Source organism: Anas acuta, chromosome 1, assembly GCF_963932015.1.
Source record: "Anas acuta chromosome 1, bAnaAcu1.1, whole genome shotgun sequence".
Taxonomy (NCBI): domain Eukaryota; kingdom Metazoa; phylum Chordata; class Aves; order Anseriformes; family Anatidae; genus Anas; species Anas acuta.
Genome location: NC_088979.1, coordinates 123,235,007 through 123,349,595, shown reverse-complemented (window position 1 = coordinate 123,349,595; position 114,589 = coordinate 123,235,007). Strand labels below are relative to the sequence as shown.

Here is a 114,589-nt window from a genome sequence, read left to right as displayed (position 1 = left end):
AAAATTGCTGAGTCACGTGCCATCATTTTATGTTGTATCATAAATTATCATAATATTATGTTGTATGGGAATCTCCATTTTCCTGTCATCTTATGGCTTCAGTTTGTTCTTCACCTTCTTTCTCTCTGGTTGCTGAACAAAACCCCAAAACCGAAGCACGTGCCATGGTACTAGTGAACACCTGACCTTGCGCAGCTCAGTAGATGCAGGTTGAGGCACCTTTAATACATCGTTCTGCTGTTTCTTCCCATGATTTCACATATATATATATATATATATATATATATACACATTCCTTTTCCATTCACACTAATCTCATCTGTGGCAGGTCTCTACAACACGGTGATGACCACCTACATGTGATGAGTCAGTGGGGAAAATGGGTTGCCTCCAGCTAGCGTTTCTTTAATATGCCTTCTCTCTCCCTGTTTACTTCGGCTTCTCATTCACACCACTTCTCTTTTTTTTTTTTTTTTTTTCTTTTTTTTTTCTGTCTTTCCACCTCCTTCAGTATCCCTCCATGTCTGAGTGTGGGCAGTGGCACTCAGGGGTTCGCAGACCTCAGTGAGTACACTTAGCAAGCAGGTCTCATTAGCTGATGCCCGTAGCAGACCTGCAGCCTCCTTGTAGGCAGCCCAGCTGTATCTCCTGGTGGCAGTCATAAATTAAGTGGTGTCAGGGAACGTCTCCAGACCCTGGAACGTACCCACCAGCCCTGTTAAATCACTAGAACATTTCCTGATGCATTTTTGGCCCAGGACAGCTCTACCCCTCCCAAGCGAATCCCAGGATCCATTTAAGTGTTGAGATGGGCCAGCACCACTCCCATTAGGCAGCTGGCACGTAGCCAGTTTGTTCTGGAGGTTAAGTGAGTTTAATAGCCCAAACCATCTCATGCTAGTCAGACTCTGTGCCAGAAACAGCCTGCACACACCTGATTTATTAGCACGTCTAGCAAAGGAGGAGCAGGGCTCCCTCCCAAGTGAACATTGATTTCCATTTCATTTTAACTTCCCCCTCTTACTAAACTGCTTTAATTTCCTTCTTGCCTTCTTTTAATGATCCCTGCCTCCCCAGGGGATGGGGAAAAAGAGAGCTGTGGAAGCAAGTGGATTCAGTGAGGGAGCGATGCCTGCAGGACCAAGCCTGGCCTGAAGAACATCTGCTCCAGAGGGCCTCACGGGGTGGTGGCTGCAGAGAGCTGTCCCCAGGCTGACACCAGCATGACACTGTAGGAAACTGAAATTAAAGAAAAAAAGAAAAAAAAAAGAAGAAAGAAAGGAAAAAAAAAAAAAAAAAAGAAAAAAAAACAGAAACCACTCCTCCTGCAGAGTAGGCCGTCTCTTCCTCGGTACGTTTGTGAGCTGCTTTCAAGCCTTGTGGTTTCCTTGTTTTCTCCCCTCGCTCTTGCTTGTGGCTGTGCTTTTGATCTTGCAGCAGCAGCAGCAGCTCCAAAGCAGGGCAGGGGCCTGCACCCAGGCTCCCACACCTCAGCCCCGGCTGCTGCAACCCGTTTCCCCTGGGGCTGCTGCCAGACAAGGGCTGAGGGATGCAGCTGCCTCTCACGACCGTGCCTCAGTTTGGTGTGAATCTGGGGCTGTGGGGTGCAGCTGCTCAGTAGGGAGCGTGTCGCTTCTTCTCAGTTTGAACATCTGAAGTAAAGCTGATCTGGCTCTTTTGCTAATCAGTGGTTCCCTTGAAAATGCTCATTAACATTAAGGCATGTGTGAGCAGCAGAGAGGGTAAGAGCCCAAATGCTACAAAAACAGCCAGTGAAAGCAAAGAGACAACAGAATTGGAGGTCATTTCATGGGATTCGTGGTCCCACTAAGCCCTGGAGCATGAACCAGCCCAGCTGTCACACAGCACAGATGAGACCAGCTGTGACTCTGCCTTGATTTCTGCTCAAGTGCACTGCCATGTCACACAAGCATTGACCCTTCGTAGCTGCTCCCAGGAGGATTTGATCGAGCAGGATCAGCTGCCTCCCCTCCCAAACCCCCCGAGGGAGAGGTCCCACCACCAGGATGGGACAGGGTGCCGAGGCCACCACGTAGGAGCCATCCGAATTTCATTTGGCCACAAAGTCCTCATGCTCTGGCTGTGCGTCTGGGCCCAAATGGAGACCACCAGAAATGGCTCCATCTCTGCAGCCCAGAAGAGAGGAAAACAAGACCTCCCTCTGCATCACAGACATTTCAGCATGCAATTTCTGAGCTTTTCCCTTCCGCCTAGCCCCCTTTCTTTCCTTCTAGCCCTCCTCCTTTTGGCTTTGCATGCAGTTTTTTGTCCACAAGTTCACAATTAAAGCCCAGGGGTGACTTTCAAGGAGGCCGTGACTAGCAAACGGCACAAAGACGTCCCCCAAAGACAGGCCCTCCGTTGCCCTCCCAAGCCACGTGCACACACAGCATGTGGCCAGGTATCACTGATGCAGCTGCCGAAATAGCAACATGGAGATCTTACAGGCAGGCTACTCGATGTGCAGCCTGGACTGGAAAAGGGTCTATATACAAATTAATAACAGCAGCGCAGCAAGGCTGCATATACCAGCCCCTTCAGAGCAAAAATGTGCCACCTTATACATGGGGTGGCCAGGAGATGTTGTTCCCCCATTAATACACAGTCCCCGTGTGAGGCTGTGGCAGAAAGGGCATGTCTAAGAACAGTGAGCTGGAACGGGATGGTGATTTTGCCCTTTTTAGGTGAGAAAAGTGCTGCTGCATCGCAGGCAGTTTGGGCAGCCATGTTTGTGAAGCGCTGGGGAGGATAAGGAAAAAGTTCATGAGCTGAATTGAGGGTAACGACTTAAAAGGACTGCTTATTTTATAGTGGAGAACGTTAAGCAATAACCTGAGCTCAACTTCAATGTACCAAGTAGCGGAATATTTTGGGGTGGCTGGCAAAGCTTGAGCAGAATTCACCATCTGAAAGATGAAAAATTTACCCAGAAATGAAACTCCGGTTTTTAACAGTGCGGCAGCCCATGAAGGGGTAAAGCTTTTCTGGTGTCCTTAAATTGAAAGGACTCCTCTTTCTGCATGAGATACTGCTCACCCAGCCCTGAGCTAGTGGATTAGGCTGCATCTGCAGCCTGTGTTACGCAGTGAGCCAGGCAGATGAGATTATCAGAACAGACCTCCATCGTCTTGGTACGTACACATTTAAACAGGCTTCCCTAGCAGGCTAGATATTGGCATCCTTTTATTTTTCAGTGTTTTTTTTTTTTTTTTTTTTTTTTTTTTTTAGAATAAGGTTCACCTTCCTGAAGGGCATATGGAGAAGGTGATAGCAAGTGGCAGCTGGTGGTGGAAGGCTGCTCCCTGGTGCATTTCCAACCCCTGGGGATATGTGGTCAATGTGGTCATCAGTGATGAGCCCTTCTATAGAGCATTTCCCAGAACTGTCCCTATACATAAGAGATCTCTGAGATCCCCAGTCGACAAGGCATGTTTATCTTTTCGTAGCATCTTTTTTTTTTTTTTTTTTTAAATCCCTCTCTTTCATGGAAAAATCCAGGCAGAAAAACACTTCTTAGTTAAAAATAAAAGGCCTTGGAGAACTGCACAGACAGAAGCATTATCAAGCCAAAGGTTCAAGAAGGTTTTTGCATCAGAACTTTAAGTGGGGCAAGACCTATCCCTTCCGCGTCCTGGCCGAAACAGCAACTCGTGTGAAATAGTAAAGTTTGTTACAACATAAGAAAAAACGAAAACAGATCAACCTCTCTTTTCAGAGAAAAAAAGAAAGAAAGAAAGAAAGTTTCCTTACCTCTCTTTCTCCCTCTCTGCCTGCGTGTTTCTGTCTCCTTGTGCTTGTCACCTGCCGTAAGTGATCTGACGCAGCTACAACTGAAAGACGAGAAGCGTGAAGCTGATGTTCAGCAAGCTGCTCAGCAGATGTTGGCCTTTGTCTCCTCCTCTTCAGCCAGAGCATCAGCAAGGTCTCATCGCCAGCCCGGGTTCTGCTGGCATCTGCGAGCTTCTCTAGGTGGATGGTGACTTTCCAAACGCATGTGGTCTCGCTGCTGGGTGTGAGCAGAAATGCAGACCATAACGGAAGGCTATGTACTGCGATGCCTGGAGAGAATGAATGTGTAAAACAGAGAGAGCCTATTGGTCATAGGGCGACTGGTGAGAGGCCATGACAGGGCTGAGACTGGAAAGCGAGCAGTTAGAAACCATGTCCGGCTCTACTGTCATAGAAAGCTTGCAAATTAACATGTTAGCTGAGTGGATCCAGACCTCACCTGGGCCTCTAATGACCTATAAAAGAAAGCTGACCCCTGTTTCCAGGCCTGGTGCTTGCATTGAGGAACCATGCTGCTAAGAGGAACCATGTCTGAGGAGCAGGCCAGGGGCCCACATCCCCAGGGGATGCTCGGAGAGATAACAAAGCCATGCCACCAGCCCAGCTGGGGCTTGGCCACCAGGCCTAGCGGTTTAGAAATGGCCAGGGTTGGTTAGGGCAGAGATAAGGGGGACCCCTTGAGGGTGTGTGTGGGTCATCCGTCTGGAGTACAGCTGAGATTTAGGGTGAGTTTTTATTTCTTTATCTTTGTTGTCTCAGGTAATCTATACCACTACTGAATCTCAGCTGTTTCCCTTCCCTGTAGGGTGGAGGAGGGGGGCTTTTGTGGTTTCCCACCCACATTTGGTGTCTATCTCTCTGAATCCCAGCCTCAGCCAAGACGACGGAAACCCACTGAGCCCCAGACACAGCTGAGATTTCATCTCTCTGCCACCCACTCTTCTCCTCCAAGCCGTCACTTGCCCCTTTGTCTAGAGGATGGGGTTGAGAGGCAGAACCAAAGCTCTGGAGGAGCAGGGGCAGCGCTGAGGTTCACAAAGTAACACCAAGTGTAAAGGGAACACCACCGATCAGGCCTCAAGTGCAACAGCTGGTCCATGCATCGTATCTTTGGAGAAATACGAAGTTGGCCCATCTCAGGGAAAGGCCCAGCTGCAAGAGGCAGAAACTTCCCAGAGGCTGGATCAAAGCTGTGGGACAGGCTGGGATGGGGTGGGTGACAGCCTGGCCAGTGCCCAGAGCATCTGAGAGCCTCTTTCGGAGATATGGCTTTCCTGCGAGACCCTGCCACATCCCTTCAGTATCTCCCAAATGCTGTCAGATGCCCAGACATGTCTCTTCTGGGCCTACCTGCCAGAGCAAGGCTGTCCTGGGGAAAATGGAGCTCAGCAAACCAGGCTGTGACTGTGGCATCTCAGGGCTTGGATAGGGCATCCCGGGGCACTGAGGTGCTGCTGCAGCTTGCACGTATTCTGGTTTGCATTTTGTTTCTCCAGCATGCTGTCATGCAGAAACCCCGGCTTGTTTTTAAGCAGTTGGTTTATGTCACTGCAAATACCAGCCAGTAACAGCATACCCAGAGGGGGTCAGGCTTCCAAAGCACACTTGAACTCGCTGCAGGGTGGCAAGGAGAAGTGGGGCTGTGGTTATGAGGTGACAGAGCTGCAGGCCTGGCCCCACATGGACCTGTTCTCGATGCAAGGGGAGTTCAGAGCTGATACAGCAGTACGGTGAGCAGCCCTCCTCTGCCCTGCAGGTGCCTCTGGGACTGGGGGTCACAGCATGCGCCAACGTGTTTGTATCGCTTTCATCCAAGCATCTCAAAGCACTTTGCAAGCATTAATTAAACATCAGAATCCAGGAGGGATGAATAATATTAGTCAGCCTTTCTTCTGAATATAATATTTCTCATAAATATTTAACTTTTTTTTTTTTTTTTTTTTTTTTTTTTTTTTTAAATCCGTGTTAGCCTGGTTCTCACCTCACTGGGACAGTTGCTGTACTGCACCCACGGGGGAACTGGGGCCCATCCAGCATCACACATGGACCCTGTGATGCTGGATGAGCGGGATGCAGAGACCCAGCACCACACACTGCTCCACCACATACAGATCTGTGACTCTCATTTTCCACATTTTCTCCTTTGCAGAGACACCCCCCACCCACCCCATGCTGTCTCCCTTTGTTCTAATCCCAACACTAGCAGTATTTTTTCCAGGCTGGGGTTGGTGAGTAACAGATCCTCGTTGACCTCAGTGGAGAAAGAAGGCCTCCAGGTTATGCTAGGTGGAGGTCCCTGTCTGCAGGCACGTGAAATCTCTCCAAGAATGCGCAAAAATTGGAAAATGGGGTCTTGGAAATCAGATGTTGAGACAGACCATTTATTAACTCCAGTGGAAAGACAAGAAACCTCCAGAGATGGTCATTGATACGAGCCAAGTTCCTTGCATGTTAGTGCCTGGGAACTCTGATGGGTAGCAGATACCCAGATATACCAGAAAATTGATGATCTTTCAGTGAGTGGAGAGAGGGAAGGACACAGTGTGAAAATTGTACCTTCAAACACCTGAATGTCACAGTCTTCAAAGACCAGCATCCTTCTCTTTGCAACAGAATTGCTGACACCTGTTGAGTTGAAAAGCTCCTTGTTGAGTTGAAAAGCTCCTTGAGGGGCTTTTCTGCCACCAGACATGGGGAGCTAAAACACCCCAGCCATCTGGCAAGAAGGCCTGGTGGTTTGCCCCAGCACAGCTATAGGAAAGGAGGAAGGCTGCTGGGCTGTGTTGTGGGGAGATCCCTGTCTGCAGACACTTGGGGACTCTCCGAGGAAGCTTAAACTGGGAAGAGAGGATTCTCTAAACAGATAGGATGGAAGTTAATTTGCTGATCGCAGTGGAAAATCAGGAGATCTCCAGAGGTATTCTCCATGAGCAAGAGGTCGCCAGTATTTTAGTGAGAGAATCATCAAATGTGTGCGTCACCAAAAATGAGGGGGACTAAAGAGAGCCTAGACAAAAACCGACGGTCACCGCACAAAAGGAGCCGTACAGTGCAAGTCCCGTGCAGAGGGGAGGGAAGAGGTGGGAGGCAGGGGAAGAAATCCCCGCCGTCTTTGGACACTAGATGTCAGCATAAACTCGGCCGAGGAGAGACGGTGCGGGCTGGGCACGGAGCCGCGCAGCCCGCCTCGGCGCGGCGCTCCCGTGGGATGCACACCCCAGGGATGCAGAAGGGATAGAGGGGTCTCTGTGTTGGTCAGGAAACCTGGGCTGTCTTCTGTGGAAAAAAGGTAGGTGCTATCTTGTGACAAGAGAGGAAGATACACAGTGTTCGTAAAAGAAGAGGAACATGAAAAAAAAAAAAACAAAAAAAACCACAATTATAATGAGAAATAACAAAGACTTCCAAAAGCAACCCTTGTGCATCCCCTGTCGTTTTTCATAGACACCTCTGTGTCCTGTGTTCTCCTACCAAGACCCATGGAAACCCATCCCTTTAGGTGGGAGTGATGACCATTTCAGAGCACATTGTACAGCACCTTTTGAAAACTGAAGAATGACTTGCACCAAACTGACATGTCGTCAAAACAGAAATCTAGGGGTAGAAATTCTGCAACAAAATAGCATTAACAACCATGCGACAACCATCCCAGATGCCTTGGATCTCAGTGTGTGGCACAAGAAACAAGCTGAGGTAGTTACAACAACAGCACTCCTGTAGGTAGATTGGTTTGAAGGAACCTTGGAAGGTAGCATGAATGACCCCAGACGTCTTGGCTTTATTCACCACTGCACTGAAGTGCTGATGAAATTCAAGCAAAGCAGCAATACGTGGTTTTCTTTTGCGGAATTGCTGCTGATATTGCTTCTACCCATTTGCCAGGCAGATATAAAACTCGGTGTACTTTAGTGTCATGGACCATTTGAGATCTGATTCTAACGTTTTATTTTTTTTTAAAAGTCTGTGCAGAATATAGCAAGATGAAAATGGACTTGTTCATAGAATTGTTGAACGGTTTGGGTTGGAAGGGACCTTAAAGACCATCTAGTTTCAGCCCCCCTGCCATGGGCAAGGACATCTCCCACTATACCAGGTTGCTCAAAGCCCCATCCAGCCTGGCCTTGAACACCTCCAGGGTTGGGGCATCCACAGCTTCTCTGGGCAACCTGTCCTCACCACCCCCATATTAAATTCCTTCCTAATATTTCATTTAAATCTCATCTCTTCTTGTTTAAAACCATTACTCCTTGTCATATAATTACACTCCCTGACAAAGAGTTCCTCTCCTTTCCTGTAGGCCCCCTGTAGGTACTGGAAGGCCACTTTAAGGTCTCCCTGGAGCCTTCTCTTCTCCAGGCTGAACAACCCCAACTCCCTCAGCCTGTCTTCCTAGGAGAGGTGCTCCAGCCCTTTGATCATCCTTGTGGCCCTCCTTTGGGCTCATTTTAATACATCCATATCCTTCTTGTGTGGGGGCCCCAGAGCTGAACACAGTGCTCCTGGTGCGGTTTCATGAGCACAGAACAGGGAGTATCACCTCCCTCACCCTGCTGGCCATGCTCCTTTTCATGCAGCCCAGGATACAGTTGGCTTTCTGGGCTGCAAGAGTACATTGCCAGCTCATGTTGAGCTTCTCATCAACCAACACCCCCAGGTCCTTCTCCTCAGGGCTGCTTTAATCCATTCTCCACTCAGCCTGTGTTTGTGCTTGGGATCACCTCAGCCCAGGTGCAGGACTTTTCACTTGGCCTTGTTGAACTTCATGAGGTTTGTGCAGGACCACCTCTCTCAAGGTGAACTTGTTGTTTCCAGTTATTGTTGCTCTGCTTGTAATTTCTAGTTATTTCTTTGTCAGATTGTACTATTTGCCAGCAATTTTTTAGCCTGCTACTTGAAGTATCTCAAAAACAATGGATGTAGAACATCTGGACCTATTTTTTTGTTGTTGTTTGCTTGGTTGTTTTGTTTTTGTTTGGTTTGGTTTGGTTTGTCTGTTTTGTTGTTGTTGTTGTTTCTAACAGTGCTGGTCTTTCTTTTCAGAAAAGCTCAGAGAAGATTATTTTGGGATTAATGACCTATTCTTTTTGGAGGAGTCAGATGCAAATTAATCAGAGCACTGGAACAGGCTGCCCAGAGAGGTTGTGGAGTATCCTTCTCTGGAGATATTCAAGACCTGCCTGGATGCTTTCCTGCTCAACCTACTTACTGTAGTGCTTTTAGCAGGGGGCTTGGACTTGATGATCTCCAGAGGTCCCTTCCAATTTCAGATTACGTGATTCTGTTATTTGTAAGCATACTACTTTATTTGCCTTCCTTAGTTTTTCCCCTCTGCCACAAGGAAATCCAGTGGATTTCCTGTGTTTTTCTGAAGATTTCTACCTCTGGTACATTGAAAATACTTTTCTGTACACCTGTAGCTATATTCTTGTGGAAAGCCGTCATTTTTCTTTCCATATTACATTTGCTTTATTTGCTGCTCACGCATTTTGACTCCGCTTGGGGCAGATTTCCAGATGTGTTTGCTTTCCTCTATAGACTTGATCCTTCTGCTTCATTTGTACCAATTTGCCTCGTGCCATCTTGATTCCCTCAGCATTCAGACATATTTTCCTACTTCCTAGTGTTGCACTGATCTTTTTACTGCAGCATTTGGGAGGGAGAGTTTCCAGTGGCCACAGACAGTTATTTCTGCCTTGGTGTCAGCTGGCTTTTGGGTATTTTTCCTTGGTCTGTCAAACACAGCAGCTTAATGACCACACTTGTCACCTCTGTTGGTACCTGTATTTTGTCAGTAATGCTTAAGGTTGCAACATCTGTGAAGCTTCAGGTGTCATTGCTGGCACCCCAGAGCTGGTGGAATTTATATTTGGCATAAATACAACCATGTCTGAGGCCTTGTAGCCTGTGCATATGGTGTCGCCCTAACCCACACAGACTATACACCTCAGCCACCATAGTCCTGCTCTCTACTATAAAGTCTTTGCAAGACGGGTATTATAATCATTATAGTGATTATAATGATTATTATGACTACTGCATGCTCAGGTCTTGGAGCGTAACCATGTATGACTGTGTATGTACACATAATTGCACATAACTGTACGTAATTGTGTATCTGGTCACACTGGCTCCAGGCATCAGTTCTCGGTGAAGATTCATGAGGCAAGAGTAACTGAGTTATGGTAGATAATCCAGTGCTTGGCTTGAGTTTTGCATCTTTGAAGAGTTCTCACCTGTGAAGCCACAGGGCTAACCAGGGCCATGGACTGACCTCACAGAGGGGCAGGTAAGAAAGCCCTGCTCTGCTCCTGAAGCCAGCTCAGCGGTGGGAAGCAAGGAGTAACCAAACCCAGCTGTCAAAGGCAGCAAGGGGGCCAGCAGTTCCTGACTTAAGGTGTGATTTACTAGTGTTAAGGAGATAAGCAGGAAAGGGCCAAGTGTATAGATGACGTGTAGCTATTTAAATTCATCAGAAGGCAAGAGAATGACAAAAGCTTTGGAGACACTTCAGAAAGCACTTCTCATCAGTAACATGAAGGCAAATGAAATTCAGCATCACTGCTCCCAGTCATGTAGCTGGAGGGAAAATATAAACTAGGCTTTGGCTTACTTTTACCTTCCTATGGAAGGTGAGGCACACAGCAAGAATGCCTCCTCAGCTGACTGCTTAAATACCAACAAGATGGCCTGGTAATGAAGTCCTCCTCCGTGATTGTTCAGGCTGGAGGTGAGGAAAATCCTCTAATCAGATGAAACCTAAACATATTGAGGGACATGGGAGATGGGATCTGGTTTACTCACGTTAGTAAGTGCATCCTGAGCCTGAGGAGAATGACAGAGAGCCCTAACATCAATGAGGAAAAAGTGAGTACTGAGAGAAGGAATAAATGAATGAATGAACAGGGAGAGTCAGACAGGAAAACCAGAACAAAACAGAGCACTGAAGCACAGAAAAAAGGAGAGGCTGAGTCTTCTATTCTTTCTTCTCCGGTAGCATATAATTTCCCCTTCCCCACCATTAAAATGTCAGAAATTAACAGTCAACTTCAGGTTAAGCCAAACTGAAAGAGAAAGAGAAGGCAGCAAAGTCCTTAGAAGCTGCTTCACACAGACAGAGGTTCGCCCCACACCGTCAGTAGGCATCCTCCACAAGCACACACAGGGCCCAGAGAGTTTTTTGACCGACGTTTATTTTATGTTCCCGAATGAGTTTCTAATAAAATAAAACGCTCAAAATGTGCAATGAGTACAGTCCTCTGTGGGGTCCCCTCTACCGCTGAATGAATGCTGGAGCAGGGCAGGCAGGGGAGAGGGAGAAGGAAGTGGGCAGGGGGAGAAAACACCAGCTGGCTGCCAGGGATCTGGGCTCCGGCCACCTCCTGTGTGTGAGCGTCCCAGCTGTGAAATGCTGTGGGAGAGGGCATGAAGGAGGAGCAAAGGCTGGGAGAGAGAAGTGAAACTGAAGCAGATGATAGCTACTGGCTCGAATACTTCCCACAGCTCCAAAGCGTCTGTGCTGCCGGCCCCGTTACTGCAGCAGTGCCTCTCATCTTGCCTTGGTATGCAGCTTCCAGCCCCTCTGAAGGTGCAAAGCTCCCGTGGCCTCCTGCAATGTTCATGCCATCCCAAGACCCTCCTCAGAGGTCTGCGTGGTGCTCATCTCTCTGCAGCGTGGCACACAGAGTTTCATCTTCCCATGCAGACCAGGCCTGGTGTCCCTGCTCCCATCAGCACTCAGTTTGCTGGATTGTCTCTTTCTGGCTCTCCTCCACATCCTTCTTATTTGGCACAGCGACTGCAACTATCCCTTCCAGTGCTGGGTAGGAAGCGGGAAGGCGTGCCTGGAAGAGAAGAAAGGGACAATATTAGGTGTTGGAGGGACACAGATTGGCACAAGGCTGGGCTTCCCCTTGCCAGGGAAAACACAGCCCTACTGCTGTCACCCACGAGGCTCCCATTCACACCTTGAGTCAGGGAAGAGCCCCATTCCCGCTCCCTGAAAATATGCAGCTTCTTCTGGGGAAGACTGGCTCAACCCTATCATCTCTGTGGTGTCATAGGCATAAGGAATAGCAAAGGCAGGACATCTAAGAATGATCTGGGCAATGGTCAGGCTGTTGTCAGGTTCAACATTATGCCTGATTTTACAGTACCTTTTCAGAGAGAATAATTAGAGGCATGAAGGTCTGCGCAAAATGAGGTAAGAACCAATTTAAGACAGACCCTCTTTCACATCTTGCTTTAACAAAAGACTTTTTAGACATGGGAAAATAAGTCAGTCTACAAGATCCACTTGTTCCTGGTGGTGATAAAGTATATGGTGCCTCACAGACAATTAATACAACTGGAAAATTAGATTAGTAGAATGGCATTGTAGGTGTGATCTCATCTAAGAGGGAGGGACTAGGATTTTGCTGGTAAGTTTCTACCAGGCTTTATAGAAATGGTAAGTATAGGTCTTCAAAGCTTGGTTGTGGCACCAGTCATTAAAGGCACAGAGAGTGTGAAAGCTGATAATGAATTCTGTAGGTGATACAAAGATGAGGAGCCTCATTTGGAAGAAGGAAGATGAAAATGTTACCGAAAACCAGATATTCTAGGAGAATGCAACAGTGAGATGAATGATGGTGAATGAAATGAAACAGTACCAACTGCTCAGGAGCTCAGAACAGGAATGCCTGCTGTGTTGGCAAAAGCTGATGAAGGCATATCTACAAGCCACCGCTGTACAACCAGTGCAAGAAGAGCAAATGTAGCCTTAGAGGATGCCAGCAAAGACAGGGAGAAGAAGAGAGAAGAGCTAATATTTTTTTTCTCAACCTTATCTGCATTCTCACAAAGGATGAGCCGAGTAGGGAGTATGTACAGAGAAGTGCCTGAGGGCTATCAGTGGATGGAGGACCTGTGCTGCAACAGAGAAGGCTTGCTTACTTGGCAAAGAAAGGCCATCAGGGCACGTACCAATGCTCTGAGGCAGTGAATACCCTGGCTGGATTTGAGCTGTTAAAGCTAACTGAGCTGGACACCCAGGTATCCTATTTTCTGCTGGCTGAGGATTTACATTTACACTGTAAAAAGGTTCCTGTCCAAGGTTTTAGGCCAGAAAGAGGGGTTTTGATCATCTTGTCCCACCTTGCACAGTCTAAAGAGTCACCCAGGGACCTGCAGAAACTGGATTTCTCCCTCAGACTCCCCTTTACCATCAGTGCTGATTAACAATGGGTGACAAAGAACCAGTCACGAGTCACGCTGGCGCTGCTCATGGTGTTTTTTCAAAGCCCATCTTGCTGCTGTTCTGATGCCGCATGCTTCAGCTTCCAGCCACAGGGATTTGCTGGAAATCTGCGTCACTGCTGTTATGTCCCTCCTCTAGCTCAGGGCAGGCTCGAGTCACCCAGCCTCCTCACTGGGGCGAGCGCCCCCACTTGAGATTGCTCCGAGCCCTGGGCCCCCCTCAGGACTGGAAGGAGATTTTCACAGTGGGCCCTTTCCAAGAAGCTAGGTGAAAGGCAGCTACATCACAGCTGCTCACGAGAGGTGTTCCTCATCAGCAAAGGGAAACTCAGATGTGAGAATTTGCCATGTAATTCATTTGCAGAGAAACAGTATGAAAAATGCAGAGAAACTGCATGATTTGTTTGCACTTTTTTTTTTTTTTCCAGTCATGTGCAAGGAAGGTATCAGTTCTGGACTGGTCAGTAAAGGCAGGGCAGTTTTCTGAAGAGGAGAACTGGAACAAGCTGAGCAAAGGAAGGGCAGTAAGTTGCCGGAAGCGCACAGCTGAGACCAAGTGCTGAGCCAGCAACAACAGACCTGCGTCAAATCAGCATCTGGGGACCAGCAGGCATTTGTATGGGACAGGAGACTGCTGCATCAAAGCATCCAGACAAAGAACAAGAGAGAGAACACCTACGGAAGCCTGGAAATTAGCCCTTCTTTGTTACAGTGTGGCTTCATCTCTGCAAGAGTAAACAAGGAGCTTTTTGAGGCTGGGCTCCTACCACTCCTCGGAGGTACCTAACCTGCACCACACGAACCCTGGGATTAGCCAGATCTGCTGATGCTCAGGATACAACCACACATCCATGCATCCTCAACAGGCTGCCCAAGTCCCATTCCTTCTACATTTCCCAACTGATCCTCCTGCTGTCTTGTCCTTAAGACACTCCATCGCTGGCTCTAGAGTACCCAGGGGAAGGTCAACCAAGGGGTGATATACAGAAAAAGTAACAGAAATGGGATGATGAACACTTACCCTTTTCTGTAGGGCCAGCGCCAGAATACAGACCATAAGCAGGAAGAAGAGGGTGACTGTGAGCCCAAAAGTAACTTGCCCACTGAAGATGGTGGGAGGGCTGGAGATCTGGGCACCTGTGAGGAGGAAGCACAGTTAGGAAGGAGGGAAAGGTTGATTTTTCATCGGAGCAAGACTAGGACTGCACAAAGAGAGGCAAACTGGAAAAGGATGCAAGGAACTGGAAGGAGCAGCAGGAGGAACTGAGAGATGAGATAGGATGACACTAAGATGGGATATAAGCAGCCAAAGGGGAGAAGGATGGGGTGAGACCGAGAGAAGAAATGACAAGGCAGTTGAACAGGGTGAGAAGAAGGGATTGGTTACAGATGTGCAGGAGATGGTACCTGTAATCTGCAGCCCATATTCCACTGCTCCCAGTCTGCCTTCTGGGCCATACACACTGCATTCCCAGATGCCCACATCTTTTTGTGACACCTGGGGTATGTCCAAGGTGCGGCCAGTTTGGGATCTGTGGTCCTTCAGGTTGTGGGAGGTGAACATAGCCCCCTTCTTGTTAGTAGGGGCTGAGCTGAGGAGCTTCCACTGGAAACGTTCGTGCCCCTGGAGGTGTGTGACACCGCAGGTGAGCAGCAAGTGAGACCCCTCAGAAATTGGTCCAGGGATACTTGGGGTAACTGCAGAAAAGGAAAAAGCTACCATCAGGAAAGGCAGCAGGCAGGTCCACATCTCTTCCTCATTCCTCCTATTACACTCCTCCTTCTTTACCTCTTCTAATTTATTTTTGTTTTCTTCCTCAGTCTTTGAGAAGAATAATGGAGTTACCCAGGAAAACAAACAAACAAACAAACAAACAAACAAACAAAACCTCACACCTGCTTTCAGCAGAGTGCCGTGCAATGCAATGCCCTTCTTAGCCACCCTGGGGCTGGGACCCATGAGCAGGAACAACCCACACTCAGAGCACTGATGCACAGGAAGATTTATCAGAGAAGGACCCCAGAGAGATGATGCACATCCCTGTCTCTCTTCTCACCTGTAACCACTGCCAAGGTCACATCCCTCCTCATTGTCTTGCTGCCAACAGGGACTGCACAGCTGTAGCGCCCTGCATTGTCTGGCCCCACTGCAGGGAGATGAAGGGGGAAGCTTCTGCTGCTCTGGTTCTGGGAGATGACCCAGTCTTGTAAGTGTCCTCCTGCGAGGTGGCTCCAGTGAGCTGCCACTGCATTGATCCCAAAAGCACTGGGAAGGTAGCTCAGGGTGCATGGCAGATCGGCTGCAGAGCCAGCTGCAGCATAAACCACAGGGTTGGCTGGGCCATCGAAACCTGAGTGAGAAAGAGCACAATGCTGAAATGCTCTTTCCAGTGGTGGTTGGAAAGAGCTCCACCTATGAAGCGAGGGCAGGATGAGAGCTGGCAAGCTGAAGCTGCTGGTGTTGGCCAGTGGCCACAGCAGAGGAAGCAACCTGTGGATGCTGGAGTTGCAACATCGAGGCTGAGCTTACCTAGAATTTGCAGGTCGTGCGTGGCAGAGACGACCACATTATCGGAGTATCTGAGCTGGCAGTGCCAGGACCCTGAGTCACTCACGGAGGGCTGGAGGATGGAGAGGGCCCCGTGCAAGGAGTAGAAATCCTTGGTGGTGGGGACCAGGCGCCCGTTGTGGAACCAGCATGTCTCCACCAGGCGGGCCCGGTGGCTGGAGTTGCAGCTCATCAGGAGAGGCTCACCTTCCACCACAGGGCCGGGTGGACTGAGGGTTACTTCAACAAAGAGAAAGGAGGAGGTGGAAACTGATCAGAAGAGGGCCACCAAGCCTTCTTTGGTGCCCCTCCTGTCCTAGCTTTGTCCCTCTCTCCAGAGCCAAGAGCAGACAGCAGGACGCTGTGTGCTTTCGGGGGGCTGCTGCCCGTATTTTAACCCCCTCCCTTACAGCCTCCCTGGTACTAAAACCAAGGTTCTCCGTGGTTTCCATCTTCTCCTACCTGTAACGATGCCCAACTCCACCTGGCAGCTCTGGACCTCCGTGCTGTACGCCACCTGCGCCTCGTAGAGGCCGGCGTCCCCACTCCTGACGGGGTCGATCCGCAGCGAGAAGTTGCCGCTGCGTAAGGCAGCGTCCTGGACCGACACCCGGGGCCTCATGGGCAGCGCCGTCTTCCTGAGGCCGGTGTACTCCACCTCCAGCACCACGTGTGGCTCCTGGTGGGTGCTGCAAGAGAGAACAGAGGGTCGAAGGCCAGCCGAGGCGATGTGGAGGCAGCACAAGGGGGCTCAGAGGGGCTCCCACTCTCCCCAGTCCCCACGATGAGTTTTTACCTTCCCCCGTGGCGCTTCCACAGCACCGATGTCCAGTCAGACGGCTGTTTCCAGATCCTCCCCTGCTTCCTGGGGCTCAGGTAGCAAGGCAGCACGGCCGAGCTCCCTTCTCTGGCCCACACCTTCTGCTCCCCGGCCGCTGCTCCCGGGAGGATGCTGCCAGCTGTAACGAGACAGGAGGTCTGAGCAAAGGGGGGCAGGCACGGAGCAGGGGGTGACATCCAACCATCGACGGTGGGCGTAGAAATAAATAAATAAATAAATAAATATAAAAGATAAATAATACAGGTGTGTCCAGCCTGAGCTCACCCAGCTACTCTGCCCTCCCTTCTACCTTCAGCCCCTCTTACCACTGAAAACCAGCAGGGTGAAGGTGAGGAGCAGCACCAGGGACACCAGCCTCATGATGGCCTCCAGGAGAGGCGAGAGGCAACGTCTTCCCCCTCGGGTCCGTGCTCGATGGGGTCCGAAGCTTTAAGGGGTCAGCAAAAAATGAGGCATGGACAAATGGCGAGGTGCTGGCGTGGGCGGATGAACCGAGTAGGGGGCAGCTGGGCTGGCTTGCTCTTGTGATCTCCGTCTCTTTCTGATCAAGGTATTTCCCTAGATGCCCTTATATTGCGAGTGGGCAGCTAACTTCCTCGTATCACTAAGAAGATGCGTCACGACTAAGAAACCAGTGCAAGTCTGAGGCACGTGAAGGCAGAGATAAAGCCAGTGAGAAAGGGGAGGGAGGGACCAGAGACACTGCTCTAAGCATCTTTTAGTGGAAATTCTTTTGGTCGCTGTTGTTTTTCTTACAAGTTTTGCTTCTACACAGACAGTGGAAAAAGTGTAGAAGGCACTTCCCAGCAAGTGCCCTTCATGTTTTTCTTTCATCTCTTACCTTTTTTGGTTTGATCTTTCCGCCTCTCACAGCTTCTCTCTAATTGTTTCAGGGCTTTTCAGAACATGTTGGTCTTTTTTTTATTTTTTATTTTTTTCTGGTGGTTTCCTCCCTTCCCTGCTCTCTTTCATCCCACAGATGTGCTGATTTCTTGGCTTTTCCTTGTTGGTCAGTTTGCAGGCAGCATGAGGGAAGGGTCTATGGTGATTTACATGCCACTCATCAGCCCAGAGCCAAGGGGGCTGATGGAGCTGAGGTGGTCTGAGGAGACGGGGTAGGGTCATCCACATGTAAGTGACCGTGGTGGGAGCATGCAGGAGAAGTCAACACCACTGAGGAGGGGCTGCATGCTGTGACCCTGCGAGGGGTGTGAAGAGAACATCCTTTTCCAGTGGATTTGGGGAAAACCCACCTGAACCTGTGCAGTGAGGGGGCTTGTTCTAGCTCCCACCTAGCTCACAACCGGGCTTTGCACAGGCCAGTATGTTTCCACTCCTATGCCTCATCTCGGGGCCCCTTTTGCCTGAGAACCCCCATTGTTGTGGCTCACACTTTCCAGCAACCCACTGGCTCTGACTCTTTCAGGCTTAATCAACCTTCTGTGACAGGTGTCAGACACCCAAGCCCCTCAGCTGCTCGTCCCCGAGGGCCGGGCTGGGGCTTTTCCAGGGGGTGAGGGAAGGGAGGTGACTCAGTGTGGCCGCTTTGCTGCTGAAGGATCCTTGCTCGCTCTCTAGCTTCCCTCAGCTGGGTGGAGGATAAAAGAGACCAAACCACGTGCCTCACTTCAGCAGCTCCCTGTTGTGGTGACGGCTCTTTGTTATCACACGCGGCTCTTTGGTCTTCTGAGGAATGGGGTCAGTGTATGGCAACCTGGCACAACCCCACCATTCGTGATGTTCCCTGGGGGGGGGAAAAACTTCTCAGCACCCCTTCGTGCCCTCTGTGTCACACAGCCCATGGGGTCGCACAAGAGAGGAAGGGAGGAGAGAAGATGGGGGAGAAATTGAGGCGGTTGACGGGAGGGGTGTTTTTTCCTCCTGCTTATGAAAAAACAGTTTGTGGTGCCCAGTCCAAGCAGAAAACATCAACTTCTCTTTCCTCTGAATCAGCAGTGTGAGGATGGTGTGAGTGTGTGGGTGAAGACGAAAGACAGCAAGGAGATGGAAGCATGGTGGGGCGACACGTACAGCTCCGCAGCACGCTGCCACTTGCTGCCCTTCCCCTGCCGCTGCCCTGGGCACACACAGCTCCCTGCAAGCTGCTCCTAGAAGCAGCTTCCTGCTACAATTCCCACCATTTCCCCAAACCATCCTTAGCTGAAGCCATGCCCGTGCTCGAGGAAAGGCTTCTTTCTTGTAGGAACCAGCAAAGGAGAGAGACAACATGCTCTTGCTGCTGCCGCTTCCCGAGAGAGGCGGTCACGGGGGGCTGATGGGGAGCCCCAGGTATTGTCCGGATCCGTCTGGCACCAAGGGGTGTTTGGGGCTGAGGGATTGTTATGCTGAGCGAGCATGTTGTGAAATGAAGGTTTTGGAGGCACTTTTTTACTCAGCAGCAGGCTATCTTTAGCAGACACCTGTGACGTCTTTGCCCAACGACACACTTTAAATGCTGACTGCCTTGACTGGCATTTTCGTCATCTCCCAGAACAGGACCCCGCTGCAGAAACAACAGTGGAGAGAGCAAGATCAGCACGGGGACACCTTCTCACGGGTGTCTTCCAGCCTGACTGGCAAAGCAGCTGATAGAAAGGGTGTGAGACTCGGGCAGAGCTGTGGGAGGCAAGGGGCAGGCTACGACTGGCGAAACCCAAAGCTGGGGCACAGAAGCCCAGCTCACTAAATCCTCCTTCATCTGTCTTAGACGTTAAATGACTTCAGCCAGGTTCCAGGTTTACCGGCAGTGACCTCACTCAGAGCCTTTACATACCGCTTTTCTCGTCTTGCTTGGCATGCTGCATGGTTGCAAACTCCCCATGTGAAGAAGAAGAGAAATAGAAAACACTATTCTGCAGTATCATTGAGTTAATCTTGCTGAAGGAATTTTCCGTTGCATTTCCAGATTTCTGTGATATCATGTTTTTCTCTGAGTGATTCCACTTTCATGTTTTGGTCCTTGTAGCGCCAACTCTAAGGCTGGTCGCAATTTTCTGCTTTGCATTGACTTTTTAAGGTGGTTTATGGTTTATCTGCAGACTTTAATTGACCTAAGAAGCCGTGCTGTGACTTGAAGATTGCGATATCAGCTGCACGACTTGAGATCAGCTGGTCTGAGGGTTCACCAAAAAGGAGCTCATTTAACATGTCCTGATTGCTGTTTGCCCAGAGCTAACAGCAACAGCTAGCAGCTAGCTCCTCATATCTGGTCAGCATTAATTGTGGGGAAGTGTGGAAATCTGTGGTCTTTCAAAAGCACTCCAGATCCCTCCTGGAAGAGAGACGGGATGCTGCTGGACCCTCTTTGGACATTCACAGCTACCTGTAGAGATGGTGATGGGTATCAGCACCTTGGCCAATGCCTAGTTAAAGGATATCTGTAATGCCACAGGATGTGGGTTTGTAACCCAGAGGGTAATGCTGACAGTGGAGCTGGGTGATGGAATAGCAGCGATGGTGCCGTGGGTGCCAAAAGAGAGAGAGGCTGATCCAGATATGCCAGGCACAGATCCCCAAAGTTGCTGTTGCTTTCAACTGACCATGCAGTGACTGTGCTCCTCAAAGCAACGCTGCTACAGAAGGATGTGCCTTCTGCTCGCGGGGCTCAAATCCTCTCTCTGTATTACTCCAAGCAGTAGTGTGGGTCTCTCTGACACAGAAGAGGCACCTTGAAATTGTTTCGGATGCTGAGGGATGAGCATTGCATGGGTCACAGGGGGCATCTGTCTGTAGGCTTAGTCACACGTGTCCCAAGGAACTGTGAAAAAGCAGATTTGGTCCATGTGCTGTGTTTCGACAGAGCATCATGCCAGGAGAACATGAGCCTGTAGTTTATGGTACACTGGAGCTCTGAAAGCTACAGGCAAATTCCACTTATTAATAAAAAACATGCTTTTTTTTTTTTTTTTTTTTTTTTCCTCAGTAGGAAAGCTAGGAATGGGATAGAAAAAGATGGGTAACTAAAGGAACATGCGATGCTATGAAAAATCATTTGCAGAAGAATGCAGCCCCTGGGAAGGCTCACGTGGATGATGGCTCAGCAGAGAAGGGGAGCAGAGCAGTGCTTCAGAATACTGATAAAGAGAATAAAGTTTTTCTGCTTTGATGATTTCCAACCACTCTGCTTTGAACAATGCGAGGGAGGGAGACGGTGCTTTTTTAAACTAAAAGGGTTAATTGTAAATCAAAATGGATATTTTTTTTTTATGGTTTAGTTTTCAGTTCTCTGATGTTTATCGGTGTTGACAAAATGGAGGCAGCAGGAAAGAGATGAAAGGAAAGATGGGCTCACCCCTTTCTGCAACACTGCATTTACACTGGATTAACATGGTTGTGTGATAGACTGAAATTTGGAGTGTGGTGGCAGCTGAGCTGGTTTTTCAATTTCTTCTCCATTTGACACCTCATGGCTGGTAGCAGCCTGTGTCATTTGATAAGATTGTCTCAACTGCCCCACTAAATAAAAATACAAAATCAAATAAGCCCACCTATTAGTCACAGAATCACAGAAGGATTCATACGGAAGGGACCTCTATGGGTCTCCACTTCAACCTTCTGCTCCCAGCAGGCTAACTCCAAAACAAGATCAGGTTGCTCGGGGCATTGCCCAGGCAAATCCCAAACATCTCCAAGCACAGAGATTCTCCAGCATCTCTGAAAGCCTGTTCCATTGCTGAAACACACTTACAAGAGAGGCTTTTCCTTGTGGAGTCTGAAGTTCTTTTTTTTTGTTGGAGATAGAACTGGCTCTTAGTTATCTTCAAAGGAGGCTGCGACAAAAAAAGGCTGTAGTTAAATATCTATGTAAAGGGGCTTCAAAATTCACAACAAGGGGTGGGACTTTCCAAGTCACAACGAGGTCTGGGAGAGATCTAAGTTCTCCAGATGTAGCTCCAACAAACTAAATTCATAAAAATAAAGGATGTTCTGTCAGGAGTTAGTCAATGGGATTTAGCAATTTACCAATTAAGGTCACATGGGGAAAACATGTTTTTAAGCTCATTTTTTGGGGGGGTGGTGTAGCTTATAATTTTTTTTTAGTTCTAGGATTTTTTTCTTTGTAGACGTCAGCTCCTGTTCTCCAGGAGGTGAATGACCCATGCTGAGCACCATTCACTCTGCTGGCTTCTCTGTCTGGCTTTTCTCAGAAAGCCACAAGAGACCAAAGGACCCTCCCTGGCTGTACAGTGTGTGAGAGAGTGTAAGACAAAGTGGCTAATGTTTTTGTGTCCTGTGTAGATACTTTAGACCCTTTGCTGATGAAATGAAAGTGGCCCTGATAGTTCAGACTCTCTGTGCTTCCAGTGCTAGGCTGCCACATGATGTGATCAACATCCAAATGATTTCTGATGTCCATGGTCGTTGCATGCTGCCAAAATGTGGTTAGGAGGGCTTCGCAGCTCTGCAGGTGTGACTGTCTCTCCTGGCATGGTGTACACTTCATGTTTGGCAAGGTTAATGGGAAGCAACTACCTCGTAGGACCCCTGGTAAAATCACACTTGGCATTAAAACATAAGGTTATATGTTGGGGAACAAAGTATGGGGATCACACTTCCAGAACAAGATGCTGAATCCTGGGAAGCAAAGACTCCAGGGAGGAAGGCACTTGACGACATGGTGTATAAAATGGGATCTCCAAGAACGAACAGATTGTGTTACCTCTGTTTACAGCACAAGCTACTGGAACGTGTCCATAATTCAAAAAGGATGTGGAAAAATGGAAAAGGATTTAGCAGAGTGATACGAAAATAAAACCTGACTTGGGGACTAGAAATCTTGCTTTCAGATGTACAGGGCCTGAGAAGTTTGATGGATTTTGCCTAATCCAAAAGAACTAGTGGTGAGCTCAGGCAAGTTTAGTGCAAACAAGCAGAAATCCATCTTACAACTCATATAGATGGTAGAAATATTTCCAGAAGTGCCATAAAGGCTGGGAGTATAAATGAGTTCGAACAGAGACTAGGTAATTTGTGAAGGATCAATTCTTCACTGGCTTTTGAATATAATGGCCTGGGTATGACTGCCAGCTCAGAATATCTTTAACTCTGGTTTACAGGAAGCTCCTATATGTGTCTTGTCTCTCATTGCCTCTTCTTCAGGACTGTACATCAGGACTGTACATTATAGCAGAGCACCAGACTCGAGAGACCGCTGGTCTGATCCAATACAACCATCTTCATGCTCTTACATTTGCAATCTACCATCCGTATTTTCTTCCCATGAATGAGAAGATGTAAAATATCGGCAGGTTTTCTGCTCTGGTAGATGAGCACTAGGACAACCAGTGGCTCAAAGTTAAAAACAAAATCTGGCTGGAAATGAGGTTCATGTTTTTCACAGCAAGGCTCTGATATGGGAGTAACTCTTGTGGTGGCCTCTTCACCACCTGCAGACTGATAACATGAAAAATGATTGAAGGCATCCTCTTGCCCAGCCCTAGGATATGGGACTCCCTGCTGAAACACAGAAGCCAAGCAAGGTGATCACCATCATGAGCATAAAACACTATCTATTCATGTTTCTCCAGGCTTCTCCCTTATTCACTGCCCTGACTGGAGGTCCTCCTTGGTGGTGCATGCAGGCCCTTTTTAAGCCTAAAAAAAAAAAAAAAGCCAGCTGGTCTTGCTCCACAAGAAAACACCAAGCACTGGGCTTGGAATCTGCAGAGGAGCGTGATTGCTGAGCTGAGGCACATAACCCGGGGGAGAAGGAAGGGTGAGGGATCATGGACTCAAGTGAACAGAGGTAGTGGTATGTGGGTGTGGGGACTTTCCCCCCGAGTTTAGAAGGGAGATGCTGTTTTTTCCCTAGCTACAGGTGGTCACAGGGCTCACTTGTTCCAGACCTGAAGAAGCTTTAGGGGTTTCTTTCTTTCTTTCTTTCTTTCTTTCTTTCTTTCTTTCTTTCTTTCTTTCTTTCTTTCTTTCTTTCTTTCTTTCTTTCTTTCTTTCTTTCTTTCTTTCTTTCTTTCTTTCTTTCTTTCTTTCTTTCTTTCTTTTTCTTTTTCTTTCTTTCTTTTTCTTTCTTTCTTTCTTTCTTTCTTTCTTTCTTTCTTTCTTTCTTTCTTTCTTTCTTTCTTTCTCTCTCTCTCTCTCTCTCTCTCTCTCTCTCTCTTTCTCTCTTTCTCTCTTTCTTTCAAATTGTTATTACTGCAGTTTTCTTCTGTCTGTTCCTTACTAACTTAAGATAAGTGCACTCTGAAAGACCGGTAATCCCAAGGGTTCTCTGTGCCCACTGTAAGAGCAGATCAATTTGTGCAGAGGGGGAAATATGGACAACATTGTCCAGTCAAGAGGCAAGGTAAAGCTCAGTATCTTTAACAGGAAAGGGTGCTACAGTCAAAATAGCTGTGAAGTCTGAAGTTCTTTTATTTACACTGGCACAAGAGTTAGGGAGGGGAAAAAAAAAAAAAAAAAGTGAAAAAAAAAATAGCGCACCAAGACTAACAGCATTTCCTGCCCTGGTTTGTGAAAAACAAATGTTTGGGTGGGTGTACAAACATGACCTAGAAACATTCCCAGGTGCTTGAAGGTGGGAATCCAATCTAAGACACTCTCTTCCAAGTTTGCCTTCCCATCCCAACACCACCAGGAATGACTGCCCCTGCTTTACATACTCACCCAAGCACGCGGTGAGTGTACTCTAAGACTCTAAGACTCTACACAGGGGATCCAATGTGGGAGGGAATGCTCCTGGGTAAGAGTCTAATACCAGCTACAGATGAGGAGACTGAAAGTGACTTGAATGTATACATGTCTTTCAGGTGGAGGGACTTTTGGACTTGCGTGGGTCCCTCCCTGGCTGCAGAAGAAGAGGTGTGAGTCCTGGGATTAGTAGAGCCTTCCCACAAGTCTTTTAAGGCTCCTGAACTTGTGCAAGAGGCTCACAGGAGCTGTTCTGTTCAGCCTTATCTTCCAGACAACCTTCCGCTGACAGCAAAAAACGAAACAGATGAAAGAAGGGTATAGTTACACTGTTCCTGATGCACCTGATAGTATGGTACAACCCCAAAGAGATTGTTTTTTGAAAAAGGACACACTGAATGAAACATCCCTTTTCTGACCCAGAGTTGTTCTCGTTCCAGACAAAAAGCTTAGTAAGAGCTGTGCTGGGCCAGGAGAAAGCTCTTGGAGCAGATGTTAGGAAAGTAACACACTGTCTCATTTAATAGAAATAGATCCGAGTGAGGATGAGTCTCCTTCCAGATTCCCTAGACCTTCCTTGGGCTCTCTAGGCAAAGGACTGTTCCTCCTGGAAGCCCGAGAGCAGCCTCTGTACATCCAAATCACTCTGTGGACAACTGGCCAAGACAAATCTGATGCTAATTGACCACACGGGGACTTCTCAGTTACTCAGGTTTGACTTAGGCATGATCAGAGTCTTTCTTGGTTCCTCCAGCAAGTGAAACTTAGCTGACCGTTCATAATTTTTTTGTACCAAACATCCCAAATTCGTTGCCACCAGGGGGCACCTTAGGCAGGAAAGATGTAGCCGCGTGCTTACAGGACTCCAATTCGCCTCCCACTAATGAATCCCTTTGAGAGGCTTAAGAAAAACAGCGTAAGGTGTACCCTCCAAGCTGCACTACGTCTCAGTTTAAGCTCCATGTGGCTGTGCTGCCTGTTCGGCGCTCTGTTTCAAGAAGGAGCATGGATCCCAAGAGTTGGAGGCTTAGCCTTTGTGTGCCAGATAAAGCAGGAGGAGCTGAGCACTGAAGAATCCCCTGCCACAAATGGGAGACTACAGGTCAGGGTTTGTTCTGGAAACCCTTTGAAACAGAAAAACCGAAATGGAGTGGGATCCTCTCCCAACAAGAAACTGCAGTCAACACCGTTAGCAGTGCCCTACAACAACACTTATTTCTGCAGCTATGAAAGGGGATCTGCAGAAGACCCTGAACTATTTCTTATGAGCAAAACCTCAGGGGTCATTTGAATTACAAGGCTAGATCTCACAAATTTCTCCAGTGAATCTTCTGTGAAATTTGCCTTGTGAAGAACCGGCAAATTCCAGCTCAAATTTTAGTCCGTATCTACCAAGCTGGTATCTCAGAAGATCGGGAGGTTTGTTGGGGCCACATCCTACAGCCTCAGATGGTTTTGACACTTTGGATATGACATAGGAAAAAAAAAATTGAAATGACATTTTAGAAACTGTCCTTCACAAAGGAAAACAGCAACTAGCTGTAAGTTGCCATATATGTTTTCTGGTGTGCTTATGGATGAGCCTAACAGAGTGCTGCCTAAATTCATGATCTGGAGTGCTGACCAGCAGACACCCTTTTGTGAAATCATTTGGATGTGCAGTAACAGAAAAGCTGCTGAAAGATGTTTCAGGTAAGGGTCTTTGAAGATTTTCATAACAAATCATATACCGTCGTTGTGTTTAGTTCCAAAGTCTGATCATTGTGTTTGCCTTTGTACTGAGGCAGTGCCTAAGCTTCCAGAAAAAAAAAAAAAAAAAAAAAAAAAATCTGATATTTTCCAACACTTTTGGTACCTGAAAAAATGGATGAATTGCTGGAAGTTGCTGGAAGACCTGAGAAGTCTAAGCCATGACTCTACCTGAGCTGACAAAGAGTTATTAGGAGACACTTAATCACAGAGCTCTGGAAACTGACTATTTCTTGATACATGTTATAGCCTTTTCTGGTTTTAGGATCTCCAGTCTGGGATATATGAAGCCTCAGCAACGTTTGGCAACAAGATTCTTCATTGCAGGACATGTGGCCTAACACCCTTCTGACATTATGACACCACTTCATGGATTAAGCAACTAAATAGAGAAGAAAGCCTCCGGAACCTCATTAGGACATTGGAAATGTTGGACTGGACTTTTTGAGGAAAAAAAATAAGGTGCATGGTAGATAATGTGAACCATAAATGTCATTACAAAGAAGTCTGGAGGTCTGTAGATTGTGCAGCTCCTACAGCCTCCCGTGACAAATAAGATCAGCCCCATGCTTATTTCTGCAGCTATGTAAAGGGATCCACAACAGACCCTGAAGTATCACCTACAGCTCATACGTGGTTTGCGTGCTCGTCTGTCATCTTTAATGGGTGATTTACAGCAAGTCACCTAAGCACCTGCTGTAGCCTGCCTGCAGCGGTACACCCGACGAGGCCAACAAGGCGAAGCTTATCTGCTCTGATATCGCAGCTCACCGAGGCTCAGCTAAGGAACGACTGTTGTGCATAGAGACTTCCAGCTGGGATGCAGGGCCTGTTCTTCCTGAACAGCCTGAGATGGGAATGCATCCTCTTCCCTGCCTGATTGAAAATGCCTCCCACAAGAGCAACACTATACTTGGTGACACCAAGCTTGGCCTATAATCCATACCGTGTGGCTAGGACCTTTGCATACTGACACCCTGGGTCTTCCCTCACCCCTGCGATTGTCCGTGTTTTGCTGCGACAGTGAAAGCTCACCAGGAAACAAACCCCGGACTCATTCACTGGTGGGCAGCGCTCCAGCCCTGTCCATCTGTGACATGTCCCCAGTCTGAGCCCACACACGTAAACACAGACTCCTTCCCCGAGGAAACACACAGCCATGAGCGTGTCTGTCTTTGACTCCATTCTTGAAATAAGGGAGAGAGGTGGGAGGGAGAAGTACATGGGCTTCTTAAGGATCTGGGAAGGCAAGTTCTTTTATTTCCCCATATGGCGTATGGGAATGGGCTGAGCGATGAGACTCCTAAGCAGAGGGCCTAAAAAGCCCCTTAGCCCAGAGAAGCAGTGGGAAGAGAAGTAATTTTATTTACTTATTTATTTTTAAAGCTAATACAACGGTGTGGTTACGGGCTTTCCTAAAGCAAGGAAGGTTTTTTTTTTCCTCCCAGACCAGCAGTGGCTGGAGGGCTTCAGATCTGAAGCAGAGTTCACCATTCTGTCTGTGTGATGGTTTTGATTATGCCGGTCTCGTTTCATTTATTGACTCCGGCAGAGCCTGCAGGTGTGCGACCTCCACAACTCCCTCGAAGCAAGCAGTCCTGAAGGAGAGCTATGGAGAAGGAGGTCTCTGGTTTCTGCTCTCCTGGTGGGAGCAGAGCTGCTGGAAGCCAGGGGCAGCTCCCACTGGAAGGGGCCGTGAACACCACACATCTCCTCGAGAGCTGTGACGACACCGTGATCAGGGCAAGAAAGCTGAGAAGTTTGCCTCCTGGCAGCAAAACCTCTCTCAGACAAAACCACTGAGGGCTTTGACTGAAAGCTGAGGTCCGGCCTACAGCTGGTGAGGCCTGACCAAACGGCAAGTCCAGCCCGTGCACATTCCTGTGCAGACAGCCTCCCGCGTTTCATCCCGGCATGCGCCGACTTCTGGTGTGACCTTTGGACAGCGCCGAGGGAGCCCTGTCCCCAGCTGATGAGGCTGGCAGATGGTCGCAGGAATTACATGAAATGAGTGGGGGATTAGCACAGGGCCGAGAGAGGTGAGCAAGGCTCCTGCATAGTGCTGCCGCTTCTCAGCATGCACCAGTGAAGGCGGACTTTGTTCTTGCCTTGTTGACTTCATTGATTTCCCCCTGGAAATAAAATTAGGCTCAACGGTAAAAGACTTCTTTGCAGGTCTAAGGAAAGGGAAGAAACTGTAATATCCCATTGTTATCTGCTATCTGTAGCCCTCAGCTCAGGTCAGCAATGATGTCCCACGGGACACGGAGGTGACCAAATGTGAAAGCAGATATTCTCCTAACTACTTCCATATCTGTAGCTCTATCTTCTAACTATCCATAGGCAGTGACAAAGGTGTTTATTAAAACCGAATAAGGTGGCAGAACCAGTAGAAGCTGTGGAGTTGAGGACTCCATAGAGACGTGCAGAAACTGGCTGGCGGCCCTTCATGCCGGCAGCCCTCTGTCCTGCAGCATTTCCCTCGGAGGAAATGGGGAACGGCTGCTCACAGGGCTGGTGCTCACACAGCTGGTGCTGCCCTGACTTGCAGCTGCTGCCTCACTCCCTTCTGGATGGTCAGATGGATAGAGCCAGGAGTACTGGTGGTGTACCTACACGGAAAGCTGAGAACTCTCCACGCTTTCTCATCTGCAAGTGGATTCTTCACTACTCAGAGTATGGCACTGCTGCAGTGGTGGGGAAGATAAATGAAAATTGGAATAGGCCTCTGTAGAAACCAGATTATCCTCTAGTAATTTATCTTTGGTACCAAACATTAAAAAGTGATTGGTCAGCAAAAATTTGGGGGGAATCCTGAGAACTTACTCCAACATATTAAAGTATTCCAAAAATATTTTGGAATGAGCAGGGACTGGAATCCATCAATTTTTAAAATGGAGCAATAGTAGGAATATAAAATTGCACAAGCGCAGTTAGACGATACGTGCAGGTTGAATCAGCACATTCATCATCATGCCCAAGGCGAGCGGGAGCCGGGGAGATGGCCCAAATGGCTGTGGCTGCAGCCGCCAGGGGAGCTTTGTGGAAGCAGGACGGAGCTGCGGTGAGCACGGCCTTTGGACAGGAGCACCAGGGCTGAGACAGATCCAGACCCGGTAGAGCAGCAACTGGGGGCAGTGGGGGCAGTGGGAGCAGTGCTCCTCCACCCCGGGGTGCTGCCAGATCCCACCAGGCAGGCACGCACCTCCCTGAGACCTGCACATGTGCGAAGGGGCTTGGCAGTAGCTGTGCCATTTGCACCATGCTCGTGTCCCTCTGCACCCTGAGCCATCCTGCAGCCAAACACGGCCGTTTGGATAAAACAACGATCGAGGCTTTGCATCTCCGGAGACTAGCAACTGTTTGTGCTGCCAACATCTCATCTGTTGCCGCTGTTGGACATGCACAAAGCCGCTGATGCTCAGACAAAAGTTGGTATTATTTACAGCTCCCAGTCCTGGCTGCTCATTGTGTGATTGCCAAAACAGAGTTTAAAAAGGAAGAAACACTAACGGCAACTCTAAAGGTCTCCCAAGATAAAAGACAAATATTTGACAGATCTCTCCCAGGCAGCTGGTGGGACAAAGCAGCAAAGTTCTTGCCTCTCTAAACACTTTCCTTTCATTCTGTGACTGATGCTGCATGGGTCATGCTTGATGCCAGCCAGGGCAGGGATGCTGAAGAGGAGCACTTGCCTGTGTGCAGCAGCCACAGCTTAGGTTCCCTTTCAGAACCTCCGTTGTCTGGTGAGGAAACCTGATTTTGGTTTCAAGAGCTTCACAATAGCCCTGGAGCTTTACATGTGTGGCGTGTCCTCGCTCAAGCGCCTGGCAGATGGAGCAGCACAAGAGGGAGGAAGCAGAACCCATGCACGCTGGTCTCCAGCATGCGGGGGCCATTCAAAGAATTATCACAGGTTTCAACTGATGTAGGGTTGTCCTCACCACCAGCTCCTGTCCAGGCCATCATTTTTCTGCCAACCAACTTCCAGTGATTGGATCAGAACGCAACCCAAGACATACAGACACAACCACCCACACGAGCTGTTTGAAATATTTTTAAACGCTTTTATTTACAGTGCTAGTTGAAAACAATATATATATTTATATCTATCATCCTCGTGATGTCTGTGCCATAGAAAATGCTGTGGCTATATTGCCTTTAATTTACAAAAAATGGTCACAAGAGAATCTAAAGGGAAAAAATGGAAATCAAAGTTTGGTCCCCAATTTACGTATCTCTTGATCTGTTTTAAAAAAGCCTCCAAATTAAAAAAATATGCAGTTATGATGAAATTCATATATAAAAACAACCCTTATCTTCTGAAAAATTCACGAGGGCCAGCTTGCTGTCTGTCATGTAAACTTGAAAAAAAGAAAACCTAAGATAAATCCCATCTCTGCGTATGGTTTAATAGAACCGTTATTTGCTTGTAATACTTTGTCTCTCAGGGTTCAATGGGAAAGCAGATGAGAGGAGGCCTAGGACTGGAAAATGCACCATGAGATCTGTGCCTGCAGCCTCCTGGACTCAGGGAGAGTATCTGACAGCAGGTCCCGGGAGCAGAAGCTGCCAAGAATCTCACTCATACTAGTGAAAAAAAGGGAGGGCGAGTGAACAGGAATGATAGGTGCTTGCCACGTGAAAAGCCTGGCATATGGGCCTGGTAAGGTTATGCACTGGGTCACAATGGGAAACAATGAGATTCTTGAGGGAAGAGGTTTGTTTTTGAGTGGGGCACAGCTGGAAGGATGTGGGGGATCAGAATAACTCCAGGTGGGGAATGTCGTGGACGGACTGGGATCTTCGGGTGGGAAGGAAACTGCTGTCTTCCCTGTTTGAGAGCATTTGTAACCTTTCCTCATCTGAGATTGTGTGAAGCCAGAGGCTAATGGACAGTGCAAGCACAGGCTGGAATGGAGGAGGAGAGATGGACGGAACAGAGGAGATGGAAGGGGAGGAGGACTCAAGCTGAAGACCCGTTCTCTGTCTTCTGTCTCTTTGGATCCACTTCATCCTGCACATCACAAAGAGAAGGAAAAAAGGAGTTACTGCCAGTATACCATGACACAGAATTTCTCCACAAAACTCTTACTGCTGTTCTTTTCTCCGTATGGAAATCTCTGCCTGGCCCACACTAAACCCACTCCTCTTTAAAACATCTTTGAGTGCCTAACAACTGTTCTGTTGGTGGCACAGTTAAGACGTGGACAGCTCCATTTGCAGGAATACCTGCGCATTCCTTCTTACAGACCCTGAGATCCACCCCTACAAATCCATCTTCTGGCCTGAAGCCCAGCAATCACAGGTCTTTGAGGGGTCATCATCCAGCACCTTAACTGGACCTCGACCCTACAACAAGCCCACCAAGTTCTGTTGTCCCCCTGCCACATCAGATTTGTTGACCCATCTGCTGCCGAAGCAGCAATGAGACCCGAGGCTGATTCGAGACGCTCAGCAACAGCATCCACATGGATTTCATCAGCACAGAGCTGGCAACCTCGAACTTCTCAGTGCCATTACTCTCACGCGATCACTCACCTCTTCCTCCTCTGCAGATCGTTTTTCTGCATGCCCATCCTGCTCTTGCCCATTCTCGTCTCCTTCTAAGCACAAAGAAGAGAGGAATCACGGGTTAACTGAAGTAGCATTCAAGGCAATGTAATCTCAGTCAGAGGGCGCAGAGGAGGAATTTCCCTTTGCGATCTTTCATTCCCCACAGCCTGATTACCCGCCCACATATTCTCCCTGTATTAATTATACGTACCGTCATCCTCATCGCCACCTTCCTCTTCATCCACATCCTCAGGATTCTCTTCCTCATCCTCTTCAGCTCCATTTTCCTCATCCTGAATTAAGCAAATTGGTCAGAGCCGGAATTGGCATCAGGACAACATTTCCACGAGTTCCTTGCTGCAAGCATTATCTGCACACCTCCAGCCACTTCAGACTCCGGTCTCAGGCATGCATCAAGTGGGTGACCTCTGCACTGTTATTCAGACAACATCCTTCCCACCGTCCCAGTTGCCCCATGCAGCCAGAACCCTCCTCCCCACCCTGCCTCCTTTACGAAACCAGTCCCCCCAGTCCCTCCCCACCAGTACGAAGCTGTGACGCCCACCAGCTCGCATCCTGACAGGCTGCTGCTGTCCCAAACCAGCACCCCAAGCATCCTCCTGGCGTGCTCGTAATACATCCGTTATCACACTGATTTGGACCTTCACCAGTCCGTGCTTTTCCTTGTTGGTCCTCCCTCCAGCCGTATGTTCCTTATGGACCTCAGGAGTGGGTGCAGGACCACATCCCCTGTCACCTCCTCCCGACTCCTGCTTGTCTCTGCTCTCCCCTTTGATCCTTTTCCAGCTCACGGGGCCGTGCTGACGACGCTAAGCCCTTCAAGGCTCATTCTCCACAATTACCCACCAGCTGGCTCTTCATTCACCCCCCCTTTCCTTTACGCGCTCCTCCTGCATCGCCCACGCTCCCTTGGCGTTCCAAGCTCGCAGCGACCCGGGGCTCCCGGCGCCGTGCCCAGCACCAGCCCTCACCTCCACCACCTCCTTCTTCTTCTCCTTGTGCACCGCCTTCTCCTCCACCTTCTCCTTCTTCTCCTTCATCTCCTGCACACCAACCGAGACAAAACCATCGTGGCGCGCTCAGCACCGAGCCACAAAGCCGGGAGGAGGTGGTGTTGGTGTTGCATTTTGGGCGGGTTTGGGCTTTGTGGTGTGCTCGTGGGACACGCGCGGCAGCACCCTGTGTGTGTGTGTGTGTGTGCACGTGGGGGTGCTGCGGGCGCTCTTTCCCCCAGATTCCCGCCACCACCCCCCCCCCCCCCACGATTCCCGCCCGCGCCAAGCCGCGCGCGCAGCCTCCCGCGCGCCCCCCGCCCCGCCCCGCCCCAGCCCCCCCATTGGCGGAGGCCCTCGCGCGCCCCCCTGCCGGCCGCCCGCGCGCGCGCAGTGGGGGGGGTGTTGGGGAGGGGGTTCCGGAGCGCGGAACGGGCGAGCCGCAGTCCTCGCCCGGCGCGGGCCGGGGGAGGACGCGGGGCAGGGGGGGTGCGCGCTCGGCGCGGCCTCACCTTGGCGCTCAGCTCCGCCGGCGCCTCCTCGACGCGTTTCTCCGACATGCTGGCGCTGAGGGGGGAGGGAGGGAAGGAAGGAAGGAAGGGGGGGTTAAGGGGTGGGGGTGCGCGGTGAGGAGCGGTGAGGAGCGGCGAGTCCCGGCGGCGGCTCCCGAGTCCCGGTGGAGTCCCGGCTGCTTCTCCCCGCCCCGCGGGCCAAAGTACTCAAAGGGTCTGCCGCGATCGGGGGGGAGCCCGGCGGCGGAGGGGATTTATACAGCGCCGGCTGACGGGGAAAGGAGGGACCTGGCGAAGGGAGGGGAGAGGGGACGGCCGGGAGGCGGAGGAGGGACGGAGGGCGGAGGCCCGGCGGAGCGGGGCCGCCAGAACAATGCGCGGCGGGGCCCCCTCCCCAGGCACCCCCCCCCCGCTTCCCCTCACGGGAGCCCTCGCCGCCTGCTGCCGGCCCCTCCCCGCCCGCAGGTGCCCCGGAGGTGCCAGGGCGGGGCGGGAGCGGCGCTGCCGCCTGCTCCCTCCTGGCCCCGCCCCCCCCGCCGCGCGCGTGCCGCGCTCCCGCCTGGAATTTTCCACTCGCGCCCCCCCCCCCTCCTCCCCTCATGGTCCCTCCTCAACGGCCGTTGGGGGGGGGGGGGGCGGGCTGCTTTTCCCGCTTGCCCATATAAGGAGGGGCGGCGGGGCGGGAGCCCCCATTGGGCTATTCAAATGAGCCGTCTGCCTGGCAACAGGGCTCCCATTGGCTGACGGGCGGCCCTGTGGTGGTGGTGGTTGGGGGGGGGGGGTGAGGGGACGGTTGGCGCAGCGGGCTGAGGGGGTTGCGGGGAGGTGGCGCTGGGAGGGAGCCCGGCCCCGGGGCCGTGTGGAGGAGCCGCCCGCTGGGAGCCGCTCGGCCGCCCGGCGCTGCCCCCTGCTGCCCGGCCCCGGCACCGCGCCCCGCCGGCCCGGCCCCCGAGGGGCGGTGTGAGGGGGAAGAGGTGTGAGGAGGATGAGGCTGAGGTGTGGGGTGAGGCTGGTCCCAGCCTCGTCGTCTCCTCCGCAGCCACCCCTCCGAGCCACACACAGCGCGTCCTGCCCCCAAACAGGACCATAACATAACCCAGACGCACACGTTAACACAGAACAAACAGCAAAAACACATTAATTACTTTCTGTCCTACCTCATAAACCCTCCTAGCCAGCTTCTTGGGTCTAGCTATCCGCATCCAAGCCCTGAGACTTCAGTTCAAGCACCCTCTTTCATCCCTCCTTCCCAACACAACAACAAAAATTAATACTTTCTGGAGCTACACCCCAAAACCAGGAGCCCCCCAAATCGACGAGGTGGCTGGAGGTGCTGGGCTGCCGTGTGTCAGGAGCAGCGTGACCCGTGGCTCCGCCGCTCTTTGCGCCAGCCCGGATTTTCTGCCCTTATCTCAGACACCCGCTCGCGTTTTTCACCCGTCCAGTTTTTCCCTGTATCAAGTGTTTGCCCACTCACATCCCGTGTAAACCCCTCCTCGTGCCTTGCAGCACGCCTGCTTCTGCGTGCCCTTCAGCTCCTGCTGGTGGGGCTCTCCAGGCTGCTGGCATGCAGTTGCTTCACTCAGCTCCCGAGGGCATCCCCTCACAGCCTCACCTACCTGTGCCTTCTCTTCTCCCATCACATTTATCCCGCTCCACCTCTCATCTGCTGGGTCAGTTCATGGCTTTTCTCCGCTCCTCTCTCCCGCCTGAATTTTTCGTTGTCGCGTACGCAACGATGCTCAGCATGCGGCGTGCAGATGCATGACCCAATCTGTGCTTCAGGTTGCTCTGCAACCTCAGCAGAGTACATTCATTCCACCCTTTTTGGAGTCTTACACCCTTAGACAAGATGAAGGAGGTACAGAAGTCACACGATACGTAGTTGTTTGGGAATATCGACAGTATGAGTGTCTGCAGCCCGGAGAACAATATGAATGTAATTTTCCCTGTACAATAAATTAAATTTTTTATGGTGCGTGCTGTTTGTGCTTTGCGCTTACATAGGTGTGTGCATCTGTACACACATTTGTGTGCCGTGGTGGTGTTTTCTCTGTCTTCACATGCACTTACTTTTGTGAGTTTATAGTATGTATGTAATAAAAGTATGGTATTTTTCTACAGATGTGTTTTAGGTTCGCATGTATGTCTTCATACGTGGCCACGTGGCTGTTTGTTTCTGCGGGCTTTCATCTGCGATAAGTATTTTTCTGCTTCTAGCTTATGCAGGGTGCATGCTCCTAAAGTAAATATTTATACATTTTGTTTTAATAGTTCTTCCTAGTCCTGTCACTGTATCGTTTCGCTGGGGGAGGGGAGTTTAGCGTTTATGCTGAAGGCTGAAGGAACTCTGAGCAAGCCCAAAACACGCCGGATATTTTAAGAGTTTTATTCTGTGAACTAACTCATGGGTGTCATATACGAACATAACTCATAAACCCCCTCCAAACTGTGTGCTGAACAACAGAGCAGAAGGCCATGTATTTGCATTTGCTTTTCTTGTATTTACATAAATTCAGACGCAGGGCTTGCACCCTTTCACGTAAAGTGAAACCAGCAAAATCTCAGCGTGAGGAGGGGACGTGCACTTTTATGTGTTTGATACGCACTGCTCATCTTTCTGTCCAGTTCCCATTAAAAATCAGGGAGATTAATACTTTTTTAATCTTCCACGGTGCTGTATCCAGAAGCCAGGAGGACACTTCCAAGAATTCAACCCCTGGGCAAGCTTTGCATAGGGAAATGGCTTCCTGAGAGGCGATGTCAATGGGCGCTGCTGCGGGCTGGGAAGCAGCATGTGTGACACAGCGAGAGGAAACCCGAGGAGTAAAGGGGAGTGATTAAGGATGCGACCCAGCCTGTGAGAAGACTGGCAAGGGGAGGGAGGTTTCGAATCGCTGTTTTTGTGAACCTAACGTAGCACAGATGGAGGTCGTGGTGCTCACTCCGGGTGACAGACGCACTCTCAATACGAGCACAATATTCCGAAAGCATCCCAAATCTGAGCTGGCACACTTGGGGATCAGTTCGGAGCCGTCCTTCACTCGGGACACCCTCCCTCAGAATTAGGGCTTGGGTGAGGGTTTCCTAAAGGGCATGGGCGAAGGGAACCAAGGAGGAGATGGCCGTGCGTGGCTCTGCTTTTGTACAACGAGGATTTATTTGTCTCACAGGGGCTCTGGGACATTTGGATTTACTGAGAAGCTGTCTTCTTGGCCCAAACGACCTGTAAGAAGCGGGTAAAAAGGCAGGCTTTATTTACCTGCGCCGCGTGACGCTGGGTTTGCTTTCGGAGCGCTTTGCCGGGCGGCTGCCCCTTTGGCTGGGGCGTTGAGGGGGAGGGAAGCGAGGCAGCGAGGCGAGGCAGGGAGGAGGTGGGGTCGGGGGCAGCGGCGTCGCTCAGCGCTGCCATTTTGCCCTTGGCTCACCTCCTGCCTGCTGCCTGAGCTCCTTCCTCCTCCCCTTGCCCCCCATCCTCCTCCTCGGGCAGGACCTGGGCGGCTCAAAAAAAAGGACGGAAACGGAGGGACAGGGCTGGCGGCTGTTATTCACGGCCGAGAACGGAAACGGGGAGCGTGACAGAGGCGAGATGGGAGGCCTGCGCTCTGTGCCCCTCCTGTCCCCTCGGTGCCTGGCGGTTATACCCCAGCGCGTGGTGCGCCTTAGATGTGTGTACTGTGCAGAAACATCGCGTGCAAAAAACGCAGATTCTGCATTTCTCACAACTGAAAAAAAAAAAAAAAAGAAAAAAAAAAAAAGGGGGGTGCATTTCGAGTTCATCCTTCCAGGGTTTTGCTCAGCGTTAGCTGTGCGTGTGTGCAAGCTCCCTCAGGGTGTGCTGGAGGGGCAATACCGCCGGTAACGCGCTCTTTGCCAACACTGACACCACTAATCGCAAGGACAGCTGGAGGAGTGCCCTGCAGGGCTCAGCCTCGGCCCCCAGTTTTGGGATATGACCCCAAAGCGGGAGGCGCAGCCCTCAGCGCCCCCCCACCCCCTGCCCTGCCATTCCGCTGCCCGCCGCTGGGGGGCGCTGCCGCCGCTGGGGGCCGCCGCTTCCCGCCTCCCCCCCTCCCCTCCCCTCACGGCCCTGCGCATGCGCGCGGGGCCAGCCGGCGGCCGCGGGCGGGGCTGCGGGCGGACATGGCAGCCGGGCCGTGAGCCGCCCCCTCCTCCCCTCCTCCTCCTCATTTTCCTCCTCCTCCTCCTCACGGGCAGGGGAAGAGGCACGGGGCTGGCCCCGGTCTTCTCCGTGCTCCGGGGGGCGGCCGCGGCGGGGTGAAGCCGCCTGTGAGGAGCGCCGGCCTGCTGCTGCTGCCCCCCCCCCCCCCCCTCCCCTCAGCTCCCCTCAGCTCCCCTCAGCTCAGCGCCCGGCGGCGGGCTCGGGCAGCATGTTCCGGCTGATGAGGGATGGGGAGCCGGAGGACCCCCTCTTCGCCATGTGAGTCGTGCTGGGGGGGCTCGGGCAGGCCGGGGGGGGGTCTGCTGCGGCACTGCGGGGGCTCCCGGGGGCAGCGCAGGAGGCGTCGTGAGGGAAAGTAGGCCAGCGTGCCTCGTAGCTGGCTGACAGGAGAGGGGGGGGCTGTCTGAGGTATCGCCTGGCTTCAGGGCTTCTTCCTAGGAAGGTTCCAGTCCGAACGGGGGATGTCGGCTCTCCTGCTTGTTAGCCGCCGCTCTGCGGAAGGTGAAGAAGGCTGTTAAAGGAGTTGTCACGCTGCACGAAACTAAATAAGCAGGAAATTAGTGGCTCCGAAATATAAATCTTGAAATCCGCCAAAAGTGCCGAGAACTGCCCTTGTGTTCCCTCGCACTTCAGTATTTTTGTCTGTCCGCAGACTGGTTGCTCTTGATAAAACTCGCTAGTTCTTACCGAAGCGGAGATAAGGATACTCTTACCGCAGTAAGAGTTTGTTTTCATTAAATATGGAGGAATTTGTGCAGGACAAAAAAGTCAGTTTTCTTCTTTACAAAAGTGATGATAATCACCAACTTTATCAGCTGTAAACAAATTAGCAGGAGGGGAGACCTTGATGTCTCAGTTAGTCACAGAATGAGTGTGTGTGCTTATTGATGTGGCGGGGATGAGTCTGGCTTTTATTATGCAAAGCATTTCCAGTAGAGACAGAAAAGTATTGGTTTGTGCTGGGTGCTTTTGTGATCTCAGGAAGCTCTGTGCCGCTCAGGTTATTCATGCTGAGGAAGGATAAATGCAGACTGTAAAATGTGCAGGGAAATGCTATGGTATTTCTCTGCCTCTTTGCTGTGGCTGCTGTCTTTTGTGACAGTTTGTGCCTGTTCTTTCTCTCTCCTTGCTTCTCCAGCATGTGTCAGTGTACACAGCCCTCAAAGTGGAGGCTACAGAAGAAAGGAAAAGCATTTAGGGACCCTAATTATTGTTTTCTTTCATTCTGACTCTGAGACTTTGACCTGCAAAAGCTTTGTGATCTCAGCCTTGCAGGTGTACACGTAACATCACAGGAAAATAGCAGGTGGAGATGGTTTGGGGCAGGGGAATATCAGTGTCAGGCCATACAGGTTTTGGTCCTTGTATTTGAATGTATTTGTGCTCAGGTATGTGAAAGGATAAAGAATAATTACAATTGGAATAGCTTTAGCCATGCTTAGCCCAAAAGGAGCAGAACACTAACCTGCTGCTGAACAGACATCAGTTAGCACATGAGAAGCAAGAAAAGAATGAGATCCGGAGTGTTTTTTTTTTCCAGCCACAGGGATTACCACTCATGATTTCCATCTTAAAAAGTACAGTCACAGTTACATAAGAGAAACTCAGTCAGAACAGGTCTATTATACAGGGCTTTGTCTTCTGTCATCACTTCCTCACCGTTGTTCTCCCAACCTTCTCAAAAGGGACCCTTTTGCTATCCACCGGCAGCACATGAACCGCATATTTTCTGGAAGTTTTGGGTTCGGCCCGCTGCTCGGCATCACCGATGGGACCACTCCTGGGGCGCGCCAGGCCGGCCGTAGGATGCAGGTAAAAGAAGGGCTGAGTACGGGGTAGTATTTCTCAGACACTGACAAGGCAGTGTCTTGGGTTGGGCATGCCCCTTGCCTTCTTGTGTTAAATGAAAGGAAAGAAAGCATACGTGTTACTTCTAAAGGCCATAAATCAATAAAACCGGGAGTAATTTAGAAGCATTACTTCCATCTGATTTGTTAGCAGTGATACGAGTTGAACCATTGTGAGTCTGTGGGACTCTGTCTTAACTTGTTGGGTGTGGGTGTGGGTGATCTGAGGAGGATGTAGTATTTGTCTGTTGCGAGGTCATCCTCTATTCTGTTTTTCTGTTGTCCTGACAGGCAGGAGCTATCTCACCCTTTGGGATGCTGGGCATGGTAAGTACTCGTTTTTTCTGTGCCAAGTTTGAAGCTACACAAATAGCGGCTTCATGCAGAGACACATTAGCACTCTGTTCAGCTAGTAGCTAAAATGTGACCAAGACTGTGTGTATCTTGTATGTAGTAGATGGTGAGGACGAACAGTGAGGGTGGGATGGTTTGAGGAGACCAGGATGAGCTCTGTCTGTCTTCAGATTTATAGTAAATGGAATACAGAAGAGGTTATTGAACTGAAACTGAATGTAGCTGGCTTTTCTTGGACCGCTTGCAATGAATTGCTGTATGACTTTAGGCCTTTTGCTTGTTCCCCTCTAATGTTTTAACCCGGCCTGTGAGCTGTGTTAGAGGAGAGAATCTGTTTATATGGATGGGCTGGATCTGAACCTCGAGTGGGGAAGAGCTCTAAAGGTGTTATAGCACAACAGTTAGTAGGAATTGGGATAGTTAATACCCAGGAAGAGCAGAAAGTCTCTTAATAACCTCATATGTCTAAAAGGAAGCAACAGATACATTTAGAGGTCACGGAGGAGCTATGACAATGTAAGGAAAAGACTTGGCCTTTGTTAGGCTGAGGTGATTATTGAACCTCCTTTGCCAATGGTGTCGGATGGAAGAGCCAACAGAGTCATTGAGGGGAACAGGACTGGAATGAGAACGTACGTGAGAACATCTTACAGCATGCTGATCTGTCATCTGCTGAAATAATACGGTGGAAATAGGTTATTACAGATCCAGCAACTTCAGCTGCCTTGTGGGATTGCCTCAGTGAGCGAGGCTAGCGTCCCGGAGTTGTTCTAGCTCGGAGAAGGATTAATAATACAAATAGATAGACTTCAAAGGATTATAACGTTGCGTGTGAGTACTGGTCTGCTGAAAGCGAGAACAAGAATGTACTCGAGGAAGCAAAAAAAAATAAAAACAAAAAATCAGCACATTTAAACTGACATAGTAATTCTGTTTACGTATTGCACAATTAACCTGTGAGACCTGCTGGCCCGGTACGTTACTGCAGCCTGTAGGTTTACGAGATTAAAAAACAAGGTGTTTATTGGGGAAAATAAGAAAAGCTATTATGTTAGGAAGAGTATAATCTATGGAAACTCCCATGTGGTTTAAATTAATTGCTGATAGTGATGAGGCGAAAACATCCCTGAGGATGACTGTCTCATGGCTAAGTCCACTGTTAGTGCACATCCTGAGATTTCGTCTCTTAACTTTGTTGAGTGCCTGGATTCACAAACCCCGGTTCTTCAGGAGTCAGGCTGGTCTCAGTTAGGACAGAGTTAATTTCCCTCCTAGTAGTTGTTAGAATGCTATGTTTTGGCTTAGGATAAGAAGAGTGCTGGTAACGTGCTGGTGTTTTACTTGTTGCAGAGCAGTGCTTACACCAAGCCAAGGACGTTTCAGCTTCTTGCTCTGTCCTGCCAGCGGGCAGGCTGGGGGTGCAGCAGGAGCTGGGAGGGGACAGACCCAGGGCAGCTGACCCAAACTGGCCAAATGGAGTCACGCTAAACAATATGTAGGGGTGGCTAACTGGGGGAAGGAGGGTCGGACTGCTCGGGGTTAGGTTGGGCATCGGTCAGCGGGTGGTGAGCAATTGCATTGTGCATCACTTGTTTTGTACACATTATTGGTAGTAGTACTATTATCATCATTATTGTTACTATTTTTTTCTCTGTCTTAATAAACTGTCTTTATCTCAACTCACAGGCTTCGCTTTCCCGTTTCATTCCCCCATCCCAGAGCGGGAGGGGGGAGGGTGAGCGAACGGCTGTGTGGTGTTTAGCCGCCGGCTGGGTGAAACCACAACGAGGAGTCAGACTCCCACTAAAAGAACACCCTTTGTCCTCTCTGGGGATCTGGAGAACTAGAACATCTGGGCAATGCACCCTGAGAGACCGGAGAGAACAGCAACTATAAATCCTCTTTTTTTTCTGAACTACTGATACAAAGGGAAAATAACAAATTTATTTATTTATTTGTCTTCTTGGACATCAGCTTTATGGCCTTTGCAGACAGCTTATTGTAGTTCTTTTCTCCCGTATCCTTCCACGCTAACTATTCCTGTGCTCTCTTCTTTTTTCTCAGGCAGGTGGCTTTATGGATATGTTTGGCATGATGAATGACATGATTGGGAACATGGTAAGAACCCTCAATGAATCGCTCTGTATTAAGGGGGGAGTACTGGAGGTGCTCCTACCGTCCTCTCTTGCCTCCCACCTTATTGTGCTGCTTTTGTGCTGCTCTCAAGCTGCTAGGGTGGCAGAGGCTTTCTCTCTTGTGTGCTGGCCAGGGTGAAATGACAGAGCTTTTTCTTGGAGCGTACCTACTGTGAGTGCAGCAAGGAGAAATAGGGGAGGAAGGAAGTGTGGGGGTAGGCTTGTTCAGAAAGAAACAAGAAGAGTTGCTCTCCAGAAAGACGGACCCACGAGAACTACACTCACAGAATCCCAGAATGGTTGGGGTTGGAAGGGACCTCTGCAGGTCATCTGGGCCACCCCCCAGTTCAAGCAGGGACACTTGGAGCAGGTTGTCCAGGACGTCTCCAGGTGGCTTTTGAACATTTCCAAGGAGGGAGACCACGCAACCTCTGTGGGCAGCCTCTCTGTTGGAGCGCTCAGTCACCCACACAGTGAAGAAGCACTTCCTGATGTTTAAACAGAACCTCCTGTGTTCCAGTGCGTGCCCACTGCCTCTTGTCCTGGCACTGGGCACCACTGAGAAGAGCCTGGCTCCATCTTCATTGCATCACTGGAAGAGCTGGACAGTCTTCCTTTTGTAATTCCTTCTTGCTTAATTGTACAGAGAGAGACGTAACCGCAATCTCTTCTTCCCTCCCTTTTCTGCTTTACGCCATTGCTCATTTCCCCTTGCAGGAACATATGACAAACGGTGCTAACTGCCAGACGTTTACCTCCTCAACTGTCATCTCCTATTCCAACCTGGGTGACGGGCCCAAAGTCTATCAGGAGACCTCAGAGATGCGTTCAGCACCTGGCGGGGTAAGAGGGAGGCTGCAGTGTGTCTTCCCAGCACGAGGCTGCTGGCGTTGCTGACAGTGAATAGATCTCATGTGGTGGCTCGGTGTTGGCCACCCACAGCAGTTCTGTTTTGCAGTCAGCTGTGGTTTGAGGAACGCATTGTGAGTCACTGAACCATGCTGAGGGCCACTGGGAAGGGATGGTGGGGAGGGAATCCTTTTTTTTTTTTCCTCATTATTATGTTGCATCTGACATACGGGGAATGGTGGCAGTGCAACGTGACTGAAGTTCTGTAGGCAAGAATCGGAGTGCCTTCTGGGGCTGGGAGAGCGAATTAAAACGTTGATCCTGCACACACATCTGCCCTCAGATCCGTGAGACGAGGCGGACTGTAAGGGACTCAGACAGTGGCTTGGAACAAATGTCTATCGGGCACCACATCAGGGACAGAGCCCACATCATGCAGCGGTCCCGGAACCACCGCACAGGCGACCAGGAAGAAAGGCAGGACTACATCAACATGGATGAGAGTGAGTGCTGGCCACGTTCTCCTCCCCAGCAAACCCAGAAACCACTTCCTCCCTTTTTCCCCAGCTGAGCCTGTTCTCCTTTCCTTCCCTAGGTGATGCGGCTGCGTTTGACGATGAGTGGCGGCGAGAGACCTCCCGTTTTCGGCAACAGCGGGGCCTGGAGTACCGACGCCACGAGGGCACCGCTGGCCGCCGGGCCGAAGGGACTCGCCTCGCCATCCAGGGCCCTGAGGATTCTCCCTCCAGACAGTCCCGTCGGTATGACTGGTGAACCCAGAGCAGACCTTGTGGGGGGTGCAGCGTGGTCACCCCCAAATCTATCTGCACACTATTGTAAGTCTTAACAAGGCTTGACTTCTCTTTTCCATCTTCCACTGCACGGTTGCTTCTTAGCCATATGGGCTTTCTTTTCATTGCCCCAGTCCTGTAGTATTTTGAAGCGTTGGAATCAGGTGTGTTTTCCCAAATACTGTAAAGAGCAGGGAAAGGTGGGAGTTCTGTGTGGAAAAGTGGAAACTGTCGAAGTTCGTTTTGTCATCAAGAAATGAAGATGCTGTCAGCCATAAGTGGTGGTTGAAGTGGTATGAGATCATGCAGGACCACAATCCATAGAGTGGTTATGTTGTCATCGTGTAGAACTTCGAGAATGTTTACTGTCAAAACAGGTCGAAAAACAAATGAGTGCTAAACTCTGTTGTCCTGTGTTTTGAGGGTTCACTAGCACGTGATCTAGTGCTTGAAAATCAGTGAATTGGTTTGGTTTTTTTTTGATCTTTAACCATCACCCTTAAGATTGCCTTTATCTGTCTTCTGTGCTGCTTTCTAATCACCACTTACTCTTTTTATGTTCTCTCTTTGTTTCCCTTCCTCCCAGGTACAGACAGTGAAACTCTGAAGCCCCTTCAAAGCTCCACTTGGACCCTCCTCAAATTTAGTATTAACCTCCTTCCCACTTAAGAATTGAAACAAAGCAACTAATCTTCTGCGTTGCTCTTCTTTGCCCCATTTGGGTGCTGCCGTGGGTCACGGAGAATCTCACTGATGTGCAAGGAACGTGTTAATTGCCCATTCCCTTTCTGCTCTCCCTTGGTTCTTTTCTGCCAGTAGTGGTGGGCACGAGGAGCTGCCACCTTGCCTCTTCCGTCCTTTCCACTCTTCCTGTGCTGGGTTGGGCTGGTTCTGGAGTTTGTGTTTAGTCCCCTGTGAAAGAAAGATGAGGGAATCCTGCTAGACCCCTGTGTTAGTCCCCTCATTGGGACAAAGGCTTCTCTTCCCCTCCTGGTCCTTGGTGCAGCTCTGGAGAAGCAGAAGGATGTGTGTTTTAGAGAGGTGAGGAGCAGAACAAAAGCTGGATTACCTGTGGGCCCCCCGACCTTTCTTCGATTGGCTCCCCCACTTTTTTAATTTGTGGAACTTGTAACTAGATGTTTACTGAATAAAGAAACAAACTAAAGAATTCTCGGATGGTTTTTTTACTTCCTGCTAATCTAATTGTTCCTGATGTAGAATTAGGTAACCTCTTTCATATCCTTAGGAAGCAGCTGAGTAGAAATTCAGTGTCTAAGGCTTTTTTTCCTATAAAGCCTTCTCGTATCGTTAAAGTGAGATAATGCTCAGTGACAACATGGAAATTGTAAGGGACCCAACCACCCGCCACTTGCAAAAAGACACTCTAATTGCTGTAGCTTCACTGCGTGTTCAAGGGGAACTGTGGATGCTTTTTCTTGCTGCCTGGTCATCTGTGCAGCCCTAAACGAGGCCTCTAGGGTTCCTGGATGGCTGGGGACTATTTCCATGATTTGCTCATTATTTCTCTGCAACCCAGGCTGACAACGTTTGACATTTCTACCAGTGATCTCTTAACTTCGGTATTAGGTGAAGCTTGAAAAGCATTGGGAATACAGGACCAAGAAAGATCTCCTGGGCCAATTTCTTGCTCTGGTGTGTCCTGTTATGTAAACTATTTCATAAATTAATTTGGAACAGAACAGAGGAAATTAATGCTTGATTTGTGCTTGAGAATGGTGTGCCGGGGTTTTACCATGTCTTACCGTGTTGTACCTCTGGGCACTAACAGAGGGACAGACAGCTTGTGGAGTACTGATTGCTTTGCCCCAAAAAATAGGATGCAGAATCTGGTGTATTAAAGGTTGGGGCAGAATTTACGCATGTTCTGCCCTCCAAAGAAGCACAGGGAAGAGCCTTAGCTGGTTGCAGGCTCTGCCCCCACTTCTATTCCCCACAGTAAACCCCAGCAGGAGTCCTGTGCTTCAGGTGGTGGCTCAACAAGGCCTCCACCTCTGGGGTGCATTTGGAGAAGGTCTCATGAGTATGGAGGGGAAGAATTACTTAACAGGGTGTTAAACCCTGGCTTCAGGCAGATTGCTTTCAAAGGGGGAACAGTACGCCTCTGACTCTCAGTCCCAGGAGGCAGTTCTTCACCTCAGGCTCTGCGGGCTGCTGAAATGTTTTCACCTGCTCTGGGCTGACATTGATCCGGGCCAGGCAGTGCCTTTCGATCGGTGGCTTGAGGGACTGTGGAAAAGAGGAAAGAATGCGAAGGAAAGGAGAAAGGGCAGATCTGTACCTCAGTGGGAATAGATTTACTGCCTTCACCGCCTTCTGCTGAGTGAGTGCGAGTTGTGCTTGGGGCTTGTGCTTTCACCAGAACCCTGGTTTGATGAAAATTCACTTACCGATTACAGATGTAGGTTATTAATCAAAAGGAAGAGAGCGCAGAGAATTGCATGGAGGCAAAAAAAGAAAAAGGTGTGTGTGTGCACAACCATTTATTTACTCCTGTTCCTGCCTTTAGACAAGCTGTGAGAAGCCCGAAGTTGTTTTAAGAAAGCAGGTGAAGCCTGCGTGCAGAGAAGGTGCACTGCTGTAATTGGAGTGCCTGAAAACAAGAACGCAAACACACGATCAGAAAGCCCCCTTCTGATTAAACCACTACAACTTTGGCATTTAGACTGCACCTAAGTGTTTTGTTTTGTTTTGTTTTTTAACACATTAACTACAGTTTCAGGTGAAAAGAGTTTCCTGTTTCAAAGTAATCGATGGTTGTATCAGGACGTGCTGAAGGCCTGGGATGCCTGTTTGTGGCTCCTGAAATTGTAAAAGGTCAGTTTTATTAGCTGAATGTTCATAAGTCCATGTGGCCTGATGGGATTCACCCCAGAGTACCAAACTGTGCATGTTATAACTGGACCCCTCCCAACAGTTTACCTAAGGTCTTGGGAGTCTGGGAAAGCACAGGGTGGCTGGGGGTGAGCCAGTGTGATATCACTGCACAAGACATGCATGAGAGGAAATGACAGTCCTATCAGTTTAACCTCAGTCCCTGGAAAAAGTATGGAGAAGATCACCTCCCATTGAATCAGGTTGCCCAAAGCCCCATCCAGCCTGGCCTTGAATGCCTCCAGGGATGGGGCATCCACGGCTGCTCTGAGCAACCAGTGCCTCACCACCCCCGTAGTAAAGAATTTCTTCCTAGTATCTCATCTAAATCTCACCTCTTTTAGTTTAAACCCATTCCCCCTTGTCCCATCACTACACCCCCTGACAAAGAGTCCCTCCCCAGCTTTCCTGCAGGCCCCCTTTAGGTACTGGTAGGCTGCTCGAAGGTCTCCCCTCAGCCTCCTCTTCTCCAGGCTGAACAACCCCAACTCCCTCAGCCTGTTTTCTTCCACTATGTTCAGCATAGGGAAGGTGAGAATGGATGTTCCCTATATGAAAGTCAAACATTTAAGTTGCAAGGGGCATACTTCCAAGCCATTTTTATCCATCCGAAGGAGACAAAATCAGTTCTCAGTCTTTATCTGGTATCTATCACCTTCAGATGAGGCTTGTTGGAGCACCAAAGCAAGGCAATTTGGCGATGCTTCTGGTTCTGGCTAAGGAGCAAGTAGAGCACCTGGAGCTGAGATAGAGGAGCCCGCCAGGACTACAAAAATAAAACAGAAGGTCTGAAGTTTTCCATATATAAACATTTATCATGAAAATGGGAGCTATTAGAGCTACTGGGAAACTTCTCCTTGAGTAGTTCTGTCGGTAGCTCTGAGGCTCTGCACCTCTCACTGCACTTTTTAAAGCCATAAAGTATTGGGGAAGTAGGATGAACACGGGAAAATTAACCTTGTGCCCATATTTATAAACAGTAAATGAGGTGATATCCTCGCTGTAAATCAGTTAAACTGGCATTAAGTTAAGATAAGAGAGTGAAAACGCAATTGGTTTAAAAATTAAGAAGGATGTATCGATGTTCCCATGCTGGCTTCCCCTCAGTTGTTCCTAACAACCATCATCTTTTCTGATGCAGTCGTGGGCTGGGCTAACAAAGGCACTACAGGAACCTAAAGTTACACCAGCACATGACATCTAACTTCACCACACAGGCCTATTCTCTGATTTTTATTTTTTTATTTTTAACAACAAAAGGGTCTATAATATAAATTCTAGTTTACTGGGAGATTTCAAGTAACTAGGAGGAAAAGAGTCCCCAGAATACTGAAGCATTTCTAACAGGATGCTGTTCTGAAACGAATGCTCATTAGTAGTTTGATTAATGATCTGAAAGAAGAAATTAAACCAGTGCTGATGAAGCTTTTGCGGGACACAAGGAAAGAGGGAGGTAATAAATTCTGGGAAGCGATGAGATACGCAGTGCAGCCCATACCCACTGGCACAGGGTTTGTTTGTCAATGGTGAGTGGTTGTGGCAGAAAGGCATTCATCTCGGAACATAAAGGTGTTCGAGATGGAAGACTTTTCGAAAGCTCTGAAGGGACTCTAAAAAGAATTAGGGGGCTGGGAGACAACCCTGTAAATTAATTTTAAATGCATAATTATTCTGTTGTACAAATGGGGTGGACTTGGACACATTAGTCTGGCATCACCGAGAATGGAGGAGAAATTTCTTCCCTATACCACAGCAGTGAAACCATTGCTTGAAGTGTTTTGTATGAGGTTCCTGCTCTGAGAAAGACACCAAAGGTTTGAAGGAGTCCAGAAGGGAGGAGCAAGGATGACTTGGAGCCTGGAAGCGAGGAGAGGCACCACAAAATGAAGTGAACTGGAAGTCCAGCTTGTGCCTGGGCTGGCGTTACTTTATGAGAAGGAAGTTTCTGACAGTAGAGGGCTCTTTAACCCAGCAGAAAACCTGCAGCTCCCTGATGAGGAGGCTGGAAATGAGGTGCAGGCTTTCACTGGAGAGAGCGATCATTAGAAGACACCTGGACTGTCCAGATCCTGCAACACCAAAACCTGGATGGGGATGCCTCGGACAGAAGTTGGGGAGCAGATGCAGGAACTGGGGTAGGTAGTTTTCAGGAAGCCTTATGGGAAGCCAAACGACGTGATTATATTGTTCCCATTAGGCTTTAAAAATCCATGAATCAGAGAAGAAAAGCAGGCCGGCGCAGTACTAGACTGCAGGGAAGGGTGGGAAAGGGAGGAAGAAAACTGGTGACCTGACAGATACTTCAAAGCAGACAGGACAAAAGAGAGTTGCAGGAAACAGAGCTGTCTGTAGGCATGGTGCTCTGTTTGGGAAATGAATGTACACTGTGAGCCTGGAGTGCGAAATCCCCCAAATAGCTGTCCCACAGCACAGGCTGGCGTATGGGAGAACAACAAGATTTAAAACAGAGCTCAGTATGCAGTCTAGCTTAAAAGCACTGCTGTGATTTTGCTATGTTTATCTATTTTCCAAAGCATTCTGAAAAATAACTTATTTTTCACCCCTGATTTAAATGTAACTATTTTTTTTTCCTCCTGGCGATTTTCTTTTTTAAAGACATCACTTCACAAGATATCCCCATGAGGAAACTCTGCTCAGATGATTATTACTTCCACTGTTTCCTTGCATCTGGCAGTTTTGGCTGGCTGGGTTTATAAATCCTGAGGGCACTTAATACAAGCCGACGGGGGTGAAGGGAGATACACAGGGACAATCATGGGATCAACACTGCCTATCCCCACCTGCTGCTGCCGTAAGCTGGAAGCAGAGATACCAGCCTCATGATATCCATCCCCTGTTATTGGCAGGGAAAAGCAAAAAAAACAAAAACCAAAAACCAGCAGCCACATTGCCAGGCTGCGTCAGAGTGTCACGCAGGAAGAAGTAGATGGTCTTAAAGGTGTCAATAACAGCAAAAGGGACTAAAGTTAGTAGAGCAAAAGAAAAGGCACACGCAAACTAAAGTCAAGACTGACTTAGCTGTAAACTCTTAGCTTTAAATTGGAGCCTCTTTGATTGTAAGCAGCGAAAAAAGAAAGACTTGGGATCACCAATAAATCATATAACAACTGTGAGCACTTACTGCAGCATCAGGGAAAAGACGAATGCAATCCTGAAGGCATTTATAGTAGCTCCAGGTATGTATTGCTGCTGCTGTGCAAGATGTTGATAAGACTTGATCAGTGGATGAGAACTGTGCTTGTTTCTAGCCAAGAAAGCTTAATTTGAAGTGCAGGTAAGAGCTTGTAGGATACGACCTATGAAGAGCTCATAATATATGAGGAGACAGGTTAGGCAAAGTGGAGTCTATACACAAGGGAGAGAGATACCAGGGAGGAAAAACAGTTTAATCTAAAGCCACATTGGCACGGGAACAAGAGAATATAAACTAGCTGTGAATTCATTTAAGCTGGAAATTAGACAAACTTCCTAACCACGGCGGCAGGCAGGTTCTGGGGCAGCCTTCCAAGAGGACTACCGGGGACAATAAAATTAACCAGTTTGTGGTTGGCACTGGAGAAGCTTACACAAGGGGTTACGACGCAGTACCAGCAGCGGGAAGAGATCACACACGGTCACTGGGAGTCTCCTTCCCCATCCTGCCCCTTCCAAATGGATGGTTTGTCTTTCTGCCTGCACCCTGAAGCTGTTGCTAAATGCCTCAGAGGTCAGGACAAGGAATCCCGCAAGGAGACAGGGCAAGAGCTTCCCAGAATTATATTGTCCTGATCTGAAGGGGAAGGGGCTTCGCTTGTGCTTTGGAGCAGCTTTTAACACATGCATAAACGCTACAGTAATTCTGGACGTTCGTGTTATCCATGTGAGGTTCACAGCTCGAGGATCCAGCTGGCATTTTGGTGCTAAATGAATTGCTAACCAGCAATTTATGGCAGCTACTTTGAGACACACTGGCCCATCCCTTCTCCAAAAGACAAACACGAGTAACCTTTCCTGTCTCATCTGGGGAACAGGGACAAGGACAGCCTCAGCAACCCCAGCAAACAGCCTGGAGCCCTCTGGGAGCTGCTGAACAAAGAGCCCACCCCTGCTGCTGGAGCTCCTGGAGCTCAGGGCAGACAAGGGGCAGAGGCTGCTGTGTGTCCTAGAGCTGCCGCAGAGACTTCCCTGCAGCTGTGCTCCTAATAAAAACCCACGGTTGCGGCTCACCCTAGGAGGTGGAGGTGTCTGGCAAAATCCTGACATCGCTCCCCACACTCAGGTGTCAACTGGGAGGAGGAGGGAGAGAGCAACTCAGCCCCCGTTCGAGTCGCTGCCCTCTCCCCTTGCCTGAACCCAGATGTGCGAGTCCTGCGTATAATGCACAAAGAGGGCTGCAGTGAAGGACTGCTCAGCCGTGCCAGGGCTGGCAGGGCTCCTGCTCCCAGAGCTGGGACTAGCACATCTCGTCACGCCCTCCCCTCTACAGCCCACTGAACCTCTCATTCTTTCGCCCCTGCTTTTGGCTGCCGTGTCTCCAGATATTTCTGCTCTGCTCGGGGCCTCTCTCTGCTTCGGGAGAAAGCAGGGTTAAAAACACAAAGAGGGCATTTAAAATTAAAATGAAAACTTGCAATAATAATGCTCGGTACTTATCTCACTCTTGCCATCTTCAAAGTGATTTACAAATGTTAACTAATTAATTAATCTCCGCAGCCTCCCTGACTGAAATTCAAAGTCAAGGCTGAAGCGAACAGGAAAACAAGCAGCGTGGTTTTCAGGTGAAGGGCAAAGCGAAACCCCTGCTCCTGCCTGCTATTTGCCATCAGGCAAGGCAATTTGCAGCGACGTTTTCCTCTCAGTTATTTTTCAGACATACAAAAGGTCTAAAGCAATTTTATCTGTCACTGCCTGCTTCCTTTTTTTTAATCTCCCCCGTTAGCCCCTCGGTCCACGACCAGCCCTTCCCAGGGAGCAGGAGATTTGGATGCCCACAGACACCGCTGCCTCTCGCAGATGTGTGGAAATGCGGAGAGCACGGTGACCTTCCCCACCGAGAAAAACAGCTGAAGGTGACGCGATGCAGAGGGAGGAAGGCTCAAAATAATTCCAACAAAAGCCGAAGGTGTAGTCGCAACCCCTCGCTGCGCTTTATGGAAAGCAGGACTCATCAAGTGAACTCACTACTTCTGCCAATCAGTCAGCCCAAATCGGAGAGCCGGGACCAAGCTCTGCGCTCCTGCAGGCAGATTCACGCTTCCTGCCTGGGCAAAGTTCAGGGCCTTCTGTTGTCCCATTAATATTTTTTTTTTTGGTGGTTTGCTCACGCACAGAATCGCCGGGTCAGGGAATGCAATGTTAGTGTTGGCACACAGCGAGAGGCAGAGCTGAGTGGGGGCAGCAGTCACAGTGTCAGCGTACATCAGCTGCCACAGAGCCACCACGCAGCGTGGCGCCCACAGCTGCCTGACTCTGCTCCAAGGCAGTTTCAAGGATGCATCCTCCAAAGAACCCGATGGCTTCTTCAGGTATTTCACCTCCTTTTTTTTTTTTTTTTTTTTTTTTACCTCTAAGAATCCCCAAAAAGCACCTCCTTCAAATGCTCTGGATGCAAAGCAATTACACAATAAATTCTTTGAATAAGAATTACGTTTCATCCCTGCATTACAGATGTGTTCATAGAATCACAGAATGGTTTGCGTTGGAAGGGACCTTGAAGCCCATCTAATTCCAGCCCCCTGCCATGGGCAGGGACACCTCCCACCAGCCCAGGCTGCCCAAAGCCCCATCCAGCCTGGCCTTGAGCACTGCCAGGGAAGTCATGGTTTATACAGGAATATCCAAGATCAGTATATGAGGCAAAGAGAGACCGTCACAGGAACACAAGTCTGTATAGATATGTCCATAGATCTATATTTTTATTGTTTTATATATATTTATAATATATTTATATATTTTTAAAAGAATCCCTTCAAAAACTACCCTCCCACCTAGCAAAACAAAGTTTAAACAACCAAAGATGGCAGCTGCATCCTGGAACAAAGTGTCCCAGGGGTCTCATAGAGCCAAAATGATTGCTGAGCACCAGTGCACTCGTTCCAAGCTTCTGTGATGCCCTACGGATGCAAAGGTGACTGACGGACTTTTATGGCTCTTTAAATTTACCTGTCAGAAGACAGGGAGAGAGAAAGAAACACATGATCGTGATGATGGGAGCCTGAGGGGCAGGGGAAACAGCAACGCATTCAATTGGAAGCTTAGTGTGTGAAATGCTATGATGAAGAAGAGGGAAGCACTGCCTGGAAAAGAAGTGAAGGAGATAGGAAAGAGAACAAACATGCAGAAGAATTAGTTGGCAAGATGGATCTCAGAGATGAGCTCAGAAGCATCACACTTGGGACCCTCGCTACCCCTCCATCCCCCAAGTCTCTTCCTCCTACCCTCCCAGCTGTGAAGGGCGATCCAACTAGTTTGACTTAGACCAAATCTTCGCGCTGCCCCGGAGCCTGTGGAGAGAGGGGAAAAAAAGAAATCAAACCGAACACTAAATTTCGTGCATGACTTCCTCTGCAAAATGTGCACAGAGAAGAGCAGCTGACATTCTTTGTGAGAGAAGAGAACACAAGGAAGGCTTGTGAACTCAGCTTCAGTTAAGGAGCTGCAGAGGCTCCCCTCCAAATCAGTAGGAGGCAGAAGTCTGCTGGGACCATCCCACCTCCAGTGAACACAGACCCCTGCAGTCCCCGACCTTACTGCTTTGTAACAGCACTCCCCTGAATGCGCACAGACAGGGGCAGTATTTGTTTGCCACCACTCCTCACCCTTTGGCTTTGGAAGTTTTCTTGCTGGCCTGGCGCTGGTTGGTGCCAGGGGCTGGCTCCCTGAGCTCTGTTAGGTGCTGTTCTGGGTCTTGGGACGTAGCTGCTGCGGCGGCTGCTGTTGTCACTTTAATTGTCTTCTTCAGATTTGCTACCTGAAACAACAATAAAGCAAGAACCGAGGAATTTCCCCATTTTTATGTTTTAAGAGCTGCAAATGCAGGTCAAAGTGCTAACAGCTGCCCAGACCTTGGCACTGCAGAGGAGCGTTTAGCTGATTTAGGGTTCTTCAGGCACAACCACGCAGGGGGTTGCAACCTTACTTAAGCAAAGACTGTGACAATGACCAAATACTGGTTCCAGTCGTTTTTAAGTGAGGGGTACTAGCAGCTCCCTCCTCAGCCCACTGACCTCACTCTCTATCTGCTGCTTGAGTGCCAGCTGTTGCTCTTTGTGTTGGTTGGCTCGGCTAACCTGTTCTTCGATGCCAGACAAGACAACTTCACAGCCCTGGCACCTGCAGAGAAGAGGTAAAGCTGAACAGGATGGGTAATTTATATTGCACAGAAAACAAACAAACAAACACACAAACACGAAGGATGACAAGTTTAACTCTACAGAGACCAAACAGCCTTGAAGGTGAGGACTACACCAGGCAGGGAAGGCACAGGAGCAGCAGTCCAATGTAATAATTTAGTGCCATTATTATCTGGGGGGGGGGGCAAATAATAAAGTCACACTAAGTTAGGCGCTACAGATGGATACTCAGAAAGCCTCCTGCTGGCAACCAGGACTGGTTGCAAAGGTTGCTGCAGTTTTCTCACCCCTCCAGCATGGAGGAATTTGGAAAATTGTTTTCCACTGTGAAAAGGGAAAGGGGGTAGAGGAGGCCACCTCACTACACTACCCCCCAACAACACACAGGGGACCTGGTGAAGCCCCTGACCACTCCTGCGACTTTTTTTTTTTAGGTGTTAGTACGGGGGGCTTCCTCCTCACCACTCCTGCAATGTGCGGGTGATGGTGCTTAGCTCCTCCCTCCGGATGTCCCTCCCAATGCTGTAATCCACCTCCAGGCGCTGGTTCCGCTGATCCAAGCTCCCTCGCAGCACATCTGCGTACACGGCCTCAATCACAAGGTCCTCCAGCTGCCGCACGTTCTTCAGCTGCAGCTGCTCCAGCAGCACCGAGTAGGGGATGCACTGCGGGAAGACGGCGGCACCTAGCACGAGGCTAACCCCAGAGGGACGAGGGCTCGGGGGAACAGAGGGGCATTACCTTGATCTTGGCAGCCAGGGTGACGACTGACAGGTGCCTCAGTTTATTCTTCTGGGCCTCTGTCAGGGGAGGGAGGTTTGCTGCTTCAGCTGTCCAAAGGGAAGAGCAGATATTAGAATTTATGCCCCAATCTCCATTCCCCAGTCGTGTGACTGAAGTATATGCACCATGTGTGTTTCTCACAGCCTCTGCGCAACCCCCAGCGCAGCACCTTGCCTCGGGGACCCCCACCACCACCTCACAGCCCCCAAAGCCTTATGTTACGGCATCCTCCCCACCGCAGCGTGCTCCCCAGCCTCCCCAGTCCCTCCAACACAGGCAGGGGCAGGGCTCACCCAGGTAATCGGCGTAGGTGCCGTAGGCGAAGATGGTCAGGAGGCGAAAGACGGGCGAGAACTCGCTGTCGGCCAGCTGCGGGACAGAGGGCTGGGGTCAGGGCATGGCGCCGGGCTGTGTGGTGGGACCGAGGCCGGTGCCGGGTCCGGGCTCACCTCCCGCACGGCCGGCATGTCCAGCAGCTCCCCGAAAACGTAGATACCCGGCGCCTCCAGCACCTGGTGGATCAGGCTGGCCAGGGCGGCGCCGCGGGCGGCCTTGGCGAGCAGCAGGAACTGCTCCTGGCTCTGCCCCGTCACCTTCCCCTCGGCCGCCATGGCACCGGCACCGCCACCGGCACCAAGCCGCCACCGGCAGCACGGCCCCGCCGCGATCGCTCCCCACAACGCAGGCCCCGGCCCCGCCGCCCTCACCAGCGGCTTCCGGGTGTGGCGCCTCCTCCTCCTCCTCCTCCTCCTCCTCCTCCTCCTCCTCCTCGTCCTGCGCCCCCTGCGGGTCCTCTCCGCTCCTGAGGCGTAGCCACGGGGCTCTGCCTCGTCCCTCGGTCAAAGGAATGGGTTTTGGGGTCAAACTCCGGGCTCCCGGAGTCAGTATGTCCCAGGTTTCCATTTCACCTCGCTAAAAACAACCCACAAAGTGCCCGTCTTTGTGGTTACAGGGGAGTTTTGAAATTTGAGGTCTTGGTGTAGCCTCACCAAGCTTGCCCAGGAGGTGAGCGGGCTGAGGAGGGAGCTGCTGGTGCCCCTCACTGAGAAACGACTGGAGGCAAAGGGTGCGGGTGGCTGCAAGCCCTCACTGCGTTTCAGACTTTTCAAATAAAAACAAATCTCATAATACCGTGAGGTTGTGCGTTATAATTCATGAGTGTTTGGGATTTCTGCTCCTCTAGCGTCACCCTTCTCTTCCCCCCAGAGAGAAAGCCCCGCTCTCTCCTTGCTGCAGGCCCACCTTCTCCCCTCTGCCCCACTTCAAAGCCCGCAGCGCCGTACTGTGTCATCGTACTGTGCCATTTTGGGTTGTTTCTCTCTTCCCCACTGCAGACTCCAAATAACTTGTCGACACGCTGATGGTATTTTTTCTCCAGCCCTTCTCCAAACATATCCAGGGTCGCGTCTTCTGGGAGGATTTTTCACACCTCTGTGCAGACTCCACAAGCTCCCAGGCAAAAGCCTTGCAAGGACGAGGGAGCGAATCTCTTTGGGCAGCAACATGACTCGGAAGGGTTTTAACCCCATAACCTGTACTAGGTTAATGCACACAGGGTTATAAGACCTGTACCTGGTTACACACAGGGCAGCACAACACCAGGTGGCTACAGAGGAATGTAAGAGGAGGAAAACTGCGTGGTAGCTCTGCTGTCTGTTTGCTCTCACAGCCCGCAGGGCTTTGCAGAGCAGGAACTCCCTTCCAGACAGGCTTCCAGTCATGACTCAAAGACTCCAGAAGAGAGAGGACCTCTCGCTTCACGTGGTAGGTTGTTTCTGTGATTATTAGTCACTCTTTGGTGGCTGTCTCTTGTCATTCTCTGCCAGAATACCTGGTATACTTTTCCTCGGGGAAGAAATCATACTGCAGTCAGGTCGTGTCTCTTCTTGCCTTTTGATAAATTAAACAGGTTGACCTCTTTAAATTACTGAGATCCCCAGCCTTCAAATCATGTCTGATTCAAAGTTATTTTTAAAACACAGAGCATGAAGCAGTGAATAGTTTCCCAGCATGGGGTCCACCCAAGTCACAAAGAGAGGTCTCCTCACTTCTGCTGCTTAGTCCTGTCATTGCATGGTCAGGCACCGGGTCAGATCCATCACTGTGGCCTGTCCCGCTGGGATTTTCTGCCTGATATGACCCCTAAAGCCTTTTCAGATCACCTCTTTTGGGGATTGAAAGATGCTCCCTGCTGACATGGACATATCTACCTTGTGGACATCTTTCCTTGTTCCCGTACAATTTGCTTTCAGTTGTCTTACAAGAAGTTTTCTGAGAATGACCACCTTACTGAAAGCAGCAGATCATGCTGTGCTGGTCCTAACCCCATTATTTTTAACACCCTAACAATATTTGTGTCCTCAGAAAACTGTGTCAGAATAAAGTGTATCCATTCACCAAGCGCTGAATAAAGTGTTGACTCATACCTGACCCAGGGCTCATTCCTGGGCATCCACAGAATAAACACCTCCATTCAGGGGTGGGCTTCCCTTTGCATGTGGTAAAACGTGGTTAATCAGTTCACTTAATCTCCTGCTCTGTTAATATTGCGTAATGCTATTTTTTTTCTCACCAGAACGCTTTGGGATATTAATGCCTCCAGGAACCTAGATAGATCTAAGCCATCACCTTTTCCAAAAAAAACCCATAGTCACATCAAAGACTGACACGAACAAAACAAGTTTATGCAGCAAGATCAGTTTCCTCCAAATCAGACTGATTGGCATTAGCTGAGAATCTCATATCAGCTCCCCTCTTGCCTAGAAATGTTCAGGTCTTCTGTTTGCTCTTTACAAACACCGGCGCAGCGCTGCTCTTCTCCAGCCTTCTGGGAAGTCTCTGGTATCCCAGAGCTTATTATAACCAGTGGTTTTGTGCGCAACAGGACCGAGGAGCCTGGCTTCTGTTTGGATGTGTTGCCTATATTTTCTGTACTTCCCATTGCCGTGCCTTCGACCAGGGCATCGTGATGACACCCTTTCAGTCTGCCACGGCTGCGTGTCCTTTCCCCTTGCCTGCAGTCTATGTCACTGGGCTACTCGTCCAGTGCTCTCTAACACACACAGCTTTCTCCATATTTTCTGCTTAATTTATTTTGGCCTGCTGGCTGGACTTCTCTGACCGGTGGGGCTTTGCCCAGCGGCGTGGCTACGGGCTCTCCTCCAGCACAGTCACTGACAGCATCTCTCCTCTGTCAGGCTGCCAGCTTTCATACAACTTACTGGAGCTTATTTACCTTTCAGGCTCTGCTTCGTTTGTCAAACCTGGCTGAACACGGCCTGTGGTGACTGACAGACAAGCAGATGGACAGACAGATAGCAGGGCAGCCGTAGGGGCCTCACTGCCCTCAGGACACAATGCTAAATAAGAACAGCAGTGGTCCTCTTGGCCTCAGGACTCTGGTGGGAATGATCTGTACACGATGACTGTGCCAGACAGAAATAACAGCCTTGTGCCCTTCCCAGTTACAATGGGGCAGGAAGGTGCTTCACGGTCCTCACTGATCCTTGTACAACTCCTGGCCAAATACACAGCAGCGAGAATTTTCACATCTCCATCTTTTTTCCATCACTACACCACCTAAACGTGAACACCCTGAGAGTAGTACTTCATGCTTAACATCGCTCTCGTTATCCTCTTCCCACGGCTATCCACCTGCACCTCCACCAGCACACTTGACTCCATCTCTTCACTGGGATTTCCCTGGAGTTTCTCGCTAGCTTTCCTTTGAGCCCACCCCCTCCAGAGTACCTCCTTTCACCGCTCTGCTTGTCCAAACCTGTGCTCTGAAACAAGCACGCCTTTCCCTTCATGTCCTGATGTAAGTGCCACATCAGCCCTTGTGCTCGCCGTTCCTGTCACCTCGATGGCTTTCCTGACTTCCCTCATGCCTCCCAGGGTCTCCTTGGTCCCTACAGCACCTTCCTCCTCCTCATTCTCTCCCCTGTCTCCGTCTCCTTTTGCTTCCTCCCGCAGTTCTGCTCTTCAGGGGGATTTTCAGTGTTTGCGTCATTTGGATTTTCGCCCTTTAACTGACCTTTCCCCGCTTGAATTTTCTCGTCTGTTTTGTGCCTCCCAATTATACTAAACACATTCGTCATAATTTGAAAAGGTCAGAAAGAGCCCGCGTGGCTGAGGTAGCCCCTTCCAGAGCTTTCCACCCTCAGCTACCCCCCGACGAGCGGCAGGAGGGTGCAGTGGGCAGGGGGCTGCACAGAGCTCGCAGAGCACGAGGGCGCAGACGGAGGCACGCCTGCCTTGCTTGTGCCAGGGGCTGCCCCGGCCACGTCTCTACAGGTGGTTGTGGACAGGCGTGCAAGGATTAGCTGGGCGAGCCTTGTACGGATCCCTTGTACGAGTCCCAGGAGGGTGAAAGATGAAAAGGCTGGCGAATGCGACGGAAGCCCAGATAATCTCTGACATAAAGCCCTGTGTGCGTGAGGGGGACAAAAGCCGAGGCGCTCAGACACGTATATGCCTGGGGACACACAATGGCATTTGTCTCGCCCAGCCACGGGCTGTGAGTGCTCCCTGGGCAGCGCCGTCCTCCCATGCGCCCAGCACCATGGGCGCTGACACCAGTACACCGACGTGCCGATACCTCCAGCCGCACACAGACACGCACAAATCCCATTGACTCTCCCAAATACTTGCAAAAGCTCCCTCCAAACACGGACAAGGTGAGTTCAGCCTGGTTCGCTCTCGGGGGAGCTGGTGGAAGGCCTGAAGAGCGACCGAGCACCCTCAGGATCCGCCACGCGTTGGCACGCTCTGTTCCAGGCGCCTGCTGTGGCTGTGACCAGCGCCCGTCCGTGATGGAGCGGCGGTGGCTTTATAGATCGCTGCTGTCTCTGCTATTCCCCTCTGTTTTGCCAGGGTCAGACACGGTCTTCCCTCATCACCGCATGATGAAAAGTTTGATCGTTTCTGAGGATCTGAGGAAATTACCTCCTCATCTCTCGGCCCCGGCAGTGGGAGCCGTCCTCCTTCTCCCTCTGACTTTCTTCTCTCCCCCGCGGGCTGCTCGGCAGCCACCTCCCCGTTTGGACTGCGCCTCCTGCCTGCTCCTTGGCGGCTTGGGGGGGGGGGGGAAAGGGGGGAGATTCTCGATTCTCCCGACGAAGCCCCCGTCCCCTCGGGGGCTCTGCTCCCTCTGGCACATCCCCGCCGCTCCCAGACGCACCGCATCGATCCGCGGCGGAGCGACGCGCCCGGGGATGCGCTCAGCCGGGCGGGGAGGACCCCCAGCCCGGGCAGAGCCCCCCCCGGACCCCCGGGACGGCCGCGGGGCGTCCCCCTCGAGGGGTGCAGGGCGGCGGGGGCGAGCCCGGGGGGTTTTGGGGGCGTCGCGGGGCGGGGGGCTGCCGGGGGACGGAGCCGTCCGGGGGTAGGCGTGCGGCGGGGAGCGGGGGGGAGCGGGGGGGAGCGGCGGGTCCCTTGGAGACACCTCTCTCTCCATGGCAACCTAATCGCTTCCTGCGGGGAGCCCGAAATAACCGGCACGACGGGAGAGGCGCCGAGCGGGCAGCGGCGGCGGGGAGCAGGTCCGGGGGAAGGATGGGGAAGGGGAGCCGGGGGGGGGGGAGGCAGCGGGGAGCCCTCGCCCCCTCCCCATCCATCCTCTCCCCGCCGCCGGGGAAGGGCTGCGGGGCCGGGGGAGGACGGGAGGGCACGGGGAGGCCCCCCCCTCCCCACCCCGGGGTGCTGCTGCCCCCGTCGGGGCTGCCCCCACCCCTACCCTCCGTGGGCGCCCCTCGGGCCGCAGCGGGGCTCGGGGGCGGCGGCCCGCGGCCGTGCCAGCAGGCATGGGGTTAACGGGAGGCTGCGAGCGAGGGAGACGGAGACGGAGAGAGAGAAAGAGGGGCTGGACCAGTCCTCGGCAGCTGTTTATTTCAAGGCATCTCTCGCTCCCTCTCCCTCAGCCAGGGCTGAGCCTCGCCGAGCCTTCCTCCTCCTCCTCTCCCTCCTCCTCTCCTCTCCTCCTCCTCCTCCTCCTCCTCCTCTCCTTCCTTCGTCCTGGCCATGAGAGGCACCGGCAGCGGCAGCCGAGCTCCCCCGGCCCCCCGCTCCGCCGCCCCGGCTGCGCCCCAGCGGTCTCCCCGCAAGGTAAGTTCAGCCTCAGCCCCGGGGTGGGCAGGGGGCCGCGGGGCTGAGGGGCGAGGGGGGGGGACGCGTGCCCGTCTACGAGTCATCCCTCCCCGTCTCCTTCCCCGTGTCCTTTCTCCCCCGTTTTCCTTCTCCCTCTCCCCATCTGGGTGCTCCGTCTCCTCCGTAGCCTGCTCTCCCCCCCCCCCCCGCCGCCCCCTCCCCTCTCTGGCTCTGGGGCAGGGGGTGCCCGAGGGGCTGGCAGGGAGGGGGCACGTCCGAGGCATCGCTGCCTCTTGCCCTCCAGCCCCGGGCTCCATCTCAGACCTGTTGTGCTGGAGCCTCTGCTGAGCAAGGCGACTTCAGCCAAATTGGCGCAGCTGGAGAAAGGAAAAGGAGGGGTCAGGCCCTCCTCCCGCCCGGCCGAGGGTGCACCCCGCAAGGGAGAGCATTTCGGGGGTGCAGACCCGGCACCTGAAGCACTCGGATGCCCGGGAGCGGTAGGGAACCGGGAGGCAGAAGATTGGCAGACTCATGACATGTATTGCAGGCAGGCACTAGATGGCAGGGGACCGGCATCCTAGAGTGCTGGCTGGAATGGGGCCATGCTCGCAGTTCCCAAATGCAGGGAGACCCGAGCTCGGAGGACCGCTGCTGGGCTTCGCACGCCCGGTCCCTAGGTACCGAGGTGTCCAAATGCGCAGGCACTGCCACCCTTCCAGCCCCGGGTTGTGCCCCAGCCCAGGATTTCCATGCCCAGCCCATGGGTGCTTGCCCCAGTGCCCTGGCACTGGGATTTCTGCCAGCGGTCACCGAGCGCTGCAGGACCTGCACTAACAGCCCCTCCGTGGTCCTGGCCAGTCCTTCAGGGCACTGCCCCCAACCCTGACAGCCCCAGGCAGCAGGCACTGCATTCAGCCTGCCGGCCCCAAATCCAGCACGCTCTGCAAGCTGTCGCCCCCAGCCCCATGCACAGCAGGAGCTCCTTGCCCAGGTGGGCTTGGCATCTCCCACCACGGGGTACCAGCATCTGGCTTCGTGCTCCCGGCTGTCTGAGCTCCCCCGAGCGCAGCAGAACTGCCTCCCTGGGGCAGCTGCTCCAGGATTCCTCCCTTTCCCTGTCCCCACCCAGCCGAATACAGCAGGACTCACAATTCCTTCTCATCAGCACTGGGGTTCACGCTTCCTGCTGCCACACCAGCGATGACTGCATCTCTGCAGCTTGGGCTGTGAACCCCAGGATGCTCACGGCCACCGAGAAAAACACAGGTGTGGGGTGCTCGGGGCACCCAGAGGTGTCGGGGGGTCTCACTGCCGGCGTCTGAACTCGCTCTGCTCGATGCCCGGAGATAGCTGCTAGGCTCCACAGTCCCGGATCGCTGTCTCCTATCAGTAGCTGTCATCATAGCACCTTAATGCTGGCCGGGAGTTAAAAATGACAGGCAACCTGGCTTTCTGTCTCCGCGAGGAGGGCTGGGTCCCCCTCAGGTTTGTTTTGATTTTTTTATCACTGTTTTGAGTGGGATCGTTGCTGTGGGGGAGCCGGGCAAAGGAAGGATTTGCATGAAGCTCTCGGTGCTGCGGGGTTGCTAATGGCGAACGCTATTTCAGCCGGCAGTAAGTTTCATAATCTTGGCCCAGCTCCTGTGAATGTTCTGTTCCCCGGGGTCACCAGCCTCTTTCCCCTTCTTCCACCCCTTCCCCCTCTACCCAAACTGGTTGGCAATCTCATTGTTCCAGTGGAATATATCCGTCATGTGAGGTCATCGCTGCATAAGGAGAGCTGATTGATTGCTGAGGTCACTGGGGCCTGTCCCATGCTGGGCTTTGAATACTGGGCTGGAGACCTTGAGCTGGACTCGGTGCTCGCAGGAGGGCCGGCGTGGGGTGCGGAGGGGCACGGTGATGCATCCCCGGCAGATTGAGTGGCTGAGCAAACAGACTGCTGCATTCTGAACTAGCTGGAGCGCTCGGAGAGCAGACGGCTCCATTCCTAGAGGCAGAGTATCACAGCAGTCAAGCCCGAGATGCTACAGAAATACAGATAGATCATCGACTGCCAGCCGAGCCAGGCAGAACCGGGTGCAGCCCTCTCCCCATCCCCAGATGGAAGGAGGCGAGCCGCTTCTCGCCGGCACGTCCTGCCTGCGCTCGGCTTCGCCCAATTGCTCTCCGGTCAGAGCTGATCTCTGCTAAGCACCAAGAAAGCTGTGAGATTCTCAGATTTTAAGGCCAGGGGGACCGTTTTGATCATCTAGTCTGACCTACAGAACAGCACAGGCCAGAAAATCTCACCAATTTCATTTCCTGCGTCAAACCCATAACCTCTGATTGAACTACAGCGGCTCTTTGAGAAATACAGCCGCGTAAAGGCTTCAGGCAGGAGGCAATACACCGCCTCCCTAGGTAAATTGTACGAGTGTGTGACCCTCTTTATTAATAGTATTGTTCCTCATTTGAATTTGTCAAACTTCAGCATTTTGTAACAGAAGGTTACAGATTGCATTTGATGTGAGCGAGCTACAGCCTGGGTATTGCCTGCACGCGGCTGGCACCTCGGCTCTTTTATTCCAGCAATAACTTTTGTATTTCGGTAAGATTTCTCTTGGGGACCACTGCATACTAGAGTCCTGGCCATGCAGGAGTTATCTGTGAATCCCAGGGCTTCAGCAGGCAGAGCAGCACCTGAACTCCAGAGTTCAGGACGTCACTTCTGCGGTTTAGCCTGCGCTTCCTGCTCAGAGCAGGCGTGCAGCAGGCTCTGCTCCTAGGCAATAGTTAGGATGTAGGTTCCCGTTCCCCTTGGAGAAGTGGCATGCATGCTTTGGGGCACGGCTGCCGGGATCTGCTCTCTCCCATCCCAGCAGCAGTGGGTCTGGGCTGCAGGAGACTTACCAAGGAGGGAGAAAGCATGGCTGGATCACTGACTTTGGGGAAGAGAAGAAGGATTTGTGCTTTCATCCTGCAAATTCAGTGAGAGCAGCTCCTCACAGACTAGCCCCAGATCTGTAGTCTGGCCCTGCAGTGGGGTCCGTATGCAATAGCAACGAGCAATGCAATTCCTCCTCCCAGCTTCCGAGCACCAAGATTCACGAACGGCGCTCGGTGAAGTGCCCTGGGGAAATAGCTTTGTCATTCACTCTCTGTCATCTGTGCATAACAGGACACTGGAACACTGCAGTGAAGGCCCTGTACCTAGAGTGAAAGCACACAGGTCCATCTTTGGACCCTGGGACCAGCTCTGTCCATTTTTTATCACGGTTAGACCTGGGAGACGGACCTGAAAGCAAAAGCCGTGCCAGGCGGTACTGATGCAGAAACCCAGTCTCTGCTCTGGCACACAACAGCCTCCCGAACGGTGTAAGGTGCAACGATACTGGGACGCATACCTCCAGGCAGTGAGACTATTTGAGCCCGCTCCTCCTCTCTGAAGATCTGCTGTTTTATTCAACACCCACAATGGGATACAGAGATGAATCAAGGACATTTGCTGAGCTTGCCCTCAAGCACAACAGAGTTTGTGCCCAGGACACAATTCCTACCGCCAGCAGCTAACTGAAGAGTGCCCCAGACATGTTTTATCTGCTGCTGTGCTGGTAAGCCACAGGGATCTATGTCCATGCTCTGCTGTGAGCATCAGTACTCCATGTGCAGTGGAGTCTAGCCCTTGCTGGCTGGTCAATCAGCTGGAGTTCCTTTTCCTTTGCTCTCAAATTCATGCTACGGGAGACACCTCTGTGCCCCTCCACAAAAGACACCTGGCTGTGCTTGTGCCAGGTCACGCTCTCAGTCTCTGACCCCAGTATCATTAACAAACCAGAATGTGTGCACTGGCAGCGACTGATACCATGTCCCGCACTCATCTGGAGCTGCCTTTGGGGTACAGCCTCCAGGATTCACCTCCTCTTTACTGCCAGGATCTGTGCTCAAGAGTGGCTGAGGTCTGAGGCTTGCACCCAGCTGCCAGCCTGTCACCATCACAGTGGTACAGGTACAGGAGGGGGCCAGTGCTGCGCTCACTCTTACCCCTCTGGTCCAGTAACAGCCCCAACCTGCTCCCTAGGGCTGAAATTCAGGCTTCCTGTTGTTAAAGAAACAGAATTTGGGTCTGGAGGGATCCTTATTCCCAGGCTTTAGGGAATGCTTGGTGCAGGGTGCTCTTCTGGAGTGCCCAAATACAGCCAAGCAGTACAGCGATTTCTGCCTCTGCAGTGGTACTGCCCAGATTCACATCTCCTATTGCCTGATGCAAAAAAAGCACATAGACACCCCCCGAAGACCAGCGCTGTTATCTGGTAATGTGGTTGCAGAGCATGGCTCTTCATCACCGGGCTCTTCATCACTCCCCAGTCCCAGCCATGGCCCCAGGCACTCCAGGCCACCTTGAAATCATCCGGAGGGTTTGTGTGCACCCTAGCCTGGGGACTCACACGGAGAGGGATCCACAACACTTGGGATTCCCTCCCTTTCCAAGGGCCAAAAGACATCCTGTCACAGATTTTTGTCTTGCCAGACATGATCTTCCACAGCGTCGTGATCATAATCCAGATGGCCAAGATCTTGCCAGCGCAAGGGAGCCTCTGGCTTTGGAAGAAACTTGCTCCATTCGGCTGGCTCTCTGCAGAGCTGCATTTTAATGCCGAGTCCCCTCTAAGGCTTAGAGGTTCAGGAGCAAAGTACAAAGAAATGCTGAGAATAGCTGCTCTTTTCTCCTCATCTTCATCTCAGGATCTCTCCAGAGACTGATCTTGCCCCGGAGGGAAGGGCAGGGCACATTAGCCGACAATTCCTTTTTTCCTGTGAACTTTGTTTAAATATTTAACAGAAGGAAACTAAAAATATCCCCAGTTAATGCAGCAGGAGCCAGACAGAGGCTTGCTCCTGGGTGTCCTTCCTCCCGGCCCCTCTCCTCAGGTGCGAGCCCCCCAGCCCACAGCAAGCTGTGAGCTGCAAGAATAAGGCTTGCTCCTCAGGAGGGGCTGCAGCGTCACCTAATGACACAGACCCAGCAAGGGGATGGATATTACCCCTTGGGAGCATCAAGACACAGCGTGGTGGGCTCAGGGCTGGAGGTGCAGGGTGCTTGGTCTCCGTGTTGACTGCCTCCTGAGCCCCCTTGGCCAAGCACCCCCTTTTCCACACCCCACAGCCGCATGAGGGCATGACTGTGGGTTGTCAGCTCACGCCTCTCCTTCACAATGAAGGAACGGGCTGGATGTCTTCAATGATTTTTATTTTTTTTCCCGTGTGTGCGTGAGGTCTTTGTTGTGGAGCAAATCCCGGGTCAGGTACACAGCAGCTCACTGGGGAAGGGCTGGCGCTGCGCCGCGAGCTGCCAAGGGAAGGGGCAGGCAGCATGAAGGGCAGCCGTGCTGCCGTGAGGATGATGCCGGAGGGAGGCGTGTGGCCGAAGCTGAAATCCTGCCGGGGTGCTGGCCCTTGCTCCGTGCTACAGCTGCTGCCTGGTGCTGCTGGGTTTGGGGGATTGCTGGTGGGAGAGGCGGGGGAGGAGGGGAGGGATGGGACCTTGCTGAGGGTACTCGGGTAAGGAGCACGGAAAGGTAATTCCGTGTTAGCTAAGAGGAAAGTAAATGCTAAATATTTGATAGGTATGTTTTTGCTCTTAAGTTCCTCAGTAAGGCTGGACTTTTCTGGCTGATTCACTCTCTCCTTCCCAATCTTCTCGGTTTATCACTCGCGAGCGTCCCCTCTCACTCCCTCACCCCGGCAGACAATGAAGAGGCTCCTTTTTAATAAATGGATTACACGCTCCGCACTATAAATAAACACGGGAATTAAGATTCCAACTTGTTCTGGCGATAAGCAAACAAAGGCGCCGAATCCCCCCCCCTCGGCCTTCAGACAGGAGAGTCCCCCGGGAGTCTGTGCACGCGTCTCCGCACGTGTACTCCAGAGGCAGATCGCTTCTCCCCGGTGTATAGGATAACAAGCGCGTTCCTGTGGGCCGGGGGGAGCAGCCCCGGGCAGGGCAGTGGGTGCATGTGCATGCTCTGCCCGCCGGGGCTGGCACCAGCAGCGGGGAGGGAGCGATGGCCGCGAGGCCCAGGCGCAGCTCAGGCTCTCTCTCTTGCCTCCCAGTGAGGAGCATGAGGCGAGACCTCGCCGAGTGACGAGGCGCTGCTGCATCTGCGATGGAGCCTGGTGCCTGGTAGGTTCACAGCCCCCCCCCGGCGCCTGCCGGCGATGCGGGAGGGAGGAAGGCATGTGGGCAGCAGGCTGCTGCCGGCTGCTCCACGAGGAGCCTTCCCAGCAGGAGGGACGTCCAGATAACGTGCTCTCCCTCCTCCTCCTGCAGCAGGATGCCTCTCCTGGCCTCCTCCATCCACTCGCTGCAGCTATGGCACTTCCTCCTCCTGGTCTCGGCCGTCCCTCCGCCCGCCGCCTGGTCCCTGCGCCCTCGCAGCCCCGTGGCCACCCGGCCCCTCTGCGCCCGTCGGAGCCCCTCTGCCCAGCGGCCCATTTGCATCTGGGACAGGACCTCGCTGCCCGAGCGGGATTTGCGCCTCACGGCGCCGCGCCAGCGCGCCCTGTCCCCCCGCGGCGGGGACCTGCGCCACGCCGTGCGGCTGCGACGCCAGGCAGCGGGGGCCCGGCCCGCCACCCCCTCTGGCTTCGAGGACGGCATGCCCTCCTCCCAGTACCCCTGGGCCATCGTCTGGGGCCCCACGGTGTCGGATGAGGACGGAGGGGACGCCAACTCCGCCAACCCGGGCTTCCCACCGCTGGGCTACACCTTCGTTTCCCCGCGGGGGATGGCGACGGCGCAGCCCAACTCCCACTCGCTGCTGCACAACGCGGGGCTCAACCTCCGCGAGACCCCGGCCACCCTACGGCCGTTCCTGTTTGGGCCCCGGGGGGAAGGTAGGTCTGCACCGTGCTCCTCCCGGCCCTCTTCTTGCAGGAGGAGCTCCTCTTGCAAAACTTATCGCCCCAGCGCTTGTGCTGCTGCTCTCGAGGGGGGCTGATGGGGGCGGCGGTCCCACTGCCCCTCTCCCCCCTGCCTCACAGGTGTGGACCCCCAGCTCTACGTCACGATCACCATCTCTATCATCATTGTCCTGGTTGCCACCGGGATCATATTCAAGTTCTGGTGAGTGGGGCTTGGGGCCCATTGGGGTTGCTCCATAACGGTGCTCTGAAGCCATGTCGGTGGGCACAAGGACTGTGGGCACCCGCGGGTGCAAGGGGCACTCATCGCCTTGCTGCTCTTCTCCCCAAAGCTGGGACCGCAACCAGAAGCGCCGGCGCCACTCCGGGCAGCAGAGTGGTGGGAGGCAGCAGGAGAGCCAGCAGCCCCTCACGGACCTGTCCCCCACCACCGTCAGCATCCTGGGGCCCTACGGCGACTCCCTCACACCCACGCCCGAGGCGGAGGAACCCAGGCATGGGCAAGAGGGTGCGGAGAAGCTGGGGGGCCACGGGAAAAGCACTGCCTTCCAGCTCAACCGGTGAGTCCTCCGGGGAGCCAGGGAGCCGTGGGGTGGCAGGGGGCAGAGGGACAGCAGGCTAGGGGTGGGCAAGGCAGCTCAACCTTCTGAGGAGGGCCCACGCGAGGCTGGCTGGATAGCGGGGACGCCGGGGCAGCGTGAGCACCCGTCTCTAATTCTTTTCCGATTCCCTTTTCCCCCCAGAATCCCACTGGTGAACCTGTGATGCACACGGGAGAAGCAGAGCTGGCTCCCCCACCCTCCTGTCACAACCGGGGAGCCCACGCTTCTGCCGCCTCTGCTACCCCAGGAAAAAACAAAACAAAACAAAACAAAAACCAATCTCCTCGTGCCACGGCCCGCTGCCACCGTTGTTAACTAACTCCACCGGGACGTGCCTGGGCAAACGGAGGAGCCGGGCCTCGCTGGCGCCCTGCGGGGGGAAGGTTGGGGACCCCCCCCGGAGCAGGACAGGAGGATGAGCGAGCAGGAAGGTGGGAGGGAAGGCGGCTGTCGGGGGTGTGAAGTCATAGCCTGCCCTGCCCCTCTCCTCGCACACTCACACGCACTCTTCGACCTCCGTGACTCTCCCACCAGTGCATGCCTGACGTCGGGGGTAGGCGAGGTGGAAAGGCGTACCCCTGTCCCCGTGGGCCCGAGCCCCTCTGTGTGTCCCTTTCCATGTTGTGTGCTTTGACGTGAACGTCTGGAGTTCAGTGGCTGCAGCGATGCCTGCTGGGGTTCGGTCGCCCCGAGCCGGGGCTCAGGTGAAGGCAGGGCCTTCTGTTCCCAAGGTCTTGGCCCTCCTGAGGGTCCCGGGGGTGGGTGAATCTTGGGAAGAAGAGGCTAATACAGCACCTGGCCCCCCTCAGCAACACATTTCCTTGAAGGAAACATTGCCCTGCCTTTAATATTCACATCTTCCCATCTCCTTTCTGCCTAACACTCCTGTTTTCTGTCTTCAGCTTGTATCTTTCATCTCCCAGTCCCCAATGTTTCTGTTTTTTTCTCTCCATTCCTCCTCCCCTCCTTTCTTGCCAGTTAAGGTTGGAAGAAGTTCCTTTAGCTTGCCAAATATTTTGATCTTTTGGAAGCCTCCTCGCTGTCCCCTTCCATCCCCTGTCTACTTCACCAAGGTTTTATCTCTGCTCTATGGAGGTGTTCTTTAGAAAATCATAGGTGAAGCCTTCTGCCCATAACGTCGTTTAGCAAGTGTCCTGTCCATTGAGATACAGCTGAAGCAGCTGAAAGTGTCACGAGCAGATATAGCTGGGCACAAGGAGCATGAGTTTGGCTGGGCTGGGGTAGGGAATTGCTTTCGGACACTCCTGTCACAGGCAGCAAGCAGCTGAGATGACTCTGTTTGCCTTGGATGGCAAAGAGCAATTTATGGATGACCTCGGGAGTGCTCGGAGGGTTGCCGTGTACTGCTGGTAGGTTTCTCCTGAAATGCCTCCTGAGACAACACCAAGGGCATGAGAGAGGGAGCATCTATGCTGCAGCCAGGCATGGGAGGCCGATTTCCATGACAGTCCATTGGCGATGACAGTAGTTGCCCTCTCGTGGCTTTTGTGGACACCTTCAAAGAAATTCACAAACCCACGCTGACAGCCACTGAACTGAAATGATGCTGATTTGGGTAAGGTCACCCCTACGGTATACAAACACCTTCAGCTGCTGGGCTGATTGTGTCCAGAGACGGGAAACTCACCCACAAATAGCTCTAGTGCACCATACAAGGTCCTAGACAAAAAGTTGTCTGTCATCTCAGAGGATAGGAAATCGCCTTTCACCCTTTATCCCTGTAGTAAAAGCGTATTCTTTATAGCACAAAGCACACGGAGTTTCCTACGAGGCCTGGTTCTGCCCATTTACCCAGCTGATCTGCTGGTGATCTCAGGTCCCACCTGGCTCACCGGGAAGGACATTTAAATGAGAGTGTAAGTTACAATAAGCCTCGCAGAAAACAGCAGAGATCTGGAGAAAATGACAGGTCAAATAAAATTATCGGCTTATTAGAAGCACAGAACGGCTGAAAGATGTAGGTGGAAAAGGACTCTGGAGGTCTCCAGCCTAAGCACAGGTTCAGTCTCTGCTCACAGCAGGCGATGTTATTGCTTTACTGTAAATCAACCCGGTACTGAGCCTTTTCCTTACTGAGGCCCCTCTCAAGGCTTTGGTGGACGTTCAAGCTGTGGATGGACAAAGCAGGGGGCAGATGGCTGCTCCTGCCCACGGCCCCCCTCACCACCACCCCTGCCAGCTGAGGGCAGGTCAGGGGCTGCTCTCCCCCACGCTGGCACAAGCAGGGATGGAGAAGGACATCTGCACACAGTCTGCACAGGGCCGAATTGGTTACGGCGGGCAGGTGGCAACACAACGCCTCGAACTGGTCTAAGTAACCTTCCAGACTGGATTAATTAGATTGCTCTTTGATCAATAGCGCCTGTTGAAACGAGGCCAGAGTTTAGACGCTACCACTTCAAGGGCTGTCCTTGGGCTTTCCCTTTGCACAGGCTGTGTGGAGAGAAGGTCTGCAAGGAAGTGGCAGGGCACTGCAGGGGGTGTAGTGAAAGCATTTTCCAATACTTGCTGCAGGGAAGCCCTGCGCTCTGCTGGCCAGGCCTTTGTAAACTCTGCAAACACATCAGATTCAAGTGTTGTTTCTGTTTGCTTGTTGGTTTGTTTTCCTTTAACGTGTCTCTGCTCTTGTTACCTCCAAGTAATGAAAGCACCTCCAAGGAGTGAAAACCTTTCGTGGATGTTGTGGTAAGAGGGAAGATGGGAAATGCAGTAGAGAAAACTCTTACAACGACAGAAGCTTCGATACGCTGAACATCTTCTCCAACACCAATTTTTCTAGTCAAACATTTTTATGACAGTCATTCACTCTCTCACGTGAAACAGGTTAGATATGGGAAACAGCTTCGTTGTTCTGCCCGAAATTTCATTGCTACGTTCTGCCCCTGGAGCAAAACATTCAAAAACATGTTTGGCCACGTAAGCTTCTTCCAGTCTATCAATAGTCTCACTGGATCTGCTTTCTCCATGGCGGGAGCCTTATAAACCACCTTTCCCCATGCAGAACGGAGCCTGCCTGGTCCAAGACCGTGTTCTGTGAGATGCACACGTGGACTGGTTGACAGCACCAGGGCGGAGGCCGGCACCTTCTCAGTCACAACCTGCAGGGTTCTCCATCTTCCAGCTGCCTGGAGGGGAAAGATCTGGGTTATTTTTTTTCTTTCCAGTGGAAATTTTACAGAGAGAAAGGTGTATAGGGAAAACTACTGCAAATGTCTGTAGGCTTGGGCTGAGCCCGTCCAACATTGCTGGCCAGTTAGCAGAAAACATCTGGGTGGGCTGAGCAACCGTGTCCGTGCAAACTCCTCAAGGGACGTGGTTTTGTTAACGAAAGGCCGGTCTCCCTGCGGGTGCAGTGGGAAGGAGGGAAGGCCTGGGGGACAGTCCCTCCCCTCCGCCCTGCATTGTGTTGGAGCAGGAACCTGAGTCTCTCCCTCTCCCTGCTTACCCAACAGTGACCTGACCACAAGGAGAAATCCTGTTTGGGCTTCCCGATCTGGTTGGCCATGACGGGTAGGCGAGGGAGCAGAGCTCAGCCGTGTGCTTCCACACCTCTCCTCCAGTCCAGTTTACAGCGACACATCCAGCCAAGAGTCCCAGGGCTTCAGAGAGGGCTATCTACCTCTTCCTCTGTGGCACCTAAGTGCCCTTGTAAATCTGGCCCTTTCAGCCCCCCTTCCTCCCTTTCCTGCTAAGGAAAAACGCTTGGAAAGGAGCTTTTTGTTCACTTCCCACACATTCTCAAATGAAAACATGATCACCTTCGGATTGGTCTGACTTAAACTGCGGTTTTGGTTTTCACTCTGAAAAACACGCCTATGGCACAGCCTTAGAGACGAGTCCTGCAGCACAAAAGCCCTGGGCCAAACTCCAGCTCCCTGACCATGCCCCAGCTGATGTCTCACTGTGGTCCTGGCCCTACCTTGTCAAGACAACAGAGGGGGCCCCCCTTCTTTCACTGTCTGACAGCTCTCCACCCCTTCTTTCCCCTTGTTTTCCCTCTCCCGCTCCCATCTCGTACCATGGTCTCCCTCCTGGCTCTCTCTCCCCTCCTGCTGTTTCGCTCTCCTCTCTTGTCCTCTCCCTGCCATTCGGTCTTGTTCTGCCGCAGCTCCCATCCCTCTCTCCATCCTCCCTCCTGCTTCCCGCTTGGTCTCGCTCCCCCCCCCCCCCCCTCCCCTGCCCTCGTGCGCTGTGATATATATTTTTGTAGGATTTCTCTTCTCCTTGTGGTGAAATATTCAATTCTTGTGGGATGTTAGTTTCAACATTTTTAAATAAACCTTTGCAAAATACTGAAAGCAGAGCTCTCGCTGCTGTGGAAGAGGCCATAACGGAGGTGTCAGGGGTGGGAAGAGAGGGGCTTTGCCCCGTGCAGACCCCGGTGGGATGGGGACTCACACATCTGCCATCCTACAGCCTTCTCCAGGGGGGTGGACAGGGCAATTTGGCCACGTGTCCATCTCACCCTGGTTTCCTTGGTGGCCAGAGAGGCCTTTCAGCCCTCCTCACAGATTTCCACATCTCTCCTTCACTCAAGGAAGCCGCAGGGGCCTCGCACACCCACTTCTCAGCCCCGAGTGTCTGTTTTTGCGCCGGAGCTGCTGCCTCCCAGCCATGCTCTGGGGCTGCTCGTCACATGCTGATCTGTGCTGGGAGCCAGGGTGGCTGTGAGAGGTGAGAGAAGCTGGAGAGAGACGGAGAGATGCTGGAGCAGAAGCCTCCCTCACTCTGTTCCCCGCGGCTGCCTCCGCAATTTCTATTTACAGCCCTGCTGCCTCCCCTCCTGGCCACAGTGCCGCTGCTGTTGCTGGTTTCCAGGGCTGCTCTGTAATTAAGCATCCTCTGTCTCCTACGACTCCCCCACTTCACCAGCTCCGTCAGTGATGGGGTGGGCAAGGAGGGGGGTGCTGGAGACCACAGCAGCGCTGGTGGCACCTCCGAAGGGCTCCCTCCCCGTGGGGCAGCTCGTGAGAGCAGCACCCCTGCTGCCCCCGTGCCGAGGGTGGGAGGAGGGGGTCCCTCAGCCCTGCTGCGTTAGCGGGCTGAGCCTCTCCCATCCTCTGCAAAAGGAGGCTGAGGGGCTGGGGAGATGCGGCTGAAGGGGTGAGAGATCCTCAGCGTGCTGACATTACAGGCTCACACGCTTGTCAGCGCAGTGAAATGCCTTGCGTAAACCTCAGCTGCTTCCAGCCACTGCTTCAGCCCTTCCTGCTGGCTTCTCATCAGCAGATGCGTTTCCTTCAGTGCCCCCTCCACAGAGGCTGAGGCTATGGGCACTCAGCGAAGCCTTCCTTTCCTTCACCTGGACAAGCTCCTTTTTCTTCTGGTCTCCTGAAGCACTGACTCCTTGGTCTAGTCCCTTCTCAGCAACACTTCCCACTATGTGGCTCTTGCCCACAACTTCCCTTTGGCTTCCCACCCTTCCAGCCTGCTCCCAGCCCCGGCACCTTGCTCACTGATGGGGAGCTGCATGCTGAACACGGGGCAGTGGAGACGGGATGAATGGATCAATAAATCACAGAACACCTAAGAACTGCACAACCACATCAAGACACGTGAAAGCCCCCCAGCAAGGGGTCAGAAACCAAGCAGGAGGTATTGCTGAGCACTGTGATTTCCTGAGAAAGAGCGTGCCTCAGAAACACATTAAGAAAACAGCTCCCAAAGCTGGGACTCCCTCCAGCTGAGCACTTTCTGTAACCCACAATAAATTGTCCCATTCTATTTAAAAACAAACAAACGTGAAAAACTAAGGTAATGGCCTGCTGGCAGCGCCTGTCAGTGTAAGGAGCTGGTGGTGAGCTACAGTACTCGCTTGCCTCCCCTGCTCAGGGAACTTCTCCAGACCCGGGGCTGGGAGTGAGGCCTCTACACACTCTGTGCTGCTCTTCCCCATGGGGCTATCATGGGAAAGCACCTGTGGAGGTGTTGGGCATCGCTGTCCTCCTCAGGCTTACCGTACAAACTGGGCATGGCAGCAGAGGGGTCGATCAGCTTTAGTTAGAGGTGTCTCCTAATGGGATGTGGTTGTGCAGTCGGTGATTTAATTAGGAATTAGCAGCAATGCACAGCTTAAGGCTGCCTTGAAGAATGACCCTGAAACAAGCTCATTTTAGTGCCATGTAAAGGAGCTGAGTGCTTGCCTTAGTTCGCTCCTGCTTTGAACCTCAGAGCTGAATCTTTATCAAGGGCTGCTGTGTCTCCGAGTGCACATTTCACGTGGTGAATAATAGGCCATTCAGTGACGCATTCGCCATTGATCCAAAGCCCATCTTTCTCTGGGAGTGACCGGAATACAAGCAAAACCATCTTCAACTTCAGATCAATCCCTACGAGGGATCTGGCAGGGAAACAAATGCCAGTCCCTGCTCCAGGGACCTGTCTTGCATCTCCGTGGCTCCTAGTTAGAGCTCCAGCGGCTGGAGGGCAGTCACTCTAGGGCAGCCAGTCTAGCTCGAAGTCCAGGCTCTGTCAAGGGCTGGACGTACCACGAAGGTTCAACAAGCAAGCAAGCCTGGGGTGACTCATTTTCTGAATGTCAGGAGAACATAGCTTGATGTCTACGGCACGCACTGGTCAAATCTGCATTACAGCCTGGCTGAAGAGCTGGTTGGTTTCCCTGTTAGTTTGCCCAACAAAAGTGCCTGGACAAGCATCACGATTCTCTCAGGTACCATCTGAGCCTTGGTAAAAGTGACCAAGACAGCAGGATCTTTGTGAGCTCCTCCCAAATCAAGGGACAGCCTGTGGTGGGTGTCCTCTGCTAGCGTCAGGGAAATCAATCTAGACAGGTTAGTGCACTGCCAACACGTGCAGTTTGTCTGAATGTGTTCACACCTACAGAGGAGGCTTGCACCAGTGCCATTAGATTGACTCAGAGCCATTTGACAACACCGGGGTGAGTTATTTAAGCCTGAAATGGTTTCCTTCTGATGCCTTTTCCTGCCTTACAGATTTCATTCACGTGTGACACACTGCATGTGAGTGAACATCATGCAGATGAGGTCCGAGGCTCTGCTTAGCATTACCCTGTGTTTGTGGATACACAGCAGGAACTGTCAGAGAGGCGTTACTCCCTCCTCCGTAATGAGACTGCTCCTACACCAAGCATCAGGACATGCGTGGCAAAAAAGAGGACCAGAAGACTGACCTATAGCCAAATGCTGGTTTCTTGTAGCTACTCATGCTGGCTAACTTACTTTTGGCTCTCTAAAAAACATGCTGCAGTAAATCTGAGTGCATCTGATGAGGAAGAGACAGATTCTCCCATGGTACCTGCTACTTATAGGAGGGCTGGGATGAAGTGGTCACTGAGGATAATAACAGCACCTCTGGCAGGCTCTGGTGACAGTAGTTTGCTCAGGCAGTACCTTGGAGAGAAATGCACGGCCTAACCAAAACACAAGGAGCTGAAGCTGTTGAGGAAAGGCCTAAAGGAAGAGAGATATGAGGTAGAAGGAATATGAGGGAGGACAGGTTGAGGAGAGAGTGGGCAGAACCATGAATTTTGAGTAGGATTAAAAGATGGAGCAGGAAGGGGAAGTAGGGTCAGAGGAAGGGATCAGGATGGGAATTTAGAGCTAGGGGAGCTTTAAAAGGGCTGGGTAAACAAGAACAGGTGGATGAAGCAGGGGTCTGGGGGCTCACAGGTATGAGGGTGCTGCTGATGCAGAAGCCCTTGTTTAGGGCTAACCCAGCTCTCAGAAAGATGATGCATTCCCACGTTGTTTCCTTTTCTTGTCCTCTTCCTTTCTTGATGTTAATTGCTTGGTTATTGTTTTCCAGGAGCTGAGGTGGAGGCCGTGTCATCGGACTTACAGGGACATGAAGAAATACACTGTGAGGATGGAGCTCTGAGTACGCTCAGCACGGAGACCACCAAAGATGAGGCTGTCAGCACCTGCCCTTGGGCTCACAGTGCTGGTATATGGGCCTCTGGCCTTCAGAGCTGAAGGGCAAGAACAGCACCACCTGGAGTGGCATATGCTGGGAGGAGAGCCTCTCAGACTCAGCGATGGATGCATGAGGAAGCCCGAACAGAATGACACATGAAAAACAAACAAACAAACAAACAAAAAATTGCAAAGAAGAAGCCAGGGATATGAATGTAAAAGGGTGAATGGTGTCGTGATGCAGTGAGCATGTCCTCTGCACCAGAACTGCCACTGCCTGCTGAAGCAGAGCATGCCAACGGCATGTAATGGGAACCCATCGCCGTCAGGTAATGGGAACCCAAGCATCTGTCGGGATGGTGAGTGAAGGAAGGGGCTGGTGTTTCGCAGTGTCTGAGCTGACTTTGCATCCTGGCTGGTTGCTGCCATTGATTTTCTTCTTCTGTGATAACTGTACGCCATTTCTCTGTACAATTTACTTCACAAATTATTTCATGTACCCGCCCGAGACGTGCTTTGTGGTGTTTTGTTTAAACATGCAAAATGGCATGCAACTCCATGTGACGTCGTAGGCAAATTACTTCTCGTGTTACTGTGCTTATTTGAAATTAATTTGAGTATGATCACAACCCTGAATCTGAAGCCATTGTTTAGGCTGAGCACTCACCCTGCTCCCCCGCTCCTTGCAGCTATCTCAGGGGCAGCAGCACGATCCTCCCCTGCCTGCCTCAGCCTTGATCTGGAGGTGACCCCAGCTGCGGGTGGTGCGGCTCAGAGCAAGGTCATGCTCCAGTCCTCTGCTGAGGTTGCCAGTCAGTGCAGCCAGAGGGTGAGGATTTAATGGGGAAGCTGGGACTCCAAGCTCACGTCTCACAAGAGTCCACAGATGTGCACTCACAGGGAGAGATTTCTTTTAAACCCACAGAGCCAGGCTAGACACTGGCCTGTGATCAGCCATCCAGCAGCTCCACAGCTCAGTAAAGTGTCATAATGCATCTGGGCTCAGAAGAAAACGCTGGTGTTACAATGTCAGGAATTAAACTCGCTTTCTGGAAGAGCTTGTTTCTTAATGACCGCCCCTTTATGGCAGTGAATCTGCAGATACAAGCAAAACGCTGTCGATACAGGTGCCCCATGTTCTTAGAAAGATCAGATTCCATCAGAAAACATCCACTGAAAACAAGAGCCATAACACAGGCAGCAATACAATATCCACACTAATCTCTGAACATATACAAGCCATTTCAGCAACATTCTTCATGCTAATTTTCCCTTTTTTCTTCCGCCTGGTTATGAGTCAGCAGCTAGGCTTGAAACCCCTAGCCTTCATCACCGAGGAAGATGTAGACGTCACTCCAGCAATGCCTTAATCTTCCGTTTAAAAAAAACAACAGTCAAACACAGACTTTGCTGTGACTCCCATCTCATCCCAGGCTCACATAACCCGCTGTGACCTGGAAGTGAAATATTTCATGCAAGGCTTTTTGCTCTGGGCAACCGAGAGCGGATGGGTGCCTGGAGACAGAGGTGGCCGAGAGCTCTGCGCCGTGTTCAGGGCTGCTGGTGTCCAGGCGAGGCAGGAGGTGCTCGGGGGCAGATGCTGCTGGTTGACTGCAGCACCCAGCAGCTCCTCAGGCTGCCCGGGGAGAGCTGCTTTCATCCTTCCCCAGGCAGCTGCTCCTGAGGCGTTCCTTTCTCTTGTCCCCGTTTGTAGCCCTGTGCCCCCTGCCAACAAATGGGTCTGGTCTCAGCCACTGTGCAGATGGTCCCGTGAGGTGTGAGCCCTGTCCCAGCCTGCGTGCAAAGCCTGGGTTAATAAAGACAAACGAAGGCAGTGGAGGAGATGGCCTCAAAGCCTGGAAGATCACAGAGGTGCTGCAGCATGGAGGAGCTCTCTCTGCTCATTAGAAATCCCGTTGGATCTGTAAGACACGCACCCGTCACCCAAGGCAATTGGCCGCGGGCCTGCCTCTCGCTTGCTGTTCTCTCCAGTTCCCATCCTAGCTCTACACACCCTGGAGGAGGCTGTGCCACCCGTGGGATGCACATCCTGAGCTCCCTGGGCAACTGCAGCCCCACAGCTCTCCCTGCAGCATCCCATGGGCACCAACCCCACCACCACCAGCAGCTGGCACCAATTCCAGCCAAGCCCCAGGCGTCCTGCTTGGCTTGCACTGCGTGAAGACCAAAGATGTTATGAAAATGTCCTACACTCACGTAAAAAGAGAGGACTGGAGGAGACCGCCTGACCTCTGACAGGGAGTCCCACTGCATACTCAGAGACCCCCGGTCTCAAAACAAGCTCAGTCTCCTGGCTTTGGGACTGCTCTTCAGAGGCTGTGCTAGGTCCTTGCACTGGCAGGTGGGAAGCTCCTTCTAATTTCCAGCCTCAGTATATTCATGGCTTAGCCTGTTATAATTCATTCTTGTGCCGGCATTGTCCTTAAGCTTAAATTCAATGACAAAGCCCTTTGTTAACACAGAGTTAATGTTGCTTGGTGATAGCTCATTCTTTCCCAGAACATTGAGTTCATGAAAATGCAAACTTGTGGAAAAACAGGGCATTTAGAGTTAAGATGCATGCCTGAGCAACCTTACTTCAGCTCATCCTGAGCTGGCGGCTGCCAGGGGGACTGCCAGCCCTCCAGCTGCGCCCACTGTGTCAGGTATAAAGCCTTCTGCTATGTTGGGAGGGAGCAGGACTGCAAGTAATGGGGAAGGTGAGCAGGGAAACGAGTCCTCTGGGGCACACAGGGAGCTCTGGGCTGGAAGGTAAAGTGCTTCTGTCCATGGGATATCCAGTCCTATCACAGCTGGGGAGGCCCCGCGTGCTTCCTGGCAGCAGCAAGCTGCTTGCCCTTCCTGCAGCTGCAGGTGTGCTGCTTTGCCACGGAAGCTGTTCTGCCTAAAGTGAAGGGATGCTGGGAGGCTACTGCAAGCTTTGGCCCCATCCTGGGCTCCTCCATGCTGGGAATTCGGGCCAAGATTTCCACCAGGGTCACAGTGATGCACGAAGGTCAGGACAGAAAATTATGGCAGCTCTAAACCACAGTGGTCACAGAAACTTCAAGCACAGAAGCAAACGTTGTCCAGAGTGACTCTGCCTCTGCTTCCCTCCCCAGTTATCCACGCAGCATGCTGCAGATGAAGGGAGCTCGTCTGGGAAAAGCTGGGGCTGTCATCTGGCAGGTGCTGGGAGGCTCCACTCCAGGAGAAGGAGAGAGGGAATGAGCACAGAGCAATTCCCTAGGCGGCAGCTGCTCCCCAGGCAGAGCCAAAAAGGCTCCCGTGGCAGGTGCTTGCCCAGCCTGCGAGGCTGGGAAACAAAGCCTCAGGTGACACTGCTGCTGAAGGAGTCCCTGGAAAACGTGAGAATCCTTGCTAAAATCAGCTGCAGAGATGATGCACAAGATTTTCGAGGAACATCTAGGTGAAACAGCAACTGCCCTGAGGAGCTGGAGGCGGTAATCCCAGCCCACCTGTGAGGAGGAGCTCGGGCAGAGCTGGCCTCACTTGGCCTGGCCCTGGGACTCGCTGCTGCTGATGGTTTGGGCAGAAAATGTGTGCCCTCGAGTCACGGGCCCCTCTGGGCAAAAAGCTGACAACTTGTGGGTTCCTTAAATCTGTTTGTAAAGTCAGAGGTGCTTCCAGCTGGCAAAACAGAGACAGCAAATAGTCCAGGATCACTGGTTTTGTGTCTGGGTATCTGATATGCATGGGGAGAGAGTGGAAAGCTTGCAAGAATTTCTGTGACTAGGTAGCACTGCTGCTGGGCTTAGCGCTGCAGTAAATACACCATGAGGAGGAGGATGAAATAATCCTGGGAGATAACCCACCCGTGGTACGCTGAGAGGAAGCAAGGCAGCTGATGAGTTTTCCCTGATGACACTGCAAACACATCTGAAAAGTTAGTTCCCGGAATGTGATGCTTACCTGAAGCTTGGCAGCCCTGCCCAGAGGGATCTGCTATAGATGCTAGGAAAGCTTTGGGGAACAATAAAGGTGTGAGAGCTGCTGAAACCTGAAAAACCACTCCTAGTCTTGCAGCCCAAGCGTTACTCTGAAAACCTCTCAGCGTGCTGGAGTCCGTAATGAATTCCAGAGGTACCCCTTGTACAGACATCCTGCCTCCCTGATGCTGCAGACTGCAAAACCATTTGCAGCAGGCTGTCCCTCCAAGCTTTCCGTGCTTACTCAGGGGGCTCCTGGCAGCCAGTGGCAGCCCCAGAATCCTGATAGCAGACTGCTTGTTCACTCCTGCATCTCGTTTTCTTCTGCATTTTATCCTGAGTCCTTTTGCCTCCTTTCCCTGCAGATTGCCACAGCCCCAGACGCCTCTCCCCTAATCCCCTTTCTCATCCCTTTCAGGCAGCAATTTCACCTGTCAATTAGCTCCCCATCCAATGTATATTTCAAACCTGAAAAAAAAAATCCCTCTGACGTCAATTTGTCAGGAAAATCACATCAGCCCTTCTAACTTGACTCTCTGACAGGGTGGCTGGGCTGGCAGACCGGGGGATGCAGTAGATGTGATAGGTCTTGACTTTGAGGCTTCTGATGCAGCAAAAGGCCTGAAGTTCTCACAAACAAACTGGGGAAATGACTGCAGCCAGAATTGCCAAAAGGTGAATGCAATTGCTAAAAAAATAAAAAAAATACGTATACAGCTGGTTTGAGAAGATTACATCATAAGAGCCAAAAGGCATTTCCAACGGGGCCACAGAAATCAGCAGGTTCATTTTCATCAATGAAGGTTTAAGCTGTGTTGTAAGGAAAAGCTTTTTAACTATCGAGCAATAAAATGCTGGACTAGACTGGCCGAGGGAGTCTTGTCACTGGAGGCTGCTGCGAACAGGTTCAGCAGATATCTGTCAGGGATGAGCCGCGCTTCCTTAATCTTGTCTCTGGGTCAGGACGATGAATTAGATGATTGCCTGAGGTCTCGTCCCAGTTTCATTTCCCCTAACTAAATTAAGCAAACCTCAGAAACCATTGGCAAAAGCAAGCTGCAGTGGGCTCTGCTCACTGCCTTCCTGCGAGCTGGGCATTAGACCAGCACCAACCTTGCCCAGGTGTAAGCCAGGCTCAGAATCTGTCCCCCTAATGCTGAAAACCCACACGGTTGAAACCCTTCCAGCCCTGCTGTCTGTGCAGGCATGTCACACGCTGAGTTCAGGAAGGTTTTTGTGCACCTCTGCAGAGATCTGAGCATTTTCTGAGAACCTGGGTTTTAAACTTCCTTCTTCAGAGGGTTCTGGGAGCAGCTGCCATGCGGGAAAGGCACCAAGCAATTGTCTACATTGAGAATACCAGGCTTGGGACTTACCCTTGAAGGAAAAACTCTTTAGGGGATGGAGTAGGAAAACATGGGCTTGTGGACCTGTGTTCAACACCTTTTTTATTTTATTATAATTTTTTTTTTTTTTTGTCATGCTGACCTGCTCTGGAAGCACAGCAAAGCCCAGGGAATAGTAAATCTGTACAGTCTGTAAAAGAGCCAGACTGAAGGGAAAGGGACTGCATGACTCAATCACAGCCGAGCTCCTTTTCCTCGATCATAGCCCTTTTCACTGGGAACAGCCTCACATATAAAATGGATTTCTAGAGAGGAATCCACCCATGCCAGCCTTCTGCTAAGCAGAAGAAGCCAACCCCTCCCTACATCGTTTCACAGGATGGCCAGAGGGGAGGCACAGAGACAGACTCCGTTATTACAGCTCCTCCGTGCTGCTGCCAGCCCTCAGCCTGCTCCTGAGCATGGGTGACAAATTGTATATACCATCTTCAATAAGATTAACGTAATGATCTCTTTAAGGCTGTTGTCTTTGTGACCACATCACATCATTGCTTCATAATCACCTCGTGAGTGATGAATGCACACAGATCTGTTTTTTACCCTCTGTCATTTCTAACCACCGAATCTCCATGTATAAAATAAATCCCTGTTAGCAGGAGCAAAGAACAGGACCTCACACTTCTCCGTTCCGGTCTGTGAGTAATTCTTCCAAATGCATTTAATCAGCAAACTTCCTTTTCACTCTGCTTTTTTTTTGCTGAGCCAGAGCCATTACTGCAAACAGAATTATTCCCAAGGCCAGTAACATTCCTCCATGGTGGCAGTTCAGCAGTTCCCATTTGACTCAACACATCATCTCCTTTTCCCCAGTGTTTCACCCACCTAAAATGACCCTAACAATTCCTTTCATTTCAGCTCATCTAGCTGCCTTCCATCCTTTACTCTAGCGAATGTCTTACTGAAATTCAGCTAGATTAGATCCACCTTTTTAAAATTTATTTATTTTTTATTTTTCCCACCCAGGTGAGGATGAAAAGGAGGTAAAGAAAAAGGAGGTAAAGAAAAAGATCAAGTTAAGGGCACGCAGTGCTTGTGTTGATAAACCCATTCTGTATTTGGTGCCGTTTTCCACTTACTGCTGTAGCTTTAATTTTGTTTTCCTTCTGTAATTTGTTCTTAACCTTATGCTCTATTGAGACTAGACTAATGGGCTTGCAGCAGCCCAGAGTACTTTGTTTTCTCTCTTCCTGAAATATAGCTCCCTTTTTCCAGTCCTGGCATGCTTACCCTGAATTTGATGGATATACTGCAAGTCTATGCTCCCCAAACTGCAGTTTCCTTGCCAGGTTTGAACAAAATACAGATATGGAGGTGAACCTGTGAGCTCCAGCCTTCACACAATAGAGCTTCTGGAGTTCTGCTTCTGCCCTGGTACAAAAGCATACTGTTCTCCCCTGTCTCTGATATCCTCTTCTCCCGTCTTTTTCAGCATCATCCTTCCTACTGAAAAATGACACGAGGCAACCGTAAAGACCTAGACATGCTTTAGCAGCGCTTTGGTGAGCGCTGAAGGTGGTGTGAGGAGCGCATCAGACAAGCTTGCATGACCATGCTCTCATGCAATATAGTTTTAAATGACATTTCTGCAGTGTTACTGTTCAAAATATGGATGTCACAGCCTAGGAAATCATCCCCAAACCAAACAGGTCCTGCTGCTACGAGGTTCACCTGTGCTTGGAACAGAAGTGGGGTGGAATGAGAAGCGCTACAAAGCCAGCTGGAAAAGAGATATTCGTGCACCAGGGCTGTGCCGATGCTAACGCTGCTGTCGACATAGATGCATTTCCACAGGGTCCAACAAGCACGCTACCATTCTGGCTTCTAGCATGTTGAAGACACTGAGCATTTGCTTGCAGCATACCAGCAGCACATATCAAAATCACTGACTCACAGTAAAAAAAAAAAAAAAGTGGGGAAGGACCTCTGTAAATCTCTAGTCCAATCCCATGCTCACAGTGGGGTAACTACAAAGACAGACCAGGTTGCTCAGGGCTTTGTCCCCACACATTTTGAACATTTCCAAGGGTGAAGATTCTCCAGAATTTGAATGCACATGTTTCACTGCTGAACAGCTCTCAAGGGGAAGAAATTTTCTGTTACATATGTTCAAAATTTCTCCTGTTGCTATTTGTGTTTGTTGTTTCTTGTCCTTCCACTGTGTCTCCTCAGAGCCTGGCTCCATCTTCTCTACAAATTTCCTTTAGGTAGGGGCAGACAGCAAGTGGATGCCCCCTTGGCCTTTTTTTCTAAACAAACCCAGCTGCCTCAGCCTTCTCCTTGCAAATTGTGTGCTCCAACCTTCCAATTCAGGGCCTTTTTGCTGGGCGTGCTGCAGTTTGTCAACATGCCTCTTGCACCCCAGCCCAGCCCTCGATGTAATCTTCCAGATGTGGCCTCACCTCTCAGGTGGATGGGAATAAAAATTTCCCTTCCTCTTCTGGCTGCGCTCTTGCTAATGCAACCTAGGTTGCAGGGATCTGTCATTGCTTGAAGGGCTCACTGCTGGATCACGTTCAAAATACTTGTCAAGACTTTTTGAGGTGATCTAATAAAGTCAGTTTTGATTTAAGCCTGTTGGGGCTATTGCCACGGAGAAGCTATCACCCCACTGGAACAGGTTTTGCCTGAGCACGCCTGGTATGTTTTGACCGTGACCATGCAATTGAGGTCCCCCTCAGGCACTGCTGATGCGATTGTGGTTTTTCTCCTGTGCTGAAGGTACTTGGGCACAGTCCCTCTGGCTTTCTTGGCATGTCCAGCGATTCCTTTTCCTCCTTCCAAATTATGGGACGCATATTCACGACACGTTGGCCAGAAAGTTTGGGAGCTAATTGTTCTTATTACAGTGGCCAAACAAACTCAGTCTGTGGCTAAGGCTGATCAGTCCCAGGAGAGTCTCAGGTTACCATGTTCCTGCCCAACAGGGACCCTGCTGTTCCCAGCTCCAGAGCCACCTCTCAGTAAAAAAGCAGTGGATCCCTGTTGAGTGTGCCTCAAGTTCCAAAGTGCATCCCAGGCGCATGGTTTCTGCTCCTTGACCTTAAGAGAGTAGATGCCAGCGTAACACATGATTCAGACAAGCAAGCATGCGCAGTATAATGCGATAATGCACGTGTTATAACTCAGTTACTGTGTACTTCTCAGACCGTACAACACTAAATAGAGAAGTTACCAAGGAGGGAGAGATGCAATCTATTTCCACGTCGTGGAAAGAAAGGCAGAAATGACATGCTGAAATGCTCTCCGCTGCACGCTACCAGGGGATTTAATCAGCCGATTGCCAAAGAGATGTCAGTTCCTTGAAAGAGTAAGGACAACGTGCCTTGCTGAGAAATGTACTCGCAAGATTAAAATACCAGCTTCAGGATAAACTTAATATTGTCCCACAAGCAGAAGAAAATATGGGCAAGAATGAACAGCCTCCATCCTTACAACGGGTGTCACTACACCATCACACCCTCCCGAGCCCATCTGCCCGTCTCTGCCTGGTGTTCAGGTACCCTCCACAAGCTCAAGCACCAACACGGGCAAATCAGAGAACGTGTTGGGCCAGCCCTACAAGCCAGCCAAGCAGATCCCACAGCGCCACGCACCACCCGTATCGATGGGGTGGCCACCGTGACTGGTGCAGCTTATATGTGGACAGGGGACAAAAGGTGTTCAGGCACAGAGTGTGGAGTGGTGCCACAAGCACGTAGTCATTACGGGAGGTCCAGGGCTAGGGCTGGTGTCAGGGTGGTGAGACGGGATAGAGATGAAGAAATCAGGCAAGCAGAAGGAGACGGGAAGAGCTGAGGTGGGAACATGACAGTCAGATGTGTCTGCGGAGGAGGGAACACGGGTGGGAGATGGAGCCTGCAGCTCGTGTAGCGCTGTGTTTGCTACCCTCCTGGGTCAGAGCTGTCTTGAAAAGCTCTCTGCAGAAGTTGTGAGAGAGCAACCGCTGTGGTAGCTTTTTTTTTTTTTTTTTTTTTTTTTTTTCTCAGCTGGTGTGCTTTCTCCACACAGTTTCTTTTCTGAGCTTGTCATGAGCTAGTCCCTCAGAGGCAGGCGATGCTTAGCTGTGCTGCACGCCGGCTCCTTCTCCCAGGGGGGAGGCCCCTTGGCCTCCATCCACCACCCCTCGGGGGCTCATTTACCTCTCACAATCTCTTTTACATCGTTGCTGGCTTCTCGTCCTGCCACACAACAAACTGAGCCCCTCTCGGCTGTCCCCTCCCCAGCAGCCTGGCCTGCGCAGTGCGAGCGGGTGAACCTGAGCTAGGAAGGAAGGTGAGGAGACCAGGTGCCCTCTGCAGAGAGATAGACCCGTTCCTCCTATTTCGTCTCCTCCTAAGGGAAGAAGATAAGAGAAATCAAGTGCCTGTGGCAGATGTTAGTCACGCTGCCTCACGTGCTGCTGAAAGGTGCCTGGGGGAGGGGAGCGTGACGCTCTGGGCACAGTTTGGGAAAATTAACCACCCTGTCCCACTCCTCTGCTGGAAATCATGACTTCTCCTCGTCTGCTGTAGGGCGTTTTGATGAGCTCTCCCAGCAGCCGAGCCTAGGAGGAGATGTTCAGCTGAATTTCTTTTGGGCAGCACAGGGAGGGCAAGGAGGGAAGCCGAGGGGGGCTTTGGGGCGAAGGAGAGGCTCCTCTTGCTGGATGTAGGACTGACACTGTTTGTGGTGATGTGGGATGAGATGTGCCACCTTCAGGGCTGAGCTGACAACCCCAGAGACAAATTACAGAGGGAAAAATGGAAAAGGGATGAGCGTGGGTACCCACCAGCGAGTCAGATCCCCCAAATTAGGAAGGAAATGGAACTTTTTTAACCAAAAGGGTTGAAGGGCAGTGGGGCGGGCTGCCCAGGGGGTGGTGGAGCCACCATCATGGGGGGCTGTGGAAGGGGGTTAGGTGCAGGGCTCAGTGATATGGGGGGACTGGGTAGGGACCCCCAGTGAGGGGTGGACTGGGGGAACTGGGGGGCGTCCTGTGTGACTGTGTGTAATTAGCTGCTGTGCCTGTAATTAATGCAATCTGGTGATTGTGTCATTAACTCGGGCGATTGTGCAATTAACTCTGGTGATTGTGCGACTCTGTGCAACCAACTCCCCGGACTGACCACTCAGCCAAAAAAAAAAAAAAAAAAAAAAAACACCTCTTTTTATTCCAACACACCCTCATGCATTATTCATGAACCGCCTCATGAATATTCATGAGGCCCGCCGCCCGGGCCGGAAGCGGCCCCCTCACGGCCGGCCTGAAGGGAGGGAGGGGGGGGAGTGAGGGGGGGAAGCGCCGCGCGCGCGCGCGCCGCCCGCCACCGCCACTTCCGCCCTGCCGCCAACCGCCGCCCCCCGCGCGCGCCGCCGCCACACGGCGCTTCCGGTGGGGCCCCGCGCGCTTCCGGCCCGGCCGCCCGCAGCCCCGCCGCGGAGAAAGGGGGGGGGGGGAGGGGGGGGGAGCGGAACGGGCGCAGCGGGGGGGGGCGGGGCGGGGGGGGGGGAGGAGAGGCCGTGACGCCATCGCGCCCCCGGAAGTGCTCTCGGCGCTGCCCCGGAAGCGGCCCGGCCGCTGCCCTCTTTCCGGTGAGGAGGCCGCCGGAGGAGCCGGGGTCGGGGTGGGCGCCGCGGGGGCGGGCGGGGGAGGAGGAGGGGGGTGAGGGACGGGGTGGGGGAGGGCAGGAGGAGGGTGAGGGGGGGCGGCACGGCGGGGCCGCGCTTCCGGCCGTGAGGCGATCCGGAAGCGGAAGCGGCGGGCTGCCTGCCTGCCTGCCTGCCTGCCTGTCCGTCTGTCTGCCCGGCCGCCCGGCCGTCTGTCCGCACCCCCCCCCCCTCCCCTCCCCGCCTCCCTCCCCGTAACGCTGGCGGTTTGTTCGCAGAGCCGGCCCTGGAAGGAGGAGAGATGCGAGAGGAGGGAGAGTGAGAGGGGTAAGGAGCTCCCGCCGCGCCCTGAGTCAGCCTCGCCCCGGGGGGGGGGGGGGGGGAAGGGGGCACGGGACGGGATGGGACGGGGCGGGCTGGGGGTGGGGGGGGGCGGTGCATGAGGCGGCTCCGAGCTCGGGGTTGGGGGCTCAGGGCTCCGCGTGTTGCGCTGGGGGGTCCTGGTGTGCATCCAGGCGCAGCAGGGCTCGGACTTGGTGGTGCTTAGGGGCTTAGGGAGGTGTTTCGGCGTTTGTTCCCACGTCCCCTGGGGGCATCCTCAGTATTTTGCAGCGGTTAAGCCTAAAAGCTCCTTGTTGGCGACCAGTTACTCCTCGTTGCTTGCATACAGACGTAAAATGACAGCTGAAATCGCTCAGGGCCTTTTATCAGCTGAAAGCTGCCTAGAAAATAACCACGAGGCGCATGGAGAATAAAGAAAGCCACCTTACAACTCAGTCTGTAAATACCCGCGTGCCCAACCTTGATTGTGCCTTCCAGAAACGCAGCCTGTGCCCGGCCGTGTACTCGCACGTGCTTTTGTCTCTGTGTTTACGATTAAAGCGATGACCCTGCAAAGAAGCGTAAGCCCAGCACGTTCAGTATGCGGCTCTGGGAAATACTCTGAGAGCCACGCTTCAGGCTCCTTGCCCCTTGCGAGTTCCCTGGTGCACTCGGGTGTTTGTTTGGTGTATGTCAATTTGTGGTCTGTACATAGAAGGTGTTTTTGGTTTGTATCAGGAGGGTACGTTGACATCTGTCTGATACTAGACTGGTGCGTAGGAAGAAGGTCCCATCTCTGGCCTGTTTGTGGAAGCTGGGATGCTGAAGGCACCGCAGTGGGAACATGCTGCGGTTCAGGGTTGAAGCTCCAGCCCATGTGTGATAGTTGTAGAGCAATTGGAAGGGTTACGAGCAGAGTGCTGGTAAAGTAAGTGTGAGCGCTGGGAAAGTGGGGGCTGTGGATAGGGGTGCATGTTTTCCGAAATATCCTTCAGCCTAACAGCGGGACAGGGGAGGGACGTCCGTGGGCATTAGGACAGGAGGTTGGTGCCAGGATCTTCGCCTTTGTTTTCTCCCTCTGGAAGATTGGCTTGCCAGTGAGATTGCATGACAGCTTCGACTCTTACACCGTTCCTCCTTTTTCTCCACGTTCTTATAACTTCGTTACACTTCAGTCTTTCAAGCTGATTTTTTTTTGAGGCCTGACATCTATTCAAGCATGAAGACTGCTGGGTGGGGGGACGGATTCTGAGAAAGTTTAGTGAAAACAGGGTAGTCATTTTCGGAGAATTAATACAAACTGTTTTGGTGGTGGTGTTTTGATTTATTGTTATTTTTAAACACTTTGCAGAACAAAGTGAACAAAAGTTGGGTGCTTTGTCACGTTCTGACAGGGGGCAAGGTAGAATCAGGAGGCCACTGAGTGCCCCAGCCTGTGCTGGTTTGGATTTTACAGTTTGAAGATGGAGTTGTCTTTCATACTTTGTGCTCTTTGAATAGGAAAGCTGTTAGGAGATTTTTGTTTAAAGTGTCATCTTTCTGTTTTACTCCTAAACTTTGCAGCTGAATCCAAGGAATCCGAGACTGGGCGATTGCAAAGTTTATTTGACAAACAAAATTGATTATTACATGAGACTTTGGTTTTGCAAAGTCAGGTTTACTTAGGTTTGTCTTTTTTCCTTATTTATTTTTTGATGTGGAAGCTGAGCAAAGAGAGGCTTACTCATTTAAAACAGCAACACCACCCCCCTTGACATCCCAAACACAAAAAAATCCCTCTTGATACAGGTGCTGAGTTGCTAGGGGAGGCCTTATCTCTGTGTGTGCCCATCCTGTGGAAGGAAACAATCACGTACTGAAGTGTTAGATACGCAGGGCCTCGTTGTGGGCAGAGCACTTAATTAATCTGGCTCCGAAAAGAAATTAAAGGGAGCCAAGCTGCCTGCCCCATCGGATCCTGCTCGAATCACGGCAGTGTAAATCCAGAGTAACTCGGTCAGGCAGCTGGCAGCCGGGCCGCATGCCGCTGCTGCAAGGTAAATAATTCATCCTTAAGTGGGTTTATTGGTTGGTGTGCAGTGAGCAGGTGAGGCAGGAGGACTGGGCTTTGCTGTTGGCGCGAGCAATTCATAAAAAGCAAATTAACGGGTAATTTGGGTCATTTAAATACTGCTGCTCCACACAGAGGAGAAGCGCCTTTGCATTTTGGCTCACACGCAGCAATTCCACGTGTGTTTATTCTCTCCGAAGACACTCCTGGAAAGTAAGGGCTTCGTGCTACTCGGGGCACGCTCCTCAGCTTATCTGATGCTGGGGATAGGCGCTTCAGAAGCAATATTTACTCGCTAATTAGACTGCTGCCACATCACAACAGGAACGGGGCCGGTGCTGTTTGCAGAGAGCTGCACGAGAAGGCTGCGGTGTTTGGTTTCTCTGAGCAGCTCGCTCTGCCAGGCACGGTGTTCGTTGAGCAGAGGTTTTATTGCCTTTGTTTTACCCATCAGTTTTGCCGTCTTTGTTAAGGAATCGGCACCTCTTCTACTTCAGAGAACACCGTTGTGTGGATTTCTTGGGGTTTTCAGAGTGGGGCAAACTTTGCCTGCTAGGCTGTCTCCTGGTGTCTGGCTGGGTGAAGGAGGAGGCTGTGGTCTGCCAGGAATACTGAGAGACATCTCCAGGCTTCTCCCAGGAGTGGTCAGGGCAGAGGGCAACGGGCAGTCAGGAGCCCTAGGTTTTACTTCTCGGTCTGCTGTGCCTGTCTGTTACCTCGGGCAAGTCTGTTTCCCTCTCTCTGCCTGTCCTTCTTCCTGTGTAACACGATGCTAACGCGCCCTTGCTGCATCTGGGTTCTCAGGGAGCTGGGGTGGAGGGGCAGGCAGGGTCCAAAACTTGCACTGCTTGTGGGCTCAGGCTGTCTGCGGCAGCAAAAAACGTTTTTCAGCTGTGTTTGCCTGGACGCAGATGCACAGACTTCATCATCTATGGCATGTACTTGGGTAGAGGATAACTGGGGAGTTTTAGAGGTGCTTGGGGTCTGATGTAGTCTTTTATTTTTTATTTTTTGCATGGAGGACTGGTGGGCAAGAGGCATTTGAGGTGGACCCAAGCCTGTGGGAATAGCAGACATCTTTTTTTTCTCTGCAAATAACACGGTTTGGGCAGATAGATCAAAAGCGGGGAGCAGTTGCTTAAGGAAGGACGGGGAGATTAAGGAACTGTCGCAGCATCAGGCTGAGTCAGTTCCCTGTTGGAGTCTTTTTGGGTTTAATGTTCCTTTTGTGTATGTGTGTGTGTGTGCGTCTGTCTGTCTGTCTTCCTTCTCCCCCATATTCCTCTTCCCTTCCCCCTTCCTCTTCCCCCCTGTGCCCAGCTAGGATGGAAGAATCTCATTTCAACTCCTCCCCGTACTTCTGGCCAGCAGTGCCCACCGTCTCGGGACAGGTAAGAGCTTTGCCTTCCAACCCTTGCTTCCCATGAGAAACCCAAGCACGATACACGCTTCTGTTGCCTTTCGTGCTCAGCCAAGTGCTGGGAGAAGCTGCGGCACGGCATCCTCAAGGCCCTTCTCCCCCTTTTCAGATCGAGAACACCATGTTCATTAACAAGATGAAGGAGCAGCTACTGCCCACGGAGAAGGGCTGCAGCCTGGCTCCCCCCCACTACCCCGCCTTGCTGACGGTGCCCACCTCCGTGGCCCTGCCCGCCGGCATCGCCATGGACTCGGACACCAAGCCGGAGCAGCTGACACCACACAGCCAGGCCCCCGTGACTCAGAACATCACCGTGGTGCCCGTGCAGTCTGCTGGGCTGATGACAGCAGGTAGGGGGCTCCGGGGATGTCTGCAAGCAGGGTATAGGGGCGGCGGGGAGTCCTGGAGGGTCCTTTTTTGGGCTGGGGGTTGTGCTGAGTATCTGTGATGGGGTGGGCTGCCGTAGTTTCAGTGCATCTAAGTTTGCCTTCCAGCTGTGGAGGTTGGGAGTGTTTTGGGCTACTCTTTGTGCCCTCCTGCTTGCATTCCGTTTCAAAGTATACACGTAAAGCCCCCTTCTGTGGGGTGAGGAGGTCGGGTGCCATCGGGGATGTAACACCTGCCTTCCACCTCGGTCTCTTTGCAGGTCCTGGGCTGGTGATAACTTCCCCCTCGGGTTCCCTGGTGACCACAGCCACCTCTGCACAAACCTTTCCCATCTCAGCTCCCATGATTGTCTCCGCGCTCCCCCCCGGCTCCCAGGCAGCCCTGCAGGTGGTGCCCGACCTGGCCAAGAAGGGGACGACCACCCTCTCCGAAGGTGCTGGGGGTGGCGGGGGTGGGGGAGTTGCCCCCAAACCGCCTCGGGGCCGGAAGAAGAAACGATTGCAGGAGTCGGGGCTGCCAGAGATGAGCGACCCCTTTGTGCTGTCAAACGAGGACGATGAGGACCAGCACAAGGATGGCAAGACATACAGGTGGGGAGCAGGGTTAAACCGTGCCCGTAACGTTGCATGGGGTCGGTGGGGGGGGTGTTCGGCCCTTCAGAGGCTCACGCAGGGAAGAAGAGATCTTGGCTTCTTCCCTGCGGAGTCCCTGAGCAGAGAAATTTGCAGATGCAGGGAGAGTTGAGTTGTCTTTCTAATCGGGGATGTTTGCAAACGAGTGGGTTGACCCCAAACTAAGGATCTCCTTAGCGGGCAACCTCCATTTCCTAATTGTGCAGATGCTAACATCACTAGGTTGATTAACGACCGGGATCTTACGGAGGCTGAGCCATATCCTTGATGCCACAGCCGGGTAGCGTGGCTGGCACGCTGCAGAACGCAGTGCTGCGTGGTGCAGCTGAAAGCCCTGCAGGACTCCAGTCTGCCCAGTATAAATGTCCTAGACTGGATGCACGGAGCTGGAAGCGAACCCTGGTGATAGTGTCTGCTCCTGTGCTCGTTGCCCAGTGTGCTCTCCTCCTGTTTCGGTGTTCCCAACAAAACAGGAAAAAGTGCATTTCTGAACTAGGTGTAAGGGCGTTCCTAAGCCCTAAAGGTATCGGATGAGAGGGGAGAGTGCTCTGAGCCCTCAAGTTGGGTTTCTGAGCTTGGAGGGATGTGGCTATAGGAACCTGTGAGCCCTGGGAACAGGGGAAAGGTTAGCTAGGAGGGAATGCTTCAAGCAGAGGGTGATGAGAGTGTTTCTGAGAAGGTGGGAGCTGGGCAGAGCAGGTGAGTGCTAGGAAAGAGGGAAGCGACGTGGTAGTCTGTTGGTTGGGGAGCAAGCATGGGTGATTTAGTGATGGGCATTTCTCAAGGATGATCAAGATCAATAAAAGACAAATCAGTAGCTAGGTGAAAACAAGTAGGAGGTGGTTCCTAGTTCTCCTCGCTTCCCTGCTACGTGCCCATGAATCCTTCTGAGGCAGACCATTTTCCTTTAACCATCCCAGACCTTTTTTCCTTTTCGGTAGATTTAGCTACGTTTCTGGCATAAGAATAACAATGTGAAGGCACCTACACAGAATCAGTGCATCCACCGCAGGCCCTGTTTCATTTTTAACTACAGCATTTAAGGAATGTTTGTATTTTTAAATCAATGCAGTGAAATAGCTTCAAAACCAGCGCTTGGATCAGCCTTTTTATTCTCTTGCCCAATGTCCCAGTTTTTCCACTTTGAAAATATAATCAGCGTATGGTGAAGAAGGGTAGGAGTGTTAGGTAGCCTGCTATTTGTAATCCCACCATTTATTTTGGGCCCTAGCCACAATTCCACACTCAAGCTGCTTACAGTCTGGGTTGCTAATTAGGCTGTTAAATATGTATTTACAGGGGACACAATTGGCAGTGAATGCTAGAATTAAAGCTGAACCAAAGCTTTAATTATAGCTCCTTGTTTATTTGTAAGTTTGGAGGAAAAAAAAAAAAAGCCAATGACCAGGTGGAGTGACTCAGCAGAAACTTTATGATCATGCAGAGTCTGTGTAACTGATCATGGGGAAAAAATGAGTTTGTATGTGGGAGCATGTCATCAGGAAGGTTTTGTCTTCATGCTTAGTCCAAGTGTGGTACCTTTGCCTCTTCATCCAGCCCCCATCCCAACCTGGACTTCCTCTGGGCACTGTTAAGGTGCAAGATAGCTACACTGGTATTTACTGAAGACCATCAAAGAGAACTTCTGCCTTCCTTGGGGTCTTCTCTTTGTCTGCTGCTTTCCATGCGCAAGTTTGGAACTAAAAATAATTGTTCCAAAATAAAAGAAAAGGCTGTCGTCTTTCGCAGCTGTGGAAGAGAAAATCTTTGCAGTGCAGTTTGTGCATAATATGCATATGAATGGGCTTGCGAGTGAAAACTTTGAGGACTCCTGGGTTCCATCTGTATTCCAGATTACGATAATTTGGGGAGTTCCCATTACTATCACACGCAGACATATACGAGCCAAATGAAGGCCGTGTGAGGTTTGTCTACTGCTCCCTTCTCAGGCTGAAGGAGGAGTTGCTTGCGGTGTACGTGGGGATGTGTTGGTATGATTTCATCGATTCTCATGGTGATGCACTAAGGACAAGCTAGTCAGATGCCTGGAAGGAGTTTGCCACATTGATCAATCTGTTTATTTTTTAATAGTTCATTCCTAAAGCCTGGAAAGCTTTTGTCAAATTGATCTTTTTTTTTTTTCTTTTTAAGTTCTGTGAGCTGTCTTGTTGTGGGTGTCAGAGCAGGTGTCTGATGTTGTGAGCTCCAGACTCGTGGTGATGAAGGCAGAGCGAGGCCTTCAGCAGGTAGCAGTGCGGGCAGGTTTTGAAGGGGTTGGAGCACAAAGATGATAGCCCCAGTGCAGATCAGCCCACTGAATGGAGCGGTTCCTGCTCCACCAAATGGCAGATGTTTTGCTGCTCTAACATCTCCAGAAGTGAATTAGTGAAATTAGTGCAAGAATCTTTTATGGCCAGGTTTCTCTTTGTAAGGAAAGGCGTGAAGCTTTTGCTTGGTGTTGCTTGTTGCTTGCAGATCTCAGACATCCAGCCTCAGGATCAGTCTGGCAGAGTCCTTAGCGCTTTGCTTTGTGGCATTAGAAAAATGCTCCTAGCTGAAGGGGACAGCATCTGAGCCAGTTCTGTGAAGGCTTTTCCTTTGTGAGTTATGTCGCTTCAGTCTTGTCTGGATTCATTGCAACTTTATTAATCTTCCCTGACATCCTTGCAGAACTTTTTCTGTGGAAAACGAGATCATCGAGACAACAAATTTCTAGAAAGAGGCAGTGTGTGAAGCACATGGTTGCTCATCAGAACTTTAAAGCGTGCTGAGGGAGAGAGAGAGAGCATGAATCCTGGAGGCAGTAGGGTCATTTCTTAGGACTGTTGTAGTGCTTGTACCTACGCGCTTCTTGAAGCTTGTGGTGTGATGTGTTAGACGAGGCTGATTAAATGGCTCAGCTTATCTGTTCCAGATCATCCGTTCTGTCTCAGAATACAATTCTCCAGATAGTTTGATCTTGTATTTGCAAGAGGAAGAGAGCTCTTCGTATGTGTTGCTTGGTGGCAACACTGAGTTTGTAAAAGCTCCGGATCTGAATCTGGAATGGCTTTGCAAGCTGTACCTCTGAACCTAGTACACCCAGAGAAAAGTTGTTGCCTTGAGAAGTCCTTGCTGTGATACTGTAACCAAAGAGCTCCATTTCCACCTTCAGTTGTGAGTTCCCTTCCTTGCAGTAGGCTGTGGGCACATCAGGGTGTTCTGGTTTGGAAAACAGCAAGCAGCTAAGGGACGTGCGCTTCTGTGGTGTGTCCAGGGAGAAAAAGTGTGCAGAAGCCATGGAAGGCTTAGCAAGAAACAAAGATCAGTGAGCTGTGGAGGAGGGAAAAGCCAGGCAGAGGACCTGTTAAGGAGGAAATTAGGGACACAAGAGGAGCCAGTGGCTTGAATACAGCACGTGGGCGTGTTCTTAGCTCGTTGTCAGCCTTTTTTTCCTTGCTCTATACTGGATTTAATGTTGCTCTTCAGTGACTTTCTGATTTATTTTTTTTTCCTGGATTTGAAGTCAGGTGATTATGGCTTTTTCTAAGCCACAAATATCTGTTAAAATGTGGCCAAATTTGGCCAAGTCGGAAGCTTTGAAAAAAAAATCTGTTAAGCATGCTTTGAGACGCTTTATACTTCAGTAGCAGAAATAGGCAAGGCTGTTAGATCCTCTTTGGTGTTACTTGAGGTCTGCATGACTCCGGGCACTGACCAGCCTGTTCCTCCACGGAGGAACCAAAAGTACTCTGACCTCCAGGCATCTCCTAATGCTGAAGGGCCAAGCACGTTTTTTCCTTCAGCCACAACTCCTCATTCTGCTTCAGAAGGGAGTCCTGCTGCCCATGTTCACAGGAACCTTCCCCTTCCCCTGGGCACAGCGGCAAGGTGAAAGAAGGCTTGATTCAAAGGCAGTAGGGACGAGAGTGAGGTATGGCTAGCACCTAGAGCTGATTGTGTCTAGGAAGTCTAGAAAGCTGGCAGAGCAGAGATGGGAACAAGAAAGGAGGGAGAAGAAAAGACTAGAGCCTACAAGCCAGAGGGGATGGTGGAGAGCCTGCTTGCAAGGGAGAGGGGACAGAGAGAGGCTAGGAGGGGCCAAGACTGAGAAGACGGAGAAAGAGCAGACCTACTAGGGGCTGGAAGGTGAATGGGTATCTAGAATTAGTGGAACAGATGGGGACAGGAACATGGGATGTGGACAGACAAATAGAAATATGAGGGAGAGGACACAAATGTGAACTGTGAGAAGGAAACTTTGAATATACACTGCAGTGGAGGATGAAGTGGGGCACGTGGGTAAGGAGCGTGGGACTGGGTCTTGGTGCAGGAGAGAGGGGATTGCAATGGGCTGGAAGACTAGGGGCAAGGGGAGAATAAAGTTTGAAGTATCAGGCAGAAAGTTTGACCACATTCCCTCCAAAGCCTAGAAATACTCAATCCAATGTTCCTAAATTTGGCCGTGTGTCTGCTGTCAGCACGAGAACGTGCCCTCCTCGGGCACAGAGCCTCGCCCCCCTCTAATGCTAGCAAAAGGTGTCAGACTAGCACTGCTCTCACTGATTGTCCTTGCTCTGCTGGCAGAGGTCTGATCTTAAGATTGCTGATGACCAACGTGGGTGTCGGGACGATGCCACATGTTGGAATTTCTGTTTGCTTTTTTTAACAAGTAGTTCCGTGAGCAGCGGAACTAATGAAGCCTGGTTTCCAGCGGCTCTCTCCTGTGTGGATTCTCTGATGTCTAATCAAGGGTGAGCTTCCTAGCCTTTCCCTCAGCAGGGGGCTCCACGAGGGTCTCTCATCTTTCCCAGCTGCGTATTCTTGTGAAACTCGTAGTGACTTTAAAACCCTTCCCCCTTTTTTTAGCTTTGGTTGAAATTGGCTTATGATTTCAAAACGAAGGAGGACAGGTGTGCATGAACTTCCATATCTACACACACCGCACACATGAGCTTTGCTTTGGATATGAGTGCTGTGCTTGAAAGATAGAAATGAGACTGACCGTATGCCTCAGGATATAGTAAAGTGAAAGCTTGGTTTATGGCAAGTTCTCTCCCTAAAATTAAAATGAATTTTAATTTTAGTGCTTTTTACTTGCATACAACCATTCTACTGACGTGCAAGGGAGTGAAGGGCCAGTTACAGTTTCAGCTGGAGAGAGAGAACATCAGAACTCTTCTGTCACTCATCTACCTGGTCACACCTTAATTTGGCTCTGTTGAGTCAATGCACTTGGATACATCCTTGATTATGTGACTACAGTTACTGTATATGTGATGGCCTGGCAGCGTCCTGCACAACTACTTAGAGAAAGAAATAATTTTGTCAAAAATAAAGTAAAATTGACTTGGGGGTTGTGGCATAGAGAAGGATGATTTGGGGAAGGCATTTGACTGCTAGTCTGAGGAACTGTAGGCTCTGTTTGCTTCTGCTATGGATTTCCTACAGTATTCTACAGCCATGTGGTTCAGGCCTACAGATGATCATGCCTTGAAGCCTGTGCATATATGGGTTAGGTTGAGCTTTCGGTGGATTTGCATGTGCTGCAGGCTAGGAATGACCATAGACAGTTATCCTGAAGTAATTAACGTTTGGTATTCCTAAAACCATAATCCCTTCAAGTGTCACAGAGTAGTCCTCTGCTACCTGTTGGATCCTGTTTAGCTTTGCAGAAGCATTGGAGCTTACATGCAGCACAGAACTTCCAGGAGGTGTGATTTAAATGTAAATAGCATGAAGTTCTTTTAAAAGAAAAATAGTGTTTGCGGGCATCAGAATTACATCCTCCTAATTGTTTTTCACTCCTCTGTCTTGTGTTGCTCCCTCCCCTTAAAAATAAAGTAAACAGGGGTGTTGTGGAAATAAATTGTTGTCTGAGGAGCACCAATACTTCTGTGGGGGTCCAACAGAGGAGAAATTCTGCCAGCTGAGGTTGGAATTTCGTGCGGTTGACGAGGCTCGAGGCTGTTCACATCACAGTGGTGATGAAGAGTACTGAAGGCTTGCTTGTTAACTATCTATCTGTGCAACATGATAAGGATGCAGTTGTGTGGGAACGGTCAATAAGGATGTATCAGGATGTCCCTGCATTGCGGAGCCAAATTATGGTGACATAGATGACCGTAACTTCTGGCACTCCCAAATTTGTTAGTGTTTGCTCTTTTGTGCTCTTTCAATTTTAACACAAGGTATTATCACTGCACAAGGGAACACCTCGCTGTATTTCGTTGTTTTGCTGCTCTTTTGTTAATAGTGACTGATAGCAGAAATTGGTAGAGAAGGTCTTAAGCTTGATGTTGTTCAGTGATTTTGGAGATCAACAGGAAATTTTGGCTGACAATTTACAGGTAGAGGCAGTGCTGGTGGATAGGTAAGGAAAAAAATGGGAAGTTGTGTGTGGTGGTGAAGCCAGAACCGTTCAAGCAAAATGTGTTTTTATTACAGCTGAATGGAAGGCTTAGTTTCTTGGTTTATTAACCCGTGTGATTTCTCCAGCGGAGTCAGGGATTGAAATCTAGATACTCAGACACGATATAAAACAACCATCCAATTAGGCCTGGATAGAATTGGAGCAGGAGTTGTGTGGGTCTCTTCCAATGTGGGATATTCTGTAATTCTCTAAAGTGGCCTGTTGGCTGCTGTTGAACACCTTTGATCTAAAGATAAGGAATAATAGTCATGAGGAAACAGTATCCTGGAAAGCAATGGCTATGAAAAGGACTTTTAGGAACTAAATGACATCATGTGAGCTCCCAGTGTGAGGCTGTGATGAAAGAGGGTAAATGCAATTGCTGAAAGCACAAGTGCTGAAGTGATTATAAGAAGGCAGGCAACTTGTGAAGCGTGCTGAAATGCCACAAAATTCTGGTTCCGATGTTTTTCCAAATGATCTTTTGAAAAATGGCCGAAACATTGGAAACCCCTCAGAAAAGTAGAACTGGAAAAATGCTACAGGGTGTTAAAAATATTCAGCGCCTTGCCAAGAGCGTGATGCACACTTGTTTTCTGTAGCCTTATCAACCACGCGAGTGACTGAAGGAGTGTGGAAATAAGTAGCTTCAGCCCTCAGTGTAGCTGATAGATTTGTTAGTATATGTGTCAATAGTGTAAAGTGGCAAATGGTAGCATGTTAAATTTTTAATGTGATTTGTTGTAGAATTGGAGAAACAGAGGTACAATTGTCATATGCTGTCCTTTTGGCACTTCTGTACTCGGGCTTTATTTAGGTCTGATCCGAGTTTTGTAGCCGTGTCTCTTAAATGTTTGGTCTCCTTCCCTCTGCCACTTACAAAATATTAGTAAGAAAATGTTTAGCTCCAGCTTTAAAAAATTGGGGAGTTTGAAGGTTAAATCAGCATTTATCATGCACTGTGTATCCATTATTATGCTATGATTGCATTAGTTACTTCATTAACTCTGCATTGCAAAGGCAGTACATTTCTTTCCCTGCTAAATATCTGTTGACTCGGAGAGCCTAAACTTAGATCAGGAAGGCGGGAAGTTAAACTAGTTGTTTTTTTATAAACAAGCAAACAAAAAACCTTGTTGGTCTAGTGTTTGTAGTCTAATAGAAGGAGCAAGGGTTCAATTAAATTCAAGACCAATCTCAGCGGATACTAGGAAATTGAATCCTCGAGGCTGCGTATAAAAGCTTGCATAGTTTTCACAACTGTGATACCAATTAATTAAGCACTTGATTGAAAAAATGCTGTTAATCCACGTTAGGCAAATTTTACTATGAGATGGTATTTCAGATGGCATTTTATCTCATAACAGCATCTGATGAATGAGGCGGAACATTCCATGAAAAGTGGAAAGAAAAAAAAGGCCCCGTGCGCCTCCGAGTTGTAGTCTGGTTGCTATAAGCATAATTTTGTTTATGACTCATCGTGATGACTTTCATATGGGTGCAGAATTAGAATTGTGCATCCACCTTTTACTGGCATTTCATGATTTTTGAGGGTGTTTGTCTTAACATGCACATTCTTTTAACGTCTCGCTTTATTTCTGTAGATTCCTTATAAAAAGAAAGGATTATAAACACTGGAAGGGGTTGCTTTTGATCTCCAGCACGTTGCTGCGTATGGAGTTAACTATTTATATGGAGAAATACACCTCTGCGTGGTTAAGAATATGCTCTAAGCTAAATTTGCAGAGCCATAACAAACAGTTGTAGGGATGTTGTATAATGCTCTCAATGGGAATGCTGCAGTCAGTGCTGTTACGTGCTCTCCGAATACAATGGCAGTGGTAGTAGTTTAGAAGCACGATGGGGGAAAAAAAGATCAAAAATGTTTATTAACAACAAACAACAACAGATTATTTCGCATAGCACTATGTTCATGTTTAGCAGGCGGCGCTGCCAACTTTTCCTATCCCCAGCAAGGAAAAATTCACTGAAATGAAACACTGAAGCCTTGCGAGTGTCAGATGCGATGTTCTCATTATCCGTATAGATTTTAACATTTTTTTTGAATCCATGTTTACCCACTAGAGGGCTGATTGCATCTTCCCCTTTAATATTTGATGATGTCTGAGGCAAAATGCAAAACCCTTAATTAAATGGATCATTTGTTCCATTGAAAATGCCTGCTACCACATCATACAGAACTCTCTGAAGTGCAGCTTTCTGCTGTATTCCAGGGCTCTTTTAACTTACAAGACTTATGACTTTGTTAATGCTACATAACATTCGTGCCCTCTCAGGGCTAATGCTCGTTAGATTATTGGAAAACGAGTCCCTGCAAGATTATTTTTTTTTAAAATGTTGCTTGAAAAACACTGCTGAAATGTCTGCAGCTGCTAAATTCAGACAGCTAGGGTTGGTTTCTTGTTTGATGGGTTTTGTTTTCTTCTTATTTTCTGGTTTGTTTGTTTGTTTTGTTTCTAACACTCAGATTTATCTCCCATTCTCATGCAGGTGCCAGAGAGGTTTTGAAATACCTTTTTTTTATATGTTTACTTTGAAAATGGAGAAGGACGTTCAGTCTCTCTCTTTTCATTAAAGTTTATTCTAGGGAAATTCTGCCCTGAAGGCAGATACCTAACAAAGTAAATAAGTAAAGGAATTGGTGCACAGCTATTATGGAAAATAAAGTAGATGGCTTTATGTCATTACAGACTTAAGGGGCTGGACTGCTTAGACTTGATGACATAGTAAAGATCATGAATTTTTCAAAAAGGAATAGACTTTTAAAATCTATGGTCATGCGTACAGCACAGAAGAGATTAGTGCCCAGCATTGCGTTGGAGCTCAAGCAAAACTTCTAGAAAGGTATTACTCACTGACGGGTAGCTGAATTCTAAAAATATTAATTGTAGGTGCCAAGTGGTTGAGATTGTAACGCAGCCTCGGAGTTGTGCCAAAGATGCATTTTTCTCATGGTTGGAATGATTTTGTTTCTTGGATTTCTTGAGCTCATACTGTCGGCTACTGTATCTCATGGTACCTTTGCTGCATAAACCAAGCCCACAGTCATTGATTTTTTTCCCCCTGCGTAGATTTATGTGGTTATTGACCAAGCTATCTTTTAACCTTTCCCCCAAACCAAACCTAGATAGACTGGGCTCAGTGAGTCTCTTCTGTGAAGTAGATTTTCCACACGCCATCGTTCCCAAGCTCTCTGAACTTGCCTGGATCTCTCAGTACTTGTTGACTGTACAGTCTTCAGCGTCAGGCATGCTGCTGCAAGAGTAGTTGCCCCATTCCCACTTCGAGAGCTGATACCTGCTATTCCCCTTTGATTCATTTAGCTGTATTAGCACAACATCGCACTGGGAGCTTGTTCTCAATTGAATGATTCATCATCAGAGGAGTGACACAGTGGAACAGGCTTCAGCTGAGAATACTGGCAATAAACATCCTCTGAGAGGGAGCTTGATAGAGTCACGCATGGGGTTATGAATTAATTCCTTGCGTTAGCAGAGAGCCAGACTTGGTAACTCAGTGGTACTTCCAGTTCAGCGTTCACTTAAGTTCTTTCTAGCATTGCTTTGTCCAAGGATACAGTCCTCAGCCTCTAAGTATGACTTGATAACTGCAAAATGCTTATGCTGTCTTCAAGTCCAGCTGTCATGTTTCAGAAAGTCTGGAGCAAACTGGACAAGTGTTTGGAGATAATTGGGTTTATAAACCAAAAGCTGCTTTTTCTAAAAGGTGATCCCGATGTGCCTTCCTACTCCCTGTATCTCTAGCAGACCTAGGGACAAACAGCCAAATTGCTTCTGCTCCTTGGTTCCAGGCAGGAGCTGTGTATGTGTGAGCGGGGAGCTACGTAAGGGCGTGTTTAGCTTGTGCGTTGTGTTCAGGTGTGCAATTAAAAGGGAGTAAGAGAAAGATGAAGGTAGGAAATGGAGAAGCAACTGTTAGAGGTGATCGTGAATGTAAAGGAGGAGGAACAATGTTGTGGCAGGTGTGTGGTAGGGTGCTTGGTAGGGAGGCACGGCTTCTAGTTACATGGCTCAGAATCAAGCTGTGGCTTTGAAGGGCCTGTGGAAGTTAAGGTAGGTGCTGGATAAATGTTGCCTACATTACATACACCAATTAGACTGCACACTTCCTAAAAGCTTCTGGCTCCAACATCAATAGCCGCAACAGTAGATGTAACGATGTATCCTCCTAGGAGGAAAAAGAAGTAGCTGAATGTGGGCACAAACAGGATAAGCTCTCTGTGGTGTGTAGTACTTGCAGAGACTTTTGTCACTGGGTATCTTTTTTAAACACTGATAAAATTTAAGGAAATTCCCAGACAAAAACATAATCAGCGCACCACAGCAGGCAGAACAGAGGTCTCCTAGGTGGCATTGTTCCCTCAGATGTGACCCTGGAAGTTCCAAGTGCAGCTTCCATTTTGTCTTGTTCAATGGAAAAGCCTGCACATGGAAGGACTTAAATTCAGAGAAACTTTAACTCTGCTCCTTGTTGTCACACATTTTTGGAAGGAAAAAAAAAAAGGCCAGCAATGGGTGCAACCTCTGTGGTTAAAATGACAGAGAGACAAAATCTTTTACCATCCTGAATTGTATAGCAGCGCAGGCTTCTCCCAACAACCCGGTGTCATGACGGAGGAACAGTTTTTAACAGCAACATCCATAGCAGATAATGCCAACTGCTTCTTCCTGTTCGAAGAATCTGTGTTACCAAATATGTTTCTGATCTTCATGGGAACAGATGGGTCCAAGCTCCTAGACAAAACATTGTAAAACATCAGTAAGATAGAATTGGTGAAAGCCAATTAAACCAGTGAAATAGCTGATTACGTTCTCAGAGTATCTTTGTGAGACCCACTAGGAAAGGAGCCCTGTTATTTCCAGCATTGCCTTCAAATACGTGAATGCCTTCCCCAAAAACGGGAGCAGAGTTAAGTGTTTTGGTCATAACTGCTTTTGCAGACTTTGCAGTACGTGGAATTAACTTTTATTATGAAGACACACCTTAACCTGGATTTTCAGGTTTTCCAACTTTTTTTTTTGACTGAAATAAATCATAGATGAACAAAGTGTTTTTTGTCTGGGAATTCTTATTCCTGTCCCCTTCAGATTGCCCTTGGAAAATTTCCCAAGTGCTACCCTGTCTCCCTTGTAAGCCTGATAAATTAATCTCTCGGATTCTTCCAAGACCTTTCCTTGTGTGGCTGCAAGGTATAAGCCTGGTCTTTCCTGCCCATTCCTAGCTTAGGTTTGTCCCTCTGGGACCGGAGTACTTGCAGCTGAGCATAGTGGCCGAGGCGAAACTTCCCCTGGTCCGCATGGTCAGAAACTCTCCTTTACTCACTCAGCGTGGAAGACCCCTTCCACTTAAAGCTGCTAGATATTGGGGCTTGCCCCATGTGACGCTGTCTCTTCCCCTCGCCCCGGTCCCAGGTGCCGGATGTGTTCGCTGACCTTCTACTCCAAGTCGGAGATGCAGATCCACTCCAAGTCCCATACGGAGACAAAGCCACACAAGTGTCCTCACTGCTCCAAGAGCTTCGCCAACAGCTCCTACCTGGCCCAGCACATTCGCATCCACTCAGGGGCCAAGCCCTACACGTGCAGCTACTGCCAGAAGGCCTTCCGCCAGCTCTCCCACCTGCAGCAGCACACACGGTAAGGGCCAGAGGAGGCTGGGGGCCCTCCGCACTGCATGTTGCCGTCATCCCAGCATGCCGTCAGCACCTCGAGCGGGTGACCGCCTGGGGAGACCCTGCTGTTTTCCGCAGGCTGGTCACTCCTCAGACAGAAAACAAAGCGGTATCTGACACGTAGTGCTTGTCATTTCCTGTGCGGGGCTGGGTGTGCGCAGAGGTTCGCGCTGCCGACTCTAAGGGGCGTCTGCAGCGGAGCGGTGTTTTCGGACAGGAGGTAGCACTGGCTTTGTCAGCACGAGTGTAGAGTTGGGCGTAGGAGGACTGTTCCCTGTCACCCCAGCCTAGTCCTGCCAAACGTCTCAGTCCAGGCTTGCAGCCCCCTGCTATTTCAGCCATAGGCTTCCCACACAGCTCTGCCAATGCCCCTCAGTCCAAACTCTAGAGTTCCTCTCTCTGGATCCTCCCCCGGTGCGGACAGACCATGGTCTCTTGAATCCACGGGGAGCACGGTTTGAGGCCGAGCGAGCTCTGAGCTCGGGCCGTGTGTGGAGCTCCTCCGTGTAGCAGATAGCGTGGTGCTGTCCCACCCCCTTTGTGCCCTCATTCCATCAGCACTAGCCAGATGGCGGTCGTGTCCAACTGCTGCTGCTCCTCCTCCTCTTCGGCAGGATCCACTCCAAGCTCCACACGGCGATTGTCAAGCCCCACAAGTGTCCTCACTGCTCCAAGAGCTTCGCCAACACCTCCTACCTGGCCCAGCACCTCCGCATCCACTCGGGGGCCAAGCCCTACACCTGCCGCTACTGCCAGAAGGCCTTCCGCCAGCTCTCCCACCTGCAGCAGCACACACGGTAAGGGCCAGAGGAGGCCGGGGGCCTGGCCCTGGCCCCCCCGCGCTGCCGGCATGCACCCTGTGGAGCACGCGCGCCAAGCATGCGGGGGGCGGGCGGGGAGCGCGGCCGGCTGCACCCCCAGGAGGAGGTGGCCCAGCAGAGTGGACGGAGTGGAGGCTGCGCAGGAGGCACTGAGCACACGGCAGGGCAGAGGTGGGCACGTGCTGTCCCGGGGGAGCCTTGGTCTGGCACCGCGGGGGGCACAGAGAGAGAGAGAGTGATGGAGAGAGAGGCATTGGCCGTGAGGGATCCTGGCACCACCACGGGGGTTGGACTGAGCGTGTGGAAGCTTGTCCTGGCATTGCAGGGGGACAGGGACACGTGAACACGTTTCCCTGCTAGCGTGAAGGGAGGAAGGCTGTTGTCATGTGTATCCTGAGAAGGAACAGAGCTGTTTTCTCGGTGCTGTGCAAGCAAGAGAATGAATTCCTCTTGGTCACAGCGTGGGCCTCCTGAGCTTGGAGCAGGGTGTCTGGGCCAGCAGACCCCCTGCCATTCTTAGGTGACCCTCGTGCCAAGCGTTCATAAGCTCTTGCTCCTCAGTCCTAGTCACGTTCTGAACTCTGCTCGATGGCACATCTTTTCTAACTTCTAGCTGGACACAGGAGCTGGGCAGAGCTCTCTTTGTCCAGGTAGAACAGCATCTGGCGGCACTGTCATCCCCTTCCCCGCGCTGCTGAGCGGCTGTGAGATTGCATCACAGCATCAGGCCCCGGCCCTCTGCGCTGCCTGTTTGCTCACTGCCTCCTGTTTGTGCTCTTCCCCCTCGACAGCATCCACACCGGGGACCGACCCTACAAATGTGCTCACCCTGGGTGTGAAAAGGCTTTCACCCAGCTTTCCAACCTGCAGGTAAGGGGCTGGGCAGGCCCTGCTCGACAGTGGGGGTGGCAAATATGGATGGCGAGTGGGAGGATTTGGAAAAACTGGGGCAGCTGGGAGGAGGAGTGAAGGAATGCAGAAAAGGTGTTGAAGGGCTGGACAAGGGAGAGATTGGTGGCAACAGTGACCCAAATAAGTCACATAAGTGATTACATCCTGTAAAATTGTAAGATTGACTTGCGAGCGGTGATAGCTTGTTGGAGTTCCTCTGATCTGTTCTGCAGACGTTTTCTGACATAGCTGGGGTAAGGCTTTTCCTAAATCTCACATGTGGGGTAAAATCTCAGGAATAGGTGGTTTTGTTTTATAATGAAATGGGGGATGTAAGAGTAGGGATTTAGGGAAGCAGAGGTGGTGCCTCCTGTTGCAGTATCCTGGAGGAGGGGGACTGTAGGAAATGCCAACTGGCAAAAAGCTGTAAACGCCTGTGAGCAGTGAAAGATCCTGCCTTGAGAGTTGACAGATGTGGAGAGTAAATGTGAAGAGAGGTAGAAAGGGTGTGGGGGGAGACTAGAAGAGTTGCATGAAGACTGAGAAGGTGGGGATTGCAGAGAGTTGAGAGACTCTGCTCTTCAAATGCCTAATAGGGATGAGAAAATAAGGCGTCCACCAGAAAGCTCTGGTGGACTGGGGGGGAAATCGCCATCCTGCTCTAGGAGCCAGGCGTCCCTTGCTCGGCATCCTGGGGCTTAGGGAACTTGGAGCCTGGTGGGAAGGGAGCGTTAGAGGTAAGGCATCCTCCAGTGTCCATATTCGCTTCCTAACCCTTCTTGCCTTCTCTCTTTTCCCACCCTGCTGCCGCCCCCAGTCCCACAGACGGCAGCACAACAAAGACAAACCTTTCAAGTGCCACAACTGCCACCGCGCGTACACGGATGCCGCCTCGTTGGAGGTGCACCTGGCTACGCACACGGTGAAACACGCCAAGGTCTACACCTGCTCCATCTGCAGCCGGGCCTACACCTCGGTGAGTATTTCCTCCCCTGGAGGGGGTGGCAGAGGTGGAAGTGCTCCTCGGGGAGTCTGTCCTTGGGGTCCCCACGGGCTTGGGCTTTGGCTTTGGTGGAAGCCGTCCCCTCCTCTCACGCCTCCTTCCCATTGCAGGAGACGTACCTGATGAAGCACATGCGGAAACACAACATCCCGGACCCCCAGCAGCAGGTGGTTCAGGCCCAACAAGCCCAGGCCTCTCAGCAGCAGCAGCACTTCCAGCCGCAGGGGGGTGGGGCAGCAGGGGGCCCTTCTGGAGACACTAACCCACCCAACCCTCCCCCTCAGTGCTCCTTTGACCTGACTCCTTACAAGACTTCAGAGCATCACAAGGACATCTGCCTCACTGTCAGCACCAGCGCCATCCAAGTGGAGCACCTCTCCAGCTCCTAGAGAGACCTCAACCCAGGGAGCAGAAAAGCCTCTTGTGCATAGCCTGCGCCCGGGGCACCGCTTGTGCAGCGGCCCTCCTCGTGCAACAGCCTCCGGCCTCTCCTCCTGCAGCAGCCTCTTCTTGGCCGTGTAAACCCCGTTCGTGGCAGCCCCTTGAACGACAGCCTTGTCTCAAGGGGGTGCTCCTTCCGTGCAGCAGCCTGCCTGGTAGGAGGATGCTTCCTTGTGCAAGAGCCCCCTTCCTGTGCCGGGATCGCTTCCTCACTCAAGAGCCCCTCCTTTCAATCCCAAAGAAAGGCCCCTGCTCTGCCTTCTCTCTCTCGCTGTAGGCTGCGCGGGAAGGGGGTGGGGAGGCGCTGAGAGGTGCGTGGTGTGATGGGACGGAGAGCTGGGCCTTGTACAGACAGGGGCTCGGACACGTTTTCAGCGGGCCGCAGAAGAACGTGGCAGGGGGTCACAGCCGGATGGGTATTTTTGAGGATTTTCCTTGAGTTGTCTAAGAGAGAAATATCCATTCCTGTCCCTCCTGCTTGCGAAAGGGAGGAGGGGTCGCTTGTCCTGCCCCAAGGACCAGATGGGAGAAGCCTTCTCCCCAGCGGAAGGTGCAACTGGTGTGGGGGAGAGGTGAGGCGTGTTCTCTGGGCTGGACAGGTGCCCACGCTGCCCGAGGGCTCTGGAGCGTTGCACTCTTCCTTCTCCCCTGGCGGAGAGCAATAGAGAGAGGAGTCTGGCCGAAGGGGCTGCCGCCTCTCCCGGCTGTCTGAGCAGCGTGACGGCCAAGGCCCTGTAGGAATGTGGGTTCCTGCTCATTGCTCTTCCTGCCCATTGTGGATGATGTCCTAGCAGCTTGTACTTCTCCTCCTCTCCCCCCTGCTTCCCCCCTCCTCCCCCCCCACCTCCTCAGAAAAGCCTGCAGGCATCGAGAACAAACCAAAAAAGCAATGGAGGGGAGGGGAAGAGACTGCCAAAATAACCATCACCCTTCTCTCTACTTCCTTCCCCGAAAGGCGGAACAGCAGCAGTTCTGACTCTTCCACACCCATCCTGCCCCCAGTTTCCCAAAGGGAAGGAGGAGGAGGAATAGCCCAGGCTTTTCGAGGAGCCGGCAGGTGTCAGGGCAAGGCTAGCTTCTCTGCTCACCTCCCATCCGAGCGCTCTCCCGGGCTCCCTCTTGCCAAGACGGGCTGGACTCACATGGCAGTGGTGGCCTCTTCTGGACCCTGAGCGTGGGAGAGAATCCCCAAAAGGCGGACAGTGGAGAGAAAGGGGCGAAGATCCCCACAGAGAGACCAATCTAATGAGAAGGGGGAGCCAAAAAGAATAAACTGAAGGCCCCTTGAATTTATATATATATATATATATAAATATCTATTCCCCGCCCCTGGCCCGCTCTGTCCTTGCTGTAACTGTTTCTATCTCTGTGTTTATAAAACGCATTATCCTGGCGAATTTTTATTTTCAATCTTTGTTTGTTTTTCCCTCTCTCTTCGTCTTCAGATTCCCTCCCCCTCTTTTTTTTTTTTTTTGGTCCACATGACTACTAGTCTTGTGTGTCACTTCTTAGTTTCTTTGGATCATGGAGGCTGACTGGGAAGAGAACGAGAAGGCAAGGGAAAAAAGCATGTGTTGCACTCAAACCCTATAGAATCCCAGACTTATGTATGAACAACCGGTAGGGGCTTTTATTATTATTTTTTTTTTAACCACCCTGTGTAGAAATAAATTGGTGTAAAAGGCTCCCTGGAGGTGCTGCTGCGGGCACCCTGCCCCTGTGCCGTGTCTTCCTTCCCCACGCACACCGAAACGCGGCAGGAGCGTCCTGGATGGGCTGCGGGAGCGCGAGCGGCACGGCGCAGCCCTGCCCTCGGGCAGCCTGGTGGTTTGCAGGGTGGAAGGGGAGCTCTGCACCTGCACAGCCCGCGGGGAGAGCTGGTGCTCTGCGCTTACTCAGCAGGGTTGGCTGCGAGGGGTTGAATTGTTTTTTTAGTTTCACAGATCAGGCTGGGAGAAGCCCTCTTCCTCCCGCGTTTTCCAGGCGACGTTTCAATCCATCTATCCTGTTCTGAGCCTCGGTGACTAACGTGCGTTTGAAGTACGTGTTCCCGAAATGGGTTGGCTTGATTTTGAGGCACGGGGACACAGCAAACCCCTTCCGTTGGTGGCCTGCTGCAAGGGCTTTGTGTTCTGGCTTTAAAATACCCAAGCCCGATTTCACTTCTGGATTTGTTTGGCTTTGGCTTCTAGTTACTAGTTCAGGTCTGTCCATCCCACCGATTCAGAGACCCACAGAGCACAGTGGGGCTTTCTCCCCTGGTCTGGTGTTTAAACACTGTAATAGCACCTCCTCATCTACTCTTTGAGAAGCTAAATGGATGAAAACTCCTTCAGTCTTCCACTGTAAGGGATTTCCTCCAGCCTGTGAATCACTCTCGTCTGTTATTTCTACATCTTGGCAGATCCTTCAATATCTTGTAGACGCGTTCGTGTCAGAATTAAGTGTTGAAGCCCCGTGGCCGTGGACAAGGTTGCCCTGCCCTTTGCCTTAAGCCTGCAGAGGACTGCGTTTGCCTGTTTCTTGCAGCGTTTTACTGGAGCTCACGTTAGCTGCTCACCTGGTGTGACTCCCAGATCAAAGTCTCAGCTTCCCACAATAGTGTTTTCCCCCTTTCTGCAGGCATGGTCCGAGTTCTTCCCGGTTCCTGAATGTGAGTCTCTTATCAGTCTATTGTGTTTGAACAGCCCCAGCTTGCCGATGGTCCAGGTTGTGCACCACCCTGTCCATTTTGTCCACCACAAACTGCATCAGTTGTTACTTTTTACTTTCGGATCCGGGTTGAAAGTGCTATGTTGCATCTGACCTACACTAACTTGAAAAGCATCGTTCAGTGCAACTTTTTATTAGCTTCTTTTTGAGACTTGCAGGCTAGTAGTCGTTTCTTAAATCTTCTTAGTATGTGATTATGTACAGTAAATCTTTTTGACTTACGGTGCTAGGTCAATGCCTTACAAAAATTTAAGTATGTTGCACCTATGCAGTCCCCTTTGTTAAACCAAATGTATAATGATGTCTTCAAAGAATGAAATTAGGCTTTTTTTTTTTTCTTTTTATCCTCTACAAAATCTATATCCCATAAACCTTCGGATTATAGGTTTTATTCTTCATTCATTCATTCTTCATCTCAACAGCTCTTCCATTCTTTTGCCTCAGACTAATTTTGACGTTGAATCATTTCAGTTGCCTTTTGGGAATACTGTCACTGAATGTCTTACGGTATTTCTCTAATATCCCAAGTTGAATGAAAATCAGAATCAATGGGCTGGAGAGCTTGTTAGTCAACTGGAAAGACTCCTGCTTGTTTGCTGACTTGAAAATATATGTCCCCGGCAGATGTTGTCTAACTTCCTACTTTGATACTAAGGTACTGGAGAGAAGTTGCTATTTTCGTACTACTGCCACACTCTGTTTCTTTCTGAGTATGGGATTAGAAATATTTTGTTGACTGATTGTCCTTGTTCTGTGTCACTAGCAATTTAATCATTTTTTATTTAGCATGGATCAGTACTATTAGTAATATTTGTTTACTTTTTATTTTAAAAAATGAATGAAAGTTCCCAAATCCATATTATCTGTAGTTTTGCTAGCTGCAGAGCTTTCCTTACCAGTTTTCTCTATTTAATAATACCTAATTTATGTCAGTTTCTGTCTGGCCTTCTCCTTTTCAATGTGTTATATTTCGGCCTTTTCTCTCTGTTTTTAAGTTGCTTCTTCTTGCTCACAGACTTTCTCACTGAACCCAGGACAAGCTTTTACCCAGTTTCCCCCTCTTGATTGTGGAATTGGAGCTTTTTTGGCCATACAATAAATTTTTAGTAATAGTTTTCATTCACATTTTTCCGTTTTACATTTTTTTTTCTCATGGGCAACTCAGTTTACAGTTTTGCTCACTTTGGAAATTGGCTTTGAGAAGCACAGACAGGACAGGTTTATTACTGCTTGTGGCTTTCCTCCGCATGCCCGTATTCAGTAGGAACAGGACAAAGCTGCCAGTTTCCGCTCATGTTTTCAACTTGTCTTGTATGCATCACCTCAAAGTCTGAAAAATTGACCTGTTTTGGGTGCAGTGTCTTGTATTGAGAAAACTAGTTTTAAAAATTGGAAGTATATTTTGCTGACTGGCTGGATTCCTTGGGGAGTGTCTTGCAAGTTACAATTCCTTGCAGTGTTTTTTTTTTTTTCTTTTTCTTTTTTAAACGTGTTAAAGGTGCTTGAAATCACCTTACCTTGTTTGATGTGTTGTTTTCAATGTCTTCTATCCTTCCCCTTCTTGGAATCTGTTACCAAGCATGGGGATCTATATGTATTTAAGGCTGTATGATTCTTTTGTTACCAGTTATTTCAAAGATATTGCTTGTGTTTGTGCAGTTTGCCGCTGTTCCTGTAACTTTTACTATTGCCCAGGAAGAAACCAATGATTTTTATTAAGGGATTTTCCCATCAAGTTTCAAAAGTGCCACTTTATTCCAGGATTTATTTTTTTTCCCCCCTCATCAATGAAAAATTCTTATTTCTCTGTTTACCCAGGCTCCTGTTGGTGGTGTAGAAATAATTGAAAATACCTTGTTCTCATTGTCTTGTTTGTATCAGGTCTTCCTCTTCAAATTTCTGAGGCTATTTAACACATATAAAGTACTTCAGCTGATTTTAAAAGTATGGTTTCTACCTGCAGGATGCAGAATATAACATCCACACAAAATTATCCCCTGCTGAGATGAAGCTGCGGGTTCCACAGTCTGCAGCTTTTCAGCTTTGTACACTCAAGGTGACAACAGTTCAATTATTTAACTTCCACTCACAAGAATGGAATATTCTCTTTACTTTCTCTTCAGCTCCCTGAATTCTTTAACTATGCATTTTCTTTGTGATGCCAATCCATTTGTTCCCGTGTGTCTGTGCCCAAGACCTTACGTTGACTCTGGAGTTCTGCGTTCAGCTGCATCTTGAGTCTCTGCTGGAAGGCGGTAGCACTTTTTCTTCTTGTCTTTACTGAATCCATTGTCAGTTCTAAGCTGGATTTTGCAAATAATCACTGCTTTAAAAGGAAACATCACGTAGGCTGGAAATCATTTAGAAAAATCACCCACAAAACAGTAACTGAACCTCAGCTGTGACTAATGATAGTATTGCTGCTCTACCATTCAGTTAAATCTTCAAGAAAGATTTAAGACTTTTCATAATTTAAAGACTTTTATGTTTAATCAACCATTATTAAATTTTTTGTTGGTTATCACTGCCATTAAAAATACCATTCTATTTTACTTTTTTTTCTTTCTTTTTTAACTTCATAGGGTCTTGTTATGCCTGTGTTCAGTACATTAAAGTCTTCTGCTGTCAGGAATCTCTTTCTTTTGTAATGAGTTACAGACCACGATCAAGCCACTGTATTCGTCTTTCCAAACAGCTAAATTAAGTCAAGCTGGTTTAGGTATTTCATGGTAAGGCTTAGCTCCATCCTCCAGCACTTACCTATTGCCTTTCATTTTCCCTTATGAACAGCCAGGCTGTGCAGTATGCAGATGCAAGTCTTGATATGTTAGTCCTAGACAGCTATTTTGAACCACCAAATTTATATGGCCATAAAAGAATACGTAATTCTTTTAATGAGATCTTTTCCATTAAATTAGATCAAATAACATTATGTTTCCTTTTTTAGCTGAGTGTAACCCAAATTGATTACGCTCTGATTTTGCCAAATCAGTGTTAGGTTAACTGGCTTATAGCAACCTGGATAGCCCCCCTTACTTTTTCAAATATTTTTAAATGAAAGTATTTACTTGTCTTCTGGGATGCATTCAAACTCCAAAGTTCTTCTGAAAGGAAAGCCCGTTGTTTCCATCTGCTTGCCAGATAATTCTTTTAAATCTTGATTGTGAGCTTCTAGCTATGCAACTTCTAGGATATTTTATGGGTAGATGGGTAGAACTAAACATCTTCCTAAATATCATGGACAATTGGTAATCTTTCATTACTTCACAAATTTGTCTACATCTTCCATCTTTCTTCATAATATAGAATATAATTGAGATCCTGCCTGTCTTCTATATTTTTATTATTTTATCATCTTTGTATCAACTAAAGGTTATATATCATGTCTAGGATTTTCTTCTAATATTTTGCAGGTGATGTACCTGAAAGATGCCCAAGTTTACTAGTACAGTTTCAGAACATAGACTGAAATCGCTCTGTACATTTCATTAACTACATGATAGGTACCTGTTCAATCGTCATTCCAGGTACAACAGATTAAATTTGTGTGCATGGTTTCTTGTTTCTGTATAGGACACCGAAGTTCTAGAGAGATGTAGTGACTTGGTCCAACAAACATTTCGATTTCATGTAGTGTCTGTGTAATGAATGGAAAAAAAAAAAAAAAAAAAAAAAACAACTACAACAAAAGAAATCATGACGCCAAAGAACTAGAGTCTATGCCTAGTTTTGCTGCTCAATTAGGATATGTTTTTGGAACGCGCACACAGCTATACCATGGGGCATTTGGCATCCTCTTCCGTATGTAAAGCTGATTTACCACCTAGGGGCAGGTGCTCCAGTTCAACTGATGTCTGTGAGAACAAAGTGTGGGTACGTCTACTCCTTTCTGAAGAGAAGGAAATGCAGAGCAGGGACCTCTGAACTGAGAATTTAAGAGAGAAGAGTCGAATGTGTGCCTCTACAGCAAAAAGGGAACTAAACACGAAACTTTGGAGTTGTAGGCCTACTGCTGCGGTCTGCGTAACAATCCCTCTCAAGCACGGACTACCTTGTGGCCCTTGGAGAACACTTAAAGAGGTCTGTAAGGTAACTGAAAAGCCGGAGGCTTAAATTTTATGCAGATGTTCACATTTCCAAGGGAAAATACACAGGCATCTGTAGATCAATAAAGGCTGAGAACCTAGTCTAGACGACTTCAGTAGGCTTTTTAGTTTCCCTCTGCGAGATGCGCAGGTCTCCGCTCACTGATCAGCCAGGTCCTGCACCAAACTGGGAGGTATTTATCACCTAGCAATATGATGTAATTGAAGTAGCAAACTCCTGTGGGGGTGGAAATAACCCTTGCAGTTAAGTAGATGTGGCTTTGTTGCCTACAGTCGTTACATGAGGATCAATATGTGTGGCTGGGTGGGGCTAGATGGAGTCACGTTTCTCCAGAGCATATTCCAGTCGAGGAAGCATCTTCCTGCGTCAGTGCTACAGCTTTCACCTGTAGAAACATTTAAAAATATCACGCTTCTCACCAAATACCTGCAGAGGTAACACCTCATCTGCCGATCAGGTTGCTCCTGGAACCCGGGGAGACATACTTCCACATGAACCTCAGTGCCTCAGCTTTTTAAAGCAAGAAAAAATAAAACTTTTAGATTCAGAGCTCAGGAGCTAGCTTTTCCTGAAACCATTTCTACTGCCTTAACTTGGAGGATAAACTGAGATTCCCGGGTAGTCTCTTAACCAAATCAGTGATGTCTAAGAATGCCTGTTTCTTAACATCAGCTCCATTCAGCACAGTAGCTCCGAACACAATGCATTTGGGGGTGCCTGTGTTAGTGTTGTGACAGGGCAGGGGATGTAGACTTTCTAAGTAACAGCCACATCCTTCTCCGTAATTAAGGAGTGTAAGGCAATTGATAAAATTTTTAAGTACTTTAAAAACAAAGCAAGGTTTAACAATAATGTTTAGCTTAACTGAAACCAGTTCCTTTGCAACAGAACTAAAGAGCAAGAATATTTTTTGAATAATTAAAAACATTGAGTAACTTCAATGACTTTAATTACCCCATGCAACACTACAGGCTTGGGGCAAGTGTCTGGAAAGCTGTGCACAGGAAAAAGATCTGGACGTGTTGGTTAATGCTCACCCAAACATGAGCTGGCAGTGTGCCCAGGTGGCCAAGAAGCCCAACAGCATTCTGGCTTATAACAGGAATAGTGTGGCCAGCAGGACCAGGGAGGTGAACGTCCCCCTGTGCTCTCTCTGG

At 50.6% G+C, this 114,589-nt stretch overlaps 7 protein-coding genes across 23 annotated transcripts in view; 3 read left to right on the top strand and 4 right to left on the bottom strand.

Moving 5' to 3' along the window:
• Nucleotides 1-4,036, bottom strand: part of CD4 (CD4 molecule) — a 12,850-nt gene extending 8,814 nt beyond the window's left edge. Inside the window, exon 1 of the mRNA XM_068699611.1 lies at nt 3,772-4,036. The gene's annotated coding sequence lies outside the window, so the exon portion shown is untranslated. The remainder of the gene's footprint in view (nt 1-3,771) is intronic.
• Nucleotides 4,037-10,980: 6,944 nt separating this feature from the next.
• Nucleotides 10,981-17,060, bottom strand: LAG3 (lymphocyte activating 3). Its single transcript, XM_068699601.1, has 8 exons — nt 16,739-17,060; nt 16,389-16,551; nt 16,055-16,281; nt 15,575-15,832; nt 15,102-15,395; nt 14,452-14,742; nt 14,066-14,181; nt 10,981-11,651 (listed from the first exon to the last, which is right to left on the bottom strand). The coding sequence occupies exons 1-8, from the start codon at nt 16,791-16,793 to the stop codon at nt 11,538-11,540; spliced, it is 1,518 nt and encodes a 505-aa protein (XP_068555702.1). The 5' UTR covers nt 16,794-17,060; the 3' UTR covers nt 10,981-11,537.
• A 13,308-nt stretch (nt 17,061-30,368) lies between these two features.
• On the bottom strand, nt 30,369-33,383 carry PTMS (parathymosin). The gene is made up of 5 exons (XM_068699590.1): nt 32,908-33,383; nt 32,375-32,446; nt 31,594-31,675; nt 31,368-31,432; nt 30,369-30,843 (listed from the first exon to the last, which is right to left on the bottom strand). The coding sequence occupies exons 1-5, from the start codon at nt 32,953-32,955 to the stop codon at nt 30,793-30,795; spliced, it is 318 nt and encodes a 105-aa protein (XP_068555691.1). The 5' UTR covers nt 32,956-33,383; the 3' UTR covers nt 30,369-30,792.
• A 3,627-nt stretch (nt 33,384-37,010) lies between these two features.
• Nucleotides 37,011-44,234, top strand: MLF2 (myeloid leukemia factor 2). Of its 3 annotated transcripts, none has more exons than XM_068699529.1 (8): nt 37,011-37,348; nt 38,776-38,902; nt 39,229-39,264; nt 41,356-41,409; nt 42,144-42,269; nt 42,619-42,778; nt 42,871-43,036; nt 43,653-44,234. In XM_068699529.1, the coding sequence occupies exons 1-8, from the start codon at nt 37,299-37,301 to the stop codon at nt 43,663-43,665; spliced, it is 732 nt and encodes a 243-aa protein (XP_068555630.1). In that variant the 5' UTR covers nt 37,011-37,298; the 3' UTR covers nt 43,666-44,234. The 3 variants fall into 3 exon arrangements, 2 of the variants coding, with proteins under 2 accessions (XP_068555630.1, XP_068555621.1); XR_011101684.1 differs by having other exon boundaries at nt 37,012-37,348; nt 42,871-43,111; XM_068699520.1 differs by having other exon boundaries at nt 37,012-37,348; nt 42,871-44,234.
• Nucleotides 44,235-51,846: 7,612 nt separating this feature from the next.
• On the bottom strand, nt 51,847-54,818 carry COPS7A (COP9 signalosome subunit 7A). Of its 2 annotated transcripts, XM_068699503.1 has the most exons (8): nt 54,543-54,818; nt 54,387-54,462; nt 54,052-54,140; nt 53,773-53,975; nt 53,185-53,290; nt 52,777-52,928; nt 52,396-52,461; nt 51,847-52,120 (listed from the first exon to the last, which is right to left on the bottom strand). In XM_068699503.1, the coding sequence occupies exons 1-7, from the start codon at nt 54,702-54,704 to the stop codon at nt 52,422-52,424; spliced, it is 828 nt and encodes a 275-aa protein (XP_068555604.1). In that variant the 5' UTR covers nt 54,705-54,818; the 3' UTR covers nt 51,847-52,120; nt 52,396-52,421. The 2 variants fall into 2 exon arrangements, with proteins under 2 accessions (XP_068555604.1, XP_068555593.1); XM_068699492.1 differs by having other exon boundaries at nt 51,847-52,461.
• Nucleotides 54,819-59,538: 4,720 nt separating this feature from the next.
• Nucleotides 59,539-72,001, top strand: PIANP (PILR alpha associated neural protein). 2 transcript variants are annotated; one of them, XM_068699427.1, is made up of 7 exons: nt 59,539-59,636; nt 60,015-60,198; nt 66,277-66,346; nt 66,494-67,059; nt 67,207-67,288; nt 67,419-67,646; nt 67,830-72,001. In XM_068699427.1, exons 3-7 carry the CDS (start codon nt 66,330-66,332, stop codon nt 67,849-67,851), a joined length of 915 nt encoding a protein of 304 aa, XP_068555528.1. In that variant the 5' UTR covers nt 59,539-59,636; nt 60,015-60,198; nt 66,277-66,329; the 3' UTR covers nt 67,852-72,001. The 2 variants fall into 2 exon arrangements, with proteins under 2 accessions (XP_068555528.1, XP_068555535.1); XM_068699434.1 differs by lacking the exon at nt 59,539-59,636 and having other exon boundaries at nt 59,797-60,198.
• A 14,305-nt stretch (nt 72,002-86,306) lies between these two features.
• On the top strand, nt 86,307-113,019 carry ZNF384 (zinc finger protein 384). 13 transcript variants are annotated; one of them, XM_068699255.1, is made up of 12 exons: nt 86,375-86,528; nt 86,822-86,870; nt 87,603-87,792; nt 90,239-90,305; nt 90,444-90,684; nt 90,981-91,311; nt 96,009-96,086; nt 103,198-103,422; nt 104,072-104,254; nt 105,070-105,148; nt 105,987-106,145; nt 106,283-113,019. In XM_068699255.1, the coding sequence occupies exons 3-12, from the start codon at nt 87,740-87,742 to the stop codon at nt 106,559-106,561; spliced, it is 1,695 nt and encodes a 564-aa protein (XP_068555356.1). In that variant the 5' UTR covers nt 86,375-86,528; nt 86,822-86,870; nt 87,603-87,739; the 3' UTR covers nt 106,562-113,019. The 13 variants fall into 13 exon arrangements, with proteins under 13 accessions (XP_068555394.1, XP_068555415.1, XP_068555430.1 ...); XM_068699245.1 differs by having other exon boundaries at nt 96,006-96,086; XM_068699267.1 differs by having other exon boundaries at nt 90,235-90,305; nt 96,006-96,086.
• The last annotated feature ends 1,570 nt before the right edge of the window (nt 113,020-114,589 follow it).

Excerpts from the sequence above, each read along its gene's own strand:
- COPS7A (XM_068699492.1), bottom strand. The coding sequence starts at position 54,704 with ATGGCGGCCGAGGGGAAGGTGACGGGGCAGAGCCAGGAGCAGTTCCTG. Across the intron at positions 53,291-53,772 it reads ACCCGCACATTGCAGGAGTG|GTGCCAGGGCTGTGAAGTTG; the intron begins GTGAGGAGGAAG and ends TCTTCTCTGCAG. Across the intron at positions 52,462-52,776 it reads AAAACTTCCAAAGCCAAAGG|GCTCCGGGGCAGCGCGAAGA; the intron begins GTGAGGAGTGGT and ends CTCTCTCCACAG.
- PIANP (XM_068699427.1), top strand. Across the intron at positions 67,060-67,206 it reads GTTTGGGCCCCGGGGGGAAG|GTGTGGACCCCCAGCTCTAC; the intron begins GTAGGTCTGCAC and ends CCTGCCTCACAG. Across the intron at positions 67,647-67,829 it reads ACTGCCTTCCAGCTCAACCG|AATCCCACTGGTGAACCTGT; the intron begins GTGAGTCCTCCG and ends TTTTCCCCCCAG.
- MLF2 (XM_068699529.1), top strand. The coding sequence starts at position 37,299 with ATGTTCCGGCTGATGAGGGATGGGGAGCCGGAGGACCCCCTCTTCGCC. Across the intron at positions 38,903-39,228 it reads AGGCCGGCCGTAGGATGCAG|GCAGGAGCTATCTCACCCTT; the intron begins GTAAAAGAAGGG and ends TTGTCCTGACAG. Across the intron at positions 39,265-41,355 it reads CCTTTGGGATGCTGGGCATG|GCAGGTGGCTTTATGGATAT; the intron begins GTAAGTACTCGT and ends CTTTTTTCTCAG.
- PTMS (XM_068699590.1), bottom strand. The coding sequence starts at position 32,955 with ATGTCGGAGAAACGCGTCGAGGAGGCGCCGGCGGAGCTGAGCGCCAAG. Across the intron at positions 32,447-32,907 it reads CGGCGGAGCTGAGCGCCAAG|GAGATGAAGGAGAAGAAGGA; the intron begins GTGAGGCCGCGC and ends GTTGGTGTGCAG. Across the intron at positions 31,433-31,593 it reads AGGTGGCGATGAGGATGACG|AAGGAGACGAGAATGGGCAA; the intron begins GTACGTATAATT and ends CTTTGTGCTTAG.
- LAG3 (XM_068699601.1), bottom strand. The coding sequence starts at position 16,793 with ATGAGGCTGGTGTCCCTGGTGCTGCTCCTCACCTTCACCCTGCTGGTT. Across the intron at positions 14,743-15,101 it reads GACCTTGGCAGTGGTTACAG|TTACCCCAAGTATCCCTGGA; the intron begins GTGAGAAGAGAG and ends CCTTTTCTGCAG. Across the intron at positions 14,182-14,451 it reads ATATGGGCTGCAGATTACAG|GTGCCCAGATCTCCAGCCCT; the intron begins GTACCATCTCCT and ends TCCTCCTCACAG.
- ZNF384 (XM_068699245.1), top strand. The coding sequence starts at position 87,740 with ATGTGTGATAGTTGTAGAGCAATTGGAAGGGTTACGAGCAGAGTGCTG. Across the intron at positions 96,087-103,197 it reads TCTCTGATGTCTAATCAAGG|GTGCCGGATGTGTTCGCTGA; the intron begins GTGAGCTTCCTA and ends CCCCGGTCCCAG. Across the intron at positions 103,423-104,071 it reads CACCTGCAGCAGCACACACG|GATCCACTCCAAGCTCCACA; the intron begins GTAAGGGCCAGA and ends CCTCTTCGGCAG.